The following is a 138847-nucleotide window of genomic DNA, read 5'->3' as shown; positions in this document are numbered from 1 at the left end:
TGCTTTTCTCACTCCAAAGCACACACCACAGACTTCCGCTATTAATCCACGTTCCGAATGAGGTCAGTATTTCAAGCCAGCACATCCAGACAGTTTTTCAGACATCTGAGCCCAAAGCTTAGTTAGGACCATTTTTTAATAAGCACAGACAAATTAGAATTTAACCACAATGTATGACAAGAATAAGCTTTAAAAAATACAACCAACTTTTTTTGTAATTTCAAAAATATCTGAACCCAAATAAATAATTCTTTTAAAAAGTACATTTGTCCTACGATTCATTTGGTGTTAACATCTGTTAAGCTCTTGTGCAGCAACACCTACATCACTACACATTAGAACATGCGGCTTGGATTTCTTCCAGGTGACACTCCGTCTAACTACTGATGCAGGTGCTCAGTACCCAGGTACAGACAAGGAACTCGACATGCAGTAATAAGATATGGTGCTTTAAAATGAGACGAGAATTCATCACAGCCTACTCATGGCCCTCAAAGGCAGTTCTTAGCCCAGCCCCACGGGTGAGCTAGGTACCCTGTGCTTCTGCCTTCCAGTTAAAATGCATCTCTCAGCAACCAGCATGTAGTAGGGTTATGATTTCTCAAGCTATGGTAGCAGGTTCTAGGCTCTCACTTTAAAATATCTTGGCGGTCCAGTCTCTCGTCTGTCACTGGCTGGCTACGGATACGTCTACACTTAACACACTACAGTTCCAAAGCTGTAGTGCTTCAGTGTAGACACTACTCCAGTGGGAGGGGTTCTCCCATTGCTGGAGCTAATCCACCTCCCTGAGAGGCAGGAGCTAGGTCGACGGAGTGAAGAATTCTTCCAGCGACCAAGTAATTTTTCACACCCCTGAGACGAAGTTCTGCCGATGTAAGCCCTTACGTAGCACTATTCACTTGGGGTTCCGTGGACAACGGGCGCTCTGTATTTCAGGACCAGCCTCCTTTGCAGCTCACTGAATTTCCAGTTGTAACGCTTGTTCTAGCTTTTCACCGGGACAGTTGATTTTGTAACTGCTGTAACCCAACAGCAGCCCCATGTGTGTAGCAGCTCCCTCCCATCCACTGGGGTGGGGTGGGGGTGGGGGCCCAAACCTCCCAGCACTGAGTCTGAAAGTTAGTTGGGCACTCCGTATCTTGCACCATCAGGCTTTCTGACTGCACTGATTCTGCTGCCTCATGAAAACCAAGAACAGCATGCGATGCAGAGCCCTCAGTCAGTCCTACAGGCTTTCACACCCCAGCCACATATCCGACCCCTTAAAAAGTGATCGATTTCTATTGCTATAGCACAGGCAGTACTTCCCTATTATAGCTGAAAGGCAAAACAGCTTCTGAGCTGCTTAGAAATGATCACTGCTGGCTTACGGTAAATCTGAGCACTATTCTCTGAGAAACAGAGCTGGCAGAGGTGATGTTAATCACCTCTCTCCGTACGGCTGACCATCCTAACTGTTGTTAAGCCCACCTTGCAGAACATTAGACACCACTGCAGTTTTGCACGTAGAGAAAAATGATAATCTTCATTTACCACCTTAGGAATCTGATTACAAAGTACAGATAAAGGCTGCTGCAATTAGAAAGTCCCATAATACTGTATCCTGCAACCATGACCAGTCCTGCTCCACTGTTCTGAGCTGTAAGCTAGGGACAGACGTCTTCATGGACTTGGATGCATCTCACCCTCCTCAATCCCAATTAGCATCAGGTTATTTTTCAGTACAAAGATGAGGTCTTGAGATTAATATATTTCCACTCTGTCAGTTAATAGGTAGAGAGGTTATGACTGAATCATATTACCTGTACTATTCATTTACGATCCCAGCTGTTCTTTTTCTACTTGGAATCTTGTCTAGGCTTAAGGTTATTAAGACATACCCTTGATTTAACAAGCAGTGGCTTCAGTCACCTAGTACATTACAGTGTTTTTATATAAGCATAAAAATAGCTTTCACGTAGCAGACCCAGTTCACATAATAGCTGCATGCAGGCGGTCAAATTTAGAATCTGATAAAAGAAAAGTTTTTTAAACATGCTTTCTAAATGTGAAAACAATTCTGCAGCGTGGTGCGCAGACACATGTAAAGCTGACAGGACACATGCACACACTGCTCAGCCCTTCAGCAAAAAGCTACTTTACGCTGGCTCCCAACTGCATGCTAAAAAAATCACAAGCAACCTCCAACTTTAGTGAGCCTGCAGTAACTCACTATGTCCTGTTTCACCTGGTCGCACTGTAGTAGTGATCCTAACACTTAAGAGAGTCTTCCCTCCCCATTGCTGTGCCTGGGCCTGCTTCAGTCCTGTCTCAAAGACATTTCTCTGTGTGTGAAGGAATCAGTGTTACAGCACTATAAACGCTAGGAACATACAGTGCAATATGTCTCTAAGGAGCCTTTCTTTGGCCACGTGGATAGTAATCAATCTATCGGGGATCCATTTATTGTGTCTCACCTAGACGTGATAAATGGATCCCTGAATCGACGCCTGTACTCCACCTCGGCAGGAGGAGTAAGGGGAGTCGACGGGGGAGCAGCGGCTGTCAACTTGCTGCCATAAGGACAGCCAGGTAAGTCGAACTAAGATACTTCGACTTCAGCTGCGCGAATAGCATAGCTGAAGTTGCTATCTTAGATCAATCCCTCCCCCCCACAGTGTAGACCAACCCTTAGTTTGGGATGCACGTTACATAAGAGCACAGCTATCGCATCAAGTTTCAGCAGAATCTAAAACTAACAAACCCAACACTCTGCATTGCAGCTTCCTCTGGTACATTAGAAATTTACATTCAATTTCAGCACTGTCTCACATAATCACATTAGACAGACGTTTAAAAATATATATATACGGTTCAGCTATTCTAGTAAAACCCATGTTCCCCCCGAATCAGACAAGAACAGTGCTAAAAAGAAATAAAACCAAGGTGATCTTTTCCACCAAGACTTTTCTCTCACGTAAAAGAACTTTGGGGGCTGGCATCGGATGTACTGCAGTAATCTCTAGCCAAGGGGTGGCAATGGATGAGATGTAACCTCAGAGATTCTCCTGGAAGGAAGAGATGCATGACAAAAGCAGAGCATGAATCCTTCAGCACTCACCATAAAGGCATTATGAAGGTTCTGGCACAGTTTGCAATGTGAGGAGCTTTGAAAGTCCTCAATATCCAACGAAAAGGCTCAGTGAAATGCAGTACTGCATGCAGCATCCAGAACTACCCAAGGGATGCTATGGGAGAGGTAGTAGAGAAGTTGCAAAGGCATGGCGTTAAAAAATAAATAAATAACTTGGAGTGGTGAGCCAGAGCCAGAAGCAGCACTTGCTGCCGCCGAGCCTATGCTCGTTTTCTGATCCAATGCAAATCTAGCCCCGACACAAAACTACAAAGAATAAAACATTTAATCCAGTCCATTCATTCCAGATCTCTCCTGAGTGCCTGCCCTAAGAGGCTCCTTGTCCCCCACTCGCGTGCAGCTTCAGCTGATTTGCGCTATTCATTCTCTACACTCAGAGAGCAACCAACAGGGGCCCTTTTTGCTATTCAACTAGCATATTTCCTTCAAGGTTACACCACAGCAGTGCTGCAAAGTCCTAGCAAGCTTTAAAGACAAGTAGGTCTCCTTCCCCATCCCCAGGTCATCAAGAAAAGAGTCTGCTGCAAATTAACAAGGCACAGTGCTCTACATTCACGCTGAAAGGGGAGCCTCCATGCAGTCTAAGATACAGAAGGAATCCTTACACCTTTTCATCTTCCAGCAAAGCTGAGAAGTCAACAGAAAAATACATGCTTTGATCTCTAGCTCATAAGCTCAGTAACAATCATTTCCATGAACCATTAATGAACCCAGACAATGCAAAGGGGCACTGTGAACTATTTAATGTATTTAAGGTAATTTTTAGCCTCCATCATAGTTGGAAGCTTTAATATATATCTCAGTATCACCCCCACACTTGGGCAAATGTATTTTGCTGTATATATAAAACAGTCAAAACCCACAGGGGTCACACTTTACTCCTGCCTATGCACTAGCCAGGAAAATGCGAAGTTTTAACTTGAATATACAAGTTGTCATGCACTGAGGGGACTAGACGCTACTCAACAGATATCACCCTATAATGATAGCCGACTTCTCCCGCCCTCCCTGTGCCGTGAACATGATAGGAATGGGGTTCTTGGTCAGCTTTTTAAAAGTTGACAGTGTCCCTTTAACATTTAAAGATGGAGAGTGGCCAATATTTTTAGATCTCATTTCTTTGCTGGGGTACAACACATCCAGTTCTCAGCTGCTGGGAGTCGCACAGAAATCAAGTTCCTTCAGACACTGTTTTCTACATAGCAGACTCTTGCTTGCAAATATGTTGACTACTTTGCATTCTTCCAGACACATCAGATATTTGTAAATAGCCAAGTCAAGCACAGATGATCTTCATCAAAATCAGAGTCCACAGAAGGACAGCCCAGGTGATGCTAAATTTTGTACAAAAAGCTGGGAACATAGTCAAATCTGAGCATAGGGTTAATACCGCTGACAGATTCCTGAATGTACTGCAATTTCAGCAGCTCTGCTAGGTACTGTACGACTTTGACATCTTCATTCACAAGTCCCAGGTGAAGTTTCAGAAAGTTCATCCTGCGAGACGCAATGGATTCCTCTGTTTCTGTCTCGTTGATGGGAAGGTGCAAGTGATGGCAGAAGGCGTACAGGAAGGCCTTAGAACACAGCTGAGTTAGAATATTTTGGACGTGCATATAATAGGTGCTTCCTCGTTTGATCTGAGTGCGGTGATCGGCAAGCCTGGGGACCAGGGTTCCTTTATACAGGGGGCAGCGCAGAGTCTTACTGTCTGCATCCAGAATGCTGATGTACCGGCTGTATCGACCCAAGGAGTGCAGCATATTAACACCAGCAGGGGACACCACTCTGCGAAAGAGAAGAGAGAAACAGCATGCTAAGGAACACACGGGAAGCTGTGAAACCCTGACAGACGATACAAAGACACGACGTTTGTAGAAACCAGATTGAAAGGTTTCATAAATTACAGTGTGATCATCTTTAAGAGGAAACTTGTCACTTGGATTTGGTAGCAGAGATCGAATGTAGAGGAGCCTCTAAAGGTGTCCATAGTGAACCTTGGCTTACATTGAAATACCCCTGAGGGAATTCTGCACCAAAAAATTAAAACTGATACGCACAATATTTTAAAATTCTGCAAATTTTGTCAATAAATAAGTGTGGCCCCAGCATGGTATGGGGAGCAGAGGCCACTGGCTGCAGTGAGGTGAGAGATCACCCTGAAGCCCCCATCTCTCCCAGTACAGGGGCTTGGCAGTGAGCCTGCACCTCTGAGCCTGACACAGTGCAGGGGCTAGGCCTACCCCAGAAACATCTCGGGGCCCTGCCCCTCTGTGCCAAGGACACCTGTTGTGCATGGGCAGGCTCAGCCCAGCAGGATCCAAGTGTGAGCGGGCCTATTGTGGGGTGAGAGGTTTCTGTGTGGGGCAGTGTGGATGCAGGCGGCTCAGTGAGAGATCTAGATGTACAGGGGCTCATTGGGGGGTTCCAGGTGCAGGGGCAATTGGACTCTGCAGGGGATGCAGGTGAAAGTGGTTGGGGCTCAGCAGAGCGGGGTGCTGTCTGGGTGTGGGGAGAGGGGGCTCGGTGAAGGCACTGATGTGAGGAGTCCAGATGCTGGGGAGGGCTCATTGAAGGGGTCCAGATGTAAGGTGGTAGGGCTTGTCAGGGTGAGGGAGGGTTCGATGGACCTGCTTAACGTGGGAGCCGAGGGGATACCGCTTCCCACCCACAATTCCTCTATTCCCTTTTCTTCTCCATTCCCCTCCCACATTCCTCTGCCCCGTCCTATTCCACCCCTTCAACTCCCCCACCTTGGGCACCGACTGCTGCACAAAAAACAGGAAGGCTCCCAGCACAGAAAAGGGTAGCAAAATTGGCACTAGGACCCAGGAGGCAACATTCAGCTGCAGAGTCAGCAGAGCAGAGATGCAGCCTCCTTCCTTCAGCTGGGCAGCTCTGCACTTGCAGAAATGAAGGGCGGAGGCAGCGGCATATAACCTGTGTGCCCCCCCCATGCCTTGCCTCTGTTTGGGGGAGCAACCCCCCTCCCCCAAAAAACCTCTGCACCTGTGGTCATCCCCCAGCCCTGGGCGGCTTCCCTTCAGTTTTCGGCAGGCATACACAGGAATTCTACAGGGGTGTGGGGTGTTCTCCGGGTGCACTGTCCCGCAGAATCCCCCCAGGAATAACTTAAGCAAAATGCCTGAAGTGCTTCAATGGGCTGTCAGTTCTCAGCAAAGCACCAGTTCAACTAGTGCAGTGAGCCAGTGTGCTAACTGGCAATGCACAATCACCACCTGGAAGTTAAATACTACACCACAGGGGATTACTGCTTCCTGCTGAGTGGGGGATAAGAAGTCAAGTCACTACTATCCAGGGGCGTGCGAGAACTAAGAAGAAATCGCTGGTGAATAGATACAAATATTGCTACTGTTCTCTGCTAGAAGTGAAGGAATAGCCTTTAGGGGTCCCCTTTCCAACAGCTGACTATGTCCCCCAGAATTATTTTTGCTAGATATTTGCTTTTATATTGGTGAAACTCTACCTGTAGAGAAACTTTTTCTAAACAATCCTTAGACAACAGAGTTCCACTACAGAGTCTGGGCATTTCTCCCTGAGATGGGAAGTCAAAGGATATTCACAACATGCAGTCCCCTAACAAGCGTGTGTGATTTAACCAAGATAATCATAACCCTAAGACAACTCTGTCCAATGTTCCCAATTCTGCGTGGTTATGGTCGCCTTGTCAGGAGAGGTGCACCCCACCCTCAAACCAGAGGAAAGAGTTGCTGATCTGTAGCGGGCGGTACTAGCCATCCCTCCAAACTCTGCTTTCCACCCAGATACCAATGCCGGAGCACAGTAGTAACTGGTAGCACAGTTAAAGAAGTGGATGTTTGAATAAACGTACTATTCAAGAACACAGCTTAATTCTATAAAGGTAGGAAAAGCAACATGCAAAGGCACTGTTGTATGGCTGTTTTTATATAGCAGCAAACAAAGTAATACCGTACGTTTTAAGAACTGAATAATTAGATTATAGAAATATCTTACAGCCCCAGGGAAACCCTCTTCCAGTGCTGCTTTTTCACCAAAATATCTTCACCTAAAGCAGAAGTTTCCCAATAAGCCAAACTGAAGTTTGAACCTTGCAGCACATGGAGCAATTTGGGCCTTTCGTGCCATTTAACAGTGCAGTTTCACTCTAAACAGGTTCCACTGTATTTAGACATCACCGCAGGGCTCAGAACAGGACTTTTGCATCTCTTCCCATCACCTGAATGGCAGGGTTGCTAATACATGGACACAAGCAGGCCACTTTCCCTCTAACTCAAACAACTGCTGTTGGTCAGATGTTCCAGCTTTTCATTTAATCGAAAGCACATTTCTTAATAGAAACCTAATGGAAAACTAAAGGCCTATGTGACAAGAAGGATGGTTTAAAACAAATTTTAGCTAGAAGAAAAGCAGCCTTCTACCCAAGAGGTTCCAACCCCTCTGGTGGGAGCACAAGAAGGAATTAAAAGAGACACCTTAAAGTATTACGGCCCTGCTCCAGCAAAGCACTGGACCAATACACTTGCTTGAGTGCTTTGCTGGATGAGGGTCTTTGGTATTTCAGCTGTATGATTTCCCATTGACTTTAACAGGAATCTGATGGCTGACACCCAACAGAATGCATTGGAAGTTTAACACTTAAAAAGGATTTCTGGGAAACTGGAGGAAATACCACTCTTTGCACCAGTGGTCCCCAGACTGCGGAGCATGCCACCATAGGGGGGCACAGAGGAACATTCTGGGGTGGGGGGGTGCAGCAGGTTCAGGCCAGCTCCTATAGAGGGCAGGGAGGTAGCGCCCACCAGCTCCAGCCCCACTCCCTGCAGAGGCCCTAGCTTCAGCTCTTGGCCCCCAACCGCGGCACTGCTCCCAGCCCCTGGGTGGGGTGTGACATAAGTTAGGGGACCACTGCCTTATACAGATACATGTGTACACCTAACAAGCAGAAATGTGTGGCAACAAGCCTCACTCAATGAAAGTGACTAGGGTGGTGGCGGGGGGGGGTGCTTCCACTATCAATTCCCCTTCAATACTTCCTTTTTTAACATAAGAAGTCTCAAAAAAGGAACTATTCACTTGGACCTCTTAACATTAATAAGCCCATGAATCTACTATTTGAAGGAGATCTGTGTTAGTTTACCTCTGCAGTCCAATCAGCTTCCACTTCTGAAAATCCATGATATTCAAAGGGGAAGTGACCCAGTGTTTCACAGGCTTGGCATACACCCCACAATTAGGAACAAAGATGGAGAGAGCAGTCACAAGTTTCTTTACCATTGCTTCATCTTCCCCCAGCACTATTAGCGTCCTTCCACTGAGCAGAGAATATATTGCAGGATGAGCAAAGGGATATTGCCTAATGAACTTCAAGGCATTCTGGCCAGCCTTTTTTTTGTGCCTTTCATTAATGTGACTGAGAGGATGAGCAGGAGAGGGAGTCTCAGAACATGTGGATGCTGCACTGCTCACATAGCTTGTGGAGTCCGAGTGTTCATCCAGACTAATTCTACTGGCCTCTCTACTGCTTAAGTAATGCGGATCAAGTTCATATGAAAGCACTCCTCCTGAGACGACATCATGTGAAGAACAGTCTGTGAAGTTCACATGAAATCCCTGATCCACCTGTCTATATGGCTGTGGTGGAATACTGACCACACCATCATCATCACAATGTTTGTGTGTTAGGTCAGCTAGAGGTTCTAAAAAGTTTGGAGACTCTTTCCCAATACAACAGGCAGAATCAACTGGCAATAATTTCTCCTGTTCAGAATTGCCTTCCATCTCTTCAATATTAGATGGATTTAAACTTGGGCTGATGTGAATAACTCGACCTTCATCATCTGCATAAGATTCTTCATTAATGGCACTTGGGTAGCTTGCTTTAAAATCTTCAGGGATCAAAGATTCTGAAGGACACAAGCTGAGGACTTCAATGCTGTCCTCACTGATGGTCCTTCGGCTGACTGCCTTGCTCCTGACCACCTGTGGACTTGGGTGGATAGGCAAACTTGCCTGGCTCTCAGATTTTGTCAGAACAATAGTAGACTTTTCGGTTCCCAAAACCTCAATGCTTTCACCACTACTAATACTCCCTTTAATATCTGCATCAAGATATTCCAAATTCTCCCGGTCAAAAGCAATAGGTTCAGTCACTTCTGGTTCTCGGGAATCTTCAGTCTCCCGCTCCATCTTGATAGGTACAGACTCCACACTAGATTTGTAAGATTCCAAGCTGATTAACACTTTAGGAATTGGAGATTCTTCCAAACACTTGATGTTGACAGTGTCTTGATTAGATCCCTGGCAACCACTGTATTGTTTTTCAGCTGCTTTTTCATCTAAAACAGACTTATCTTCAAAAAGGAAGTTAGTTATACTTTGCTGCTTTAAAAGTGCTTCACAGATCTGATTTGTCAAAAGGTAGCACACATCACCTCTAAATGTTTTCTCTATTTGATTTAACTGATCAAGAGTTTGGGTGAAAAAATAAACATCACAGAGTTCCTCCAAGGTTTTCAGCTTCTTGTCAAAACATTTGGCAGATTTTGCTTTGATGAGTTTAGGGGTGTAAGATGGCATCCGTGCATAAAGATGCGTTTCACCAGGATCATCAAGGTTAGAGGTAGTAGAGTCTTGATCAACGCTTGCGTTAGCTTGATCCAGTGCACACTCCGGCTCATATGGATGGAAATCAGAATCCTTCAGTTTTCTATAAGGATATGACCTGATTTGCTTTAACAGGTCTTGATGCTCAATAATGGACTTTTCAACACTAGCCAGTTCATTAGCTTTCTCAATGGCCTGGGTTGTGTAAAATCCTTTGTCATTTGCTTTCTTCTGTATCTCCGTCTCATTGTGCAGCACTGTCCTGGTGTAATCAAGGTCTTTCAGTTTCTTTTCAAGTTCATTGGCAAAAGCTTTCCTGTTACCAGTCTTTAAGCACTCTGATGCTTTGGAGAACTCTATAGAGAGCTCCTGAAACTGTTGCATGATTTTGTGCTCGTCAGTGGAAATGTACGCCATGCAGAAAGGCCTCACAAAGCCTCTAGCTTCAAGGTCATAAAGAGTTAAATGGTGCACATAAGCAAAAGCCCCTTCCTTGGAATCTCCCAACACCACTTTGGAATCCTCCACAAAATTTAGCTTTGGGTAGGAGCATCCAGGAGGGTGCCCCACAAAGGAGGCTTGATAATCCACAGACATGATCCGGAGGGAAAAATAGTTCAGATCAAAAGTGCCAGAAACTTTGGCATCATTCGGGATGGTCAACAAAGGCTGTGGGCCCACTTGCTCTGAGAACTCGGAGATGAGAATGAAGTCCTTAGTGAACTTGGAGCCTGAACACTTGGACCAGGGGTTGGCACCATGGTTAGCAAAGGGGAACAGAGGCACAGAGTACTCCTCAGGCAGGGATGGTTCATTGTATGCCTCCTCTTCAAACTCTTCCTCTCTGGTAAAAGCCACCACATCAGGGGCACTGATCATATTTATAGGTGAGGTGAAAGGACATGGAAAAAGAAACCCTACCCCCAATCCCAAAAATGGAAATATTAACCAGAACCCATCCGGGGAAAAAATGCTTCTCACACTAAAGGAACTGCCTCCTTTCCCAACCCCTGTCCAGGGCTAAGGTCCTCCCACCTCAGGGTTTCTGCGGGGTGGGAGTCGGCCCTCCTCATCCAAGGTGCCTGGCAAGTTAGTTCCCCGTATCCCGTGGTTCTCAGCCGCAGCCACGCACTCAGCACCCCTAGGGATCAGCTTTACACGTTTCCAGGTACCCCTAAGTCCCGCAGTCCTTGGGGCTCAGTCTCAGCCTCTCCCCCCAGCGCAGGTTCACAGTCACGAGCCCAAAGGCCCGGGCCCCCCGGCAGCTCCTCGCTCACGCTGGCCGCCTCCCGCACAGGGCCGGTTCTCCCCCGCCTCCGGACACGGGCAGGGGCCGGCTCTTCCCCGCCAGCCCGGCCTGTCCTGGCGAGCACGGAGGGCGGGCTGCTCCCCCGGCCCGGGGCCTCCTCCACGCCGGGCGCTAACGCCAGCCCAGCCGCCCCGGCTGGCGCTCGAGCCAGGAACCGTCACTTCCCTCACGGGGCCCGCGGCCCGGCAGCCATCTGCCGATCACATGACCCGTTCGGGCTGTGACCTCTGACCCGGAAATGGTTTCCGCGCCCGCAGGGGCTGTTCTGTTTACCGTTGTCAGGGTAACCCTCCAGACGTTATTGAAAGCCTGGGCGGCGCCTCGCGGGCAGGAGCAGAAGCGAATCACCGTTTTAAAAATAGAAATGAAGCTGCGAGGCCTCTTGGGAGTTGTAGTTCTCGCCCGCAGCAGGTGGCGGCGTCACTTTACGGCAAGGCGTAAAATAGGTAAACGGCGCCCTTTCCCTATTTCGTCACGACAGTGTGCGCCGCGGCGGCGTGGAATTCGGCTGGCAGGCGGGAAGGGGAAGTATTGGAGGGAGTCGTGGAGCCCTCAGCACAGCGGGGACCGGAGCCCCTGGCATTAGGCTGAGGGGAGAGGGGGATCCCTGCCACTGGGCTGAGAGGGGGCGGGGGGATCCCTGCCATTGGGCTGAGAGGGGGCGGGGGGAGGAGGATCCCTGCCATTGGGCTAGGGGAGGGGGGGCTTGTAACTGGGCTGAGGGGAGGACAGAGGGGGAGCCCTTGCCATTGGGCTGGGGGGAGGGAGGAGGAGGGGGAGCCCTTGCCATTGGGCTGGGGAGGGCTTGTAATTGGGCTGAGGAGGGGGATCCCTGCTATTGGGCTCAGAGGGGGCGAGGGGAGGGGGATCCCTGCCATTGGGCTGGGGGAGGGGGGAGCTTGTAACTGGGCTGAGGGGGGGACAGAGGGGGAACCCTTGCCATTGGGCTGGGGGTACGAGGGGGGCTTTTCATTGGGCTGAGGGGGGGGAAGGGAGGAGGGGGGGAGCCCTTGCCATTGGGCTGGGGGGAGGGAGGAGGAGGGGGAGCCCTTGCCATTGGGCTGGGGAGGGCTTGTAATTGGGCTGAGGAGGGGGATCCCTGCTATTGGGCTCAGAGGGGGCGAGGGGAGGGGGATCCCTGCCATTGGGCTGGGGAGGGGGGAGCTTGTAACTGGGCTGAGGGGGGGACAGAGGGGGAGCCCTTGCCATTGGGCTGGGGGGACGAGGGGGGCTTTTCATTGGGCTGGGGGGGGAGGGAGGAGGGGGGGAGCCCTTGCCATTGGGCTATGGGGGGGGGGTTCAGGAGGTTGGGTCTAGTTGGGAAAGGACGTGGATGATGGGCTAAATAGTGCATTGTTATTGGGGAGGGGACTGGAAGTCTCTTATAGCTCATATATACGTCCTCAGCTAGCATCTGCTTTAACTTTTAAAAACACGTGGGGTGGAATTTAGAGTGAGCTGCCAGCAGACATCATTGGGGAAGCTTGAGGGTCTCTAACTACTGCCCCATCAAAATCATGCCAGGGGTTCTTTAGAGTGGTTGCTCACCGTGTGAGATTGCCTCCTGGAGGTGGAATCCTTAAGCCAAGACTTTTACTGATACCTGTTTGGTGTCTGAAAGTGGCAGCAGCCTGAGGAAACGGCAACATGTCTTGGCAAGTTGGGAGCTGCCCTCAGCTCTCAGAATGAACTTTCAGGCCAGGCTTTTTGCCCGCTGTGGGGTCAGGTTGTTGTCTCAGTCCTGGAGTCTCTTCTCCCAGGCTGCAGAGGATATGACATTCCGAAAGATTCAGAAGGTCCTCTGTGTGGCAGAGAAAAATGATGCTGCCAGAGGAATTGCAGATATTCTCTCCAATAGCAGAATGAGGCGGGTAAGAGAGTAAAAACAATGGTTTCTTTTTGGGTCTAGTTGTGCTTTGTTTTCCCAGCTACATAAACAACTTATTAGGGGTACTTGCCAATCATTCAGTTATTTCTTGGTTAATTCATTTTGTCTTAAAATAGATATAATGTAGTGGGGCTGCCCTAGCGAGTCTAAATACCACTGCTGAGACTGTTTAAAGCTGGTGTTATTTGGATGTGATCACATTAAAATGCAAGGCTTGCGTTGTCTGCTTGAGCGCCCATTAGAGCCAGGAAATGTGCAAGCTGCATCCTTATTCTAGTGCCAATTTAAACCAGTCCCAACCTGCAGCTCCCTGTTTTGTTAGAACCGTGGGCCACTCTGCAGCGCACTACCAGTGCACTTCAATCCTTACATGCAACAGCTTGTGCTATTCCAGTTCTGGCCTTTCCCAAACAGATTCCTACTGAAGGTGAACTGTGCCAGGTTAGATGAGATGGAAAAATGCATATTGGACAAGATGAGGCTGACAGCACCAGGCTCATTTCCCCTTATGACTGAAGCAATATAAGAATCCTGTTCTTTAGTCCCAATTATTGTTTCCAGATGCACAGAAATATGGACTGTGTCTTGTCTGTTTGCAGTGAGGTGTTGCCTTGGTGAATTTTCCACTGTCATTCGTAACTTGCAATCTGTTGTATATGTGAGAAATATTAGAACCTGAAACAGCCACGGGCATCCCCTGCCATGTATTATAATTGGTTTAGCAGGTCAAAAAATGCTGCTTCTTGCAGTGCTGTTATTGCTTATCGAATTCCAGTGGCTTGAATTTTTAACACAGTGCATATGATTTAATGGTTAGAGCAGAGAACTCAAATGTTCTGTTCCTGTTCTGCCATTGATATAAAGCAACGTTTCCCTTTTTCCCCTTCCTGAGCAAGCTATACCCTTCTGTACCAATATTCCAGTCATGCATATTATCCCACCTCTGTGATGCCAACTATGCCATCGTTGTGTTCATTAACTAGCATTTCAAGTTCTTCCTGCTTTTTCCCCATACTTCAAAGGGCATGGCTACACTGGAAATTTCAAAGTGCTGTCGGAGGACCCGTCGCAGTGCTTTGAAGTGTGAGTGTGGTCACGCGTTCTCCCAGCGCTCCTGGTAATCCACCTCCATGTGCTCCCAGCGCTCGGAGACTGTTTACAGTAGCGCTTTAAAGTGCTCAGACTTGCTGCACTCAGAGTGATTTTTCACACCCTCGAGCCAGCAAGTTAGAGCTCTATAAAATGGAAGTGTAGACAAATACTGATTTGATTTCCCCTGTATGTTCTCTCTCATCTCTCCCTTATCCCTGCTACAACACCCATGCTCCCACCAGATCCGACCCTTTTCCCAGGTCTCCATATTTTTGACTTACCTGTGGGCTTTTGTCATCTGCCCCTGTCGAACTTAGTTTAAAGCCCGCCTCGCTAGGTTAGCTAGTCTGTATCCAAATATGCTCTTCCCCTTCCTAGATAGATGGACCCCCCATCTCTGCTTAGCAGTCCTTCTTCCTGGAACAGCATCCTGTCATCAAGGAAACCATTGTTATGTGACAATGGTCAATTCATGTAACCTATCAGTACCTCAATCAACCCTTATGTAAAATAGGTCTAATATCCTTATGGCAGGGTGCTGGGAGGCTTAATGTTTATAAAAGTGCAGGTAGATCCTAGGTTGAAAGATATGGTAGAAGTAAAAAAATTATTGATTACTTGAGAATTGATGGTCTGAATCAATCTAGATAACGACACACTTCCAAAGAAGATAATGTGAAATGTTTGGGCCCACTCTAGAAACCTCTACAAACCTTGATAAGTGGAGGATACCTTCGGAACAGTGTGTGCTGAATTAGGTATCGTTTTTGTGAGCTGACAGTTGTTCACTGGAAACTTGGAATATTTTTCAGTCTTCATCCAAAGAGTTAAATCTCAGCTGTGCCACTGGTTAACTGAGTGACTTCTTCAATCTCTCATTGCACCTGTTTCCCCATCTGAAAGAGGGTGATAACTCTTACATGTCTCTCAGGGGTGCTGTACAGTGCTCTGACGCTGTAAAGCACCATTAACTGTCAACTGTTTCTATAAATGGCCGGTATTATTTCCATTCAGCCTGCCTTTCCTCTAGATCTTATTTAATTCACTGTGAAATGATTGGACACCTGAACACCAGCAGCCTGTTTTTCATTTGTCACATGTTTACATAGTTTCTGCTATAGCTGTCATTTGTGTACATTGATTTGGGGTGGGTTTTTTTGTGGGGGAGCAATTTTTTAAACATCTTTTCCATTTTTTGTCTAGAGAGAAGGGTTTTCCAAATTCAACAAGATCTATGAATATGACTATCATATGTTTGGCCAGGTAGGGTTCCATCTCTTTTTCATAACACTGTATAACCATTCTGGTTCAGGGAAACACAACATGCTGATTGATCATCTAACAAAAACATTAAGTACAATGGTACAGAATTATGTATTTGGTAATGGAGATATCTGTGCAAGGAATATTTGTACGAAGAATAACCAAATTACTGTGAAATTGAGATCTCAAGTTTTCATTTGAACACATAGGGGAAATGTCTTTTCCACTATTAGTGTTGTGCTGTCTTTATCTCCTACAGATACAGCATGGTTCAGTGGTTAAGGGATGGGTCTAAGAGTCGGGAGATCTGACTTCTACATCTGGCTCTGCCACTGACCTCCAGTGTGGCCTGAAGTCACTTTACATCTCTTTGCCCTGGTTTTCCCATCTGTAAAATAGCATTGTGAGATCCGCCGACGAAAAGCTCTCCATACATGCTAAGCATTATAAAGTCAAGGAGGCATTTTCCATCTGACCACTCATATATTCAGAATTCCCAGATTACATACGATAACGTATGTACAATGCTAAGCTGTGGCTGGAAGGGAGAACTATTACTATGTCAATAGAAGCAAGGCAGATATCATTGACTAGAAACTGATGTGTCCGATCCATCAAATGAAAGCCATGTGGCTAGAGCTCGTGGACACCAACATAACCAGGCTTTAAGAAAATAGAAGCAACTGTGAGAAACTAATTCTTAATCCATTTCCTGCAGAATGTTACTGTGGCGATGACCTCTGTTTCAGGACACTTGCTGGCTCATGACTTTAAGATGCCATTTCGCAAATGGTTAGTACCACTGATCTGAGAGAGATGGTGACATGCTGCTTTCATCTTTTTTATGCTGAGATGTGCAGTGCAATGAGCCTTTAAGGTCAGCCTGTGAAACGTTACTTATGACAATTAATGAACTGGCTAATGTGTATGTGTACCAGTGTCTTCATCTAAGACAAGGACAGTAATACTGCCACTATAACCACCATTCTGGCACTTCATCAATACACCGATAAAAGATAGAAAGCACCAGGTAATCACTTGTGAATGTTTTGATTTCTTTTGTACATTGAGTCCTGCTGTTTATCATCTCTTCCCCAGGCATAGCTGCAACCCACTTGTACTCTTTGAAGCTGAAATTGAGAAATACTGCCCTGAAAACTTTGTGGATATTAAGGTCTGTGCTTTTAAAAGGCTACATGATACTCAAATATTAGTGACAGGTTCCACAAATATTGGTGCAGACAGAGAGAGGACTGGACCTCTGTCCATAACCTTTAGCTGTCTGGGACTGTAGCCAACATAAATATTTCCTCTCTCATTCTTCAGACTATACATGCTGTCTGCCTTTGAACTTAGTTTCCTAGCCTATGCAGTCAGGCTGAAAGGACTGATTTATTTAAAGTAGAATCCCCTCTATTGGAATCAATATATTAATGGCCCCAGTTCCATCTAGATTACATCGGAAAGTCCTGTGTTTAATAAAAAATAATAAGGGACATTTTTTGTATAAAATAGATGCAGATAAGTGAGTATTCAGTATAGTCATCAAAACCTGTTAGCTCACTGACTAGCCTTGTGAGATACAAATCTTGTTCTCATAAATGGTCATGTGGAGCTGCTCTCATACAGTGTTACTCCAGCAGCCCGTTACAACCAGGAAATTAGTACAATGCCTGAACACTCCCCTAATTAGCTTAAGGAAAATTAATGAGGTCCTACTCTCTCTGTATTCATACAAAACACACCAATTATATTTTAGCTGAAAATTTGCAGAGCAGCCAATGCAGTTAATTTCAGATATATGCACAAGAGAGAGGAAAACATACGGAAAGCACACACATGGAGGTCTCATGTGCACATACATCTCTGCAGTCAGTAAAGCTAAAATATGTTGCATGCAATAGAATGGAAAATGAGAACAATTCATTAAAATAAATTTGTCGCTATGGATACGTGTTCCATTTCAAGATCAAGTTAGACTTTTGACGTTGCTGTTGGTGATTCACTCCTGGACTAAATTAGGTGGCATGATAAGTAACTTGCTGTGTCTCATGCTGTGCCATTCTCTCATCTCAGAAAACCCTAGAACGAGAAGCCCGGCAGTGCCAGGCTCTGGTGATCTGGACCGACTGTGATCGAGAAGGAGAGAACATTGGTTTTGAGATAATCCATGTTTGCAAAGCTGGTGGGTGGAAGTCTTACTGTTTCATTCTTTGAAATGCTGACTAAAAAGATACCTTGTTCAGCATGTAATCCCAAAGGCTGCTGCTGAATGTTTGCAGGAGATTCAAGAAGAATTCACTGGCTATGGTGTTGACTGTACCAGGGATGTGTTAATGTAACACGTCACCAGCAACAGGGCTACGTTTCCACGTTTCCAGTCCATTGATTTCGATGGAGTCTTGGTGGGTGGAGGCAGCACAGCTGGTATGAACAGGGTTAACATTTAGTGAGGGGGTTTTGTCCACAAATTTGTTGCTGTGATAGCCAAAATATACAGTTTAAGTTGGACAGAACTTGCAGTCAAGGTATAAAAGCTCGTCTTGGCTCTTTGGTACTGGTGGGTATCAGAAGTGAACATAGAATTTTCTCAGCTGTATTGTAAACACATCTTTCTACCCGTACAGTGAAATTCCATCTAGGCTTGCTTAATTGTCACTGGGCCAGTTCACTTCCCAGATAATGTAAAGAGATGAGATGGGGAGTGTGAACGTAGTCACATTAAGATGACCCAGCAGGAGTAACTTAGGTTCTACTCTCTCGAAAGTAACTGAGCTTTTCCCTCTGTCCCTCTCTCCCACTGCTAGAGGCCTTGTCAGCACTTTTCCATTTATGTTACGATAACTCTAGGCCAGTTTTGGGAGCTGCAGCCTGCAGTTGGGAGTGCAGAAGGGTGTAATTGGAAACCAACACCTGGATCCTTTTGACTGCAAAGATATAAAAATGGCCCCCATTTACTAGATGGGGGTGGGTGTGTGTGTGTGTTTGTTTTTTAACTAGATTTACAAGAGTGAAATCAGTGAAACTAACTAGGACATTATAAAGCTTCAGTGGGCTAAAAAGGACTTTATTTTTGGACTCCAGATCAGCCTATATATGTCGTCTACCTTGAATGGGGTTACTTTGAAAGCTTAAACTGGTTCTGGTTCTACTACCAATAGTTTTAAAGGAAATGACTGAGTATTCAGTCTCTGCCATTGGGTTGAAAATCATGTTTGATCCCTCTTTCTGGTTGACAGTGAAGCCAAGCCTTCAGGTATTCCGAGCCCGCTTTTCTGAGATCACTCCTCGTGCCGTAAGAGCAGCCTGCGAAAACCTCGTCCAACCCGATCAGAATGTTAGTGATGCTGTGGATGTCAGGCAAGAGCTGGACCTTAGGATAGGTATGAAGCTAGGGTGGGCAGTAGCTAAGTTTTTGATGCTCTATAAATCTCTCCTTAAAGGGATTCTGTAAAATTGCCCTGGCAGGTAATTGATGTTTGGGAGCGTTCATTGCTTTACTATCAATATATAGCTCAACTAATTTGAAGGGTTAAAGTATCTAAACTCCTTTAGACTATTGTGTTAGTTCCAGGATAAAGAGCTGGCATCAACCTCTCATCCTTTATTCTTCCAAAGCACAGCAGGTGATAGTGGTTCAAAATCATCTGTTTGCACATCCCTGTGACATGAGACAAATGCAAAAATTGATTCCTGGGGCAGGAGATTTCATTCTGAGACAAATAGATCATGCCTTCACTCAGTTGTTTCCAATAAAATAGTTGCTCTTTGAAGGAGCTGTTAGGTTCTTAACTATTCCTGTGACACTTGCTTGGCCTCTGCATTTCATGTTAGTTGAGTGACAGAAACCAAGCTTACAGGTAGTGTGATTACTGTTTAAAATGATTATCCCAACTTTAAAATCCCTTTTTGTTTTCTTCCAGGTGCTGCCTTCACCAGATTCCAGACCCTTAGGCTCCAGAAACTCTTCCCCGACGTTCTAGCCGAGCAGTTGATCAGCTATGGTAGCTGTCAGTTTCCAACTCTGGGATTTGTGGTAGAAAGGTTTAAAGCCATCCAGGCCTTTGTTCCCGAGGCCTTCTATAAAATTAAAGGTATGTTCTGGGACATAAGTACAGTGCTCTCAGTGTCTGACAGGGTTCAGCGCCTTTGAAAAGAAAACAAAACATGGCTTTACTGAAAAATACGAATGAGGGAGATGCTTCTGAGTAATGCACAAATATTGGTACAGACATGCGATTTTCCCCTTCCTTTGCCATGGTCATTCAGCACAGTTGGGAAGGTCTTCCCAAAAGTATGCAAGCTTTCTATGGCCCCCTTTCCTTCCCTGTCTAGCCAGTGCAGTCTTGCTCTGCACCATCTCTCTGATGTAGTGACCTCCTTTTCAATGCAGTGACCCATGAACATGAGGACGGCATGGTGGACTTCAACTGGAAGAGGAACCGACTCTTTAACCACACAGCATGCCTTGTCCTGTACCACATGTGTATGGAGGTAGGAAACCCTGTCAGCCATACAGGGTCCAGCATCAAACAAGCATTTCTGTCTTTTACCTTCTAGTTGGCAGAAGCATTAGACAGCAACTGATGCCTCGTGGGGACCCTTAAACAGCACTCCATTTAGACACTTCAGTTTGATTTTCCTTTCTGCGTGCTCTGTTCTTAGGATCCGATGGCAACTGTTGTTGAGATTGGGAGCAAACCGAAGAGCAAATGGAGACCCCTGGCACTAGACACTGTGGTACGTTTGATATGATGCTAAAAAGATTTTTTTTTTTTTTTTTTAAAGGAGCATTGAATATGAGTTTTAGTGACTGTCCAGGTTTGGGTGGTGAATATTCCCATTCTTCTTTGTCTCTTTCTGACACAGGAACTTGAGAAGCTGGCTTCCCGGAAGCTGAAAATAAATGCCAAAGAAACCATGAAAATCGCAGAAAAGCTCTACACTCAAGGGTAAGAATCCCAGACCTGGATGTGCTGGAATTAAATACCTTGTACGAAACAGCAGACCTTTAATCAGAAATGGGAAGAGCCCACAAGAGGAACGGTGACTGGTTAGCATCCAGTGTGGCTTATTTGTTTTTCTTTTTGTCTCTAAGGTACATAAGCTATCCCCGAACTGAGACCAACATTTTCCCCAAAGACCTAAACCTCTCCTTTTTGGTACAACAGCAGACCCAAGACCCCAGCTGGGGAGCCTTTGCACAGGGGATTCTAGACCAGGGTGGGCCAACCCCTCGGAATGGGACCAAATCCGATCAGGCTCACCCTCCCATTCACCCTACTAAATATACATGCAACCTGCAGGTGAGTCTAACACAGAGCAGAGTTAAGTCACTAACATGATTTCTGCTACTGACAATGCACCTTACCAGTGACTGGGTAACATGGTGATTATAGCAGACGGGCTTGCTGTGCATTTATTAGCAAACTGAATTAGACTTTCCATATCTTCAAAAGTGGGTTTCTCTCCTGAAAGATCCTTTCTAAAATATGCTACCCTAATAATAAATGTTTCTGCACAGAAAACTGGCTGAAAAATACTAGGTGCTATAGAAAACCTAAGCTGGAAATATGCACCTCTTACCCACTTCCAAGTTTTGACCTTTGAAGTCCACATCAGATTTTCAGTGGAGGTTCTCTTTGCTTATCCTAAAGCTGGTCACTGCCCTTAGTTACATTTCCTCATGAGTCCCAATACAAAGATGATGCTGCTTTCAGTGCATGCTGGACCTCCTACTTATAGACACTTTTTAAAAAAAAACATAGGGACCTAAACCACTTGACAGCCTGAAGCAAGTGATGTTTTAAAGTCCTGCTTCGTGTCTGTTGGGGGAGTAATTATTATTATAAGTTCCTTTCATGCAAAGATCTTAGTGCTTAATAGAGGTGTATAAGTACCTGTTAGATGTATTTTAAAGCACAGAAGCTAAATGACTTGCCTAACAAGGTCAGTGGTATAGCTGGGAATAGAACCTACATCTCTTGACTCTTAATCTCTTGCTCTGATCTGCACTTGTACTGGATTCCTTTTGATGTCTTCACTTCTGGTCCCAAGGGACTTGCATTCTGAAGAGGACTCTTAAATTTATACTTGAAGAGTGTGGTGTCCATTATTTGGAGGAGACTCCTGACCCTCTTCTCTTCATGTGTGGTCTTAGGGGAATGAACAGCGACTATATGAATTCATTGTGCGTCACTTTTTGGCTTGCTGCTCCCAGGATGCCAAGGGACAAGAAACAACTGTAGAGATTGACATTGCTAATGAGCGATTTGTTGCTCATGGGCTAATGATCCTGGCCAGAAACTATCTGGACGTCTATCCTTATGAGAAGTGGAGTGACAAGGTAACCGTCTTGATCAAAGTGTATGTGAGATGGTAAATTGGGGAGAGATCCTTACAAGATGCAGCTTGGTTTAATGTCACTCACTAGTTCAGTTTGCTTTGGCTCTATGTGGATGTGTAAACACTTAAGGGCCAAATTCTGCTGTCAGATATACCTGCAGGACTTCCACTGAGAACTTCCTTGTTTCAATTGTTGTTCTACCTAGAGGTTCCTCTCTCACCTGAAGACCTCTGCAGCTCATTTTGGCAGTTTTGATTGCTCAACTCCCTTTCCCCTCCCGAGGAAGGGGCCATGTCACTGGTCTGCATGAGGGCCTGATCGATTATTTTCTTTTGTTGCAAACTTGTTGGTGCTGTCCCTTAACTTGCCAAAAGGGGTCGTTGTTGAACAATGCTGGGCCCACTTTTTCTTCCCAAGTATTGAGCATGCTATGCTCAAACCCTGTTAAACCCCCGGAAATCAGACACGAGTCTCCTGCAGAACAGTACCCCATGACCCACGCCTGCGTTGGGTTTTTAAATTCTATCTTAAACAAAGGTTGCAGAAGGTTGTTTCATTGGAGTCTGCACTTTTCTCCCTCCTTCAGGTTCTCCCAGTGTATGAAAGGGGGTCTCGCTTTCAGCCCACCACAGTGGAGATGGTGGATGGGGAGACCAGCCCACCCCAGCTCCTCACGGAAGCCGATCTCATTTCACTCATGGAGAAACATGGCATTGGTCAGTATCCGCAGCATGCGGAACCATGTGACCTCATGCTGTCTAGCAGAATGGAGTTTGTATACCTCTCCCCCTTTCGTGGTCATCTGTTAATTTGTAGCTGTAATGGTCTCTCGCTTCCACCAGGTGGAGAATTCTCTAAATACAGCTGATCCAAGATAAAATAAATTGTGTGGACGCTTGCATTCCCAAAGTAACTTATGGAGTAATGGAAGGGGGAGGATCTCCAGGCCAGGTCTGGAGTCTATTGTATAAGACTCTGCAGATTGCAGTTTAGCTCACTGGAGATACAGCTTTACTTCCCATCTCAGTCTATTTAGGGCCCAGTTGTGGCCTCCGAGGCTCCCTTACAATTGGCATTGGAGTCAGTGGGGGACAAGGGCAGTATAGGCCTGCACGTGCCAATTGTGATAAATTTGTGCCTGTATTTAGCATCCCACATCTCTGCATTAGTAAATACCAGCTTGCAAGCCCTGATGGTTTCTTCATGCCAGCTATTAAATGACTGTACAACCGCTTTCAGGGACTGATGCCACTCACGCTGAGCACATCGAGACCATCAAGTCACGGATGTACGTGGGGCTTACTCCAGATCAGAGGTTCCTTCCGGGGCACCTGGGCATGGGGCTGGTAGAAGGTAAGGACGATGATCACAATTAGGCGTGCAGATCCCTTCGCTATCCCTTCCTTTTGCTTAAAGCAAGGTATTGTTCCTCAGGCTACGATTCCATGGGCTATGAGATGTCAAAACCTGACCTTCGTGCTGAGCTGGAGGCTGATCTGAAGCTGATTTGCGAGGGGAAGAAGGACAAATTTGTGGTGCTGAGGCAGCAGATCGAGAAGTATCAAAAAGTCTTCACAGAAGCTGTGGCCAAAGCCAACAAGTGAGTATCAGTAAAACCCCCGCTTTGCCTCTGCAGTCTCCCAGAAAATGGAGGACTTAGCTTCGTCTGGGGGTCTGATCATGTCCGTGACATGTGCATACGCATTTCCAAGAGGAGGCGTGGAGTCTGAGTGCTGATGCTGTGTAACAACCCTTCATTTACATCTTGTGGACAGCTTCAGAGCTGGTGTCCAAAGGTGCCAGTCTGTGCTGACCTCTGGAGTTGCACCCACACCACAACTGAAATGGACGCTTTTTTTTCCTCATGACATTCCTAAACGGACTTACTGTGAACTTTGTAGGAGCCCAGCTGGGGGAGCAGCTACTCACCCACCATCTCCGTGGTATGGAAAGTGAGAGCAAATGTAAATGCTTATGGCAGAGGAAACCAATGTGACTGTATGTTTTTTCCAGGTTGGATCAGGCTTTGTCTCAGTATTTTGGAGAAGTAGCGGCACTTGCGCAGCAAGAGGAGATCTACCCAGCCATGCCCGTTTCCATTCGGAAATGTCCACAGTGCAACAGTGACATGGTCCTGAAGAGCAAGAAGAATGGCGGGTCAGTGATCTCTGTTAAACAGATGACAGCTCAGCCTGTTCATGTTGTATGGCTCCCTTGTAGCTCAGCATAGAGCACTCTCCCAGCGACAATGACAAGGTGTGTGGTTATGCCACCAGGCCCCTGGGCATAAGGCCAAAGTTCACATGCTGTCTGCTGTAAGAACTGTGCAACCCAGTTGAGCTGTAATTCTGGAAGCACATGATCGCTTTTATAAAACAGCCTCATTACGCTTGTCTTTAACAGTGGCTGCTGAACCCTGTCCCATACACTTTGTAGCTGCAGGTGGAACGGCTGCTGAGTTCTCTTGACTATTCCTCTTCCTCATACCAGCCCTTTACTCCTCCACAGGTTTTATCTTGGCTGCGTGAGCTATCCTACCTGTAAAGCGGCTGTGTGGTTTCCTGACTCTGTGCTGGAAGTCAGCAAGGATGACAGTGTCTGTGCTGTGTGTAAACCCCATCCCGTTCATAGGTGAGTCTCATGAGTTACATACAGACACACACAACTGCCCTGTAGAACATACTGGTTGGCTGCAGTGGCCTGCACTGCTCTGTAGGAAGCCATGTCCAGTTTTTGAGCTGGGCTTGGATTGCTACAGAGACTGCACATCCAGTCCCAGGACAGTCTGAGGAGGATGCTTCAGCTGGCTATGGCCACTTTAAAAGCAACATTGACTGGCTTCCAAAGAAGTGCAGTCCTGGACTGGCCCTAGACTGGATGAATGATAGGTGCAGCACAAGCCCAGGAGGGCAGGTAAAATAGAATAAGCCTGTTGAGCCTCGAGGTTCCAGCGAAGAGATGGAGGTCCCAAGAGGAGGAGAACTCTGATCTGAGATACGGATTTTAATTTTTCATTTAGGCTGAAATTTAAGTTCAAGCGAGGTAGTGTCCCACCCCTGCTACCCCTGGAATTTGTTGGATGTATTGGAGGTTGCGATGAGATGTTGAGAGAGATCTTAGACCTGAAATATTTACAAGGACCATCCAGACCGGTACAGTCAGTCAACCCGCCAGCTAACCACCTACAAGTCAACCAGTCCCTTAACCGCATGGCCAGCTATGAGAATGGCCACGTGAGACCTACCACAAACCCTGGTGCAGCAAGGACATCCAGAGCTGCTAGTCACCCAGCTCCCACCGCTGCTGCTGCTGAGAACAATGCAGTGGTGTGCAACTGTCGGGAGGAGGCAGCATTGCTCACGGTGCGTAAAGAAGGGCCCAACCAGGGCAGGCAGTTCTATAAATGCAGTGCTGGCAGCTGCAACTTCTTCCTCTGGGCCGATCAGCAATCCGATGATGGAAACAGTGTGACCCACAGGAGCTTTTCTGCACCCCCTGATTCCTTGGGTGAAAGGCCTCCAGGAAGGTTCAGGAGTGTTGGAGGAGGAAGAGGTCTGGGCCGCTATGGAAGCAGCGGTTTCGACTCGGGCGGAGGCGCGATGTGTAAGTGCGATCAGCCGGCCATCACACGCACCGTCCAGAAGGAGGGACCCAACAAAGGACGTCAGTTCCACACCTGCCCGAAGCCGAGAGAGCAGCAGTGCGGCTTCTTCCAGTGGGTGGATGAAAACGTGGCCCCAGGTGAGGCTGGGCTTGTGCTCGGAGTTGGGGTTTGGGTGGGATGCAATGGCGGGGGGCTGTGTTTTCAAGCTGAACTGAAGGGAGATATTGGGCACTCCTCAGTCACCATCTTAAAACACTTAAGATAAAAATAGGAAAAGGATTGTAGAGGTACAGAGCTTGGCAGAGAGACTCGGGCTGCTGTAAGGTAACTCGTTTGAAATGCATCAGATGCCTCCTTTAAAGAACAATCAGTTTATTCTAAAAACTTTACCTGGCTCTTTATAACAATAAGGAAACTCCGAAGTCCCTTTGACTGAGCTGGAGCGGGGTATGTAACAGGTACACAGGTGCCCTGATACAATGTAGTTCTGGGCCGATTTATTCAGGTAAGAGGACATCTTGCGGCTGGCTGTGGTAAGCTGAGTGGGTGTTCATTTCAAAGGCGCAGTTCAGTGCACAGAACGCTTGACCTTTCCTAACCTAATCTTCATCGGTTGGGGAACGTCCTGCCAACTGGAAATACCCGTTTTCAGAAAAGCTGGTGCTGAGTGGATGAGAAGTTGAAAAGGGGAGTGGGCACCAATTTGGTGCTTATACGTCCTCTGCTGGCACTGGAGCTGCATTTCATCCCACCAGCTGAGCTGCTACCTCTGTTTAAGCTCCAGTAAAAGTGGATCCTCCTCCCTCTTGTATTTCTTAATGGGAAGAGCTAAAACTGCCAGGTAGGGCAGCATCAAACCTTCCTCAGAGGGACAACTGGTGCAATCAAATATTAAAGGGACACAAATTGCCTGTTTTTAAAAACTTTAAATCCTCTCTGGAATCCTTTCATTCCTGCTCCCTTTGATTCCTAATGGTCTCTTCAGCAACCAAGAAACTGACCATATGGGGGGAATCCTGAAAGTGACTATTCCCAGAGTGCTGGCAAATTACAAAGGAGGAGGAGCTGAAAAAAGATGTTTGTACAGCTTCTTTCACTTATAGTAGGTACAGAAAGTTTTGGTTTTTTTAAAAGAGATTTAAAAATCCATGCCAGCATGGATTTGTAAAGAACAAATCGTGTCAAACTAATCTGATAGCTTTCTTTGATAGGATAACGAGCCTTGTGGATAAGGGAGAAGCGGTGGATGTGATATACCTAGACTTTAGTAAGGCATTTGATACAGTTTCGCATGATATTCTTATAGATAAGCTAGGAAAGTACAATTTAGATGGGGCTACTATAAGGTGGGTGCATAACTGGCTGGATAACCGTACTCAGAGAGTAGTTGTTAATGGCTCCCAATCCTGCTGGAAAGGTATAACAAGTGGGGTTCCGCAGGGGTCTGTTTTGGGACCGGTTCTGTTCAATATCTTCATCAACGATTTAGATGTTGGCATAGAAAGTACGCTTATTAAGTTTGCGGACGATACCAAACTGGGAGGGATTGCAACTGCTCTGGAGGACAGGGTCAAAATTCAAAATGATCTGGACAAATTGGAGAAATGGTCTGAGGTAAACAGGATGAAGTTCAATAAAGATAAATGCAAAGTGCTCCACTTAGGAAGGAACAATCAGTTTCACACATACAGAATGGGAGGAGACTGTCTAGGAAGGAGTATGGCAGAAAGAGATCTAGGGGTCATAGTGGACCACAAGCTAAATATGAGTCAACAGTGTGATACTGTTGCAAAAAAAGCAAACGTGATTCTGGGATGCATTAACAGGTGTGTTGTAAACAAGACACGAGAAGTCATTCTTCCGCTTTACTCTGCGCTGGTTAGGCCTCAACTGGAGTATTGTGTCCAGTTCTGGGCACCGCATTTCAAGAAAGATGTGGAGAAATTGGAGAGGGTCCAGAGAAGAGCAACAAGAATGATTAAAGGTCTTGAGAACATGACCTATGAAGGAAGGCTGAAGGAATTGGGTTTGTTTAGTTTGGAAAAGAGAAGACTGAGAGGGGACCTGATAGCAGTTTTCAGGTATCTAAAAGGGTGTCATCAGGAGGAGGGAGAAAACTTGTTCACCTTAGCCTCCAAGGATAGAACAAGAAGCAATGGGCTTAAACTGCAGCAAGGGAGATTTAGGTTGGACATTAGGAAAAAGTTCCTAACTGTCAGGATAGTTAAACACTGGAATAGATTGCCTAGGGAAGTTGTGGAATCTCCACCTCTGGAGATATTTAAGAGTAGATTAGATAAATGTCTATCAGGGATGGTCTAGACAGTATTTGGTCCTGCCATGAGGGCAGGGGACTGGACTCGATGACCTCTCGAGGTCCCTTCCAGTCCTAGAGTCTATGAGTTTCAAGTTTTTAATGTGACCTTTAAAAAAATTGAAACAATCAGGATATTTTTAGAAAATTTAGGGGCGGGGGGAGGAGGAAGTGAACTTAGCTAAAGTCAAGTAGACACTACTTTTGCTGTTTGCAGTTTGGACTTTGTATAGTTTAATAGCTGGGGCAGCTTCTCATTTTTATCTTGTGGACTAGCCCAGAGCTGCAAGATACTGCACAAGAACATATATAGCCAAACAAGACAGGAGCATCTTTAGTTTCCTGAAACTTTGAATAGTGGGATTAATAAATGGACCCAAGCTCCTTGGCCATGTCCCCTCATCACTCTTCCCCTATTCCTGTGGCTCACATGGTGTTAAACTGCTTAGAACCAACTCCCCCCCTATCCTCTCTCTGCAGGAGCCTTCTCTTCAAACCAGTTCAGGAGCGAAGGGCACTCAAGAGGGTCTGGAAGCAGAGCTAAAAGACCAAGTAATTTCTCTTCTGAGAAAGGACCTACTGCCAAGAGACAACGGACCTGTGGTATTTGCCACCAGCTTGGTCACACTAGGAAGACATGTCCTCAGGACCACTGAGGAAGGACAGTAGATGGGATGCTCTTGTAAGAATCCTGAAGGGCTCCAGGCGTGGCTGGCTGTAGAGATGCAGTGGATTTTAGAAGCAGAATATCTCTAGGGCTTGTGTTCAAACTACTTCCTGGAAATGCTGGCAAAAGCCAGTGTTCTCTTGGTGGTGACCAGTTCATTCAACTATGCCTTGGAAAGTTTCATTCTGACTTGTTCAGACACTGGGCTGTCTTCTAAAGGAGGCTCAACTACTGCTGCCTTTCCTTGGCTTATTATTCTGGGGGATATTTTTATAAACAGAGGCAGTGTGTTTTGAAACCCAAAAGACGGGGTCCCTTCTCAGCTAAAGCTTTGGACAAAAATACAGATGGTTATTGGGAAGTGGGAGAAGATTTTCACAGAGCTGCAAATCCCAAATCTCACCCAGCCTCCATTCCCCCAGGCCCTTCAGTCTACGAAATAGTACGGGGCCAAAAAGAGTAGCATTAAAGGAATTGGAGGAAACCTTTTACACACGCTGCTGGAGCAGCTGGTGTAGTTTGTTTGCAGACCAGGGAGCAGTTGGGGATGCTGCTGTCCAGGAAACCATCTGCTGATGGTTGTGAATCAGTTTTTCTGACTCTTCACAGGGTGGGGTTTGATATTTTAAGTTACCCTTCCAGCTTTGGGTTAGTCAGTCAATGCTCTCTACTCCCCCTGGCCCTCACCTCGAAGGAGAATTCATGGCGGAGAACATAAAGCCACAATCCCTTGCCCTGAAGGGGGTGCTCAGTGCAAGGGCTCCAACAAGAGAACCTGCACTTCAGCTGATACTGAATGTAGAACCTAGCTACTCATTGGACACTGGGAGCAAGGGAACTTCATGAAGCTGCTAGTTAATGCAAATTGTTTTGGGCAGATTGGTGCCTTTTAATAAAGAGGAGAACTCAGTGACACCATTCCTGGGCATAATTTAAAACACACTCTCCCTCTCATTACTGCCTCTTGCTTAAAGAAGTTGAGTGTAGGCTCAGCTGAAGCCTCTTTTCCTAGAAGCAGCTGTTTCCACTATTCTCTCCTCCCTCCCCAGCTATTCACAGGAACAACGTGGCCACTTGGTGGGCAGTAAGTCCAGGGAGCTTTATTTAGACGTGATCTTCAAAAGAAAAAAAGCCTGAACTTGTTCCCTGCTGGCTGCTTTTATGGCATCTTCCCCAGTCTAACGAACTAATGAAACAGTTACAAGCTGGTGAAAGTCAAATGGAAGGGGATTCTGAGTCAAATTATTTTCTTCCTTTCTCCAAACTGTTAAAAGGTGTTAAGTTTATTAGTCTGTACATAATCACCTGCAAACCAAGAGTTGACTTGATATTGCTCAGGAAAGAGGAAGAATTAAGGCTGCCTTTATACATCACAGCATAAAAGGGGATACAAGCCTAGTTTAAAGTCCTTCGGCATTCAACATGCAGCCTGCCTGTACCTCTGAAAGAACCCCCCCCCGGTGGCTAGTGGAGCTGTTCAGAAGAGCCTTGACTTCCCTTTCCTCAGCAGGCACTGCAGATGTAGCTCTAGAAATACATGAACAGGACTCCCTTTGTTAGTACAGAGAAGAGGCCAAAGGTTCGGCAGACAGGAGGGAAAGAAGCAAAAATACTTACTTGAGGTGACTTGAGTCAGAGAAGCTGATTTGATCAGTTATAGGTAGCCCTGCTCATTTCCTGAGGTGAGCACATCAACTGAACCCCATGGAGTTCTTCCCCAGAGAGCCAGTCCCATTGTAAAATGCTTGAGGATGAGGGCAGGAGAAGTATCCTTCCTCAAACTGAATTACAGCAGCTCCCCCACCTTCAGCCAGCTTTGCAGGAATCCTCCTGGGATCAGGTTAACAGAAATACCACGGAACATGTTCCATTTTACTTCTCTGTCCCTCACTTCTACTGGTAGGAGCAGCTGTGGCCTAAAAATACATCCCACACCTGCTGGCTAAAATCGAAGGCTTAAGAGAGGCTTTGTAGCCCAAGCACTGAGCTGGCTGAATACTGTAGCAGAACTTTAGCCAGCACTATTATTACAGAGGCAGTAAGCTGGCTGCAGTCTATTCAACCCACAGAAACACGCCTCTGCTGCTTACTGCCACACAGCTAAAACATTCACAGCGTGATCTCATAGCAGTTTCACCGCACCACACAGTGTGGTTTAAAGGTAGTGTCCCCAGTTGGCCAGCTGAGTATTTCAGGTGCCAGAGCAATATACATGCATTCAGCTAAATGGAACGTAAGAGTGAGCTCAAGACGGTTTTGAAACTAGTAGCACATACAGGAATCTTGTTCTCCCAGAAAACGAAGGCAGCAAGAAATGCCTTTTACACTACAGGTGATCATGAAATAAAATTAAAGGCCTGAGCCCCTCAACTGGTAAACTGCTATTTCCTGAGTGAAATCTCCCCTCAGTGTGAAATTTGTGTAGGGGCTGGGGGAAAGTGAGAGCTGTACTATCTTTAAAGCAGGGGGAGTCGTCATCTGGTAGCAAAGGCAATAAGTACCCGGATAGGCAGAGCAAATGCTGTTATCCAACACGAGACCCGTTCCGCAGTGAGATTTTATTCTCGTCACTAACATCTGGAACATGGTTTAGTGCCTACAGATCAGGTAGTCTTCCGATTAGAGGGAATCACGGTACTCAGAGAAATAGATTATTCTTCCCTCACAAACAAAATCCCATCTCTGTGGAGAAAACTAAACACCAGTCGATACTCACAGTAAAAGGCTGCAGGTTTATTTTCTACCCATAGTGTGCAAAACAGGCATGGTTCTTAATTCATGAGAACAGTCAGAAAACGTATTCTAGTATCTGAAATAAAGCTAGTACCAAAGTAAATCAGCAGCACTATAAGACCATCTCATTCTTAACAGGAAGACAAACATAAAATCACTTCAGCTCTTGCTAACAGGAAGCCTTCTGATTAAAGCATTGTCCCCTCCTGCCCCTTTCTGGGGGTAAGCAGAGTCTTACTGGTGACTGAGAAGGGGCAGGATCTAGACAGCAGCAACACATGCATAAAAACACTAATCTGAAAAGCTGGAGTGGGGACTGTCAACATGATTCATTTTAAAGCAGAGGGGGACTTGGGAACAGCACTGTCCTATCTTGCAGCCATGTGACAGTCTTGTGTGTCTCCTCCACAGCTGTAGCAAGATTCAGGATCACTTAGGTCCATCTACACGGAAAGGCTTTGTGGAAACAACCCTGTAGGACTCATCTCTGTCCCTCAATCACCACCACCCTTAATCCTGCTGTGGAGCCCCTGCTGAAGTGCATAAGGAGGGAGAGTTAAAACATAAAAAGACTCACGATCAGGATACTGAACCCCTAGTATTAGAGCTCACACGAACAGAACGAGTAACACCGGTTAGATTTAGCTTGCCCTGTTGGGAGCTACACTAGTAACACTGAAAATGGGTCAGGAAAAAGCAGATGGGATTGGATTGGCTATGGCAATTTCTTGTGGTGCTTAATCAGTTTCAACTGATCCTCCCCTCAGCCCTGTCCTTTCATGCTGCCAGCATCCTGGGTCTGCAAATACATAGAGGGTGGTGCTGGAACCTGCTGATAAGTTTAGAATCTGGCACTTTCAGAATGAATTTTGTGCTCATGAAAGGGGCTGGATTGAGAGCCCTGAAGACAAGTCCAGTTTAGACACAGCCAAGGTGCAGCGGCAGTGTAAGGTTTCCCACTCACCAACGAGGGTCTTGGTCTGGAAGGGACTACCTCCAAGAACAAGGGGAAGTTCAGGTTCCAGGCCCATACAATCCTGGGCTGCCTCATGCTACCGTGACAACCATGATGGCAGTTTGGTAGGGACAGGACAGAGACCAAACACTTCACCCAGGCCTCACCACTCAATAGATGGTACCTGACTTCTCATGACTACAGCCATGGGCTGGACTGGAAGTGACAAGACCTGGTGGTGATGGGCTCCAGATCCCATTTCCCATCCCTTTACTCAGGCACCTTGGGTCAAAAAAAGTGACGACTTTGATCACTAAGTGCAAGAATTTCACCTGGTAGCAACTAGGACGTGAGAAGCTTTGCAATCCACTCAGCTTGGAGAAGTGGATGCAGAGAAGCGCAAAAAACCAGGAACGCCCAGGCTAGCAATTCATTTATCCGCATGTTCCTGCAACAAGAGGTCTGGCTGAGATACTGCACTGTAGAGTGCATACCCCAGCTCATCTATCTCCTCTTCCAGCAGCTCGCAGAAGAGATTAATTTGACTGTTGAAATAGCAGGGGAGGAAGCCAGTCTCCAGGTAGCCAACCAACGTTTCAAGCACGTGCTGGAACCTCGCAGCCAGGGCTTCCTCTGCCCAGTCGGACTGAGTTTCACTCATGTGGAGGAGGACATGAGTCAGGTGGCTGCCAGTCAGTCTGCTCAAGAAGGGATGATTTTTACAGATGCCTTTTAGGATTTTGAGGCAGCACTGCCTGGCTCCAGAGTCTGCAGCATCCAGATCTTTAAGCTTGGAGACCTCTGATCTATAAAAGCTTTGTCGCCAGAGGTTTTCCACTAGTCCTTTTGAAGGCTTAGCAAGAAGAACCTTATCCCCAGCTTCTGTCACTGGGCAGAGGGTTATGTTCAGCTGGGTCTTGTAATGCATAACCTCCAACTTCAGCTCCTCAGAAGCCATCACGGGTCTGATGAGGCAGTCCAACATGCTGCCTATGGCAGGCCAGTTGATGGAGGTCACCAGCATTTTATGGAGCGCCTCATTGATCACGTTGGAGGAGAGGTACCCGCCCACTAGGAACCTGTCCCAAGGGCTGCTCCCACGCGGGAAGTACTCCAGGTCAGTCCGCCTGATCATCCAGAACTGGGGGTCTTTTACGATGGTGTCCTCTCCTGGGATGAGGCTCCAGAGCGTGGTTTCAAGTACCAAGGGCAGCATGAAGCAGACATGGTCGGCAGCAACAACCTGGAGGTCATCGCAGAGGGAACCACTGAGGAACATGCTGCCGAAGGGCAGTTCTGGGCACTTGTTTTGCAGGAAGCTCTGCAGTTCAATGCAGATGTCCTTTGCCAGCTGCTTACCAAGGGCCACGTCCGTCTCCGGGATGGTGACATGGTTTCTGTAGTAAGAGAGGAGTTTCTCCTGGAATGTGAGACAAAGCAGAGTCCTGGATTCTACTTGGGGAGTCTCTGGGGAGGTGGGATGGCCAAAAGGCTCAGCGGCTGGGAAGGAAATACAGAGATGTATTAGAGTCAGTGCTTCCCGAGGGGGCACAGCAAATACAAAAAATAATGATCATGATCATCATCAGAGCTGGAGACCAAATCTGTACTCAGAGCAGCAGCAGCATGAACATTGGCAGTGCCAGGTTCCCCCATGCAAGCTGCATCTGACCTTGACCTGGAAGGATCATCAAGACTTCAGCTTGATATCCAGGGTCATCCAATCCTTGGCCTCTTAGCTGAGATTGCCAGCAAAGTACCAGTGAATGCTTTCACTGAAAGATCACAACTAAGCCCTACAACCATGCTGGGACAGGGATTACCCGCATATGTCAGACTGAGAAGCCACAGTAGGAAAGAATTTGTGACTTGCCCTGGGTCATCAATTCAGTGCCAAAGCTGGAAATGAGACCCAGGTCTCCTGACCCAGTCTGGTCCTCTAGAGACTCAGGGTACGTCTGCCTGCCATAAGAGATATGCAGCTGGCTTGGGCCAGGCTGACTGGACTCAGGCTACATGCAGCGTAGATGCCTGGGCTCAGCCTGGAGCCTGGCCTCTGGGACCCTAGGAGAGGGGACAGTCTCTGAGCCTGAACCTCTACTCTGCAATTTTATAGCCCCGTGAGCCTGAGTCACTTGGCCCGTAGGTCTTTTATCACTGCACAGACATCCCCTCAAGTGCCACAGTGAGGGCACCCTACCCTGGTGGCTTTGATTCAGGAACACCCCCCACACCCCATTATACACTGGACTAAAGCCACCACACAAGCTCTTGGGGGCAGTTACTGTCTGTTCTGTGTTTGTACAATCGTCTGTGATGAGGCTCCTCCAGGCTACAATACTACAAGGAATTGATGGAAGCCAGTGCCGACATGGAAGCAGTGACTTGCAATCACTGCCAGATGGGCTGGCTTTGAACGGGCACCTAAATGAGAAGAGCTCCACAGTTCAGGACCACGGTCTGCTTGATGCAGCAGAGTATCTGAATTTCTACCCCGACTACCTGGCTGATGTTCCAAGCAGTCTAGATAACCCTCCCACGATCCAGCCAGCTTTCCCATTTCTGGATTAAAATATGCCCTACCTGGTCTAGATGGCAAGGACACTCAGGAGTGAGTGTAACCATTTCTGCCCACTAAAGTGATGTGGAACCAGCTGTGAACTGTGCCATCAGCTACCCACTAGCCAGCCAGCTGGAACATAGTGGGTCAAATTAACATTGGTGTCACACCCCGATGCCAAGCAAGGAGCCCATGGAGACCAGTCGGGGTGGCTAGCTGGAAAGGGTAGGCAAGGACTGGTCCCATGACAGGAGACAGGATGAGTTCCCCAGGAGCCAGAGGATGGAGTTCTCATACGGTCGTGTAGCATAGTGTTACATAGGGAACACCAATCAGTACGAAAACAAGAGGTTGCCTGATGGCAGCAACACACAGTGAACACCTGGGATGGGTGTTTTAACCCTGTCTAGAACTTGGACACTAGGAGTACGGAGACGCAGCATAGAGCCTGACCTTGGGCAGGAAGGGTCGCAGATGGGGACAGCAGAGACTCGCTGAGGTCTGCCCGGCTTTGCTTCTTTGGAGGCTTCGGCTCTGCCTTGATCAAGCTCAGATCTTGCCAGCTCTCCTTGATGGACTTCTGCTCTGCCTTAGCATCGTCCTCGTCAGGCAAGCTGGTGGCTCGGTCTATCAGCTGTGAGAGCAAATGGAAGAACAAAGGTTCACAGCTGCATCGGTGCTCTTATCAGCTATGATCTCCGAGTGACTCACCCCAGCTCTGCTGCCAAAGCATCTATCCACCCAGAAGCAGATTACTCTATAACAGTTTTATTTTGTTTTCATGTAAGTTTTTACTGTTCACGAAAGGCGCTCAGCTGCCAGCACTACAGAACAAAGAATACAGACGGCAAGCAGCAGTGCAGCACCCGCACACTGCCCCACACTGGATGTGGAGGGAGCATGTCTAGACATGCAGAGGGTACCATAGATTAACTGGTTCTGCAGACTGACGGGTTTGTTCAGAGCTGCAGCCACAGATCAGCTTTTCTTCCCCCTTGTGACTGTTACAAGGAATTTGCTGGGTCTTAGTCCAACTATAAGAAATTAGAATTTCCATGCCAGACAAGCAGACTCTAGGCAAATCACAGAGCGCTTCTGTCAGGGGTGAACACGTAGATACAGCACAGTCTTTCCTCGCCCTTTGAGGATAAGGAGCAAGGATTCAATCAGGAGGGATTAAAAAAAGGGATTAAAATTTTTTTCCTTATTTTAAATGAAAACAAGGATGATTTTTTAAAAATAAATCGATTTAAAATTAGCAACTTATGTTAAGGCCTAAACTTCTTATAGGCATTTAAACTAAACCCCCTAGATAAAATTAAGCAGTGAACACTTGCTGCCAAGTTGTAAACAAGTCAATTCACTGCATTGATGGAAGTCTCTGGCCCAGAGCCTAGAGCCAGAGTTTGATGATGTGCTTAACTGCTTGTGACAGCAGTGGCCTCTTCTACAGACTCAGAGGAAAATATTTTCTTTATTTCAGTTTATTCAACTAGTTCAGTTCAATGATTAGTTCATTCAAAGATAAAAACACCAATTGGAGCTGAAAAACCAGGAGAGCTTCAATCTATGGGTGAAAACTAGCTGTGAGAGGACCTAAAATCTTGACGGATGCAGTGGCCAGAAATAATGAGTTCAAGTCACTAACTATAGTTAATACTTCTTTTGTTTAATACATCAGTTAATTTGCTATGAGGGGAGAGACAAGCTCAGTGGTTTGAGCATTGGCCTGCTAAACCCAGCGTTGTGAGCTCAATCCCTGATGGGGCAATTTAGGGATCTGGGGCAAAATCAGTACTTGGTCTTGCTAGTGAAGGCCGGGGGCTGGACTCGATGACCTTTCAGGGTCCCTGCCAGTTCTAGGAGATAAGCATATCTCCATATATTATTTAAGGTTGTTTTAGTTAATAAAAAATTTAAATGCTGGTTTTGTGCATTTTAATTGAATTTGAATGTCAAATTCAAATCCCATTTGGATTGACTCAAACAACAAGTAAAAAATTCATCTACTAAAGATGGAATGCATCATTCACCACTTTCTAACATAAAAAATGTAAGTTATGCTATATAATTGCATAAATAAATGTTTAGACACTATGTATCCTCCTGGTTAGCAAAAAAGAACCACCAAATATACCTAAATATAGCTGTTACAGTTTAATTTCAAATCAACGTAAGAACGTACAGTAACCAGTCAAGGAAAATCAACCTTTCTTTAGGGAAAATAACTAAATAGTACAAATGCAAAACATAATTAAAATCATTTAAATCTCTTGGATTGAAAACAATTCACCTTGTTCTAAATGAGAAAATCTTGCACTCCTGTTGTTGTTGGGTTTTTTTGTTGAGGAAACTAAAAGGTTATTTTCCTTTTAACAGAAAGCCAAATCGCCTTCATAGGCAGAGTTCAGGGATATTTCAGTGTCCCAGGCTGGGAAGAATGATGGAGACAAGTCACTCTCTCTCCCTTCCCCCCTGTAGTAATGCTCTTCCCTCAAAAAATACACTCAACGGGTTTTGTGATCTTTGATCACAGGGGTATCACATGCAGGGCATCTACAGGCTCAGATCAGACTCTGTTTAGAGAAGGCCAAGGACCGAGAGACGTGTATGGAACATCTGCTGCACTGGTGTGGCTAGGGTGGTTTTGGGAAGGATGCATTGCAAAGTCTTGTTCCTTTGCAATCTGAGAGCATCGCTCTTTTTTCAGTTCCTGAAGTCCCAATGCATAAGTCACGGCTTGACAGTGAAGAGGACATTAGTCACTTGTCATGGTCCAGAGGGAACCCTGGCTTACCCGTTTCACCACCAGAGTTGCGATGGCCAGCACAGCAGCACCCCCCACCCCAAGCACCAGCCTGGCATTGGCCAACAGGAAGTCAACAGCACCGCCCAGTCCATTGTCGTCCCGCCTCTTCCCCCTTTTATGAACCAGGTCAGCCATGTTCAACCTGCAGAAGAGAAAGAAAAACGCAAGGTTAGGAGCCCAGGCTGGGGTCCAAAGTGGCTTTGTGGAACCATTTGAGGATACTGAAAAAATCAGGGAAATTTCTCTCACAAGAGGATCTACTAGTTTGTAGAACAGCCTCCCCAGGGAAGGGACGGATTAGGGTTGGAAGAGACCTCGGGATGTCATCTAGTCCAACCCCCTGCTCAAAGCAGGCCCAACCCCGACTAAATCATCCCAGCCAGGGCTTTGTCAAGCTGGGCCTTAAAAACCTCTAAGGAAGGAGATTCCACCACCTCCCTAGGGAACCCATTCCAGTGCTTCACCACCCTCCTAGTGAAATAGTGTTTCCTAATATCCAGCCTAAACCTCCCCCACTGCAACTTGAGACCATTGCTCCTTGTTCTGCCATCTGCCACCACTGAGACCAGCCAAGCTCCATCCTCTTTGGAACCCCCCCTACACCCTTTTTCAGGTACTTGAAGGCTGCTATTAAATCCCCCCTCACTCTTCTCTTCTGCAGACTAAATAAGCCCAGTTTTCTCAGCCTCTCATAAGTCATGTGCCCCTAGCCCACTAATCATTTTTGTTGCCCTCTGCTGGACTCTCCAATTTGTCCACATCCCATCTGTGGTGGGGGAGAGGGGGCAAAACTGGACACAATACTCCAGATGTGGCCTCACCAGTGCCGAATAGAGGGGAATAATCACTTCCTTGATCTGCTCGCAACGCTCCTACTAATGCAGCCCAATATGCCGTTGGCCTTCTCGGCAATGAGGGCACACTGCTGACTCCTATCTAGCTTCTTGTTCACCAAAATCCCCATGCAGCCAAATCTAGACTAGACAAAGCAGGAAACAGACCCAGTAGATCTCTTTGGTCTTTGATAGCTTCCTCATACTCACCTTCCTGGGTCTACATAATCACACCTCCATCTCCCCTCTTAGATCCTCTTGCTCCCTGTCCTCGTCAACACCTTCTTACCATTGTCAGCTCTGTGCCCTCCTCCCACCAAACCTGGAATTGCATCCAAGTTGCTAGAACAGCCCCAATAACCAGCACTTGGTGATCAAAGGAGAAGTTCTCCATTTAAAATGTTTCTGCGACAGTGCGAACACGGAGTCCTCTATAGGTTACTGAACCCAGCCCTGGAAACATGACAGGGATGGGAGAGAGATAATTAAACAATGATGGATGCTAACAGATGTCCTCCCCTGTTTTTCTTACACTGAGAAAGGGAGTTATTTGGTGCAGCAGGATTTTCAGACTCTTGTAATGGAAAATTAACTGAGACCGAGATGGGGCTCAAATTCAGTTTCTAGACAAGATCTTTGCTTTAAGATGGTAGTTAGAGCAGGGGGCTGGGACAGGAGTCCAGACCACTAGTGACTCACTGCAGTACCACAGTCACATGACCTCTGTGACTCTGTTTACCCAGAGGTATGTTGTAAAGTGCTTTTAGAGCTTCAGCCCAAAGGAAGTAGGCAGTTACAGAGCATCATTATAAAGCATTGGCCAAAGCCTAGACAGGACTCCCTTAAAGATACAGTGCAGGGGGACTGTCTAAGATTGCTCTAGCAGCTCAAAGTCCATTCAAGATAAAGGCACCTCACCCTGCCCTTTACATGGAGATTCTGCTTCCGTCAGCCAGTGAACAAGGGCACGAGCGCCTCAGGCAGCACTAGCAACCAAGCAGCTGCCTTGTCCTATTTCCACCAGGCCCTATATCCACGCTCTTGGTTTAATGTTGCAATCCTCCCTTGCCAAGCTGCATAGGGTGACCAGATGTCCCAATTTTATAGGGACAGTCCTGATTTTTGGGTCTATTTTTATATAGGCTCCTGTTACTCCCCACCCCCTGTCCCGATTTTTCACTCTTGCTGTCTGGTCACCCTAAAGCTGCAGGACCACAGGGGCATTATTCTAACTCCACAGCCCGCAGAGGAGACCGCCGCACACATACCTTCACAGGCCAAGCACTACATCTTCCCTACTGCAGCTTTGCAGCAGAAATGGGCCGCGACCAAATGATTAGATCCTGCAACACTGGGAGTGTACAAATCTGTATGGGAACACCACAGCCTAGATCTCCCCTTCCCTAGAGTTTGAAACCCACACAGCATCTGTGTGGAATCCTCACAGGGCAGGCACAGCTCATGAATAATGATCCCAATATGGCTCAGTTTCACTGTGTCACTAAGGGAACAGAAGAGATGCAAATCAACAGTTTATCAGGGGCTAGGATCTCAGGCTACTATGAGCTCGAAATCTAGTTCCGAGCAACAGTTCCTGTTTCAGAACACAGGCACCACAGGGCAGCCTGCCTATCGCTTGGCGTTCTGGTGCCAAGCCACTCACTTTAGTATGCACCACCCTCATGAGTGGGCAGTCACCGAATGCTGAGTGGGCCTGTGCTGGGAGCTGCTCTGTAAATTCAAGCTCTCAGGATTTTCCAATGAGTAATGGAATGGTTTTAAAGGGTCCCAACAGGGCAAACTCTAGATCAAGGAATCAGCAAGGCTGTGACCATGCAGTAGGCTCACCGAGTTAACTGGGTTAGAGAGAGGAAAAGAGTCCGCTAGTCCCTCGAGCATATGGCATTTATGGGAGTGGGCAGCATGTCCCTGAATACGCTGGAGCTTGTCGTCTACAGACAAGAAACAAGAACGTTGTCCTGGGCACAGAATGTCTCCCTCTCTGTTTGGAGATGATCCATCACAAGCCACACATGGCTGCACTGACGCATTAACATGCAATTAACAAGCACTCTCCATGAAAAACAAATTTAATATTAAGCCTCAGCACCACACCAGCAGGCAAGTACCCCACCCTCGCCCAATCTGTCTGCCTGCAGATAAAATAGGCCCAACAAGCCTAATGGCTCAAATGTACACAGCCATTTAAGTTGCAGAGCTAGCTACACCAGATACCCTTCCTGCTCTAACCACTAGACTACACTTCCACTGGGAACAACACAACCCACAGCCAACCCTGGTGGGTGGCTGCCCACAGCAGGACTGACAGGTGCAGAAAATTTAGGACACCAGATCAGGAGTCTCCAGGTGGGGCAGGGAGGGGGGATGCCACCTCTGCTAGCTCGCAACCCCAGAGCAACTTGAGCATTGCCACTTTTGTCACTCTGCTTAGCTGCCATTTTCAGCCATCCCCCCAGCCAGAGCAGCTCCCCATTCACATCCTGGGGTGCAGAGAACTACACAGGGGAGGGATGAAAGGGTCACATCGCATTCCCCAGCCCCACTACACAGCAGGAGGCAGAGTCACCCCCACAACACCCACCCTGTAGGGCCCGATTCGGTTTGGCCCCTCAGCTGTGGGCTCCTGTCCCCGCAGGGTGGGGGGGAGCGGGCAGCGTGGCAAGAAGCCAAAGGTGCCTGAGTCGGAGAACATAGGCTGGAAGCGCTCACCCAGGGGGATCGGCCCGGCCTGAGAGCCAACGGGGATCAACGCCCCGTCCCAGGCGGGACCGGACGTAGGCTGCCAGAAACACCCGGCGGGAAGCGCCCCCTCTCCCCTACGGTAACCGGACGCACCCGGTCCCCTACCCCGGCCAGACCTACGCAGCTGCAGAGCAGGGACTCTGCTCCCGCCCCCACGTGCCCCCTTACTGTGTAAACCAACGGGGAGCGCGCACACAGCGGTCTAGCTCACCCCCCCCGTGCCCCCTTCTAGATCACCCCCCTCACGAGAGTCTCCTCCCCAGGTCCAGATCACGGGACCCGCGCTCTGGATCCACACACCCCCCAGGCCTCCTTGAGCCCGGCCCCTGGGGGAGGCGCGGCCGCGCTCACCTTGCGCAGCGAGCCCCGCTAGGTCAGGGCATGTTGAGGCGGATCCCGGCAGAGCCCGGGCCCCGGGAGCTGGAACACGCCTCAGCCGGCCCCGCAGTTAGGGCAGCGGCCGGTTCTCCTGCAGCCGCCCCGCAGCGAACGTTGGCGGCCGTGAGATTCCGACGGGCCGCGGCAGCCAATGGGAGCGCCCGCCCGCTGTCTCAACGTTCCGAAATGGAACGACCGGTTGGGTTGCCAATCTCACCCCGCCCCGGCTGCGGGCTCGTCGCACGTGGGCGGAACCCGGCAGCTCTTCGCCTTAAAGACACAGCGGGGCCAGGGCAGGGCTTGGGGACATGGGGCCGGGGGGGGCTCAGCTCTAGCACAAGCAGATGGTCCTACATACTGAGCTGACAGAGACTCTGGGGGGAAGTGCTGAAAACCCGACCCTCCCCCGCCATACACAGGCATCCTAAATTAGGGTTGCCACCTATGCATGTTTTCCCACCAGAATCGTCCCTTTCTGGAGGTCGCTGTCCAGGGAGTGGGAGATCTGTAACTCTAAGGGGGTTCAGTACACACTGCTACCTGTGCAGCTTTATGGGCTCAGGATCCTCCCCGATGTCCTGGCTTTTGGGTAGCTCAGAGGTGGCAACCATAGCTTGCCCCAGTCGCGGCCCAGGAGGAGGCCGCTGTGCTGGCATGGTACAAACAGAACCAAAAGAGGGTCCCTGCCCCCACAGGATCTGAGTATGAGACAAGAGGCAGCAAGTGAATACAGACAGAAGGTGGGGGGAGCACAATGATACAATTAGCATTATTTTATTACTTAATATTTGTTAGTTATGATTAATAACCTGTCTCCTTTTGCCCACAAAGACAACCAGTGTGTGGTGCAGACAATGAAATACATTGAAATCCATTAAAACAATGAGGAGTCCGGTGGCACCTTAAAAGATTTATTTGGTCATAATTTTTGTCAGTAAAAACCCCCACTTCATGTGCAGAGCCTAAGGGAGACCTTAAAGGCTGAGGCCCTGCATGCTCCATGTTGAAGAGAGGACTGGAACTCTAGACCTAGGTTCTAGTCAGGTGACTTTGGGAAAGCACCTTGACTCAGTTCCCCCTTCTGTGAAATGGGGCTAATCAATAATCATGGGTTATTAGGGACCTCAGGAGATCATCTAGTCCAACCCTCTGCTCAAAGCAGGACCAATCCCCAAATGGACCTCCTCAGGGATTGAACTCACACCCTGGGTTTAGCAGGCTAATGCTCAAACCACTGAGCTATCCCTCTGATGCTGACCTTGTTTGTAAAGCATTTTGAGATCCACTCAGCATTATCTTCCTAGCAGTAGATGTTCGTCCCAGTATCCTCCACAAATACATCCTCCTCTCTTTCACGGATTGCTGCCCTTCACCCCCAAAATGGCTGCGTTTCAGTAGTTTGGGGAGCACTTTGGATCTTTCACGAGGACAGGAGCTATAATAAAAATGAACAAAGCACCTCTAATGACTGCAAACAACACGTATGAACAATAAGGCTGCGGTGCGAGTAGTGTGCCATTAAAATGTTCCACGTCACACATGAAAATAGTGAGGTTGCATCACTAGTGTTCTCTTCTCGCCATCGCTGTTATGGGGGGCTCTGCTGGGATACATGAGGGTATGAGAAGCTATCTAAACACCGTGCTCGGAGCAGCACAGCTCGAAGAGTTCTCAGCTGTAGGCAAATGAACTGCAAAAGAGAATGGGGAGAGATTTCCCCCCCGGGACCAAATAAAGGGGGATTTGCACCAAATGGTGTGTCTGCACAAGACAGGCAGCTGCAATCACTTCTCCCCCGGGGGGAGGGGAGGGTAAAAGCAGGCATCCTCCAATGTGTTAGCACCCCTGTCAATGAAGGGGTTAAAAGAGGGAGAGCCCTGCCTCCATCAAGCTTGTCTGTAGTGTGCGAAGGGCCGGGCCCTGCTTCCTTTAGGGCTGTGTCAATGTAACACACCCTGCCAGGAGGAACAGGCAGGCCCGCTGGTTGCAGCTGAGCGGAGTAATGGCTGCCACTGGAGTGCTCCCCTTTATCAGGGGGGTGGATCTGAGTGGGAATGACTTCAAGGTAACTCAGGGCTCCCCTTAAACCGGGCTGGGTGGGGGGAGGGAGAGTGTAGTTCTGGGGCTGGGCGGTGGGCAAAGCCCAGGGCTGGGAGACAGACAGGGCATGCACAGGGCTGGGCAGCTCCAGAGCCTGGGCCCTGCCTGCTTCCTGCCTGGCTAATTTTAGACAGTTGCTCACGTCTGTGGCTGCACTGTGGGGCCTGAGATCACGCCCTGAGCCACTGTAGTGGATTTTTACCCCCCACAGGCCCCCAGGCGTTTGAGCTGTGCCAGCCTCTGTTGAGCTGATTTTTGGGAGAGGAGGAGAGATGGTGTTTAGTTGCCAGAGATGCCTGGCAATTTCAGAGCCCCTTTGTGGGGCTGTGGAGGGAGAGATGAATGGGTCTCATGGTAGGCCTGTGGCTGAAAAGCGCCATGTATTGGCACCTTGATTCTGGCCCGTGCTGTGATTAATGGCTGCATCGATGAGATCTGGTGTATGTCTAGCAGTTTTAATTCAGGGCTCCATGCACCGAAACTAACCGTGATCCCTGTAAAGGAGACAGGTATGTAAAACAGCAGTTCTCAGCTGGGGGCCCGAGCAGGGTCTGGGGGGTTTGCCAAGCAGGGCCGGCATTAGACTTGCTGTGACTCAAGCCAAAACCCCACCATCTGCGGATGAAGCCCAGGTCCCTGAGCCCCGACTTAGCTTCATGAGGGCCCCCGGGCAACTGCCCTGCTTACCACCCCTTAATGCTGACCCTGGCTTTTATATGCAGAAAACCAGTTGTTGTGACACAGGTGGGCCGTGGAGTTTTTACAGCTGGTTGTGGGAGTCTGGGGCTCAGAAGGAAAACGGTTGAGAACCTCTGATGCATCCTGAAGAGATGAAGTGACTCGGCCAAGGCCACGCTGGCAGAATTGGGAATGGAACCCAGGCGCTGTTCCCAGACCCCTGCTCTAATCCCACAGTCGTGTTTCCTCCTTGGTAATGCTGCTCTTCTGAGCTCTGTTTCCCCAGCCTAAGTGCCGACCAGGGGTTAAAATGCTGCTGGGGGCTAGTAGTGCTTTGGCCGTGCTTGCAGGTCACCCCGGTTTCCCTGGGCCCCTTACTTGCCCTTGGCCACAAGTGGTTTTGCTTGTGTACGTGAGCCATAAGTGACTCACCCAGCTTTGCCCCGTGGTGTGACAAGCCTGATATTTTGTGCATGCATAGTCTGACTGCGTTACTCAGGAGCTTGACCCCTGGGCTGACCCAGTGTGCTACATTTATACGGATTCCTACCGTGTGTGACTCTAACCAGGCCTGGCAGATGAGGTCATGCTAGCCCATGAGGAACAAGATTGCAGCTCTGCCGGCCCTTGATGGGGCCCACAGAGATTTTACCTCCTCTGCGGTTAAAATTCAGGTTCTTCCTTTGCAATTGCCCCCCCTCCCCAACAGCTGAGCCCCCCTCCCATTCCAGGGTTGGCATACCTGACCTGGAAGGTAGGTAAACAAAATAATAGCCACTTAGGCCCTGGTCATGCCAGCGGTTCTGTGCAGGTGGGCCCCCGTTGGTATGACTGGGGATGGGCGCAGGGGTCTGTCTTGTGAAGTGGCTGGCAGGGTTGAGGCCTCCGCCTGTCGCTGGGAACCTACTGCTAAGCAGGCCCTTAAAATGCCGTTACACAATCTGGGTTAAGCAGTTTGCACCTTAGAAAGGCCTTTTGTTGTGGGTGCGTGGATCTGCCTCTCCTCTCCCAGGATGGGGCTCTGGAGGCTGGGTTGTTTTTTTAGAAAAGAAATCGTCTTCCTAACAGAGGTGGCAACATGCCTGCTAAGGCCGTGATCCTGCAGTGACCGAAACTCGTGCATGACGTCACTCCTGGGAGCAGCTCCCTTGAAGTCAGTGAGCAGATGCTTGTGAATGAAGTCACATGTGTGCTTGGGCCTCTGCAGAATCAGGGCCAGCTGGTGTCAGTTCCTGTGACTTATGCTACCTCCAAGCCCCCTAATATTGCATAACCTGCCTGACCATTGCTCTATTCATACTCTGCTGTGGAGATGTTCCCCTCCTCATGTCCATTCCCAGGGCCGATCCTAGCTGGACATGTGTGCACTGGGATAGTTTCTCTAAAACCTGTAGACAAGGCACCTGTAGCCACCCGTATTCTAAGCTAAGAGGGCAACCATGATCCTCAGCTGCATAAGCGGGGAAGTAAATCATAAGCAGGGTGGGGGAGGGGAAGGGTCGAGAGCCACACCAGAGGGACAGCAGGGGGCTGCTGTTGGGGTGGAAGGGCCCAGGGTAAGAATCCCATGTGGGAGCTGCAGGATGTTTGGGGGAGGGAGTCAGAGGCTGAGAGCCCGTGGGGTGGGGGCGGCAGGGTGCTGCTCAGAGTCCTGTCCAGCTGTCTCTGTGCCGATCCGATGCGTCAGGCTCTTGGTAACTGCGACATCCGATTGCATTTCATTGGGGGTTTGTTACAATAAGTCCTACGCTGTCAGAACAGCCTGTCACCTTGGTATGTTTGGCAGGGATCTTGGGAAAGTGGCCTCGGTTGGTTTCACACCTGGGGTGTGGTGGAGGGTGTTAAGAGCACAGGATCTGTTTCATCTCAGGTGGATGAGAAACCCGGCAATACACATTTCTCTGCCCATCGGATGCCGTAAAATGCCTCTTTCTCTCCCCTCTCCTCTCAGGGTGGCTATTTTCCTGACCACGTGAAGGCCATGACCAGCTTGCGATGGCTGAAGCTGAACAGGACGGGCCTGTGCTACCTGCCGGAGGAGCTCTCTTCCCTCCAGAAACTGGTAAGGGCTATGCAGAGACCTGCCAGCCCTTGCTGCTGCATGGATGCTGCTCTTGGGAAGCTGCGCTTTTGGGGGGTGGGGGGGTGAGTTGTAATGCAGGTGATCGCATGGAACGGTTGAGCACCAATGAACAGAGCTGGCAGGCTTCAAACGGAAAGCATTGTGGGCAGGCAGACCCACCCGAAAGCTTCCCCTACAATCATCACCCTCATAATACCTAGTTTTTAACTAGTGCTTTTCATCCATACAGTCTCCAAGAGCTTTGCAAAGGAGGTCAGTGTGATTATCTGCATTTCACAGCTGGGGAAACTGAAGCTTGGGGAGGTGCTATGACTTGCCCAAGCTCACCCAGCAGGCCAGTGGCCAGGCCAGGAATAAAACCCTTGTGACTTGGTCCAGTGCTCTATCTGCTAGGCCATACTGTCTCTCCTGCTGTGCATTCTAATGTGCGTGCATACACGCCCTCTTTAAGGGTGACCTGCAAAGGATCTTTAAAAACTGGGCATGGGGCTTTTCTTTAGCCAAAGTGCTCATTAGATGTTGGAATGAAACCAAGAATGGAGTCCCCCTGTGTGCGGCACTGCACGGTCTCTCCCGCCGCTGCTTGGCTTTCACTGTCTTATGATAAGAGGAATATGGTGGATTCACCATCACTTGAAGTCTTTTAAGTCCAGACTGGGTGTCTTTCTAAAAGATCTCTTGTAGCTCAATCAGAAGCGATGGGCTTGATGGGGGAACTGCTCTGTGGTTTTGTGTGGCCTGTGTTCTAACTAGGTAATTCCAAGGCCTTGGAATCTGTGCATCTGTGTCATAACTTCACTAGTTCTCCATAGAGCCTTTCTTCGTAGACACGATATGACCATCTAGTGGTGTGGGCAAACGCACCTCCTTTCCAGCCTGCTTTCTACATTATAAAGAAGCAAAAAGAACTTTACAAAGGAGGCTCTTCTCTGTTCAAGGCATTTATCTTAGCCCCCACACAGTCTTTTCACGTATTTATCTTCACAACACCACTGGTGGTAGGGAATCTGGTAAACTGAGGCACAGAGACTGTGATGTGCCCAAGACTACTCAGGAAGTCTGTGGAATAGCAGGGAATTGAAAGAACCTGGGTCTCCTGAGTCCGATTGAGGCCACCCTGCCGCTCAAGAAAATCCTGCAATGTTTGGGATGCAGCAAGGTGAATATTTAAAAAATAAATAAATCCCAATTTCCATTGGAATGAGAAAAGCAAACGCTGGGAAAATCTTCTCTAGCATCCATCTGCCTAGGGGTGTCTAGGGCCTATAAAAACAATGTTTTGGAAAATAAGCCGGAGTGCTGACTGAAGGAGCCTGCCTGTGTTCGGAGCATGGTTTGATGCTCTAGCTCCTGACGGGATGACGAAAGCAGGATGATCCTTTATTTCCCTTTGAAAGCACCAAGACGCTGGTTAGGCAGTAGCTTCAGGCCAACCACAAATGGGGTCCCGCTGTGCTAGGTCAGTAGTAGACAGTCCCTGCCCCAAAGGGCTGGACAGTCTAAAGAGACAAGGCACCCACAAGCCGGGGAAGGGGCAGAAGGCTCAAGCAGAGTCCAAATGTCCTGGCAGTGCCGCCGTTTCTTTTCATTCTGTTTATAACCAGGCATTTGTTCTTCGCTTTCCAAACAGGAGCACCTGTCTGTGAGTCACAACAACCTCACCACGCTCCATGGAGAGCTCTCCGGCCTGCCGTGCCTCCGGGTGAGTAACCCGCGCCGTGTGCCTCTGTGGCCCAGCACCCTGCTGCGCCAGGAGACAGCATTTCTCTGCAGACGCTCGGCAGCCAGCCCTTAGCGGTTGGCCTCTCCTCTCCCGCTCATCAACACGAACCCGCCCCGGACGTGTCTGTTGGCCTTGCCAAGCCTGGGCCCCGTTGGGCCAATGGAAGAGCTCGGAGAGCTCCCCAGGGCTGCCGAGTGGCACCCATCCGAACAAGGCCACCAAGCTCTTCAATGTGGCCTTAGAAACTCACCTCGCTCTAGAGGTGGAATCTAGCTGTGTGGAAATGCTCTGGGGCTGCCTCGGTGTAGAGGTTGCTCTTGTCTGCAGTTACCGCACGCAGGCATCCTGCGCGGCTTCTCCTTTTGCAATTCCAAGAGTGAGTGCCAGTGCCTCCCCTGTGGCCCCTGTAGCCGGTCCGTCTTGCGCAGGGGAAGAGGGATCAGCTGCTCTGGAGCCGGATTCTCCCCATGCCCTGGTCCGGGAATGTTTTGGGTCTGCTGCAAATCCTGAAGGAGGGCTTAGTCCACAAAGATCCAACCCCCCTTTCCACCCCGCTGCCCTGTGCTTTGGTAACTTCCTGAACTGCTTGCTGTTCTGTAACCCGGCCGGCTTCCTGGCTGCCGCTCCTTCAAGGGGCTGGCACCCTGGGTCGCTCTCGGGCAGAGGGCCAGGCTGCCGGGGCTGGGTGTCTTTTAAAGCGTCTTGTTGCCAGGGTCAGCAGAGCGATGGTGGAGCTGAATGGTTATCTCCTGACTAGGGGAGAGGAGCTCTGCCTTTTGGGGCTCGCTGCCTGCGGAGGTCCCTCTCGGTGCACCTGTGCCCATGACGATGGAGTCAACATATTTAAGGCTTTAACCTCCAGACGGGGGTGTCACATTACACTTGGGAACCCCTGTTAGCTAGTGGTGACAGGGGATGGATCACTTGGTGATTCCCTGCTCTGTTCATTCCCTCTGGGGTACCTGGCACTGGCCACTGTTGGAAAACAGGAGACGGCTAGATGGACCTTTGGTTTGACCCAATATGGTCGTTCTTATGACACCTAGCATGGAGCAACTGTAGCGATGCAGCCTGGGGCTCTTTCCTGGTTGGGGTGGGTGCTGGTGCCCTTCTCTGGGGAGCAGGGGAGCCTGGATGCCCTTAACAGCCATTGGCACTGCTGGGAGATGACAGGATCGGGCCCTTAGTCTGGCTAAAGCTTTGTTTGGTGGTGGGTCGGAAGAGATCCCTGGATGTAGCACTGTGGCTGAGAGGCTGAATGGGTCGGTATCCGCCCCCTCCCCTAACCCACGGCTTCCCTTGCATGTGGCAGGAGCTTTTCTGTTCTCAACCCTGATCCCACCCAGCTTCTCCTCTGTCTCTGTTTGCCCTCCCTTCCACATGCTCCCTCCCCTGCTGATCCCCCCACTTTGGGCCCAGTGGGACCTGCTCACGTCTGGTCGGTCTCTGTCCCCGTCTGATGTGGGTGCTGAGTCAGGGGCTTGCGACGGCCCGGCCCGGGCCTGGCTCCAGAGCTATGACTATAAATCTCTCTTCCCCTTTTAAGGCAATTGTGGCTCGAGCGAACAGCCTGAAGAATTCAGGAGTTCCTGATGACATTTTCCAGCTCGATGACCTCTCGGTGCTGGTATGTGCTGCCTGTTCGCTCCAGGTCCCTACTTGCTCTGCTAACCCAATCAGTGCAGTGAAACTAAAGAAGCAGAGAGATTCCAACAGCATCAGTGGGGAAGGGAAGGGAATCCTAAACCAGCATGTTCAATCAACCCAAAAGAGAGGCAGCATTGTCTAGTGATTAGAGCAAAGGGTGCGAGCCCAGACTCCAGGGTTCAATTCCTGCCTCTGCCACTGACTTGCTGTGTGACCTCTGCCAAGTCTCTTTGCCTGTCTGTGCCCCTTTTTTAAATGGGGATTGTACCCATCTTTCTGAATTGCATTGAGTCACACTTTGTATTAAGGGCACATTCATGAATGGTTTCATGCTATAGAGGCTCAGTAAATCCGTGTTTTAATAAATGGCTCCTCGGTTGTTAAAGTCCAATAGCACCAAAGGTTGCTTATAAACTAGAGCTTAGAACTATCTCTAACCCCACCTACTGATGTGCTTATCCCCACCTATAGCGAGGCGAAGCAGCGTGGGATTTATTTATTTTTAAATTTATTTTACAATGTCAGTGAAAAATAATCATTGTTTATTTTTAAGCATTTCTTAGATTTTTATCAATTTAAATGATCTCAATTGTGTGAAATTATGGGGAGGTCTGACAGAAATTAGTCAATGACAGTAGATGTTGAGATTCAAGAAATTAAAGCTTTATAACCATGAAAACACAAATTGTTAACATCCCAGGTCAATATATATATAATTTTAATTTCATTCGATCAAACTCCCAAGTTCTCAAGCAGCATTTTTCTGACATTGCCTATCTGTAAATTTTGCCTGTTGGAAATATTTTTCCGGTGATTGGTGTGTGCGTGCGGTGAAATCCACGTTTCCAGTAAAATCGAATCCTTCCAAACCTACCTAATACCACATTCTACCTGATTGTTTGCAACATGCGTATCACATCTATTAATCCTTGATTAACCCTTTACAAATGTACGTGTGCCGCAAGGTGTGACTGTTTGAGATTTCTGGCTGTAAAGGCACCGTCCTGTTTCTGAGAGTGAGCCTGTTAAAAAGTGCCTAACTCCCATTGGCTCCCCTTGGGAATTGGGAGTGTAACTTTTGTCGGCAGGTTTGACAGTTGCGGCTCTTATTAATAAACCTGGCCAAAGAACCCAGCTACGGACAGTATAATGGCTTCATTCTTGGATCCCCTTTTTAAAGGGACAGGCTGTTAACTCTGGGGCAGGGTTTTTCTTATGTGTCTGTACAACAGTGGAGCCCAGAGCCTGATTGGGACCTTAGGTGATCATTGTATTATGGTAATGCCCAGTTTGACCTCTGATCAGGATCTTAGGGCATCACTGTAATACCCTTTGCCATAATTCGCATCATAACCTACTTGACCTCTAAATTAGTCTCCATTTTAAAGCTGATCTCGTCTGCTCAGGAATATCCTTGGGGATTTCTAATCTTTCTTTCATAAACACTATGATCCAGCTGAGAAATAAGTAAAGGGCAAATAAGCAGCCTCCATTCTGGTGTGAGACACCAAACCCCCAAGGTGCGTGAGCTCCCCCCAGGTAGCTGGCTGTTGCCAACTCCATTAGCGGGTCTGATGCCCCTCTGAAGGGAACCGACGAAGGGCTGCTGCTGTCTTGGAAATGACACAGTACACGGCGTCCTTGTGATCTGCTGGGCAGGTGGCACAAACCACAGCTAAGTTAGAGAGACTGGCGGCCGCATCCTGGCTTTGGATGTATGCACAGAAAGGGGGCAGGCGCTGAAATCAATGGGAGCTGGGTGCATGTCCCCAGAGCTAGAATCTGAGCCTAGGATTGATGCTGGCCGTGGGGTCTTGGAAGCTGGACTTCCTTGGACTCTTCAGGTTGAATTTTCCAGCAGGGAGGTCCCAGAGCTGGGTGCTCTGATGAGGTGCAGTCATGGTGACTGCACTTTGTGCACAATCCAGGGCATGTGTTTGCCCTCGGGCCTCGCTGTTCAGTAGTGTGGCCCTGAAGAGCCTTGCGGTGATGGGAAGGGGCTGATTTTGGCCATGGGGGGGAGGGGACTGTTGCTGAGCGGGCCACTCCGTGCCAGCTGAGATGGAGAGGTTCTCCTGACAGCTCTCTTGCTTCCTCTCCCCCAGGACCTGAGCTACAACCAGCTCACGGAGTGTCCCCGGGACCTGGAGAATGCCAAGAACATGCTGGTGCTCAACCTCAGCCACAACAGGTGGGTCTGGCTGCTCCGGGGTTCCGCCAAGGCTGCGTGCAGGGGGTTCCTGGGCTGGCTGCACCAGCTGGGCATGCAGGCGGGGACCCCCGGCTCACCAGGCGTGGATTTCCCTGTCAGACAACCCCGCTCTCCAGAGCTAGGGGAGGCCTGTGCCTCTGGGGGCTGGTGGCGTGTGAGAGAAGGGAGGCGGAACTGATGCACAGGGCACTTGAGAGCAGCTGGTGAAGATCACTGTGCACTTGTCCCATGCCGCCCGGCTCCTCCATGTAAATGCCTTCCCTCCCCGGGCCGGGGAAGCCCCTGTGTCCCTGTCGAAACCCGGGAGAGCCCCAGTCTTTGCCTTGCTGCCAGGATCATGCCCCTGGCTGTGCTGGGTAGCTGGGCTAGGTCACCTCCCTGCTGCCCTGTTGAGCGGAGGAGAGAGCTGAGAGCCTGGGCTCTGTCTGCACCCAGTTGGGGGGCAGGGTGACTGCTACGCGTGGACACCTGAGCTAGCGCCAGTAACCGCAGCAGTGAAGCTGCAGCAGCCCAGGCTGTATGACCCTGACCTGTGCTGCTTTACCGTCCAAAGATCAAAGCCAGCCCGGGGACGTCTCTCGTGCTGCGGTCCCGTCTGATTGCAGTGTAGACTCTCGGTACCCTTCCCAGCATGGTGCAGCACGGCTCTGGGGAGCTCCCTCTGTCCCTCCCCCTCTCCTGGCTGGTAAGCAGAGCGTGGCTTGTCTGTCTTCTCCAGCATCGATAACATCCCCAACCAGCTGTTCATCAACCTGACGGACCTGCTGTACCTGGACCTGAGCGAGAACAAGCTGGAGAGCCTGCCGCCGCAGATGAGGCGTCTGGTGCACCTGCAGACTCTGATCCTGAACAACAACCCACTGCTGCACGCCCAGCTCAGGTAGACCGGTGTCCTGCTGCGCTGCCGGGGCGCAGGCTGCCGGCGCTGGTAGGGGGCGGGATGTGCTCCAGAGAGGTCCCCTTTGGCTGGACTCTCTTCTAGCCGCTCTCCTGGGAAGAGCCGTGTCCGGCCAGGGGTCTGGTTCCTTGACGGGTTTCTGGTTGCATAGGGCCGCTGACAGACAACCAGAAAGGTCTTCTCCCTGCTAAATGTCCGAGAACCCAGCCTGGGGGGCTCCTTCGCTCCTCTCCAATGAGCCCTTTTTGGAAGGGACATGGCCAGCCTCTTGGGGCCTGATCCAGAGCCCCCGGTGCCATCAATGGAAACTCCACCCTTCCCCCCACTGACCTTCTGAAGCTTGGGATCCGGCCTTTAAGTAAGTCTTTAAATAAGACCAGTTTCTGGGACCTCGTGGTGCTGGCCACAGCCCTAAAGACTGGTCGACTCTCTCTGCCTAGCTCTGGCAGACACAGGTCCTGTCCCCCGTCCCCTAGCAGCACGGCCTCTAGGAAGGAAGGGCTGAGCCAGTTCCCACGGCCCAGTCCACCGTGGGCCTCCAGGGGTGGCTCTTGTGGAATGGGCTCATGTCCCTGGGGAGCTGGGCTGAAACCCAGCAAAGCTGAGACCAGGTTTAAACCAGTCCTGGTGTGGACGTGCTGCATCTCTTGAACCAGAGCTTGGGATCCTGCTCTGCTCCGGTCCAGGATCTCCCCTCCAGTCCCAGGCTCTTCCCAGCGGTGGATCTTCCCTCACTGTTTCTCTCTCTCTTTCCATGTAAAGGCAGCTCCCTGCAATGACCGCTTTGCAGACCCTGCACCTGAGGAACACGCAGCGCACTCAGAGCAATCTGCCCACCAGCCTGGAGGGCCTCACCAACCTCGCAGGTGAGCCGCCCATGGGGTTTCGCTGCAGAGTCCGGGGCTGAGGGGGCACGTGTGGGGACAAGGTGGGGAAACAGCACCTCTTCAGGCCTCCTTCCGACTGCTGCTGGGCAACAGGGCCAGTCCAGCGAGGAGGCCCTGCACTAGGAGAAAGGTGTCCCGCTCCTGACAAGCCATTGGCTGAGCTCACGCCACGCACGTGGCAGCTCGTGTCTGCAAGCAGTGGGTGAGCTGGCTGGGTGCATCTCCCAGGACCAGGCCTGGCTGACCCTGTCATCCACAGCAGCATCTTCCCTGATGGCAACCCACAACTGTTGCATCTTCCCTGGTCCAGCTGTTCCTCCTCTCTCCATCCCACAATGCGGTGCCTTGTGTCTGGGGAAATTACCCAGAAGCCCCTGCTCCCAGTACCCGTGTGGGCAGCCCATGGCATAGCTTCTCCTGCAGTCCCAGAGTGCACTGGGACAGCCACCTGGTTGAGCCGCATGGCTGGGTGGGGCAAGCTGTTGCAAGGATGATGCCCCTGTAATGATCCTGTCGCATCTGGCCCCGTCCTGAGCCTGCTGGCCAAGCTCCTATTGGTGGAGATGGTCCAGGCTCTGACGCTGGGAAGAGCGCAGCTGTTAGATGGGCTGCCTGCCCCGTCCCTGTGCCAGTGGATGCATTCGGGCCAGGACCTGCTGGATTATCCTGGCATCACATCCGTGCACTCGCAAATTACTGTGTAACCCAGCCAGAGCCCTGGGTTCTCCGTGCCTCTCAGCTGACCTGGGCCCAGTCCGGTTGGTGGCATCACATCCCTTGTGCTCTTCTTCCCCAGACGTGGACCTGGCCTGCAACGAGCTGAGCCGGGTCCCCGAGTGCCTCTACACCCTCTCCAGCCTCCGCCGTCTCAACCTTAGCAGCAACCAGATCTCCGAGCTCTCACTCTGCATCGACCAGTGGACCCAGCTGGAGACCCTCAATCTGTCACGGAACCAGCTCACGTCGCTGCCCGTACGTAGAGATTTCCCCCAAGACGATGTCTGGAGCTGGCTGGCTTCCCACGGCCAAGCTTAGGGCAAGGTCTCAGTGAGACAGGCCTGGTGGCTTTCTCTGGAGCTTGGTCCTTGGTTTGTGAAGCTGTGAATGCCACAGCGGCACCACAGACCCAAGGGGATGGTCCCACCTTCCCACTGGCTCCCCATCCTCTGACTCAACAGGCCTGTGCTTTCCTTGCTGATTCAGGCTGCGCTAAGAGCTCCTAGGCCCCCACTTACCATAGCATCAGCACCCCTTGTGGTTTGTAATGGGTTTATCCTCACAGAACCTCAGGGAGGCAGACGGTGCTGTTATTCCCATGGTACCGTTGGGGAAACTGAGGCACAAAGCGGCTATGTGACTTGTCCAAGGAGCTGGCAGGATGCCCTGGACGGTAGCCTCTGCAGAGCCCAGTGGCCCAGGCTATCAACTCCCCCTGATCTGTGGCATGTGTCTCTCTCCGTCCCTAGTCTGCCATCTGCAAGCTGACCAAGCTGAAGAAGCTCTACCTAAACTCCAACAAGCTGGACTTCGACGGCATTCCCTCTGGCATTGGCAAACTGACCAGCCTGGAGGAGTTCATGGCAGCCAACAACAACCTGGAGCTGATCCCCGAGAGCCTGTGCAGGTGAGTGACCCGCCGGCTGCCCTGGCCTGGCGGAGTTGGGTTGGGTCTGGGAGGACAGAAGCGGGATCTTCCTCGCACTCTGGGGCAGAGTCTCCCCCAGGTGGCTGCTGTGTGAGGATAGGGAAGAAGCCGTTTGCTCGCTGTGGATCTCTCTCTCTCTCACGCACGCACGCGCGCGCGGCTGGTCTGACCTCGGTGAGGACTCAGCACCTCCGACATCAGCCCTGCTATGTGCTGAGTTCACCTGCCGCTGACAGCATCCGCAGCCTGGCTGCAAAAGACCCCGCCCCACCCCCTGCGAGCTCACAGCCCACCCCCCGAAGCCCAGCGGGGGTGGATCCCTAGCGCGGAGTGCTCACGACTCAGTCTGACTTCTCCAGGGCAGACCAGCTTGGTGCAGAGCTCTGAGCTGCCGCCCCCCTCCCTGGCATGTCTGGGGCGGAGGGGAGGGAGGAGCAGGCGGGTGCGTTCTGCAGAGGGGAAGGAAGGGCTTTGCATTTCTTGCAGGCGAAGCTGGGCCTGAGTGTAGAGCAGCGTCCGGGTGGGATGGGACAGATGGACAACATATGGAGCAGGGAAAATCTAAGGACTCGGCTCAGGCCGAGCCGGCTTCCCAGCCTCCTTCCATGAAGAGCTGAGCTGGCTTGTGACAGCTCCCCCAGCTCCTTCCTCTGGCTGGCACTGTCCCCTCTGCCCCCTGTGTCCCTCTTTCCTCCCCTTCTGGGATCCCCCTGCCCGGCAGCTCAGCATCAGCCCAGCGCGTCTCGGGAGCGAGGGCCAGGCTTCTCCTAGTGTCTCTTCTGCCCCTCCAGGTGCACGAAGCTGAAGAAGCTGGTGCTGAACAAGAACCGCCTGGTCACCCTGCCAGAGGCTGTTCATTTCCTGACGGACGTCGAGGTGAGGCCGCAGAGGGACGGGCCTCCATGCTTCTCTGGCGCCTGCTGGGCAGACATCCCAGGCCCCATGCTTCTGTGGGAGCCGGTCCCTGGGGGGGATCCATGCATCCCAGGGGAGTGCTGGCTGGTGTGTGAGCGGAGGGCAAGGCTCCACTCTTGACTCCTCTGAGGAGGGTAACCCCACCAGCAGGGCCAGCCTGTGCTCCCCACCCCTGACACATGGCAGGGGGGAGGCTCTCTGCGCCCTTTGCCAACCGTGGGGTGGCCCGAGTTAATGTACTGGGTCGGGATAATCCCATTGCCCAGAGGTAGGAAACTGGGAGCCTAAACCCATCGAGGATGTGGGCCTGACGTTCTAGGGGTTAAGACCTGGGGCCATGCAGCAAGGCACTGGGACTACAGCTAAGGGACTGTGGGGCTCTAGCCCCATGGCCAGTCCTACTGATCATGCTGCCCCTCGCCCTGGCCCAGCACATCCCTGGGCAGGAGCTGCTCCGATGGAGCCATCTGGGAGCCCTTTGTTCCCTCTGCTGCACAGCGATTCGGTCTGGGGCGCCCAGCCAGGCCTGGCGAGCTGGTGCCATGCTGAAGGGGGTTATGCCGTGCAGCACGAGTGAGTGGGAAGACCCTGAATCACCCCTGCTGGGCCTTGCCTGGCGTAGACTCCCTGCCCGCTGGGCCTGCCTGCCAACAACCGGTGTGTTCGGCGAGGGGCCTGTTTCTGGGGTCATCGGGTCTGTTCTGAATGGCACTTGGCTGGCCATGGGCCCTTCTGCCTTGATTAATCCTGGGCCCCTGTGTGCCCAGTGCTGGACATGGGTCTCGTGTCGGCAGGGGAGGGCGTGGCATCCCAGCGCCTGGGAAACGAGTCCCGTTCGCCCTGCCCAACTGCAGCCTTGCGCCCTCAGACGCTGACCCTAAACCCTAATGGGGTACAGGAGGATCCCCTCCCTCGGCCAATGCCCCCTGAGCTCTCCAGGGTAGAGCGAGAACCAGCTGGTGCCCAGGTCTCTCTCTTGTGGCTGGTGTTTGGATCACCTCTCTGTCCCGTGCCTCTGCAGATCCTGGACGTCCGGGAGAACCCCAACCTGGTGATGCCCCCCAAGCCAGTGGACAAAACCTCTGAGTGGTACAACATCGACTTCTCCCTGCAGAACCAGCTGCGCCTGGCTGGCGCCTCACCCGCCACCGTCGCAGCAGCTGCAGCAGGTGAACTAAGGGGCAATGGAGTAGGGGGCAGGAAACGTCACCTCCAGCTGAAGCCTGGCTCCTGGGGAGCCAGGAGGACTGGGAATCTCAGACGCTGGGAGCAGGGTACAGAGCCAGAGAGCTCCTGGCCATGCTGTGGCATGTCTCTCCTGTCGTGGCACCGGCAGTGCCAAGCAATTCTCGCCTTGGGCTGAGAGCGCCCTACGGCGCAGGGTCCCCAATCCAGCCTGGGGTCTTGAGTAGGTGTCAGTGATTTTCTGGGCTGTGATCTGCCGCTGCTCACCCCTATTGCCCGTGTTCCCAGGGAGCGGCACGAAGGACCCCACGGCCCGCAAGATGCGACTTCGCCGGCGCAAGGACTCGGCAGCGCAGGACGATCAGGCCAAGCAGGTGTTGAAGGGGATGTCAGACGTGGCTCAGGAGAAGAACAAGAAACTGGAGGTAGGAAGGGATGGGGTGGGGCGGTGGGTGCTGTCTGTCCATCCGTTACACATACAAACCTTTCTCCACCTCGGCTACCTCCCTTCCACAGCCCACGTGCGTGCACCCTCGTCCCAAGGCCAATGCAAGCAGCAGGGGCTGGGTGCCTCTGCCTGCCAGACCCTCGCTCTCTCCCATTGGGCACCCAGAAACGGGGGCACCCGACGGTAGAGGCCGCTCCTGAGAACGCAGGTCTCGCTGCCTTGTCCCAGGCTGCAGCGGGGAGTCTGCGTTGAAGCTGGGATCGGAACTCGCAGCATCGTGTATGTTGTGAGCATGGGGTTCAGGACAAGGGCGTCCATCTGCGGAGGGTGCTCCCGACACAGCTGGTCCCTGGGTGTCTGAGTCACAGCTGCTGGCATCACTCCCATGAGCCCTGGTGGAACCAACGCAGCGGGCTGGATCCCGCTTCTGCCTTGCGCGTGGCCGGCCAAGCTCCAGGGAGGAGCCTTGATTGCTGAAGCCTGGCGTGAAAGTCGGGTCCCAGCCCCAGTTTGCCCCTAGGAAGATGCTCAGCATCTAGGGACGCTGTGGGCTCGAACATGGCCCAAGGTCTAGGCCTAGGGCTGTGAGTCGAGAGAAGCCAGGCCGCGTCTCACCACCCTTTCTCCCCGCCCCTGCCAGGAGAATGGGGACATGAAATACACGGATCCGAAGACGCGCCGCTGGGACCAGAGCCTGGAGAAGCCCCAGCTCAACTACTCGGAGTTCTTCACGGAGGACGTGGGGCAGATCCCCGGCGTCTCCGTCTGGCAGATCGAGAACTTTGTGCCCACTCTGGTGGACGAGGCCTTCAACGGGAAGTTCTACGAAGCCGACTGCTACATTGTGCTGAAGGTACCAGCGCACCCGTACCCTGCCCCATGCCTTCCTGCGGGGTGCCTGGAGCATGGCCCAGGGTCCTGAGTCCCCAATCTGCTGGGGAAAGTGAGCATGGAGCAGCGCAGTGACTCATCTGAGGCCAGGCAGGGCCGAATTGGGAATAGGATCCAGGCGTCCTGGCTCAGAGACCCCCCTGCTCTAGCCAGTAGGCAACACTCCCTCCCAGCTACAGCTAGAACCCAGGGGTCCTGGCTCCCTGCTCTATGTTCAAAGGGTTTCCTGTGAAGAGGTTTAATACTCTGGGTGGGAGATAAAATAAGACAAAATCCGAGGTCCCACCATCCCCAGGCTCCCTCGAGGCGAGTGACAGTCTGCAGGGAATGGTTCCCTCATCCCAGTCGCCCCTACCTCGGCTCCAGTTCCTCCCATGCTGGGGGCCGCGAGCTGTGCCAGGCTGCAGGGAGCGTTGCAGGGCCGTGTGGGTAGGCAGGGCTTCTGTGGGTGGCCCAGAGAGCAGGGAAACTTCCCCCCAGCAACCCATGCAGCTTCCTCCAGCCCCACCGACTGCTTTGCCCATTGGCCTCTTCCTGCAGACGTTCCTGGACGACAGCAGCTCCTTGACCTGGGAGATCTACTACTGGATCGGGCAGGAGGCCACGCTGGACAAGAAGGCCAGCGCCGCCATCCACGCCGTCAACCTGCGCAACTACCTGGGGGCCCAGTGCCGCACCATCCGGGAGGAGATGGGGGACGAGAGCGACGAATTCAGCCAGGTACCTCCCCCACTTGACCACCCTCCTCCCAGCCCCTCCACACAACCCCATACAGACCAATCCACCCCTGTATGGACCCTGCCCCCCCCTTCCTTCCCCAGTTGTCCCAGGGCTGGAGAACTGGGCACCAACCCCCTGCAGTCAATCCTCGCCCTGCCACGAGGGAGGCAAAGAAGCCTTTTGCTGCAGGCTGACCCCTTGTCCCCACCCCTAGGTGTTCAACCACGAGATCTCCTACATCGAGGGGGGCTCGGCCAGCGGCTTCTACACCGTCGAGGACGCGCAGTACATCACCAGGTAGGGCGCTGTGGGGGAGCCGGGGGGTACACTACCAGCCACAGTCACCCTCTGCGGTGCCGTGATTACACGGCGTACAGGCACAGAGAAGCCGCCTAACCGGAGCAGAGCCACAGCCCGTCAGGTCTCTGGGCCCAGTCTGTCTCAGCACCCATCCGCGGGAGCCCGTCCATTGTCCTTAATGGGAGCTGGTTCGGGCACTCCAGTCCTAGACACATGCCCACAAGATGAGCTTCTCCAGGCCCTCTCTGTTCCCCTAGAGCAGGAGGCCTCATGAATAAAGCAGCTGTCACCAGAGGTGTCCGTGACCCACGGAAAGGTCTAAGCCCGGCTGGAATCCGACAGAGCACTTGAGGTGTTCTATTATCTGTGGCAGTGAGTTCCAGAGGCCAGGCCACCCCTTGATCCATTCGGAGCGCATTGCTGCCCAGTCCTGTGGGGCGCGTTGTCCCCCTGCTGCCCCTGTGAAGGCAGGTTCTCCTCAGGCGGTGGGCTCTCTTGTGACCCCCCTCACGTACCATGTGTCCTTGCAGGCTGTATCGCGTCTATGGGAAAAAGAATATTAAGCTGGAGCCCGTGACGCTTAAGGCTGCTTCGCTGGACCCCCGGTGAGTGTGGAGGGGGATTGGGACGCTCTGCAGACATGCGGTACCCATGTCCATGCCTCTCGTGCGGTGGGGCGGGGGGACTGGCCTGCCGGGATAGGTGTGGGGACCTGCACACTCCCATCCGGGAGCGGAAGCTGCAGAGATCGCAGTGATTCAGCTTGTCTGGACTGGCGCCTGCAGTGTTAACACCGGGGCAGCCGGCAGGAATGGCGCGTCGGGCCCCACATGCATCAGCAGAGGCTTTCGTCACTGCCCTGGGTTGGGACTCGGGATATTCGGCTCCATTTCCTGCTCTGAACAGGCTCCCTGGGCAACCGCGGGTAAGGAATGGGGCCTCTCTGGGCTTGTCCCGTCTGGGCAGTGAGCCTGCGAGCCCTGCCCTGCCTCCCTCGGGCTCGGGGGTAAATGCATTCGTTGCTGGGAGGGGCTCGGGTGCTGCCCTCCAGAGCTCGAATTGCCCTCCCCTGCCGGCAAACCAAGCCATTGCTATTCGTGTCGGCAGCCACCGGACCAGCAGCTCTCTCCTGTCCCCGCTCCCCCAAGCAGCCACCAGCTGGAGAGCAGGGGCATGTCTCTGCCACTGAGTTCCCATCACAGCTCTTGGATTCAACCACGCTGACCCCTCCACCCCTCACCTCTCCTGGTTTCAGGTTCGTCTTCCTCCTGGACAACGGCCTTGAGATCTCCGTGTGGAGGGGGACCCAGGCCACGCTGAGCAGCACCACCAAAGCCAGGTAGCGTCCGCAGAGGGGCAACTGGGAGGGGGCATGGCAGGGACGGAGCCAGTGGGCGCTGACACTAGGGGGTGCTGAGTGCACTCTGCCCCTTTCCACTGCTCCCGCTCCACCAGAACCCATCGGGGAGCAGGATGATTGCCACACACGGCAGCTGGGAGCTTGCCAGGCTGGACAAGGATGTGTGAAAGGCACCTGCTGCTGCTCTGCCATCACCGGGCATGGCGACCCCTGGCCACCTGACCTCCCTTTTGCCATCATGGGCTGGGCGACCCCCACGCCGCCTCCTGCAGTCGCAGGACATGGCATCCCCCACCCCCTGGCCTCCCACCTGCCATCACAGGGCATAGTGGCCCCCTGCCGTCTTCCCTTCCTCCTGCCATCGTGGGCTGGGTGGCCCTACCCTCCCACACTCACCTGCCGTTGCCGGCCTGGTGCCTCCTGCTCTGCCAGCCCCACTTGGCCCCAGCAGTGCGGCTGGACTGGGACCTAACTGGAGTCTCTCCGGCCCCTCCTCTCCCCCAATCGTCCCGCGTAGGCTCTTCGCTGAGAAGATCAACAAGAATGAGCGGAAGGGGAAGGCGGAGATCACGCTCCTGAGCCAGAGCCAGGAGCCACCCGAGTTCTGGGAGGTGCTGGGGGGCCGGCCTGAGGAGATCAAGGCCAACGTCCCGGACGACTTCCAGCCAGCCAAGCCCAAGCTGTATAAGGTAGAGACCCCTTCCCGCTCCGCGTGCCCCCGGAGCAGCCTCTCTGTGGCAGAGGGATGCCCGTGCCCTGCGACTGGGCTCTGCGTCGTCTTGCCACTCGCCCTCATCCCTCTCCTCTCTCCTCGGCTCAGGTCGGCCTGGGGCTGGGCTACCTGGAGCTGCCCCAGATCAACTACAAGCTCTCGGTGGAGCACCAGAAGCGGCCCAAGGTGGACCTGCTGCCGGAGATGCGACTGGTATGGCAGGGTGGGGCGGGCCGGAGACGGAGGGGTCCGTTCCATCAGGCTGTGCGCCATAGGCCGTGCCCGGCCAGGGTGGGGCTGTGCCCGCTAAGGCAATGGGGGCTGGGTATGTGGATGGAGGATCTGAGATTTGCCGGCCCTCTACTGCCTCCTCCCCCTGCCCCTGTTCCCGCCAGGCTCTGGAGCGGGAAATGGCCTGGAGTTCAGGCCCCGCTCGCAAACTTCTCCGGATTGCTTCAGCAGTGGATGGTGCCCCCGAATGGGAGAGCCATTCCCTGGGGCGGGGCCTGGGCACCCACCCCTCCCCGAGTGGAAGAGCCGTTCCCTGGGGCAGGGCCTAGGTGGAGCCCCCAGGCGGGAGAGCTGTTCCCTGGGGTGGGGCCTGCGTGGAGCCCCGGAGCAGGAGAGCCTTTCCCTGGGGCAAGTCCTGGGTGGAGCCCCCAGGCGGGAGAGCCATTCCCTGGGGCGAGGCCCCGGTCTCCATTTCCAGCCCAGTGGGAGGTGGAAACTGTCGGGAAACCCCCTCCTTTTTGGAGCAGGGTGGTGGGAATCAGGGTCGGGAGCTGAGCTCGGGCCCTGCTCCCAGCTGGAGGATGCTGCCAGGGCCTGGCCCTGAGGCAGGGCAAGGGGCTGGGCGGCTCTTGCTGGGAGGGGGAGTTATCTGAAGGTGCTGGGCTGGCAGCCTGTACGGCTCCCTCCCCCTCCTGCTTAGCCCCCAGGTCCTGCTATGGGAGTGGGGGGAGATCCCAGCAGGGGGCAGCCCATCCTTTCTCCTGCCCGCTCAATTCCTCCTCTGCCCGGTTGCCCTGCAGCTGCAGAGCCTGCTCGACACCAAGGCCGTGTACATCCTCGACTGCTGGTCTGACGTCTTCATCTGGGTGGGCAGGAAGTCCCCACGTCTGGTGCGGGCGGCGGCCCTCAAGCTGGGGCAGGAGCTGTGCAGCATGCTGCACCGGCCCAGGCACGCCATGGTTATCCGCAACCTGGAGGGCACCGAGTGCCAGGTAGGGGGGCGCTGGGATCCGGGCTCGCCTTGCCCCTCGGGAGTGGCCAGTGGCGCTGTGCTGGGTCTGGTCGGGGAATCCGGGTCTGGCCAGCTGCCGCCCTGGGGTGGCCCGACCGGTCTGCGGGGTGGGAGAGGGTGTCCATCACGCTTCCCTTCTAGCCATGCCGGGAGCTGTTCTGCGGGGTGGGAGAGGGTGTCCATCACGCTTCCCTTCTAGCCATGCCAGGAGCTGTTCTGCGGGGGGGGGCTGTGCCCCCTGGGAGAAGCTGAAAGGCCCCGTGCCAGCGTGTCTCCCCCCCGCTGCAGGTGTTCAAGTCCAAATTCAAGAACTGGGACGACGTGCTGAAGGTGGACTACACCCGCAACGCAGAGAGCGTGCTGCAGGCCAAGGGGCTGGCCGGCAAGGTGAAGAAAGATGCTGAGAAGAAGGATCAGATGAAGGCTGACCTGACGGCGCTGTTCCTGCCCCGCCAGCCCCCCATGGCCCTGACGGAGGTACGATGCTGGGGTCGAGGGGTAAATGAAAGACCCACGGGGGAGTCATCTGGGGCCTTCCTTCCTGCCGTCTGGGCTGGAACCTTCTCTGCCAACACAGCTGCCCTAGGCTCCCCCTCCTGAGGCCTTGGGCACCAGCATTGTGTCCCTTCCAGCTGGCCATGGGGCAGCCAAGGCTGGGGTGGGAGAGAGAGGGGGTGGGCTGAGGCTCTGGCTATGCTCTGGATATCCCCTTATTTATGGGGGGAATGCTATTGCAAGCCCCTCCTCCCCAGCCCCATTCTCAGGACTAGGACTGGCCCCAGGGTCCCCTAGGCTGCCATGCAGAGCGCTAACTGCTAGGCCGGCTTGCCGCCCATTGCAACGTCCTCCTAAGTGTGCGTCTCTTGGCGTGCGGCACAGGCGGAGCAGCTGATGGAGGAGTGGAACGAGGACCTGGACGGCATGGAGGGCTTTGTCCTGGAGGGCAAGAAATTTGCTCGCCTGCCCGAAGAGGAGTTCGGACACTTCCACACGCAGGATTGCTATGTCTTCCTGTGCAGGTAACACCCGCCCCTGCCTTCTCTGGGCAGCTCTCACCCCCTCCCGCTGCCCCCTTTCTTAGGTGTCAGAGCCCCCATCCCTCAGGCTGATCCTCTGCCAGCAGCCCCCCCCCCCCCAGTCCCAGCCCCCGAGTGAGCTGCTGGGTTGGGGAGGCCAGGAGAGCTCTGGGATATGGGGGGACTGGGACTGCCCTCCAACCACATCACTGGGATCCCTCCCCTGCTGGCAGGTACTGGGTGCCAGTGGAGTACGAGGACGAGGCGGAGAAGAAGAAGACGAGCGGTGGCAAAGGGGACGGAGAGGGAGGGGAGGAGGACGAGGAGGAAGAGGAGGAGGAGAAGCAGCCGGAGGAAGACTTCCAGTGCATCGTGTACTTCTGGCAGGGGCGCGAGGCCTCCAACATGGGCTGGCTCACCTTTACCTTCAGCCTGCAGAAGAAGTTCGAGAGCCTCTTCCCTGGCAAGCTGGAGGTGAGCTGGGAGCTTGATTTCCCGCCCCCCCGATCCCCAAGGGCTGGGAGCCTGAGCACCAGCACCCCCCTCTGCTCTCAGGACCCAGACTAGGAGCCTCAAGACCCCTGCCCTATATGTGCCCTCCCATGGGCTGGGAGGGGGGCTGTATGGAAGGGGGGCCCATACAGCCCCATGGGCCCCCCTTCCATACAGCCCCATGGGCCATACCACGAGCTGGGCCGTAGCAGGCAAAATCCAATTCCCCAAGGCCATTTAATCTCTGCTCCATGGGGCAGGACAGGACATTACCCGTCCTTCTCCCAGCTGCAGAGCTCAGCCTTGATGCCTGGACCCTCTGGGGGCTGCTGTCCACCCGGGGGGGGGGGGCGGCCCTAGAGCTGCCCTGAGGTCAGTGTGACACATGCAGGTGCTCCCGTTGCCTGGGGCAGGTGATGCTGACCTGTCCTGGCTAACAGCAGAGGATCCAGTCTGGCTCCTGCAGGAGCCGGTGAGGGTGACGCAGGCCCAGCCCCATCCAGGTGGCTGGAGCATACAGCTAAGCATTCCTGGGGTCAGGCAAGCTCCTGCGCTTGCCTGCAGGGGGCAGCCTGCTCCTCGTGTGGCTGCATCCCAGAAGGCAGCTGGGGCAGGGTCTCATTTGCATGTAGGTCCAGGAACTCCTCGCTTAACACTGTAGTTCTGTTCCTGAAAAATGCGACTTTGAGCGAAGCGACTTTAAGCGAATCCAATTTCTACATAAGAATTAATGTAAAGGGGGGGGTTAGGTTCCAGGGAAATTTTTTTTCACCAAACAAAACAACTATATAGACACACCGTATAAGTTTTAAACAAACAACTGAATACTGTACACAGCCATGAACGATTGTGAAGCTTGGTTGAGGTGGAGGAATCATAGGGAGGGATATTTCCCAGGGAATGTCTTACTGCTCAGAGCTGAACTAGCACTGGCTGAGCCCTCCAGGGTTAACACATGGTTGTTAATATAGCCTCACCCTCTACAGGGCAGCAGGAATGGAGGGAGGGGAGACACCATGGCAGAGAGAGACAGAGACACACACACACTGTGTGTGAGAGAGAGAGATGCCATTGCCCCTTTAAGTACGCTGACACCACACTCTTAAGTACGTTGCCTTTAAAAAGTTCATGAAGTTGAGACAGCGGCTGCGGCCAGCTCTCTCCGTCCTGAGCCCTGTTGTCTCCCCCCTGCTCTATATGGAGAAGGAGTAAGCGAGGGGCAGGAGCAGGAGGGAGGGGGACACCCTAACATTAGCCCCCCGGCACAGCAAGCAGGAGGCTCCCAGGAGAAGCTCCAAGGCAGAGGGCAGGAGCAGCACATGGCAGTGGTGAGAGGGCAGCTGAACTGCCAGCAATTGGTAGCCTGCTGGGCGGCTACTGCACAGGGAACTTAGGGGAGCGGGGAGCTAACAGGGGGGCTGCTGGTCCACCCTGGTTCCAAGCCCCCACCAGCTAGCTCCAATGGGCTGTTCTTCCTGCAAGCAGTGGACAAAGCAGGCGGCAGACAAACAAGGTTATAACGGAGCACTGCGCAACTTTAAACGAGCACATTCTCCAATTGATCAGCAACGAAACAACCCTTAACCGGGATGACTTTAAGTGAGGAGTTACTGTACCCAGCATGCTTTGCTAGCCAATGGCTCTCTGTCACTTGATGGGTCTGCACATGTCCTGGGGTCCCCTCCAAGTGTGAGCGAACTCCCCGGCCCTGGACGTCTCTAACACAATCCCCTGGCACCCAGGTTGTGCGCATGACCCAGCAGCAGGAGAACCCCAAGTTCCTGTCTCACTTCAAGAGGAAGTTCATTATCCACAAGGGCAAGAGGAAATCCAAGGACAACAACTTGCAGCCCAGCCTGTACCACGTCCGCACCAACGGCAGCGCCCTCTGCACCCGGTGAGAGCCAGAGGAGCTGCTCTGCTAACCGGAGCCGCCTCCTCGGAGGGGTTGAATAGGCTGGCCCTGCTGGGGTGGGTGGGGATCCAGGCCGGGGCTGAGAATGCCTCCTCTTCTCGTCCCTTGCAGGTGCATCCAGATCAACACCGACTCCTGTCTGCTGAACTCAGAGTTCTGCTTCATCCTGAAGGTGAGCATCCTTGGGGCTAGTGTCTGCTGTGGGCTCTCAGGGCTAGCACCGTCTCCAGCTGGGCCTGCTGCAGCGAGGGCTCACGCCGCAGCCCTGGGTCCACACGGAGCGAGGACAAGAACCTTTGTAGAAGTGGGGTGGCCAAGACCAAAGTTCTCCCCCGTCTCTGCAGCTGGCTGCTCCAGGGGTGACACCACAGCAGCCCCTGGTGGGCAAAAAGTGTAATTGCAGCACCACCCCAGCAGAATGGATTGTTCTGTGAGGGGTGGGGGTGAAATCTGTAGGGGACATGAATTCTGTGCTTTGTTTCTTTTGTTTAAAAAGTGGGAGCAGGCATGACCCTCTCCCCCCGAGTTCCAGCGCCGATGAGCAAGGAGGACAAGGTGGAGTCCTTTGAAGCTTTCTGCTGCCACCCTCCTCGTCTTGACTTTGCTCCAGCACATACCGCTCGTGGGCATCCTTCTTGTGGCTGGTCCAAGGAGGTGCCTTGCATCCATGGCTGCCCTTGAAGGTGCTGGTTGCCCCACAGATTGTGGGCAAGGAGCATCTAAGAGAGAAGAGGAATGGAAGCCTCCAGCTTGGGGGAGGAGGGTGTGGGGCAGGATCAGGACCCTGCATAGACTGGCTGGCAGAAGAACCTGGTCCATGTCCGTGAAGCCACTTTTGGGGGTGACCTTGGGAGCATCAAGCTCTCTAAACTCTGGTTTAAGCCAAAGCAGCACCTCCCTCCACGTGCAGCCTCCCTCCGCCCTTCTCTCAGTGTGATTCCCATCGATGGAGACTCCATCTGCTCCCACGTCTCCTCTCTTTATGCCCGGGCTTCCCATCCAGCCCAAGGGCTCTGCTCCTGCTGCCCTGACCCACTCTCCACTCCCCTAGGTGCCGTTCGAGAGCACCGATAACCAAGGCATCGTCTATACCTGGGTGGGCCGGGCCGCCGACCCCGAGGAGGCCAAGCTAGCCGAGGAAATCATGAACCACATGTTCGACGACTCGTACAGCAAGCAGGTGAGGCAGGCCAGAGCCTCTGTCGGCATGGTCCGGTGGCTGGTTCTCAGTGGTGCTCTATGCCAGATGGGCAAGGCTGTTCTAGCTATGCTGCCAGCCACTTCTCTGGGGTGCAGCCATGGAGAGCAGTGCTGGGGAGAGCTTGGGCCTCTCCCTGCTTCTGCTCCCAGAACCCTAGAGCAGGAAGTGACTCAGGAGCCATCTGAAACCCTCCAGCCCTCGCGGGCGCACCCTGACACCTCCGCTCTGTGTGCCAGGTGATAAACGAAGGAGAGGAGCCGGAGAACTTTTTCTGGGTTGGCATCGGGGGCCAGAAGGCCTACGATGAAGACGCTGACTACATGAAGTACTCGCGGCTGTTCAGGTGCGTGCCCGGAGCCCACGCTGGGTAGGCAGGTCCCCGGCTGGTCAGCGCTCCTGCCATCCGTTTGCTAGGTGCCTGTTCAAAACACGGGCTCGCACATCCCCTGCTCAGCCTGTTCCTTAAGCCACCAGGGCACCAGGGTAGTCCTTTGGGCTGGCCAAGGCGGGAGGAGACCCTAGGCACTGTGACATGCTGCCCACTGGACCAGCAGAGCTCGGGAAAATGTTCCCCAGGGTTCTGCTGTGATCTGACGAACTCATGGCCACTGGGGGCCTTCCCGCAGTCTGACACTCAGGATCTGCCCTGGACAGCCGGGCTGGCCCGAGGCAGGGCATGCCCCCTCGCTAACGGTGGCTTGGCTCTCCACTGCAGGTGCTCCAACGAGAAGGGCTATTTCTCCGTGTCAGAGAAGTGCTCCGATTTCTGCCAGGATGACCTGGCGGACGACGACATCATGCTGCTGGACAACGGCCGGGAGGTGAGTTCCCAGGGCCTGGTGCCCCCCAGTGCGGAGTGGGGAGATGGGCGTAGCCACGTGATTATCCTTGGTAACCGTTCTGCATCCTGCAGCCACGTCTAGGCTCCCTTGCAGGGAACCTCTCGCTGCAGCCCCAAAGAACCCAGTCTCTCTCCCAGGACCTTCCAGCAGGGCTCCCTGGCCCAGATCCTCCCTCCCACTTCCAGTGGGTGCTAGATGCCACGTGAGGCCCTGCCCGTGTGCGGCAGGGGAGGAGCCAGGTCTGGGTGGGCTGCAGTGGATCTGCTCTTCCCGTCTCGCGCTCCGGCCAGCGCATCCCTAACCCTGCTGTCTCTGCTGTACCCTGCAGGTTTACATGTGGGTGGGAACCCAGACAAGCCAGGTGGAAATCAAGCTGAGCTTGAAGGCTTGCCAGGTAAGGGCCGGGCCCAGGCCTTGGGATTGCCCCCTCCTGGGGCTGGGCTGGAGCATCTCGAAAGGCTTCCCTGGCTATGAATGAAAGCTGCTGTGGAGGGAGACGCTCCTGCAGCCTCTGACAGCTCCTGGGAGGCGGGGGAGGGATTCTACTGCCCTGGCACATGGTTCCTGGAGGGTGGGTCCAGCAGCTTGGCCCCTTCCCCTTGAGATGCTGCAGCATCTGCCCTGACACCCGCTAGGGCCTGGGCTACGGGGGCAGCGGAAGGCCTGTTTTGCGGCTCCAAAGCCCCTGGCTGGGAGCACAGCAGCCCTGGATCCCCAGGGCCTCCTCCCAGTTTGTGCAATAGGAAAGAAGCAGGATCTGGCCTTGGGGGGGCCAGTGCCTGAGGCTGCCCCTCCCGCTTCTTTCAGGTGTATATCCAGCACATGCGCTCGAAGGCAGCCGAGCACCCCCGGAAGCTGCGGCTGGTGCGGAAAGGCAACGAGCCCCATCCCTTCACCCGCTGCTTCCACGCCTGGGGTGTCTTCCGAAAGCCGCCCGCCTAAGGGGCCGCGGGGGAGCACCTGCCCTGCTGGAGCCGGCACCCAGCCCGTGGAGAGCACGGGGTCCTTCGCAGCGTGACACTTCCCCAAGAGGAGGAATAGAACCTGCCTCTGCCCTTCAGGGCTGTCTGCCCCCCCCTTCCTCCCCGCTGCTTTGCTGCTGCGTGCTGCCGCCTCTCGCTTGTGCAGGGGCTGGTTCCTTGCCAGGCCTGGCCCGGAGCTGCCCTTCTCCCGCAGAGACACCCCAAAGGGAGTGGGGAGCAGCCCATGGGGCAGCCTGCACTGCTGAAGCTACATGACTAAAACTTCCTGACCTGACCTGTGTGGCTGGAGGGGCTGCATCTCACTTGCCCCTAAAGTGACAAGGCTCAGCCCCGCTCCGCTCTGGTACCAGCTCCTGGCAGTGAAGAGGGGCTCAGGCAGCATCAGGCTGTAGCACAGTGTAACGGACTGGGGCCCATGGCTATATTGGGCTGATAAGGTTATTTCTTCCCCTGCCACTGGGCGAGGGGCTTTGGGTACTTGTGGCCAGGCCACGGCTTGTGGTCTGACCCTAGCAGGCAGGGGCACACTGTGGGGAGAGCAGAGTGCAGGGCCTGCAGGGAACAGAGCCAAGCCGGGGCAGAGGGGGGGACTCAGCTCTAGGCAGGAGAGTCTGGGTGCTGTTAGCTGGCTCTGGAGAGGTGCCTGTAGCTTCCTGTTGAGTGAATGCAGGTCAGGGCTGGGCCCAGAGCATAGGCCTAGTGCCAGCTCAACAGCAGGGAGGGGAGCACTACAGCAAGGCCAGGGGAGCAGTGGGTGTGAAACTGGGGCAAGGAGGGTTATCAGCCACAAGGCTACATAAGCGCCAGGAACCTCCCACTCTCCATGGTAAGACTGTGGCTGTGTTTATAATCCCGGAAGCGGCTGCCCCCAGGAGAGCAGCGGCCTGGTGCCAGCCTGCACCTCATGCTGTGTAAGTCCCCACCTTGCTGTGTGCTGCCTGCAGCAGCCTGGCTCTTTACCCTCCTGCAAGCAGGCTGGGGCCTCTGTCTGGTAAAGGCACAGGCCAGTACCAGCCCCTATTGATTTTCCATGGGCAATAGGTGCCTTTCACCTCCCTTCCAGCCCCTGTGACACTGCGGATGGGGGGGCTATTCTTCCTGAGGGCGAGAGCCCCTTCTCTTGCCTGCCTGGGGGACAGTTAAAGGCAGGTGGGTGCTTTGGTGCTGTCTGTTAAACAGCATGAAGTCAGGCAGTCAGAGCTGGGAGTGTAACCAGGATCCACACAGGCCAGCACCAGCTGGCACCAGTGACTGGCCCCAGCCCCAGCTGTGCCAGGCACCTGTGCAGCTGCCCCCTGCTGAACCCTGCTGCACCCTGCTGCTGTGGTGAACCATGTTGTGGTCAGTGCCGGCCACGAGGGGGCACAGTAAGACCACCCGGGGCACTTGAGTTTTAGCACAGACTTCCCCACATGCTGCAGGGATTGGAACCAGCTGGCTGGGCCCCCTGCCCTGCGCTAGGGCAGTGCTGCTTGCCGAGCCGCAGGAGCAGGGTTAAATACCATTCCCTCCCCCCTCCCTTGGCACTCACGGTTGAGAAGCACAGTTTGCACTCAGTGCCCCCCTCACAGTGACTGTAAGTGCCACTCTGTGCCTGGCTGCTGCCTTCTGGATCATATCAATAAAACTGCACTTCACCGAGCCCGGCCTCACCCGCTCCCATTTCACTTGTGGCAATGTAACTTGAGGTCTTGAAACCATGTGCTGAGGCCACCAGTAACGCAGCTGGAGGTCAGGGGACTGTTACAGGAGTGGGACCACACTGCAGCAGGTCACACTGGAGCAGGGGTGGGAGTTGGTCTGTGGGGCTCCCAGAAGCAGTGGCAGATTCCCCTCTCCGGCTCCTAGGTGGAGGCACAGCCAGGGGGCTCTGTTCTGCTCATGGCCCCCCACCCCAAGCACCACCGCCATTGGTCAGGAACCCATGAGAGCTGCAGAGGCAGCACCTGCAGAGTCAGATGGGTGAGCATGGAGCAGAGCTGCCTGGCTGTGCCTCCACCTAGGAGCCAGAGAGGGGAACCTGCCACTGCTTCTCGGAGCTGCTTGACATAAGTGCTGCCTGCAGCCCTGATTGCCCTCTGCACCATTCGGGCCCAGCCCAGAGCAACTGCTGCATCCCCCAACTGGAGCCCTCATCCTTCTCCCACCCCACCAGTCCCAGCTTAACACACCCTCCTACACCCCAAACCCCTCAGTCCCAGAGCCCCCTCCCACTCCCTCAACTCCTAATTTCTGGCCCCACACTGAAGCCTGCACACCAACCCCACATTCATGCACATTCATGGCCCACCATACAATTTCTATACCCAGATGTGGCTCTCAGGCCAAAAAGTTTCCCCACCCCTGGACTAGCTGGGCCCATCTGCTCTCCGAGTCTGAGCGCAAGGGTAGCTGCAGCACAGTGAGCTGGGCTGGCACATGAAGCTTTTACAGAAGTGTGACAGTAAAAAAAAGCAGCCAGAACCTGTGCCCTGCTTTAAGTGGAAACAGGCTGTTCTAAAGTGGCCCCTTGCCTGTGTGTGTGGGGGGGTCACATGGCACTAGGCCACTTCAAGAGACAGGAGGAGAGAGGGGCTCGGCATGGGAACAAACCAAACAGAAACCTGCCCCCCCTGGTCTTTACCCTGGAACCCAATGCCCGAGGAAGAGGGTTTTCTACCCCAGCTCCTCCATGGCAGGGTTCGGGGCCTCGCTCTGCTTACACACAGCCCACGAGGTGAGCACAGGGGTCCCACCCAGCCTTGGACTCTGGGTCCATCGGCATTGCAATAAAACCCCTGCAGCAGCCAGTCTCAGGCCAGGTCAGTGGCCTCTGGCTCCCAGGGCTCTGGCCACACGGCTACTTATAGCAGCACAGGCCCGCGGCTTTGGGCTGGAGCCCTCACAGAGTGGGAGCGGAGAGGGGCTGAGCCCGGGCTCCAGCCCAAAGGGTGGCACTGCAGTTAGCTGGTGAAGGCTGGATTTAGCCATGCCCAGCTGGGCTTCCTCACCAGGGAGGAGCTGAACTAGGGGTGAGGACGGCCTGCTTTTCCACTGCTTCCCTTTCTCCACAGCACAGGGCTGCGAGAGGGTTTGGCCACAACCCAAGGCTGCTGCTTACCTGGGAATGTGGTTTTCCTTTTTAAGCTGGGGGGTGTGCAGCATTGGGGGCTGCACAGGGCCCTCCCTCTTCTTCCTCTGTGTGCAAACAGCAGTCTCCTTGGGCAGGGCACATGCTCAGCCCCATGCTGGATGTTGGAAAGGCCCATGAATGCAGGCTCTGACTGGAAGCCCCCCCCCCAGCTGCTAAGGCTTTAGCCAAGCCAGACTAACCCCTCCCCACAAGCTGGTTTCCCTACCAGCCCCCACTCCGTCTAGCACTTTGCCCTAGCACTGCCACAATGGCCATCCCTGCACCAGGCCTTTGGCACACAGGTTAGCGACTGTTCGGACCAGGAAGGTGCAGCACAAGGGAAAGAGGCACCCGGTGCACAGCCAGGACCAGCCTGGTGTGGGCAGGGACCAACCCCCAGGTCCTAGGGCTGGTGGTATAGAGGGGAAGGGGAGGAAGCAGCTCCCTGCCCCAATGGCGCAGGCACAGGCTGTGCTCTGTGCAGGACAGAGCCAGCTCCCTGCCCCAATGGCGCAGGCACAGGCTGTGCTCTGTGCAGGACAGAGCCAGCTCCCTCCCCACGTGAATTTTGCCTTGGAGAAGAGGCAGAGTTTAACTCTCTGCTCCCCTCGCTCCAGCAGCAGGTATCTTGTGCTGCCAGGCTCCAGCCCAGGCACAGCTGCTGTGCGGCGAGTACACTGGCGCCCTGCTCCCTAGGCAGATCCCAGCCTCCTGGCCGGAGTGCAGCTGCCCTTGAACACAGGGCTTCTGATGCCCAGTCCCCCCACCCCCAGGCCCCGCTTGCAGACGGAGAGAGATGCTCCGCTGGGTGTGAGCAGGGACAGGCACTGCCACAGCTAAGAGATATTAAATGCTTTATTTTCAATATTAAAAACCAGTATTTCATAACTAGACAATGCTAAATTCATCTTACCAACGACACGGGGGGAGAGGAGGGAACGTTCTACCAGGGCCACTAGAACCCCACAGGGCTGGGTTAGACTGCAGGGGACCCCATGACAACTACATTTCTCCCCTCCCTCCTGCCCCTGCCCCCTACAGATCTAGTACCAAAACAGCCACACAAAGTATCGGTTCTGCAGCAAAGGTTGGGTGTAGAAAAATACTATTAGCAAACAGAACCGGGAGGGGTCCAGAGGGTTTGTGCAGTTCAGATTCTTCCTCTGCCCCAGCCCCAGCTCAGCCAGTTCCTTCAAAGACTCAAAGTATCGGCCTCTCGCTGAGCCCCCCACCCCACCCCACCCCCAACACGCTTCCGAGTAACAGCCTTCGATCTCCAGTACCAGGCTCAGACACGGGGCCATGCTCTGCCAGGCACCTCCCGATTAAAGAGCCACAGAGAGAACCGGGGTCGGCCCAGAGCTGTTTTGGCACAAGGGGCCATGTGACAAGGCAGCCAGGGGCCATTCCCAGGCCGGCCGTTTGCGCGCACTGGTAAGAGGTGGGGCTGATGACCCATAAAGGCCTGGTGAGGGGACTGCAGGCGGATGCCCCCATCCCAGCCCTTGTAACTCCGGCTTTCAGGCCTCCAGGAGTCAGGGCCCAACAGGCCCATTGGCACTTTGGAAAGAGGAAAGCAGCCTGGATCAGGCACCGACGGGGTATGGCACTTGCTCTATCCTGGGCCTGCCCTGGCCTCCAGCTCCAGGCCCCCAGTCCTTGCAATGGGGGGCAGAGGGAGAAGAGGAAACAATGCCTGCCCAGCGGCCTTGGGAGTGGGTGCGCACCCTGCGAAGGGGCCTCCTGAGACGAGGGAGAACACTCAGAGGGCTAAAGCTTGGGCTGAAGGAATGAGAGCTGACCTGGCTGCGAGATTCCCCCCCTCCCCGTGGGAAGAACAGAGCGGAGCAAGTGACGTTCCCCAGGCACAACGCCGGTCAGGCAAGAATGGAAAGCTCAAAGCAGAGAGATGGCAGCCAGAGACTGCTAGGGAAGCCGGGCCAGGCTTGATCACTTCAGCTTCCTCCCCAGCCCCGGGGGGAGAGGCTTTGCCATAATGTTCCGAAGGCTGGAACATTTGGGCCCAGGAGAGCCCAAGCCAGCTGGCTCCTTCGGTCCCAGAAGTCACCTTCCAATCCAGTTTAGAGTCAGGAATCCCCAGCGGCCACTGGGCTTTGCTCTACACGCCAGCTCAGAGCAACCAAGGAAACTGATACTGCTGGAAACAGGACCTACCGCTCGACAGCGGCTCAGGCTACATTCTTTAGTGCTGTCTTCGCCCCACTCCCCCACCCGAATTTTACGTTTGACCAAGTCAAAACAAACCATCTTCAATATTCCCCGCCCTCCATCCAAAAGCCTCGTCCCACCTGTGCAAAGAGCTCACGCAGCGCTGAAGGAAAAACAGGATCCTAAGGAAATGGATTAAAATATCCCCACTGAAACTGACCGGTCTGCCAAAGGAAATGGATTAAAATATCCCCACTGAAACTGACCGGTCTGCCAGCAACGAGCCTTTTGATCAACAGGCACCTGCATTTCCGCTGCCTGGGAATGAACTTCCCGGACCCGCAGCCACCTTTCAGCCCAGTGGACGGGGAAGTTTCAAATGCCACATGGGGTTAAAAGTCTAACTCGGGCCAGGCTCCCCTCTCCCCCCGACAGGGGCTGTCGGGTGGCCCACATTAAAAGCCAGTTCAGAGGCTGCTTTGCCCTGAAGCAGCAGGAGCTGGCTGGGCCCCAGTCTGCTTGCAAAGCCTGGCTGAAAGGAGAGGCAGGGGACCTCCTCCAGCAGAACTCAGGCCCTGTCTCACACCTGGCTGAGGCTGCGAGCGGCCTGTAAATTCACACCTGCACGTAAACGGTCTTGGCACAGGCAGGCAAACAAACATCTGGGGCCATTTTCATACAGAGGTGCTGGAAACCAAGTGTGTAATCGCCAGGGACTGGGTTCCAGAGCACTTGCAACAACCGGTGACACCAAGAGGCAGCTGCTCAGCACCTTGGAGGGGGAGGGGGGAAAAAAGAGATGTTTTGGCATCTAACTCTTAGGCACGCCTGTCTGAAGGCGCAAGCCTTGGGTCACCCATGCCTGGATCAGCATGGCAAGGTCCCATCTTGGGCGAGCTGTGCCTGGTGCTGACTGGCTGTGCCCTGGTCTCCTTCATCCCAAGGTGTTCCAAGAGCTTGGGGGGTGGGGGGTGAGAAAACCCAGCCGGAGCCAGATGTGAAAATGGAAGATGAAGGCCCTTAGAGGCAACCAGCCCCCAAAATAAAGGCTGCTAAACCAGAGCAGGAACTTGGCTCTCCTGCCCCCCAGGAGGAGGGAAAGGTGCTAAGAAAGGAGCTGGACCCTAGTGTGGCTGTTTCACCTCCAGTGCCAGTGAGACGCTCTGGAATTGTGCTATTGTCACAGCCATCACCCCCCCACTACACAACGGAGGAGCTGGCACCAGCCCTCCGCCCGCGCCAGCTTCCCCTGTCCTCCTGTCACTTTACAGTGAGAGCCAGTGGGTCACCAGAGGGTGATCCCTGCCCCTTGAGACAAATGGAGATCACTCCCCACGAGCCTTGCGGGGGGAAAGCTGCCAATCCAGTATTGAGTGAGAGGGCCCCCAAAGGGCAGATGTGCGTTAAGGCGAGTCCAGCCAGCCCTCCCGGACTTACCATCTGCAGCAGGCCAGCTGGTTCCGTGGAAAGTAGAAGTATTCAAAGAGCGGCTGGAGTGAGGAGTAAACATGTAAACACTCCCCCCCAGGCCAAGCAATGTCCCTATCCCCCCCAGCCACCCCCTGCCCCATCCCAGATCAGAGTCCTTCTGGGAGCTCAGCAGAGGGGGGGCAGGGAGGGGAAAAAACAACCCAAACCGGAGACGATAACTGTGTAAAACCCTCCCCCCAGGTGTCCGTGCGATGCTGTGCCCCAGCAATGGGTCCCGGGAGCTCGATGCAGTCCCTCCCGGTCTAGGCCAGGCGGAAGCAGTGATTCCACCCCGCTGCCCCAGGTCCGGATTCTGCTTTAGGGGGACAAGGTCAGAGCTGTAGTGTTGCAGTGCACTGGGCCCGCTGGCGGAAGGCGGCTCGGCTCGGCAGAGAGAGAGAGAACCTTCGAACCGGGGCAGAGCAGGGGGGCGGCGGCGTCACGCTCCAGCTTCCCGGCTGGATGTTAGAGAGAAGAGGCGAGTCTAAGTTACGCGGAGGGTCTCTGGGGAGAAGCGGAGCTGACAGCCTGGCTCAGTCAAGTCTTGTGTCCATGGAATCCAGGCGCAGAGACGGGCCGGCACGGTCCCTGCGGAGAGCACAGGCAAATCCATCAGTACAGCATCCTGGGCATGTCCTGTCAATTACATTACTAGCCACGGTGCAGCTGGGGGCGTGGGTGGGGACAGGAGATGCCCCCCCCCAGGGTCATAGACAGCTTTCAAGCAGTCACACCCACCCTCCGTTTATGACTGGGGGCGAGGGGATCCGAGAGTTTGTTGTACTATGGGCTGGCAGCGTGGAACGGGAGAAACCTCTGAGCCTTGAGCAGAGTTTAAAGCAGGCAGCGTCAAGAGGCTTTTCAAACAGCAAAACAACTGCATGAAAACCAGGCTCCTCTCAAGGGTTTTTGTTTAGCTGTGGTCTGCCAGCTCTTGGGCTTTGTTCTTCATTTAGAAGGGGAAGGGGGAAAGCTTTTATTTCTTTATTTTTTAAACTGGCAAACAATAAGGGAAGTTATCAAAAAAGGGCCACTTCGAACCTTGTGCAGGGAAAAGTGGCTTAACACACAAACAAAAACAAACCAGAAGTTTCCCCAGCTCTACTCATGAAGTGGCTAATGCAGATGCTGCCCTCTGCTGGACACAATCAGCACTGGGTCATGAGCCCTGTACTGCTGGCAGCCAATGGAGAGTCTTTCGCCCCATGGCAGCAGCTCTGCTTTCAGTTTGGTTAGGTAGCAAGCAGCAGAGAGTTGTGTAACCCACCCAGCCTAGCATTTTGCCCCCTCTCTAATAGTGGCTGGGCCATGGAGGTGATAAGCCTCCTCTAGGCATGACTGACAGAGCTGGGTTTTTTTAAACTCAGGCTTTAAGATTCAAGGTTCAATCCCCACTGCAGACAACCCACCCCAGGGCACAGGCACAGAAACAAAGGACCGTGCAGACCCCAGGCCTGCACTAATGCAGTCTAAGACTCTCCAGTTGAGCCCCACCTTGCACAGCTTCACAGGACCAGCCCGGAGGTTGCCCCAGAGCGCACCCCCGCCCTCCCTGCAGGACCATGTGCTGCCACTTATTAAACCTAGAAGATCCCCCAGGGGCCAACTATTAAATTAACACACTGCCCAGCGGCCTTTATTAAATGAGGAAATGATGCAGGACAACTGCAGCAGCTCCCGGAATGACATTAAGGCCCTAAGTGAAGCATTTCAAACCAAATCATTTCACAGCTGGGGAAACAGGGCCCAAGCTCGGCCAGGAACAGCACCCAGGAATCCTGATTCCAAGCCCCATGCCCAATCCACTAGCCTGCAGCAGCCCTGAGGTCTGCTCCCAAGTCAGTCATCTGGGCAGGAAATTCTCTCGCTGCAGCGCAGACGCTGGGACCGTGCTTCCTATGAGGGTTCCCACGCTGGGCAGAGCCATGTGCCCAGCTAACAGGGCCCCGCACCCCAAGCCGGTGCAGAGCAGGCAGATCCAGCATGGCTGCCTCCCAAGGGCATCCACACAGCCTCACCCAAAGCCCAGCAGAGCCCGGGCCAGGTGCAGGAGGAAAAAAGGCAGCCACAGCGAGTAGAACAAGCCAGGCACTGGGCTCCAGCGGCCAGGTGAACAGGCACTACCGGCAGAGTGGCTCTCTGAGCAAGCTCTCAGCAGCAGCACCAGGGCCTAGGGAGGCAGGGTGCGGGAGAGCATGGCACCAAGTCCTGCCTGACCCGCAGGGCAAGAACCCCCTGCCTCCCCGCGCACCTCATTTAATCAGGATCCCCGGAGAGCGGGCCTCCTCCTCGCTCACGTTCCTCAGGTTCCTCTCCGCTTCCTCCGAGGAGCTGGAAGACAGACACGCTGACACTGCGACCGCAGCCGGGAACTGGGCCAGAGACGCCCTCCCACAGTCGCTGGGCCAGCACAGCCGAGCTAGGAGCTCCTGGGCTCCGGACACCCCCCAGCCTCCCGGACCTTAAGGACAAGCCAAGACAATCCATTACTCCCGCTTGGCAGGGGATGCTGGTCAAATCGCCCACCTACATGTGCCCCATCAGAGCAGGGCAACGCATGCCCGCATCTGAGGCCGGACGCGCCAAGCGGCTTCCCCACTAATGGAGACAGCTGGGCCTGGGGACGAAGTCCAGCTCCTAGGGAAAGTGCCCGCCCCACAGAACCATCCCCAGCCCCAGTCGCTCCTGTTGATGCCTGCTGGAGAGGTCGACTGGGCAGGATCGCTGATCCACCGGCAGAGACAAGCTCTCCAGGTCTTGGCTGCGCACTGAGGCCTCTCGTCGTAAGGAGCTAGGCTCCCGCAGCACTGCCTGAAGACAGAACTAGCTCACGAGAGGGCCCAAGGCCGGCCGTGTCGCTGGGCAGGGCTGACTCCAGGCCGTGCCACGCACAGAGCGACACTGGCTGGGGCAGGCCAGCCAGCACTGCACAAACCCAGCTGCACGGCAGAACGTGCACAGAGGCGCAGGGAGCCCCTCGACTGGCCTAATGTCCCAGGCTCTCCATGCGCCCAGCCAAGGGGCTCCCACCAGAGAGGCTGCCCTGTCTGTACAGCTGAGGTCTGACCCAGGTGCAGGACCCTTACAGGTAGGGACGGGCCCTAGGGGAAGAGACCAGGGTGAAACTCCTCTGCCACCCTCCAGGTGCACCTCTCCCCTCTAACACTGCAGAGCGCTCTGGCCTCGGGGCAGGCAGCTCTGTGCAGGTACAGCGCCCCCAGAGGAGCGCAGGCGCCATCTCACCGGATTCCAGTTTGCAGTAATCAAGTGCACGCTTCGATCCCTAGGCATGGCCGGACGGGGCTGCATGCAGGGAGGGAGAACAAAATGACTGCAGCCTAGGAGACAGGGACTCACTCCTCTGTCTTGCACACATCCCCCAGGCCAGATGCTGACTACGGGCAGGGAGCACCAATGGCACAGCTGATGCTGCCAGGCCCCAGAGCGGAGCCCCCCAGCCGAGAACACTCAGGCTTGTTGCACCAGTGACTCCCCAGAGCCTGAACTTACGCCAGGAAATCTTTCACTTCCTCCACGGTGATGTCCCCGGTGGTGTCCAGGGAGCTCTCCGGGCTGCTCGGCGAATCGGTGGGCGCCGGGGAGAAGACAGCCTGGGGTTCCTCAGGCGTCCCTGGAGAACATAGGCAGCACTGGGATTGGTTCCAGGACACACCTCATGGAGCCAGCCCTGCTAGAAGGCAGGCCGAGCATCTGCACCCCAGCCCAGCAGAGCAAGGGGCTGACGACTCCCCCAGACAACACCCCCTGCCCTCAAAGACTGCACATCTGGAGCTGTGCCAATTACACTTGTGCCTCTTCCTATGCCAGGAGCGTCCCGACTGCCGCACCCATGGGATGAGCCTTCCCACGGGACCCAAACTGTCCCAGCAGCTGTTCAGACCAGGGGCAGGGAAGTCCCCGGTCCACAAGATGGGGCATGCTTTGGGAACCGCCTGGGGCACTGGGTGGGCCACATGGGACAGTCACTCTGCCAGGCTGCACTCCAGCCTCCTGGCTCTCAGCAGGGTTCCCAGCTGCCAGCCTGTCGGAGGGGCCTGCTTTGGCATAAGGCCTTTTGGCTGGAGATGCTGCGTGCACCGGAGAGGGAGAAAGATTCACCACCCAGCAGCACTTCATCTCACCACAGGCCAGGGAGAGATCCCGTCCCCTTGGGCAGCACATGTCAAGGATTGCCAGTGCAGCTAGAGTGCACTGTCTTCCCACAGGCTTTGCCTAGGGAGGAGACGGTCAGCCTTACAGCGAAAAGCACAAGGACCCTCCTTCTGCCATGATCCCCACAGATCTTAGCCGAGTCCCAGCCCCTCATGCCTCCGTTTTCCCATCTGTATCACAGGGCAGTGGAGGTTCGGCAGGCTGTGAAGCCCAGCTCTATCGGTGCCCACAGCACACCGAGCCCCTCGGCGGATGGGCAGGGCAGTTCAGAGAGTCAGAGCGGTTTCCTTACGGGTGCCATCACCAGGGGAGCCGTTCGCCTCCGAGCCCTGCAGCATGTGAGTCCCGTTGGCCTGGGTCAGTTTCGGTGTCCTGGTGAAATTGGGGCTGACAAGCAAGAAGAGAGTTATTTCCATCACCGCCAGCTTCCAGCCTGTGCAGAGGGGAGGGCAGCAAAGGGGTGATGGGGACACTTTGCTGCAGGGGACCGAACTGTAGATGGGCCCACGGTCACCCCCAGCTTCTGCGTCACCGCACCGGACAGAGGGCAAGGCCTTTGGGATCTAGGGGCAGTTAGCCAGCCCCATCAGGGCAGAGAGACTCAGGGGTCATGACACAGACAGCAGCCAGTTTGCTTCGGCCAAACAGTGCTGGGAGACTGCTCCCGCCCTACAACCCCAGCATTCCCCCCAGGGACACCCTACTCAAGGCGGCAGCAGCTTGCAGTTCCTGCAGCCCAGGCGGCCGGCCTACCTGCGACAGGTGGTGCCCCGAAACCGGACGAGCTCCAGCGAGCACAGCGGCTCTGTGATGTTCCGGGCGCTCAGGGAGAATCGCTCGAACTCGGAAGGCGAGATCAGGTAGAAGCCTGGGGAGAGGGAGCCAGAGGGACTCAACAGCGGGCACCCACTTGGACAGATTAACGAGGGTGGCTTACGCTCTCCTGGTGTCTCAATGCACCATCATTCCCCAAGAACCGGTCCCCAAAGCTGCCCCCTCGGTGGCCCAGCTCAGCAGGCAGCACAGACGGAGAGTCCCTGCCAGCCAAGAGATGAGAGGGCAGGTCCCAGGTCCCAGCCCAGCGCTCTACCCACTGTGCAGCACTGTCCCCCACACCACGGTCGCCTGGAGCCAAGCAAGTGGCGCCGAAGGAGCCCAGGCTGGGAATCCATGTCCCGGCCGCCGCCAGCCCAGCCAGCCCAGCCAGCGCAGCCAGCGCAGCGCCCTCACCTTGCCCGTGCTTGGTGAAGACGCAGGAGGCGACGCCGCTGATGTCCTCCTTACGGATGCAGTTGTAGTGCACCTGCGGCCGCAGGCCGGGCACCGTGAAGATGTGGATGTCGCCCAGGTTGGTGAGGCAGGCCAGGCAGTTCTCCGTGTAGTCCTCGCACGCCAGGCTGGTGAAGCTCACCAGCGCCACCTTCCGCACCCGGCAGCCCTCGTGGGCCGTCAGCTTGAATTTGGTCTTGGCACTGACTTTTGGCAGCGTGAACACCTGGGTCAAGGCGGAGAGCAAGCCGGCTGGAGAGCGGAGACCTGGTCCTGCTCCCCACCCCACTGCTGTGGGGCAAGGGACCCATGTCGTCTATGGCTACAAACTCCATAGAGGCTCCAACCGCAGGCCGGCTGAGTCTTACCAGCAAGGATCAAGGCCTTCTGGTGTAGCAGGGCTCTAGCCATCAGCAGCAGCAATGGCCACTCACGCAGCCATGTCCATGCCCTTCACTAGCCCCTGGCCACCAGCCTAGAAAGCCCATGGCTGGCTTAAAGGGATCACTCTCTCAGGGTGGAAGCCACTGCCCTGCTGGGTTAGGGAGCGTGTTCCCGAGAACTAGGCCCAGCTCCAAGGGAGGTGTGGTCTGCGGAAAGGCATGTGCCCAGGACACCCACTTTTTAGAGCTGAAATGCCCTGCACCCAAGCCAGGGTTTGCCGTGTCCGCCCTCTTGCCCCCTGCCAGACACCCCTTTCCCTCAGGAACGGGAACATCCCCACGGGAGAAGCCAGCATGAGGCAGCGTCTCCTGCTACCTAGCCACTCGGGTCAGGGTAACGGCGGCAAAAGGCAGCAACTCAGCAGCGCGAGACGCAGCCATCGGCCCCTCCCCTCTCTTACCTTGAACTGCTCCTCCGAGGCGATGAGCACAGAATGGCTGCCCTGCATGTCAGGGGCTTTGGCCAGGTCCCGGGACACCTCGTAGGGCTCCGGGAGAGGGTTCCCCCGCCCGTCCAGGACCGCGATCGACACCACCGGTGCCCTGTGCATCAGCTGGATCTCCTTGCCCAGCACCGCTTCTACCAAGCGCTCCGAGAACTTCTCCTGGGACGGGACCTCCAGGGCGTAGGCGAACACAGAGCCCGAGTTGGTTCCAGCCCACATGGTGGGCCCGTGGTGTGCAGCTGAGGAGCCGGGGGAAAGCAGCAGCATTAGCAGGGCTGTGCAGAGGTCCTGGGGGGGCCTTGCCCCCTCAAAAGAGACCACTGAGGGGTGGCCCCAGGGTGAGGAAGTATTGAAGTCACCTCACCCCACAGCAGTGTTTCCTATCCCACGGGGCTGGGTCCAGATCCCCATTCTGGACATTGCAATCAGGCGTACGGGGTCACAGTGCCACTCAGGTTTGGGCCAGGGCACTCTGTTTGGGGGCCCTCGCAAATGGGGGCCTCTGGGGCAAACTGCCTCCCCCCAGGCAGCCTGAGTGTTAGCACAACATCAACCCACACCAGAGCCCTAGAGGCAACCCAAGTCAATCGGCACTTTCTGAGCTTGGGGTCTTTAGCACTGGCTAGTCTACAGACCAAAGGAAGAACTGCACAAGGCAGTGGTGGCCTAGGGAACTCTCTGCCACATGGTTTTACTGAAGTAAGCAGGGTTTAAAGATTAGCCCTTTCTATGGAGTAGAAACTCTCTCTGCAGCACTACTAGACAGCATAGCTAGAAACGATTAATCCTCATGTCTCAGGGCGTCAGGTGAGCACCAGATGAGGTTAGGAAGAAACTGCCCCTGCTTCAGTACAGTGCTGTACCAGCTGGGGATCAGGGGTGTTGAACACCTGCCTCTTGGGCATCTTGTATTGGGTCCGGCCAGGAGAGCTGTCACTCCAGCCCAGCACGGTAATGCTTGTGCCAACAGGCCTCACAGGATCCCCTCCCTGGCTGCACAATTGCACCCCCTCTCAGAGCTGCGGCCAGGCCTTACCGTCGCGGAGAAAGGTATCGGCAAAGTACAGGCAGCGCACGACCCCTGAGAGCGAGTCATCAGCTGACCGGGGTTCAATCCGCCTCTGCACGGGGGTCATCTCCACGTCGGTGGGGCCGGCCTGCTCGGCCAGCTGGGCATTAGCTTCCTGCACCTGGGGGAGGAGATACCAGTCCTGTGAACAGCCTGGATTCCAGGGGTCAACTTCTTTCCTCCATCAGCTAGGGAGCAGCCCCACAGGACAGCCCCTCCTGGGGTCCCTGAGAGAAAGCAGGGACTCTCCAGGTGCTGGGAGTTAGAGCTGAGCTATTTTGGGTGGGGGGGGAGAAGAGGATGGTCAGGGCACTAGTAAGAGACATGGGAGGGTCAATTCTCTCCTCTGCCACAGACTTCCTGTGGGAACTTGGGCAGGTCACTTAGCCACTCCGGGCCTCAGTTTCCCTTTGCCCAGAAGACCTGTGTCAAAGAAACGCAGGATCACGGATTCTGCTTGGTTTATACATTTGAAACTCAGGCCCCACTGGCCCTGGGGGACTCTACTGAGTGGAGGTGACTCGGAAGCAGCTGCAAGGGATGGGGAAGGGGCAGTTTTATTTTTAAACGGCCTGACAAACCCCCTGCTCCGTTCACATCCCACTCCAGTGCGTCTAACGCACTAGGGACAAAGGATGTCCATGTTAAAGAGCCACCACGATGCCCCGGCAGTTCAGGTGCGAGAGGTCACAACCCGCCAGCCCAGGAGGCAGGCGCAGGATGGGACCGTCCCCTACCCCGCGGTTACCTTGCTGGACGAGCTGTTGGCACCGACTCTCTTCTTGCCAGAGACTCGGCTTTTGCGGATCCTGCGGAATGACTGGCGCAGGGACTTCTTCAGCGACTTCACTCGGGAGAGGGGCCCCTCCATGGCCAGGGAGTCGTTGGGGTGGAGCGTGCACCTGGGGCGGCACAAACAGCTGCTCAGCGCCAGCCTGGGGTGCAGAGCAGGGACCCTCAAGGATTCACTGTGTTCAGAGGGAAGACTAGTCCCAGACCTTCTCCCCAACCATGCCTATGCCTAGCTCTGCCCTGGCGGCTCAGCAGGGCCTGCCATGTAGACTTCCCCCTGCCCGTGTCACTTGGAACAGGCGGTTATTAGGTAACCCAAAAAACACGGGGGACTGGGACTAGACCCCTCCCCCATCAGCAAGGCCCCTCTGCAGGCTGCGGCCACCAGAGGGCGTCTCTCAGCTACCCCACGACAGTAGGATCAGGTGTCCCCAGGGGAGCCTCTTTCATCCCAAAGCATTCCACGACGCTGAGCGCCGAGCAGCCTGGGTCCAGCTAGGACACTGCCCCGCAAGCATTCGAGTGGCCAAGCCAGTCAGGACACCCAGGTCGGCACCTGCTGCCCCCCAATCAAGGAACTGCTCCATCGAGGGACTCTCTTCCTAGCCACACTCCCACAATGCATCCCACTGCCCCATGCAGCGCTCTGCCCCCGGGCTGCAGCAGGAGAAGGAATGGCCCTCCCAGTGCCATCTGGAGAGATTCCCGACGCAAGGATGGAGCAGCTGTTGCCAGGCGGGGGAGATGGACAGCTCTTCCCTGGGCAGGGACAACGGGGGGCATGGCCCCTTCTGCAGAGTCACCCATTCCCCCCTAAGCAAGCCCAGATGGCCACATCTGCTCTGTGGGAGGCCAGAGAGTGGCAGCAGAGGAGGGTGAAACCCGCAGGGCTTCTGCTGATCTGCTCCGTGGCTGAAGCCAGTCCCCTGGGGAGGAGGGAGTGCAGCTCCCAGGTGCTCCTACCGGGCCAGCACTGGGTTGCGTCGGTAATAGTCGAAGAGCCCAAAGCCATGGCTGGTGCCGAAGGCCACTAGGTTCCACTCGGAGTGCAGCGTCACGGCAGTGACGGCGGCCGGTGGCATGCACTGCACCAGCACGCTGGGCTGGAAGCCTGGTCTGAAGGTGATGGAGCCATTCTTGGTGGTGAGCCGGTCGTGCCCCTTCCAGGTGAAGCCCTCCCGGTCCTGCAGCAGGTCCACCATGGCCACACTGATCATGTGATTAGACTTCTCGTCACTCAGCTCCATGACGAGCACCTGGAGAAAGGCAGACGGGGCACTGAGAGCCAGTTCCACCGAGGCATCTCCACACTACTGGCAGAGGCTCCTGGACTCCAGCTGGGAACCTGGTGCCCATGAAAGCAAGGCACAGGCAGCACTGGGTCTGGTAGACAAGTGCAGGCTCCAAACACCACTCTGCCCTGAGCCGCAGCATCCGCCGTTCTCCAGGGCAGACACCCGCCCTGGCGCCAATGCTCAGTGCCCCCGCCCTCCCGACCCAGTCCTGCCAAAGCCAGATGAGGGCTGCAATGAGAGCAGACACTCAAGCCATGGAGTCTCATGTAACAGCTGGGCCGGGGGAACCTCTCCTCTAGGAAGCCACAGGTACATTCCTGCCGCCATCAGTGCAACGGCCCAGGGGTAGCTGGTCACTAACGAGGAGGTTTATCCCTGCTCGGACTGACGCTTTGCAGCTGGATGGCTCCCCAGAAGCAGAACACAAAGCAGACGCTCCACAGCTGATTGGAAAAGTACAAAGCTTCCCCAGCCAAGTCAAACCCACTCCCAGCAAGGCTGCCAAGCCCTGGGGCAGATCCCACCAGCCAAAGGGGTGCTGCCCTTCATCCTACAGACCAGGTCACTGGGACGGCTGGGAAACACACCCTGGCATCAGCTCTCTAGCCCCAGGAGAATCCCTTTTAAGAGGCAGAGCGAGAGCATGGTCTGAGAATCCCACCCTCCCCCACCAAATACTAGGGCTCTGCCCCTGGCCCCCACACTCCCTTCCCCCTCCCCAGCTTTGCCCGTAAGCAAAACCTGGCAACACAACAGGGCTGGCTCGCTGTTCCCATGGAGCGTCACCCCCCACCCCCTCAAGCTGCCCTACCTGCCCGGCAGTCCCAGCCACCACCATCCGGGCTGTGTATTTACACAGCGCAATCTTCTGGATGCCCAGCCGGGGGTCGTCGCTGTACGGATCAAAGCAGCCAACCTGGACGACGGAGACAGGGCAGTGGGGGTCAGAGGCGCGAGAGGGCAGGACATAGCTTGCGTTCAGGGTGCCGGTGAGCCATTGCACACACCGACTCCTCCCAAGTGCAGGCACCCCTTCTGCCCCCTCCCTTCAATAGTCTCAGGATCCTACCTTAACGCCCTGCCAAGACCGGCCCTCGCCAGGGGCCCCTGATCGGTGACATTGGGCTGCATTATTAGACAGCTCCTTTCTATCTGCATTTGAGACGGGCCTGGACAGACACCCCAGGACTGATGCTCCCCACACAGCCTGCCCTGGCCCTGCTCAGAAGGAGAGAGCCCATGGCCTGGCCTCTCTCCAGACGCAGCAGAAGGGTCCCCTGGGCTGGGTGATGTGCAGAGCGAGTCTGGCTCTCTGGGTGCCCCATCAGATGGCAGCACCCTGCCTCCCACCACGGCCCTGGGCTGGCAGCAAGCCACCCTGCACGGGGGGAGCTTATCCAATCCAGGGGCATCCTGGGAAATCCTCAGTCAGCCGGGCCCGGGCTGTGACATGGCAGCACAGGAACACTCCTGGAGAGGCCCAATGTGAAGGGGCCCCACACGGAGCTGCCAGCATGAGGATGGGGCGAGGGCAGTACCTTGCGGAAGGGAGGCCACTCCTCCTCGCTGGCCTGGTTGAGGCAGTCGCTGTGCTCGCAGTCCGTCTGGAAGATGTTGGCCGTGCCCAGCTTGTACAGAGGCCGCAGCGACACCCCCGAGGCATCCCAGAAGCGGACCGTGCCGTCCTCGTGCCTGGGAAGGGAGAGGGAGAGACGTGTCGCTCGCTGAGAAGCTGGGAGAGCTGTGTCTGTCCCCTGCTCGGGGCCCTGACTCCCCACATGCGACCTGCTAAGCTGCTCCATCCACGCCAGCCCCATGCCTTACAGTTGGACCTGCCACAATGCCCTGGCCTGCCCACTTCTGCAAGGGAGAGGCAGAAGAGGGGAACAGACTCTCCATTGCCTCTGTTAGCGTGGAACTGGTTTTGACTCCTGTCCAGTGCCATTGCATGCCGCCGCCCCACCCCACAGCCATCAGGGCCGATCTCCGCGCGCTCGGATTTCAGTCCCTCCTCCTTCCCCCAGCCCGGAAGCTTAGGAACGAGCTCAGGGGACCAGCAGTCACACCCAGTTGGCTCAGGAGGGTGGCGAGGTGAGGCAGAGATCTCCCTGGTCCACAGCATGTCTGGATTCTGGACTAGTCACTGGACCACGGACCAGGCGATCTGCCGCTATGGGGATGCCCTCAGGACGGAGCCGTCACAGAGCTCGATGGGTCCATCAGGCAGGGGTCAGGAGGAAGGGATGTGGCTGCACAGCCGGCCCCTGCTCAGCTTGGCTTAAGCCAGCAGTGCCTCGGTAGCACTAGACCGTCCCACGATGGTGAAGGGAAGCACTTCCTCAGCAACCACGGGCCAAGCTGACATTTCCCTACCGACGTCAGGACTAGAAGCCACCCAACAACTCCGTGCTTCACAACGGCTCGAGGTGAGCAACCGACACGCCATAAATACAGGTTGCTAAGCAATGGGAAGAGTGAGGGGCGTTCTGTGGTCGGCTGCCCATGGCTCTCCATTCCGGGCACAGCACAGCGATGGGAGCCAGCTCCCCGACGCAGCCCCTGAGCACACCAGTCACCACTACCCAGGCATGGCTCCTCTGTAACACATCAGCCCCCCCCTCACCCCATCCTCAGCCTGCCCCATCTAGCAGCAGGCAGAGCAGCTTGAGTGCTGTCATCCCCACTGGATCAGGTCTCTGGCTAGGGCGGCCCCAGGAAACGGACCAGAAGTAACCATGCAAATGGGACACAGAGGCTGCCTGCCTCCCGGTCAGCAGGGCAGCGAGCCACCCAGGAGCCCCCAGGCAGGCGTGCGTCTCAGGACAGCAGGCTCCACCCAGCATGACAAAGTTCGTCTCGAATTTTCCTTTGCCCCCACCTCCCCCGTTCCAGCCTGAACATCTGCGGCCACTAACAAGCCCTGTCTGCATGTTCAGAGGAGCCAGGGCAGCGCTCAGCCAGCGATGCCTCTGGCAACAAGTCGCCAACTCGGAGCCAGGATAAAACAACCACCAAGAGCGAGGAGAAGGAAAAATAAACAGAGTGACGCATCCTTGCCAGGCTCAACAGGGAGGACTGTTAGCTAGCCCAGCCAAACAACTGAGCAGGGGCTTCCCCCACCTCTCCCCTGGCATCTGTCTACCCCCACATCTCTCGCCCGGCCTCCTGGCTTTACATGCCTCTTCCCTTCCCCACTCTGGAGCAGCAACATCCCCCACCCTGCAATTCAGCAGCAGCAAATCCAGCTCTCCCAGCCCCCTGCTCTAGCCAGGACACACTGCTACCCTCCTGCAGTGGCAGAGAAGGCCCTTCAGGACAATCAGCCAGGAAGAGGCCCCCTTGCCCCCCAGGCCCCCGAGATGTGGCTTTCTCCGCTGGACGAGGGCTGGCAGAATCCCTCGCTGGCAGCCTCTAGGGCATGACACAAGCCCCAGCCGTTCCAGCATGTTTTAGCCTCGCCCATTGTATGTCTCTGCCCCAGTCCCTTTGCTGCCCTTACTGGGCCATCTGTTGGAGGGGTGGCTGCTAGACGGCCATGGGGCCAGCACCTGCCAGAGAGCTGCATTCAGGTTGGGTGGTTCTGGGTTTTCCCGCTTTGTGCCTGTGCTTTTATACCTCACGCTCCCTTCACGTACATCCACACTGCAATTAAAAACCCACGGCTGGCCCATGCCAGCTGACTCGGGCTAAGGGGCAGATTCATTGCCGTGTAGAGGTTCGGGCTCGGGCTGGAGCCAAGGCTCTAAGACCTGTGAGGGGGGAGGTTGTTAAACCGCCCCTTGGCCCGAGCCTGCAGGCATGGGCCAGCCGTGAGATTTTAACCAGAGTGTAGACGTACCCTTCGATATCCCACACGCTGCTTCCTGGGACACCTGCCAGGGACCAAGACTGAAAACCCCAGCACCCGCCCGCTAAGGAAAAGATTAGCCATTCGAAGGGGTGGTGGCCGAGCAGCACTTACCCCGTGAGAAGGAGGCCTCTCTGGGTGGGTTCCTGGGCTAAGTTTTTCCCTCCACTGATCGGCCAGTTCTAGAAGACAGATCCCACCCACACGGGGGGGGTGGAAACATTAAGCAACAGCCCATTCCACAGGCCTACTGGGGCTCTCACCCACATGCACCCCTCCCGCCCTGCTGCTGGCATCCAAGCAAATCGAGATGGGTTTGTGCAGCCCAACTGGATGCTGCTTGCCGAGCCAGGAGGTCGGCGTGACAACTCCCCATGGAGGCTGCAAGTGTCGTCAGGCTCATTGTGCCAGTCGCTGCATGGACCCCACCCACCTTCTGGCAAGACCCAGTTGCAGCTCAGTGGCTTTTTCTCCAGCAGGGGTCGCTCCCTTACCACAGAAGAATGCGGGGGACTCTGCTGCTCTCCAGCGCTGATGATCCGTTCCCACAGCTTCAGGGGGACGTTGGAGATGTGATAGGAGCAGGTGATGGCGGAGGAATGGAGGGGTGCCAGGTAGGGGGCAGGAACTGTAGGCCAGCCGGGTGTCTGTAGGTCAAGAACCACCAGCTCTTCCTCCACCAGGACCACCAGGGCACTTGGGTTATCGAACTCTAGAAGGCAGAGCAGCAAGACGTCAGTCGCCAGGTGTCAGGCTGGGGGGGCGGGAGGGGGAGACCGAGACACGCTCAGTTCTGAAGAGCTGGCCGCCTACCCTCCTCCGGCTCCGTGTGGTGCACGGTGAAGAAGTCGATCACGCGCGACGTGAAGTCCAGGGTGACCAGGCTCTGGCCCTGCAGGATGCTGACGCAGTGCCGGTCCCCGTAGCTGGCGCGGGGCATGCCCCCGCTGAAGATGATGAAGTGATTTCTGCAGGTAGAGGAGAAGTAGCTGGCTATAGCCATGTTTGCTGATAGAATTTCCCCCTACCCCACGGGCTGGGGCTTGAGACCTCACAGGCCCCTATGGGAATTCAGTGCCCCACTAAAACGTGATGGGGGTGGGGTGCCCAATCCCCTCAGGAAATCCCCAGCCAGACCCACCTCCAAGGACAATAACCCAAGGCTTTATGGGCCTGGCAGGACACCACTGGCAGGGGAGCAGGGTGCCTCAGCCAGCCCTGGGACACCAACACATTCCCTTCTCCCGACGGCTTGTGTGACGCCCAAACATTAGCTGCCTGCGTGGTACAAAGGGCATCGCCCCCAGGGAGAGTTTTGCTTGAAGGTGTTTGCTGGCGGCATTTTGAATGGGGAGCTGCACCCAGGAGGGCATGGGTCAGGCACCCTGTGTCCCTGGAAGGGGCCATTCAGAGGAAGGAGGGTACTGGGGTTGGGGCATTAACCTAGGCACAGGGAGAGCCGGGTTTAATTCCCTGCTCTACCCCAGGCTTCCTGTGCCATCTTGGGCAAGTCACTTGGTTTCTGGGTCTCAGTTGACTAGCTGTACAATGGGAACATCAGCCCTGCCCTGCCTCCCAGGAACGAGGGGGACCTCACATGAAAGAGTGTGAGGCCCTCAGACGTTCTGGTGATGGGGCCACAAACAGAGAGGTTGCATAAAGCTACCATGCCCCATTTACCCCAAGCCCAGAGCCATTCCCCACACAAGCTTCCTCTGGTGAAGGCACCATTCATGCTATTCCCCACCCACTCTGTAGAGCGGCTTGGCCAGTTCTGCCGAGACTTCCTACATACCCCCCGCCACTCCACACAGGCTGGGAGGAGCTAGATGAACGCAGCAGATGCAAGACACGGCCATGCTGCCCCGATGAAGAGGCAGAGCACAGAGAGGCTGGTCGAATGGACATTTCTCCAGAGAGAGAGAACGCCTGGATTAACGGAGACATTACGAACGGAACAACGATGCTCACTCTAGGTCTGCAGTCCCTACCCATATCCCTCGCCTGCCCACTCAGGAAGGCCAAGATGCTGGCATTGTACATGCCATGGCTACCCGGGCTGGATGTTCAGCTTATGTGGATTTGGGTTCAAGACAGCCCAGGAGCTGGACTTCCCTGCGTTGGAGTCCAGGGTTTTTTATCCCCTTGGCAAAACTTCAGACCCAGGTTTGGATCCCATGAGCTCCTAGAGCTCCGGCTTGCTTAGATCCAGGCTTTGGTTGAGGGCTCCCACAGCTCCCTTTCAAGCCTTTCCCCTACTTTGGTCCTACCCCTCGAGGCCTCACCACAGCCAAGCAGCCTGTCCCTGACCGGAGTGCCTGCAGCTGAACTACACCAGTAGCTTCCGCAGGGCCATGTGCTCCTGGGCAGTGCTCCTGTTACAGGGGACTTGGGTGGACCGAGCTCTCCTTCCTACTTTTTGGGGCTACCCCACCTCTGTCTTATTCAAGGGCGCCAGGGGACCACATTTTAGCTAGTTCACAAGTTTACCTGCCAGCGGTGAAAATGTGATTTGTCAGGTACTGTCAGTTGTATTAAAGAGCATTTAAAACAGGAACTTGGGTGCCTGTCCTGAAAATAAAGTCTCCCACTTCCATTAAAGGTGCCCTCTAGTCGTCCCCCACCATTAATTCGCACACTGCTCAGCACCCAGTGGGACGGTCCCCCACGGACACAGCCCTTTGCTGCAGGAGCTGCGCCAGAGATGAGCACCGAGATCAGAACCAAGTGCCACCTCCCCAGTGGTCCGACAACATTCGCCTGCAGGGGACGTACCCAGAGTCACAGGTTCTCCACAGGATTTTGTTGATGGCTTTACAGGGAAACGGACCTGTAATGAAGACAGTCGTCACACTAAAGCCAGCCTCCCTGCTCAATACCAGCTCCAAGGAGCCCCCGTAAATCCACTCTGTCTTAGCCCCCGTAAATCAACCCACTCCCATTTCTTTAACCCACAGCAGCTCCCCCAGCAGGCTTAAGAGTACATTTTCTCTCCTAGCCACCTCAGCTGGAGCCCAGTTTAAGCTCCCAGATATTCCCTTCTGTATCAAGATAGATGCTCAGCACAGCACAGCACTCTGTGCTGACATACACAGCATCTGTCCCCCCCGCCCCCATTAGAGCAGCCTTCAGGGCCCGACTGGGACAAAGGACACAACCATCACGAGCTGCTCTGGGCTTGTCTTTGATGTAGCATATGCATTAAATCAAAAGTTCCCAGTGATTCCTGAACTGCACTTCGAGCAGCCTTTACATCACCCTTCCCTAGCCTGCTAGGGTCTGCAAGGGATCCAAGCTCAGGCCTCCCTCCCCACCTGCACACCACGCAGAGGCCGTAGGGTTCTGCCCACGGAAGGAGCTTCTGGGGGAAACACCCCACTAGCAGCAAGTTGCTGGTCCGGGCTTGGTGATGCGGGCTTGCTCCATCCGTCCAGGTAACGGGACAACGGCAAACTCCAGAAGGAAGCTGGAGCCGAGTCATCCTAAATTATGGGGATCACTATCCAGCCACAGTATGTGACTCCATCTTGCACCACGTATGCACCACAGGTTTAGCCTCCTGTTCCTACCTCCAAGGGCCCAGAGGGGAGCCTCCATTGCTCTCTGTAGGTGGGCTCTTTTCGGGAATTCAACGTTTCTGGGATCCTCAAGGTGTAGGAGATGTAGCTATAGGATCCACTGACATGCCAGAGCCCAAGTTAAAGCAGGGAGCCCTAGCAGCTAAGAAAAAGTTTGCTGGCAAGCCAGGTCTGCAGCAGTTGTACGACACTTCGTGTCCCTCTCCCAAGCCCTAGGACACCAGTGGTCAGTTTCATAGAGCATCCTGTCGAGAACAGGCACGACTGACCATGTGAGTTAATGGCTCAATCAAGAGGCTCCTTGTGGCCCCATATCTACCTCCCCCTCCAAGCTTGCCCCCAACACCTTATTGAAGTCAGAAGTGGTGTAATGACAAATCCTGTTAGAGGGTAAAACTGCCCTTGGGGCTGTAGCTTTCTCGCAACGGAACAAGGCGGGTGGGTCACGAGGCAAAGCAAACTCACCATAGGGAATAGTTGACATGAGTGGCTGCAGAGTCTTATGGCAGCTACTGTTGATGGACCACACCATGTAACCTCCATCACTGTGCGAACTCACCACCGTCCTGCCACTTCGCTCCCACCCAAGGCTCTCCAGCTGCTGCAAGGAACAGATGTTGCCAATAAACCGAAGGTGGCGGGAGACAGGGGGCTACAGGAGGCAGCTGTGCCATCTGGTCCCCTGTGCATATGCAGCCCAGGCAGAATCTGGTTTTGCCAAAGGGACATGGGGAGCAAGGCATAGCACTTCAGAGCACAGATGGAACAAGAGGTCAGCAATGGATGTTTGGGAACCACTGCAATATCACAGGTGCGGCTGTAAGTTAGAAGAGTTAAGTCAAATGCATCAAATTCAGTTTGGCAACAGGTCATTGCCTGCAAACCCTCCTGTCTCCCTGACCCCGAAAGGAGGGAGCCTGGTTGAAAGCATGATGGACTCTGTAAGCGTAGCCTCTGTGACGAGGCCAGCAGCATTCTTCGAACTCCGGGCTATCCGCTTCCAGCAGGCGAGCCATCAGGTCTGGCAGAGCCCAGGAAGCTGGCTTACAGGGAAGCCACAGAACTCATCTAACAGATGGCTTGGCCAAAGCTCCTGTGTTCTGTGTTAAGTGGGACACCCACAGGCCACAGCGCGCGGTGTTCTCGGCTCTTCATGAAACCCCATTCAAGGTACCTGATTGCCCAGGAAGAGGTGATGGACGTTTCTGGTGCTTTGGTCCCACACGATCACCAGCCCCCTGCTATAGCCAATCAGGATCTTGGAGGAGTCTTGAGGGTGTTCCTGTAGCGACTCCACTGGCCCAAGGGCCTTCCCGCAGCGGTAGTCGTCTGGCACGCTAGCATGGAAATGGAGGGGTTGGGGAACACCAGGTTGGTTAATAGCCATGAAGCTTAGTACCTTGCTTTCTCCTCTCTAATCCCTCCCCAGCACTGTGGGCAAGACAGCGCAGCCCAGCTGTTCCGTAACGGGGTGGAGGATGGTGGTGTCCTCTCAGCCCAGGATCAGGATATTTACATCCCCGACAGCCAGTGAGGACACAGACGGACCAGCCAGGGCAGCCTGTTCGCACAGGGCACAGAATCAGTAGCTCATCCCTCCAATGGGCCAGGAGGAATGCAAACACAGACAAGCGTGTTAGGGAGCCCCTTAAATCAAGGGACAGATTTGAAACTGAACTTGAACTTCATTGATCATCCCCACTGCACAAGGATACACCCAGCACTGCCAGTCCCCAGAGTCCTGTCTCAGCGGAACTAGGATCCATGTAAGACCTGGGATGGATTCTCTGGCGGCGGTACCCACTTTGGTCTTTCCCAAGTCCTGCTTGGGAATCTGGGAGAGGACAGGGTGTTGTAAAGGTGGAGAGGTACTAGCTCACCACTATGTGACCTACGTAGATGCTACCCATCAGTCATGGGGCTGCGGCATCTCCAGAAACATCTCAGAGGGAGCAGCCTCCAAGCATCCCAGATCCACCTTAGGAAGATGCTCAACACAGCCCTCTGAAGAGCTGCAGACTCTCTACACTTGCCAGGCAGCATCCTAGCTTTACAGCTAACATTTAACAGGTGCAAACGCAGCCAGTGCAACCCTGGGTCGGATGGCTCTTTCCACAGACCCCTGCCGGCAACCCGCCCCATCTGCCATGTACCTTGGTGCCTACAACCATGAGCTGATCTCTACTGGTACCAGTTCACGGAGATCCCCAGGCCAGCTCACCTCTGCATAATCTCCTCTTGATACAGGGTTTTATCTTCCAGCAGCGTTAAGCCAGAGAGCTCCAGGAAGTACACGCCACCCCCTTCTGTGCCCAGGCAGGCCACATCACAGGCCGATTTCAGCAAGATCACCGTCACCCGGGTAATGCTGGGAGGAGAGCTACCAGGAAGACAAGATTCAGACAATGAGAGCCACACCGGTTTACAGGCTGGATGTTTACATGCAAAGTTGCAATTGCTCATTCTGAGAGGACTTCCCGTTCCCTCCAGGAGAGGCACAGGCTGCACCATGGGCCAAAGAGGAGCATGGGCTGGTTTCCTCCGGCCAATACTGGGTTGACAAAAGTCACTTCCTTTTATGGACCCCAGAGGGGCCTGAAGGAGGAGCAGACTGGCCCCCGGCAGCCTCTGGAGTAAGTCAGCAGGGCACGGTTCTCCCCAGCCCACCCTCCATCATAGACACTTAGCCAAGCAGCCTCTTGCTCTCTATTAACACAACCCCGCCATGGGCATGAGGGTGTTTTAAAAGCAGGTTTGGTCTTTGGCTTCTAGCACTGGGCCTGAATTCAATGCACAGCAGCTGCGGCAGAGGCATGCAGAGAGAGATTCCAGCAATAAAATGACACGCTCCAACGGAGGGCGTGGGTCTGCATGTCAATTAGCCCTGAAGACCCCTCCTCTGCTGTCAGAAGGGTTGCTCCGGGCCCTCCTGAATGAGGGCTGCTGGATGCAGCACCAACGCAGAGGCAGCAGGGGGAAGCGTTGCCTATCATGGAAGGAAGCCAACAGGCCCGTTGAGCCAAGCCCCATCAGTACCTGGGCTCACACAGTTGTTTATTGGGGATTTGATATGCCATGTGCTGTGGAGTCCCCGCCTCCCTCGGAGGTGCCAGCTCTTGGAGTGATCCTCCACAGCAGCACATGGCCGACAGGGATATACCCTACCCCTGGCCTAGCGCTTGAGCAAGGCTTGGGACTGACTTAAGCTCATTCAGTCTCAGATGTTGCCTTTTACTGTCACCTTCCATAGCGGGCGAGCAGCATCTCTGACCTGGGATTTGTAACCCTACAGATCCCACCTCATGGTCCTCTTCAACTGGCCACCGCAGCAGCTGGTTCTCTGACTGCAACGCTTCACTCCCTCCTCACCCCCAAACCGCCTTCCCTGTGGGCTTTGGAACCAGGAGTTAAGTTACGTCCATGGAGCCTGCTCAGCTCACTGGAAACCGGAATAAGACAGGTCTACTGCCAAGATCAGTCATTCCAAGCTGTGGATTAGCTTCCTGAATTGCTATAGCTGGGCCAGTTTCTATTCCCGCTCTCTTTAGGAGATCTCATTGTCTAGGGAAGCGATCAGTTAACTTTTGCTCCGAGTCTGTATTGTTCTCGAAAGTAAGAGATCCAAATAAAGACGGCCCCAGGCAATGATCCAGGCAGTCTCTCTTTGTAAACCCAGATGCTGCACTGGCAGGTTGTGGACGTACTGAGAAGTAAATAGGAACAATCAGGTATTTGTATGTACACTAGAATCCTGGAAAAGCCACGACTGCAAAGCGACTCTCACTCCTTTCGCGTGCTGCAAGTTTTCACAGCCCCTTCACAGGGCTTTCCACCCAGAGAATGAATAATGCCACTGCCTGCACTCCATGGTGCAAACGGAACAAGAACAAAGCCTTCATTTAAGGAGACTGCTACACAGGAAGAAGATCTTGCATCTTCCAGAACTCGCCAGCATTAAAGGGACACAGAATTTACCCCTTGGTTTTTAATACTGTGATCCCCTCAGATGAGTAGCTGTAGATGCAAAACGCATCATTTGAGCATGCAGTTGTGGCAACCGAATGCTCAAATGAGTAACTCTTGGCCCTGAGCATCTGCTCAAGTCGCACACAAAGGGATTACTTCCAGAGATGCTAAGCATCCACCTCATCTGCCATTAGTTTCAACTGGAATTCTGGGTATCCAGCACTACTGAAAATCAGGCCAAAGGGCGTGGGGAGTCCTGGCACCAGATGGTTTTAAGAACCATCTTGCTTTGCTGCCATTCTAATTTTAGAAATTAAAAAATGTCAACATTTTTTGAAATGTTACTCTTCAATTTTTGCTCTTCTTTATTTAATGCCCAGAAACAAATGGGCTAATGAATTCTACTCTGGTTATCACAGGCTGTGCAGCAACTCGAGGTTTGCTGAACTTTGGGAAAATGTCTTCCATTATCTTTCCAGAAAGATCGCAGAAGCATCTCCATCAGCAGCAGGCGCTGCAAAATTTAACTCCCAACAGCATCCATTTAAAAAAAGGAACAAGTGCTACCCCCTAAAAGAGTCAGTATCAAGTTTAACAGAGTTTATTTGGGCTACATTCAGAACCAAAGAGCAAGATCTGCAGTTGAAGGAGTCCTTAAAATGAACTCCAACCATGTTTGGTTTATACTGACGATTGGCCAAAGAGATCCATCCCATCCCAGGAGAATTAGGCTTGTTTCGTCATTCCCCACCCTTGTCAGTAAAAAGCGGCCAAGCAGATTTAAATCATTTTTTAAAAGAATAAACGTTTGCATCTGGCAACACTGGAGCCAAATTTCACCCCAGCACAGAGACTTGAGAATAAACTCTGGCAGACCTTTCGCAAGAGCTCTGCTGCTATCCTTGCTGCTCGTTCGGGAGGGGTTTTGTTTAAATTTAAAGACAAGAACGTGCAGAGTCCAGCAAGAGCTGAAACTCAGACATCAATTCATTGTCCTGTCAGTTACTCATCCATGCTTCCTTTCCCCATTTATAAGCCGAGGTGTTTGCAGAGCCAACACTAATCTCAGTCTAGCAGGCTCTGTCTATTTTCTCCACCAGTGCAACTATTCCCATGGTAACCGATTGATAGGCAAACTATACAGCTGGGTACAAAAGGGACAGCTTTGGAAACCACAGAGCCAGATTCCCAGAGGGAAGAAGGAATGAAACTGCATCTTGGGCAAAGTGATTGAACCAGATGGATAAAATTAAACTGGGGGGTTCAGCCTTCTAAATACCCTTTGGCTGTTTCCATAGAGTGGCACGTACAGGGCACAGACTGGAATTTCGATTCAGTTCAAACAGCCCAAGACCTTTTATGCTGAAATCTGGGCTGTTTGGACAGCCTCACGAGGCAGAGCCATTAAAGATTTCACGGCTGGCATGCCAAGCCCGTAACGAGCGCTTTAAAGCAGGGCTCCATGGTGAACAGTGGCTCCAACACCTGCCTCACGTCCCAAAACGAGCAAGGCACAGTCAGGGGCTGCAGCCTCAAGTTACTGCTGGGTAAGTTGGCTCAGTTCGCCCTGCAGCTGGTGAGAGACTGGCTCTGCAAATGCAACCTAGGATCTGATAGGCCCATGCCGAGTTCTTTCTGAGTCGCACATCACCACCAGCAAGACTGGCAGGCCCGTGGTTCCCCAATGCATGTGAGGTTAAAACTGGGCCCTGGAACTCCCTAGGAGGTGGTTTTGGGGGGCTGGGGGAGAGGGCATTTGGATGATGCACAAAGCAGAACAGAGCCCAGGTCCCTTGGAACTGAGCTGATTCTGCAGCACTGCCAGCAGCAAGGGGCAGTAATGGTCACTGAGTCAACAAGACACAGGTCTGGCAATGCTGGGGCAGAGCTGCACAAGGCAGCCTGGGTCCTGTGCCGGCTCTAAGCACCATCTACGGACAGGCCCTACCTGAGCCATGGCCGGGCCCGGATGGATTGCCGGGTCAGCCAATCAGGGCCATGCACAATTAAATCCTAGGAGCACTTGGTACCCAGCAGAGCCCAGGAGCAGCCCCTGCTACAGTTAGGCCTGAACTCCTCAGACCAGCGTGAAAGAGGAAGGCAGCAGTGAGTACTTAGTGCTGTCGAACCCTGGTCGGCCTGGGAGGATGAAGCTGTGGGTCTCCTCCAAGTGCGAGTAGCCATCCTTCTGGTCGATGTCCCACAGGTGCAGGGTGTTGTCATCCAGCAAGGACAGCAGCCGACCCTGGGAGAGAGACCGACAGGGAAAGAAACAAAGGATGTCACAAGATGACGAGTTCAGTCTCCCCCACTCCACAACAAGGCCCCTGCTGTGGCAGTGAGCATGCTGGACTTGACCACACCAGCCCATGCATCTGGATCAGGACATTGAGGTGCAGGTATCTTTACGCATCATCCCAATGGCACAGCCTGGCATCCACTTACTGGCCTGTTGGCCGTACCCTCCCACCCACCCCAAAGTACTTGCTAAAAACTCTTCCCAGGCCCTGCCCAGCAGAGCTATCAGAAAGGGGCAGAGGATTTTATAAAAGGCAGGAGGCCCCAGTAGGGGGATCAGCAGGCCAGGAGGAATCCACGGGGGTTGGAGACATTGGCCTGTCGCCTTCCTTGCCAGAGAATGATCATGAGTCTGGCTAGTTCAGTGGATGGGCTGCTGCACCCTAGTGACAGCATGACATGGGTTATTCTCCTCCACAAGCAACGAGAACCGAAAGCAGCAACGTACCTGTCCAGGCAAAAAGTGTATCTGTGTGACGGCGGCAGTCTCCTTGTGTAAGCCAGTGAACTCCACTCCTGGAGCACCGTATCTGGCACGGGCAGAGAGTCAAGGAGGCAACGAGCGGACAGAGACAGCCCTGAACCAACCCGCCCCTGCCCTTCACCCCAAAACCAACTCTGCCAGCACCTGGGGAACTCTGCCTTTAGCGCACCAGCAAGTAACACCAAGGTTAAGAACTGAGGACTAAACACTTAAGACCCAGCTATGCCCATTTTAGTGGCATCTTGCTTGCCACCCAGCTATCCCTGCACCGAAGCTGGTACCTCTACAGGAGGCTTTAAAAGCCTGGCATTGCCATTCTGCAGCCAGGCATTCCACCGGACTGCTCAGCAAGAAGCCACCCTCCCCCAAAGCACCTGAATGAGGCTCAAGGTTTACGTGGTCCTCAGACACCTCCAGAGAGTTTCACACCATCGTCTGCCTGCCCGGTCTAGGCACACCTACTGGACTGCACAACACACACCAGGGTGGTGCCTGCCAGAAGACGGGTCCCAGCAACCCGTGTGTTTGGGAGCTCAACGGGCAGCAGGAGAGGGGCTGGCCCATGCCGGCTGACTCAGGCTCGCAGGGCTTAGAGGCTGTTTCACTGTGGTGTTGACGTTTGGGGTCAGGCTGGAGCCCAGGCTTTGGGACCCCACAAGATGGGAGGGTCCCAGAGCTCAGACTGCAGCCCAAGCCCAAACATCTACATAGCTGTTAAACAGCCCCTTAGCCTGAGCCCCTTAGCCCGATTCGGCAGGCACGGGTCAGCTGCGAGTGTCTAACTGCATGGGGGGAGGGGACGACACAGAGTGGCTGCAGTAAGAGCATGTGGGTGGGATGCGAGGGCCCCCACAACCTGCCTGTTTAGCCGCAGCACAGCAATGAAGCCAAAGATGCTAATTCTTTCAGCAGGATTAGAGTGCAGCAATTCCTGATCCCTTCACACAAAGCCCCCTGGTAAGACCGGCTCAAGCAAAGTCCCATATTGGAGCCGACAGCCTGTGGCGTCCATCTTGGCTGTGTGGGCACACAACAGACCCGGCCTTCTGCAGCGAGTCAGGCTGGCAGGAGGGGTTCTTGGGGCAACCACAGATCAAGGTCCATGTGACGAACTGGGAAAGTTCTTAATGTTTTCTCTGAATACTGTATTGGTGCCTCAGTGTCCCCATGGCAGTTCTTAAGTATCTGGCAGAGCAAAGGGCCAGTGCACCTAAATGCCTGGCACTCTGTCTCCTAGCAACTGATGGCCTGGGCCCCTCCCCTGCAAAGGTGCCAGCTGAAGGTGTTGGAGACAAAGGGATCAGGTGACCTCCTGGCCCGGGAAAGGAGCTGAGCAGAGAGGAGGGGCTGGGAGCGGTTGTTAGTCTGGAGCTGGCTGGGGTCGAGGAGTGAAGTACAGACGGGGTCTGGTTCACTGCCCCCCAGAATGGACCCGGCTGAGGGGTCCGGTTCACTGTATCTACAAGCTCTGTTTTAGACCCTGTTCCTGTCATCGAATAAACCTCTGTTTTACTGGCTGGCTAAGAGTCATGTCTGACTGCGAAGTGGGGGTGCAGGACCCGGTGGCTTCCCCAGGACCCCACTGAGGCGGGCTCGCTGTGGGAAGTGCACGGAGGGGCAGAGGATGCTGAATGCTCCAGGAGGTGAAGACGTGTGAGCTTCTTGCCCTGAACAAGTCTGCTCCAAGGGAGAGGAGGCTCCCCAAAGTCCTGCCTGGCTTGGTGGGGAGCAGTTCCAGAGCATCGCCCGGTGACTCCGTGACAGTCCGCACAACAGCCAATACAGTCTGACAAGGTGGCAGTTCCACCCCACTGTCCTGGTCGTGGCTAGGCAGGGCAGGGGCTGCCCACCCACCTCATTAGGGAGCATGTTTATCTGCAGCAGATAGGCAGAACAGGGCTGCACAAGGACAGGAGTTCATGCTCCGAGTTGGTCTTGGCAGGGTGAGTCTAGACAACACTGTCATGCCCCAGACATCCCGCACTTTGGCACAGCCAGCAGGTGTTCCGGCAGCTTGCCAGGCACCCCAGGGCTGTTCTTGATTTGCATAAGGCAGAGCTGGTTTCCCTAGCCCTGATCTTCAGAGAGGCTGCTCATGTCGAGGCCTGCAGCCTTCACATGGTCCCCCCTCAGAAGCAGGACCACCTCCAAGGTCTGCATTGGAGAGCTCTGCTTTCCACGGACAGCCACCTGCAGAAGTTGGAGTTCACACACACATCTGACTGTAGAGGTGCATGACTGTCGGCATCCTGCACCTTCAGCCCCACAGCAGCCAACACAAGCGCTCTACCTTTCTCCTCCGGGATTTGTATCTGCTAGAACAGTACCTTAATTTGTCTCGCTGCAGCCAAGGGAGGAAGCTCCTTTAACATCCCTGGGGACGACAGGCAGCTGGAACTCAACAAGCACTCCTTAGAGGGCTCACTAATTCAAAAGCCTGTGTGCTCGAGGGGAGAGGTTGGGGCAGATCCTTATTTAGAATAGGCTTTATTCTGTAGGCTCCCAAACATTGCTGGTGGATTCTCTGCAGTTTGAGGTCTTCAAACCAGTTTTGAGGATTTCAATAACTCAGTCCTGGATTAGGGGTTGTATAAAAGTGGATGGGTAGGGTTCTGTGGCCTGCCTTGTGCAGGAGGTCAGACTAGATGATCATATTGGTCCCTTCTGACCTATGAGTCTATGAGTCTATGAGATCCGTCCACAGGCACAGGTTTGTCATCAGTCTGCCTGGGAGGCCCTGCCTGGCTCTGTCTCTGCACCTTCTGAGAGGTTAACAGGGTGGATATCAGCTCCTGAGCCCACAGGGCTGCATTCTCCACCCTCAAGTGTTTATTCTTGCCTCATCCAACGTGCTAGTAAAATCTACCCAGCTAGGAACTCGGGAGACCAGAGTCAGCTAGCCCCAGAGCAGGCACCAGGACCTGGAAGCAATGCCAGACAGGCCATGCTGGCCTGGTATGCCTCCAGACAGACCAGTTCTCCGGACAAGCGAGTATTTCAGCCTTTGGGCCCATTCAGTCCTTACCCGCACTGCCAAGGTGCCAGCTGACAGACAGTCACAGATCTGCCTGCTCTCTCGGTGAGTTTGGATAAGTCAACCCCTACCTCAGGTAGGCTAAGGCGGGTCTCTCGGGAAGACTGTCCCATTGCTCAGGATGGATCTCCCAGAAGCACTGCAAGTGGCTTAGGGATAGAGAAAGTTGCACTGAGAATGTGCTCTCCCCTCCCCCTTCTAACAAAGGCTAAATGCTCTGGCAGAGCCCCAGGACACCTGGGTTCTGCTGGTCTCCATCACATTCTTCTGGAGCCCCACCTCACAGCTGGCTGAGTACCACAGTCCCACCACGACGTTTCCTGGGTCCCGCCAGTACCTCAGCTCCTGGAAAGGAACAGGCTGCCCCCGTTAAGCTAACCAGGCTGAACTCCTTGAGTCTATCACCGTAAGACATGCTTTCTAACCTGGTAATTATGTCCACAGCTCTTCTCTGAACAATGCATCGACATCATTCTTGAACTGCAGGCACCAGAACTAGACACAGGATTCCAGTCGCAGTCGCGCTAGTGCCAAATACAGAGGTAAAATAACTACTACTCAAGATTCCCGTTTACACATCCAAGGATTGCACTGGCCCCTTTATGTCCCAGCATCACACTGGGAACTCATGTTCAGCTGATTATCCACCAAGACCCCCAAATCTTTCAGTCACTGCTTCCCAGAACAGAGCCCCACTCCCCATGCTGTAAGCACGACCTGCTTTCTTTGTTCCTAGATGCACACATTTAGTCCTATTAAAATGCATATTGTTTGTTTGCGCCCATCTTAACAAGCAATCCATTTGACTCTGTATCAGCAATCTGGCCTCTTCCTGATTTACCATTCCACCAATTTTGGTGTCATCTGAAAATCATCTGATAAAGTTTGATGTTTTCTTTCAGATCACTGATAAGTGTTAAATAGCGAAGGGTCAAGCACCAATGCCCGCAGGACTGCACTAGAAACAGAACCTCTCAATGATGAGTCCCCATTTAGAGGTAGATTTTGAGACCTATCAGCCAGCTTTTAACCCATTTAAAACGTGCCAGGTTAATTTTACATCATTTTAGTTTTTAATCAAAACCTCATGCACTACCAAGTCAAATGCCTTACAGAGGTAGATTACATCGTCACCTTTATCAACCAAACTTGTAACCTCAAAAATATACATCAAGCTAATGTAACAATTTATTTTCCATGAACTCATGTTAATTGGAATTAGTTATATTTTCCCCTAATTCTTTATTAAAATTCCATATCACACACTCCAATATCTTGCCCAGGTTTGATGTCAGACTGTTACACCAATAATTACCTGGACCATACCATTTACCCTTTTTAAATGCCGACAACTTTAGCTTTCTTCCAGTCTTCTCCAAGTTCCAACATTTACTGAAAGCCATTAATGGTCTTGTCAGCTCCTCAGCCAGCTCTTTTAAAACTTATGGATGCAAGTTATCTAGACCTGGTGATTTAAAAATGTCTAATTTCCATAGCTGCTGTTTAACATCCTCAAGAGATACCAGTGGAAAGGAAAGTGTTATATTATATGACTACATCATCTGTGTTTGGGGCAAAACAGAACACAAATATTTATTAAACACTTCTGCCTTTTCTACATAATTTCTAATTCTACCATTTTCATCTAGTAATTGACAAATACCATAGTTAGGATTCTTTTTTGTTCCCAATATACTTTAAAAACTCTTCCTTATTGTCCTTAACGATGCTGGCCATAGATTTCTCCTTGTGTCCCTTTGCTTTCCTTATCAATTTTCTACAATTCCTTGCTTCTGATTTATATTCATTGCTATTAACTTTCCCTTTCTTCCCCTCTAAACCAGGTCAGGTGTTTTTTTTTAAAAAAAGGAAAAAAATACCACTACAGCCTTCTTCCTCAATTGAGATGAAGGAAGCTATTGACTAAGTAGCCAGAAGCAAGACTGCTATTCCATTCTCTGCAATGAGCCTGTAGAAGTTGGTCTTGGGTATTAAGACTGTGAGCTCTTTGAGGCAGGCACTCACTATGTATGTGCAGCACCCAACACAACGAGGTCCTGTTTTCGGTTGGGCCAGAGATACAAACAGAACAGTACCTACTGGAGCCATTACAAGGAGTACTATGCTAATAGAGTGAGCCTACAGTTTGCAGCAGGGACACTCCAGGGTTATTACCCAATGCTGCAGTCTCTCTAAAGTGCTAACGGGAACAGCAGCCCACAACATGGTTCCCAAAGAATCACCAAGATACGAGCAATTGCTCTGTCCGGGGAGAGAGCTATCGAGTAGCCAAACGGCCTTTTGTTGCCAGCTGAGGCTTAAAGTTTAAATCGCACAGAATCTGCTGCCCTCCCAATCTGAATTACAGTGTCCCTTTCAGAGACCCCATGTCTGCCTGTCACTTGTTTCCAGGGACATTTCTCACCGGCTTTCGCTGAGAGCAGCTTGAATGTCTCTCCCTGCAATTCCCCAAGGAGCAGAGTGCCCTGTGAGGAGTCCCTTGCTTCTCCTGGTGCCTCTCTTCCTTTCTTTTTGGTTTACTGTGGCCTCCCAGAGCTGTATTCTCTGGAATCCCTCACTAGAGGGTCACCAGGCAACCAGCTGCCTGCTTGCCCGTTGCTCGGAGCAACCACCTCTTCTAACTCCAGACTCCACGCTATGCTTATTCAGCAACTCTCCAGCGCTCGTTTCCTGTCCCAGAAAAACAAAAAGAACTTCTGAAAACACAAGGAAACGGAACGCGAGCAGAAAAATCCAGTGCATCCGAAATGGGGATGCAGCAGCTGGAGGATCTGGGCTCCTTCCTCGCTCAAGGGCCAGGGGTGCCTCCTTTGCCATGAGGTTCCCCTAGAAGTTTGGGGATGGGTACAGATTAACCCTTGACTGAACACCAGGCCACAGAACCTGGGGTACAGCTGATATGGGAAAGCCACTCCCCTTGAAGAGGATTATGCTATGCCTAAGGTATTGCAGAGGTGTAGTACAAACACAGAATTTCAAGTGTAAACATCTCCAATGCTTGGAAGAAGATTTGGTCAGATCTTCACCAGAGACACTTTCCCCAGACAAGATTCAAACTAGGTCGATTCAGTTAGTCTGATGTGGGTTTATACAAGCATGGAGGAGACTTGACCCTCCCACTTTGAAGTTGACCAAAGGGAAGGGGCAGGCTGGAGTTACAGGCTGCACCTGGATTCGTTCCCTGGACCATCCGCACTCATGCTATTGTCCTGACTCCGTAAAGCAGCAGCTGCCGCCGCGTCCGCAATGCAGCAGGAGCATGGGGAGGAAAGAGGGTGACATGATGAATTTAAGTCACTTTCATAAACTCGTTTCATTGCCCAATTAAAATCCCAAACTGCTGGCGCTCCCAAGATGGGTAATGCGATAGGCTGGGTATGTCTGCAATTAGCTTTGCTCCTTTGGGCACACACAATGGCATTAGCGCTCATGCTCTCTAGGACCCTGAACTTTCCCATGGGTTCATTCTTCTGGCTTTCCTACTGCAGAGGCCAAGCCGCAGTCTACCTGCACAGTCAGCTGCCAGAGCCATGCTACTGCAGTTGCAGGAAGGCAGTTTAAGAGGGATTATTGGCACAGGACCAGCCTGGGCTGGCAGGTCTGAGTTCAATTTCTACCACTAGGGAGCCAGGTCAGCTATGGTCCTGGGAGACATTAACCCACATGATAGCAGGGCCACGCAACTCAGCCCCATCAGTGCTACCTCCGCCCACTGCAGGACAGGACTGACATATGCTGACAGTCCTGCCTTCCACAAGGCCAGGCTGCAGCAAGACACCTGAGATCAGGGGTGGGCAAACTCCGGCCCGTCAGACATTTTAATCCGGCCCGCGAGCTCCTGCCAGGGAGCAGGTTTGGGACTTACCCCACTCCGCACGGCTCCCACAACCAGCGGCACGTCCCCCTCCAGCTCCCACAAGGCTCAAAAACAGACACTATGTACTGGTTAGGTGCTTGTATGCAGAACCCCAGGTCACTCTTATAGTAACCTGCTGAGTTCAAGGATCAAGAGACTCCAGCCACGTCTACACTACAGGTGAAACAGCAGCATGGCTACTGTGCACTAGTGCCATGGTGCAGACGCACACCGCAGCGAGGGAAGGGGCTGGCCCCTTGCTGTAGTAACTCTACCTCCCCCATGGCAGAGAAGACGAGGTTTTAATGAGGCTGGCAGCAGCTGGAAAGCCAGGGTAACTGGTTTTCAATAAACTGGCAATAGCTAGTAATTAACCACTCAGTGAGAGGAAACAGCCCTGAAACTCCCACTGCTTCACTGAAGGGGAGGAAAGTAGCCCCAAGACATGGGATAGAGGGAAAGAGGGTGGAGGGGTTCAGATTCCCCCACTCAACTCAGTTTTGCATGTGGGTTTCAAAGCTGATTAGCAGCCCAGAGAGCAAGGAGGAGCAACTTGGATTCTTAAAAGTAAATGTTTAGTGATATAGAGCTTGAACGCTTCCCATTCCCTTAACCCGCCACACCGAGCCCTTCCGACTCATCCAAGCAGCTGTTGCAGATGGAATACAGATGCCCGGAGACAGGAAGTCCCCTGGCTGGACGCCTAAGCCTGCTGCAAGGCAAAGCGTGCTAGGTAAGCTAGTGGGCTGAGCCCAGATTCCTCCTTCCTGACAGCCTCCTTCCCGCTCATGAACTGCTGGAGAGCCAGACACCCCTGGATGCTAAGCAAGTGCCTGGTCCCCCAACAAGGATCTCTGCTTCCTGCCCACAGGAAAGTCCTGCACAAGAAGCTAGTCCGAGCACCGCAGGCTTGGGTTGATTTGGAATGGTATAAATATGCTCCATCTGGGATCAGCTCTACAAAGCTTCCAGCAGCAAGTAGCCAGAGAAAGACTGGAATCCCTTATCCAGCCAGGCCACTACAGCTGAAGTACGGTAAACATTCCATTCTTGGGGGGATTACAGCCCTGGCCCGTTGTCACAGCGTCCTACACTCAAGCACGGACAAGATCAAGGAAGTCTGGTAGGTTTCCTCTCCTGACTCCATGGGAGTTTGATACAAGGTGCGTTGGCTTGGTGACACAATAGAACCATGGGCAGGCCGGCTGTAAGCACGTGGATTTTGGGAACAGTGACTGTAGCCCAGCCATTTCATTCCCCTAAATACCCAGAACAGTGTAGAAAGATCCCACGCTCATTCCACCCAGGCCTGGAGATCACAGCCTTGCACTGGAATTGGAACAAGTCCCCTCCCCTGGCAGAGATGCTGGTCACGAGAGGGCACAACACTTGCCACTGCATCGCTGCTCCCGACCTCTTAGTGCTGCCTCATTCACACCTTGTGCCCACGGGGGAGGCCAGGGTCACCTTGCACTGGAAGAGCCCGAGTGTATAATGCCTACCTGACAGCCAGGCTCTAACCCACACCAGCCAGCACTCCAAAGAGTCAGTCGTGCACTGGTGGGTGCCCCACATGGCAGACTGGGAAATGCAGACGGGCTCCTAGAACAGCTACCGGCTCGGTCAGAAGCTTGGTACAATTCAGGGGGTTGCACGCAGCAGCGGATTCCCAGATTGAAAAGCCAGAAAGGATCAGCATGGTTATCTAGTCCCACTTCCAGTATGACACAGGTCACAGAACTTCCCCAAAATAATACCTAGAGCAGATCTTACAAAAGACATCCTATCTCAATTTTAAAATGGTCAATGATGGAGAATCCACCATCACCCTTGGTGAGTTGCTCCAAAGATCAAATTACTCACTGTTAACACCTTATCTCCAGTCTGAATTCGTCTGGCTTCAACTTCCAGCCATTGGAGCAGGTTAGATCTTTCTCTGCTAGATGGAATAGCCCACTATTAAATATTTGTTATAGACACAGACTAACCAAATCACCCTTAAATCTTCTCTTTGTTAAGGTAAATAGATTGAGCTCCTTCAGTCTGTCACTATAAGGCAGGTTTTTCTAGTTCTTGAATCATTTTTCATGGCTCTTCTCTGAATCCGCTCCAATTTATCATCATTATTAATTGTGGACCCCAGATCTGGACACAGTATTCCCGCGGTGGTCGCAACAGTGCCAAAAATAGAGAGAAAATAACCACTCTAGCCCTACTCGCAATTCCTCAGTTTATGGATTCAAGGATTGCATTAGCCCTTTCCGCCAGCGTCAGAGAGTTCACATTCATTTGATTATCCACCATGACCCCAAGTCCTTTGCAGAGTCACTGCTTCCCAGAAGAGTCTCCCTCCACCATCCCGTAACCCTGGCCTGCATTCTTTGCCCTTTGATGCATAACTTTGGCCATATTAAAATGCGTATTGTTTGCTTGTGCTCAGCTTACCAAGCGATCCAGATTGCTCTATTTCAGTTTCTTGTCCTCTTCATTTATCACTCCCCCAATTTTGGGGTCATTTGGGAACTTTAATGATGATTTTATGTTGCTTTCTTCTAGGTCATTGATAAAGGTGTTAAACAAGAGTAGGACCAAGCAAGCACCAACGCCTGCAGCACCCGACTAGAAACACAACCACTTGATCACTCTCCATTTACAGTTACATTGACACCTAGCCGTGAGCTAATTTTTAAATCCATTTAATGTGTGCCATGTTAATTTTATATCATTCTTTAATCAAAATGTCATGGGACACCAAGGCAAATGCCTTACAGAAGTCTAAGTATATTACAACAACACTAGTGCCTTTATCAACCAAACACGATTCCCTTTTTCACAAGCTTGGCTGACGGGCGCTATTCCTCATCAATCCACATTGATTGGAATTAGTTACCTGCCTTAAATTAATAGAGTGTCATATCAGCCACTCCATTATCTTGCCCAGGATCTATGTCAAACTGCCAGGCCTAGAATTATCCGGATCATCCTGATCACTCATTTTAAATATTGGCACAAAATTAGCTTTCTTCCAGTCTCCTGGAACATCCCATTTTCCAAAAACTTATTAAAACAAAACCCAAAATTAACAGTCTAATGAGCTCCTCAGCCAGCTCTTTTAAAATACTCTTGGATGAAAGTTATCTGACCTGGTGATTTAAATACGTCTAACTTTAGTAGCTGCTGTTTAACATACTCCAGAGGTACTAGTGACACCAAAAGCAAAGTGGGTCACATGGTATGACTATATTTGTCCCCCAAGCCCACCCTAGTACAGAACATAAATATTAATTGAACACTTCTGCATTTTCCTGCACTATTGATGAGTCTACCATTTTCATCTAGTAATTGACCAATACCTTTGTTAAGATTCTTTTTGATGTTAGTATACTTCAAAAACTCCTCCTTATTGTCATCCTCTCTGCTGGACGCAGATTTCTTCATGTGTCCCTTTGCTTTCCTTATCAATTTTCTACAATTTCTAGCTTCTGATTTCTATTCATTACTATCAACTTCCCTTTTCTTCTATGATCTGTGATCAATTCCACTTATCTGTCAAGACAAGATCTAATATACAACTCACCTGTGCTGGATGTAACACTGTAATTTAGGAAATTGTCATTTCTAATATTTCGAAATATTAAATAACCCTCACCTTCACACTAAGCTTTATGGTCAGGAAGGTGTGGAAAAGCCAGACCTGAAAAGCAAGCTGCAGAGTTGCAAAAAGAAACAGCCCTTCTCAAAGGGAACCAACCAACCACTAGTCTGAATAGATGCAGCTCTCTGCAACATTTTGCAAGCATCTCTGCAAGGAGGAGAGACCAGGCCCCATGAAAAGCCAGGCTGTGGGCTCCAAAGCACCACAATTAAATGTCTTTCCCCTCCTCTCAGGCTCTCCCCTCCGGCAGGAAAGCAGCAATAAATTAGCGCAACCCCTGCAATGCCATCTACATAAATCATCAGCAGTCACCCATTGGTGCCACAACACAGGGCCAGACTTAGCCCCAGTGGATGAGTTTCTGGACAGGATGCAGTTGCCACAGGCCCCACGCAGAAGGGTGTTTGAGGAGCTGTTCAGCTAGCGGAGGAAGCTGTTAGGAAAAGGCTTACATTGCTCGTTTTACAGTGTTTGAGCCAGGCAAATTCACAACAGAACTGCCAAGGCTTTGAAAGTCTTGTTCTTTGAGGACTATTTTAAATGCAAGGCTGCCTGGCAATGGATTTGCCACGCGGATGCATGCTCTCCAGGATGGTGAGTAGGGTGAGGTTTTAACCAGCTAGTGCAGAAACCCAAAGATAAAAGCCAAAACACCCAGGCTTCATTAGGGATTTTGCAGCCCAAGTGTAGGCTTGTCAGAGGGAGCTGCAAATAAATCCAAGTCCTGGACCGTTTCTATTTAAATTCCAGGGAGAGTTCTAGACGCAAGTATTCCCTCCACCCAACCTACTTCTGCACATAGGGTGACCAGACAGCAAACGTGAAACATCTGGACGGGGTGTGGGGGAGAATAGGAGCCTATATTAGAAAGATTAAAAAAATCAGGACTGTCCCTATAAAAATCGAGACATCTGGTCACCCTAACTGCACAAGGCAGGTGCAAGAGAACTCGAAAGTGAAACCCACCAGTCTGTTGGCATTCAAGCCAAGCAAGGTGTCAAAAGACATTCTGCTTAAGTCGCTCTCTTTCGGTGCCGCTTTAAAAGGTGTTTTAGTAACAGATAAGGCAGCATGGGAAAGACCAGCTCAGTGTGATAGTGTTCCTTCTCTAAAGGCATTTCCTCATTTGTTTATCTGACCTCATTTCCGGGGCTCACTTCACAGCATCCAAATGTTTAACCACACAGGAAAATACAGCTGGCAGCAAACAATTTACAGAGGAGCCTAATGCAAGCAGTGGATTTTATTTTTTTAAACCCAACAGTTTGCATATATGTTATCACCTATCACAAAATCCTCTACTGTGATAAACTCAGAGTGCCAGTGAAAGGAGAATTTGCTATACTGCAAGTGCATCAAAGGCTTCAGCTTTATGCATTTGATGTCATCAGTATCTTTTACAGAGAGAAGCCTGTAAATCTGGTCATTTATAAAGGTTTAGGCAATGTACTTGTGTTACATGCTAATTCGATATACACCATCTCACTAAGTGTCTCCAACAGGACAGCACCAGAGGCAAGGTGACTGTCCCTCTGCTCAAACTCGTTATCGTAAGCCTCATTCTAAAACTCTGCCTATGCACTCATTAAGATCCTGCTGACTCCTACATGCATCTTGGCTGGAGCAGCAAGCAGTGCACCAGCGTTAACCAAAAGCTACGTTTCAGTTGGAAGCTTACAACAAATTCCCCCCAATAAAGACACTGCACGTTAGCAGGAGACAGGATCTCTTCAAGGGAGACTGCACACTCCACAAAGGCAGCCTTAGAGCAAGGGGATGCTAGCAGTGGATGCTTCCAGACTACCACAGCTGGAAGTCCTACAGACGCCACAACAGCAATTAGAGGCTGCCGATGGGAGGAGTTTAAAATGATCCCACGCTGGCAGTTAGCCTATCTGCATTCATGATCACCAAAGAGCCTTCTGTAGCAGGAACTGGTGAGCTCCCTGCAGAGGGGAAACTGCTAATGCCCCAGCTGAGACAGGACATTACAGGGAAAAAGGCTGCTAGAGCTCCAGGACCAGAACTGAAGCCATGCGAGACAGGCAGGAATACAAATCCAGAAGGAATTTGATCCTCAAAGGCAGCAATCCCATGGCAGCATCTAAAGGAGCATTTGCTCTCTGCTCCCACTTGACAGCATTCTGTCCAGCCACTAGGATGATGTTGGAGAACCTTTGGCACCTACTTTGCAACGCAACCAGGGACAGTAGCTAGTGCTACAAGGAATTGGAGAGCAGTGCCCTCCAGCCACAGAGCTGGTACCGAAGCAGTGCACGTCTCCCACAGGAGCGTACTGGAGTAACTTCACACCAGCTTTAACAGGAACCCCAATGGCAAGAGAGATGCACACTTGTGCCAGAGTGCGGGCGAAGCGCTCATTAAGAGCGACACTACCAGGGAGATTTCCTTATGCTCTCGTTACAAACAAGGTGGACTGCTTTGCGTTTCAGACACCACGCTGGTTACTATCTGCACTTCCCTCAGGTTGGGCATGGGCAGCAAGCTACTGACTGTTGCTTCCAGATTCTCATGCACAACCCTGCTTTGTTTAGAACTCTGGTCCCATCGTTCTAGTGTTTTAAGTCTTAGGTTTGTTTAGTAAAATGTGGTCAAAATTACCTTTTTAGGTAATCAAGGTCCCTCAGATACATAGGAGAATGGAGCAGGGACTACAATGAGCAAGAGCTATTCGAAGCCAGTTAAGCCAAATCTGGTATATAATAGCATCTGCAGACAACGGTTAGGTGTGACTTGACCATCTGTACAGCTCTATTCCACAGGACCACGGACGCTCGCAACAACTGTACAGGAGGAGGGCTGCAGACTCCCTCCAAAGCCAGGCCGAGCAGATCAGAGGGAGGACTGTTGCATAATGAAAGCTTTCCATTGACTACTGCAGCACGACAACACACATACCCCTCGCTTTTAACACCTCAAAACCAAAAACACATTGAAACTCTCATTTACTTTTGCACTTCGCTCAGCTTAAGTAGGTAAAACAGATGGGTCACTTTCACTTCTACTGCTACGCAGTTCCAGCAGCTCACCTGACAGCCCAGGCCCAGGCCATAAAGAAACACAAAACACTTTTCATGGTAATTCTGACGGGGAAAGTTTCCATGTTCAGTATTCTCTTTTGTCAAGCGCAGGCACACACGCATCCTGCCAGTACTTTAATGTCTGGGGGAGAGTGAAGAGTTAACAATAGCAATGCCTGAAAAAAAGACCCACTAAGCACTCTAGCTAAGCAGTAATATAGGGAATTGAAAGCTTTTAATATTCCTGGGGTAGATCCCTTGAATTCACCACACACACGTGCCCCACAGATCCATGTACACGAAGAGAAGGGTTATTAGCTCTCCTCCCTTCCCCCCACTGTCAACATTATCCACAGCGGTGCTCGTTTGCATCAGGCTGTGGTTTGCACAGCTACTGTTCTACATTTCACAGCAACGCTGGAGCCAGTTGTAGGAGTTTAAAGACTGAGCTCAAAACAGTGTCAGAGCAGCCTTCCACGCTGCTGCTAGTTCTCCAGAGCTGCGTGAAGTGCTGAAACCACACCCCCAGAGTGGCTTTTTTTTTTTTACTGTGAGTGTTTGCACTAGCTTTTCCCCCCGGCATTCCCCCACCATTTCATTATTTCTTGCACAGCTTCACCGGAAGCAGCTCAAGAGCGAGCCTGCCTATAGCCTGGGTAAGCTGAGTCCTAGTGGGTAAGACCACCAGCGCCCTTTCCACACTGGCACTGCCAGAGAAGTTAAGTTACATGCTATCGGAGAGAAAACCTGCCCTCAAATATAGGGGATCCGACGGATAACCAGGCTGACTAGGGACCACCTCAGGTCAGGACTATTCTGAAAGTGCCAAGTATTCTTGCAGGACCAAGCCATTGACATCTGCTTTCAACAATAAGCCTTATCCACTGAAGGTGAATTAGCAGTAAGAGGACGTCCAGTGAGCTGAGCCTCCCAGACACAAGCCCAGATGTGAGCTCTTGTAACAGGGTGCAATAGGTGTACGACACCCAGAAGGGCTGGGGAAAAAGGATGTCATTCCTCCTCCCTCCACCACCAGTCAGGGTTATAAGGGGTTAACACCAGATCTGTGACGGGCCTAGCGTGCACCATTCCACTAGTTACTGCTAGTGAATCATTTGGCACACCTTTAGCCCTCATCTACAGGACAGCCGTGGTGTGTCACCAGATCGAGAGGCAGCAAGACAGGAGGGCATCCAACGAAGGTCTGTTTCTGTCCTCCCAAGCAGGCTTGGACGGGTCACTAACAGGTACCGCTAACCTAGGTAACCTGAGGCAACTGAAGCCTAGCCTCCCTGTGCCAATGGACACAGCTGCATTGTTCTCCTGGCTACACAAGACTTCCAGCACCTCTCTCTACCCCACTGCAGTCCCAGAATGAGACTCGTCCTCTGGAAACAGCCCCTGGAGAAGGGAAAGGCCGTTGTGCACTGGAATGACAGGCTTCCTTAATGGCACACAGCAGCTCTATACAAGGCCCAGGTATGTATCCAGATCCACTGGAATTCAGCAGCCTCTTGACAACACCTCAAGCCACTGGGGGTAGAAACCAGCCTTGCCCAGGCCCCAATCGGAAGTGGCTGATTTAAGCTATTTCTGTCTCCAAGTCAGGCTAGGATTGGGGGAACCCCCCACATTAAGGACTTTCCCTCCGAGCGCTGAAGTCACTGCTGCATGGCCTTGGGCAGAACACTTCACCCCAGTGTCTTCAATCGTTGGATGGCCAGCGATGAAGGGTTGATCCAGACACCCAATCCCCAACCTCAAAGAAGTCTCCCCCGGGTGCCTCTCTCTGCAAAAAGAGCTTAACAGTCATCCAGGGGCCACAGGCCAAAGGTTGCTGACCCCAATGTGGAACAAGCCCTTGGAGGAGTCTGCTGGGAGGGGCCTGCAGCTTTCTAAAGCGAAGTTGCTGTGGGAGGAGGGGAAGCTGGAACCCAGTTCTCCAATGGAGCCAGTCAGAGTGAAAACCAGGCCCCTGCATTTCCGCATACGCAGCTCATTTCTTTGGCCAACTCAGGAGGAATGGAGTGTTTTGGAACAAAATCGGACAATTAAACGGCAGTAAGTCACCAGGACCAGATGGGATTCACCGGAGAATTCTGAAGGAACTCAAATATGAAATCGAAGAACTGTGGAATGTAACCTATTGCTTAAATCAGCCAGATAACTGGCGGACGAATGTAATGTCGATTTTTATTTTTAATTTTTTAAAGGCAATTACAAGCCAGTAAACCTATCAGTACCAAGAAATTGGCTGAAACTATAATAAAGGACACAATTATCAGACATAAGATGACCACAATTTGTTGGACAAGAGTCAACAGAGTTTTTGTAAAAGGAAATCACGCTTCACTAATCTATTAGAATTCTTTGATGGGGTCTAACATGTGGACAAAGGTGATCCAGTGGATATGATGTACTTGGACTTTCAGAAAGTCTTTGACAAGTTCCTTCACTAAAGGCTATTAAACAAAAATTTAGCAGTCATGGGATGTGTGACGGTCCTCTTATGGATCAGTAATTGGTTAAAAGATAGGAAAAAGGTTAGGAATAAATGGGCAGTTTTCACAGTGGAGAGAGGTAAATAGCTGCATCCCTCAAGGATCTGTACTGGGGCTGGTCAATATTCATAAATGATCTGGAAAGGGGGGTAGACAGTGAGGTGATAAAGTTTGCAGATGATAACTAACTATTTTGAGTAATTTTGTAAGTCCAAAGTTTACTGTGAGGAGTTACAAAAGGGATCTCTCAAAACTGGGTGACTGGGCAACAAAATGGGAAATTAAATTGACTGTTGCTAATTACAAAGCAATGCACATGGGATTATTTGTTTTCCCAAAACTATACATACAAAATGATGGAGTCTAAATCAGCTGTTACCACATGAGAAAGACCTTTGAGCCATTGTGGACAGTTCTCTGAAAACATCCCATCAACGTACAGAGGCAGTCAAAAAAAGCTAACAATCTTAGGAACCATGCTACTATATAAATCCATGGGACACTGATGCTTTGAATATTGCGTGCAGACTTGGTCACACCTTTTCCAATTGTGATATCAAAAAAGATATCACAATTGGAAAAGGTACAGAGAAGGGCAACAAAAATGATCAGGGGAATGGAACAGCTTCCATAGCCTGGGACTGTTCAGCTTGGAACAGACAGTTGGGGTTGGGGGGAAGAATAGAGGTCTATAAAATCATGACTGGTGTGCAGAAAACAAACAGGGAAGCGTTATCTACCCTTTCACATAACCACAAGAACCCAATTCAATTGATAAGCAGCAGGTTTAAAACAAAGGGGAAAGAAACAGTCGGTGCAGCCAGCAGTTAGTTAGGATCTTGCTTCCACCAATTGCGCTGAGCTAGCAGGCGCTGACCCTCCTGGACCCAGCTCTTGCTCCCATGGAGAAGTGGGCTTGGAGATTGGGAGCAAGGGGAATGGGAAGCCGCTCACTTTGTCTAAGTTATCCACTGCCACTGGCAGATGTTCAGTCTTACCCAACTGAGGCTATTCCTTGCTGGGTACAATCCACCCAGCCGATGCTAAAGCGGCTCTAGCCAGCCCTGTCAAAAGCAATAGCTTCAGATACAGGCTACATGACCTGGCAACGGTGGCTTTCCTTTGGCGATGAAGGGAGGAGCTTTTATGCTGCTAACCCAAACCAGGATGGAGTGAGAGAAAAGGCACGGAGGCCGTCCCTGCCCAGTTATTCGTACTGTTACTGCGTGTCACCCAGTAGGGGTGCACAGCATAGAACAGAGATGGTCCCTGCCCCAAGGAGCTTACCGTCTAGATGGCTATTTGCACGCCAGTTAGGCAGTACCGCCAGCACACGTATGGTTAACATGGACCAGCTCAAGTACAACTCCTGAGGAAGGGTATGTTTTATTCCCCCATCAAGTAAGGGTATGTCTACATCTACAATTTTGCAGCGCTGGTTGTTACAGCTGTATTAGTACAGCTGTATAGGGCCAGCGCTGCAGAGTGGCCACACTTACAGCAACCAGCGCTGCAAGTGGTGTTAGATGTGGCCACACTGCAGCGCTGTTGGGCGGCTTCAAGGGGGTTCGGGGAACGCGAGAGCAAACTGGGGAAGGAGACCAGCTTCGCCGCGGTTTGCTCTCGCGTTTCCCGAACCCCCCTGCAAACCGCAGGGAAGAAGACCTACTTGCTCCGGGATTCAGGGAACGCGAGAGCAAACCGCAGGGAAGGAGACCTGCTTGCTCGGGAGTTCGGGGGTTGCGAGAGCAAACCGCAGGGAAGGAGACCTGCTTGATTACCAGAGGCTTCCTCAGGTATGCTGGGATACCTGCTTATTCCACGGAGGTCAAGAAAAGCGCTGGTAAGTGTCTACACTTGATTACCAGCGCTGGATCACCAGCGCTGGATCCTCTACACCCGAGACAAAACAGGAGTACGGCCAGCGCTGCAAACAGGGAGTTGCAGCGCTGGTGATGCCCTGCAGATGTGTACACCTCCTAAGTTGCAGCGCTGTAACCCTCACCAGCGCTGCAACTTTGTGATGTAGACAAGCCCTAAAGGAACAACTTGTGCCAGGCCAGAACAGGTTCTCTAGAGCTAAACTCGACCTGTACAAGCATCTGTGCTCCAAGGTCAGTTTTGTGTAACTGGGGCGTGGGAGGAGGGCGAGTTGCCAGGGCAACATACTGGTGCCAACACACACACACAGTCTGTTGTGCCTGTCAACTCAGCTCTCTGCTCTGGGGACAAACAGAGCCATCTTCTGGCTGCATGGCCAGCGACGTCGCAGCTGGGCCGGCATTCAGGCCTGGTACACAATGAAAAGAAATGCCAGCTTTGTGCTAGGACGCTGAATAAAGGGAGCCCCTCCCGGATGCGCACACAGTGACTGGGTCTTCCATTTCCTCCCCCCTCCCATGCAGAGAGGCTGCAGTGGTGCTGGGAGAAGATCCTACGGCTAGGACAGGGCCAGTTCTGCACCTTGTCCTGTCCAGCACGTCCGACCAATTTCTGACTAACACCCCCTCGCATTCCTGCGGGGCGGGGCCCGGAGAACAGAGCCTCAAAACCCCTGGGACAAATTGATTCCTGGCCTGCAGCCAGCAAGCCCTCTGAAGTCCCTCCACACAGCAAGCAACAAAGGATGCTCTCTGCCAGGCCTCACAGAACATGCCAGCTCCCCTCTCCTCCGAATGCCTTTGGCTATGTGCAGCAGACTGGTCAAGGATGCCCTGGATACAATGGGTCAGCTTCCCCCCGCCCACAACTGCTCGAGACAGACGCTCGATTCAGGGGCAGCCAGTTAACCTCAGAGCTGGGAAAGGCCCTTTCCCAAAGGATCCCTGTAAGGCTGCGCCCTGATTCCCTGAAAACGCCAGCCTGAATCATTAGGCTGCTGTCCAGGGCGTTCCGGTCCATTATTGGGGCTCCCAGACAATGGTAATAAAAACAAATGCATAGCGGCATCCCTGCAAAAGATGTGCTGGTAGCCGCATGCAGACACCCCATTTCTAAGGCTGTGGTTTGGGCCCATATCTTGCCTCTGGAGAGCAGTCTTTCCTCTGCACTGCAGAGAACAAAAACAAAACAAAACAGCGTATTTGCTAACAAGTGTGGTCCAAGCCCTGGGCTGTGATGCACAAGAATCGGGTGGGCCTCAGCATTTAACTGATTGCAGTTTAAGCTGGACGTACATGTATTATTTTTTCAGAAAAATCCAGCTCCTAATTGGACACAGACTTGTGAGCTCCATGTATGGACACATTTATTATTTGTAACAACATACACCTCTACCCCGATAGAACGCTGTCCTCAGGAGCCAAAACATCTTACCGCGTTATAGGTGAAACCGCGTTATAGTGAACTTGCTTTGATCTGGCGGAGCGTGCAGCCCCGCCGCACTGGAGCGCTGCTTTACCGCGTTATATCCAAATTTGTGTTATATCGGGGTAGAGGTGTAGCACTTATGAGCCCGCCGTGGGTCAGCACTCCACTATGCTAGGCCCTGTACTAACAGAACAAAAAACAAACAAACAAACAAACAAACAAAAAAACCCACCCCACAGTTCCTTCTCCCAAAGTCCTGCCAATCTATGTAGAACCCAGATTTCCAGCTCAGGTTATTAGGCCTTGCTAATAACTCTGCCCTACTCGTTTGGGGGAGAGAGGGACCCCTACAGCTTCTTGTAAGCCCACTTGGCAGGCTAGTGGTCCCCATTCCAGGTTCGCCTTTCCCAGATTGTTTGCAGAGGTAGAAGAACAAAAAGACAAACACCAGGCAAGGAGCTTTAAACACCAAGTACCTGGCACCCCAGACGGCAGCTGGCCCAGTGTGTCCCCACCAGTCCTGCTCTCCCCAACCACCTCTGCAATTTGTCATCCTCAACCTGCAATTTGTGCTCCTTAAATAAACCCCTGGGCTGAAGGTTTGTTGGATCAGGAGGAGGAAGAAACACACACATCTGCTCCTTCTCCCCAGCCTGCATCACTGCTCAATCCCGACTTGCCCTTGGCACGTATTCTTCATGGAGAGAGGAAATGAACAGCATCACAGCACCGCGAAGAGAGCTGGAGGGACGCAGCGGGGAACCCACCAGCAGAGGAAGAGTGCGAGCATGAACGTTCTCCCTATTGCAGGTCACCAGCGGGATCCGAGAATGTCAATTTTTAGTGCCTGATCTGCCGTTTCCCCTACGCACCGCTCCACGGTGAGCAATGACACTACGTCTACTTAGAGCGGAGGTGGACTCCATTCATAAGTCACACGCCGTATTTTTGGAAGATTGAGCAAGTTCAGCTGTTTCCTTTCCCACCCTTTGGGAATGAGGAGTTTGGATTTATCCTCTACTCAGCCATCCACACACACACAGCCAGACAGCCTAGCTGCTGCAGAGATCCATGTAGGCCCTGGTTTTGGCTCTCCATGGAGAGATCCCCGATGCCCAGGGCAAGCTATAACCCGGTTATGCCAACAGGGCAGGCTTGTGCTTAAAGCGAGGGACCGCAGAGAGGCGTTTGGTTTGCCACACTTGAAGGAAATCTAAGAGCTTCAATCAGGTGGCCCCTTTGGCTCACGTGGGCACTGTTTTACCCCGTCCATTAAGGGCAGAAAGTAGAGCCATGGCAGGAAAGCCACTGCCACCACGGCTGGAGGCAGGAGGAGAGCACAGGATGGCAAGGCTCGCTGGCATCAGACGCGAGGCTGCCATTTGGTCACTGCTTCCACGTCTGCCCCTACCCGCAAGCTGGTTTCTATGACCACTTTGCCAAGCCAAGGCCCATACGCGGCCATTCAGCTATTTACCAGAGGGCCGGTTGCTAGGCAAGGAGTAGGAAACATGCTAGAAGAGGAAAAAGCCATGCCCCTGCTGAGAGCTGGAGGATCAACTCTGAGTCACTGCTCTGCACAGACAGCTGAGTGCAGAGGCTGGAATCTTGGCAAGACCGATTTGCAGCAACACCCTTGCAGGGAGAGGGCGGGCGCTCCCCCCCTGCCCACCCTATCTGGAGCACAAGCAGCCTTCCCCTCCCCCACCCCAACCTGGCCCATGCAGCCATGACTTCACTTCCCATCCCCAAGGCGTGGTGACTAACCCTTACGCAACAACACTCCTGAGAAGCAGGTAAACACCATCATCCCTGTTTAACAGATGGGGAAAACTAGAGGCACAAGCGAGGACCCATGAACAGAAGGGATCAGTGTCAGAACTAAGAGGTCCTGAGCTCCAGTTCTGTGCTCCAAACACTACCTCCAATGTGGGCACTCGGAGGTTAAGATCTACACCCCCTCCACACAGACACCTTTCCCAGATGCTGGCTGTCCTCCCACCCACCTCGAGCCACTCTGCTCCACCCCATCCCCTCCACTCTCACCTGCCAAAGAAGGTTGGAACAGTACGGCACCCTTGTTTTCCAAATTTTAGATGCGTATAAACAAACCACACCCACAAGAAGCCAGGCACTAGCAAACTCGCGTGCACAGCAAGAACACACCCATTCGCAGTGGGCACAATGCTCATGACGCAGCCTAGCCTTGCTTCCAAGAGGGCTATGCACAGTCCTCCAAAGCTACAGGCTCTGCAGCCTTCGGCTCTGGGTGGGCACCAAAGTGAAGCAGTTAATCCAGGCCTTAAGCTTGGTTGCAATCACCGCTGTGAGATTTTGCAGAGACAAGAAAAGTAACTGAAAGTTCCATGCTGTAAGCCTGAATTTTCACTCTCATCTGGACAATGCAGTCAACCAGGGTCCGAGCCCCAGGACATCAGCTGGGAAGCTCACAATACTCAAGGCTATTTCATGGGACAAGAAACCCCACTTTCCCGACCAGCACTACAGGCTCTCAGCCAGAGGTTCCCATTTTCAAAGTTGCAGATGAGCTACTGAATCGAGATCAGCAGTCATATTAATCCTAGAACCACAGTGGGCTGAGCTGAAATACAGCCCTAGCGTAGAGTGGTCCCAACACCTTCTGGAGCCAGGAAGGAATGCTTCTGCCTAAGCCAAGGCTGAATCATTCCCCCAGGTCCCAGCCATTTGGCCTGCGAGGTATTTTGAGAAACCATACGAAATGCTTAGCTAGCACCTGCCAAGGTGAACAGAGCAGACCAAGCCAGTGTCTACAGTTAGCCAAAGAGTTCGAATGAGACCAACACAACACTGGAGCTGTGTGCAGTGGCCATGTCAGGCCCATTTGTAGCTACGGCGAGTCTGCACCCCAGCTGGCAGGAGGTGACCTTACCTTCCGCCCCTTTCCGGAGAGTCCCACGAGGGCGTGCCCTGGAAAGGATACATTTTCACAGCCCCTGATTTGGTGCCAACAGCCATAATTCGCAGCTTGGGGTCGTAGGCCAGAGAGCTCGGCTGGTTGGGGAACCCATGTTCCACAGTCTAGGAGGAAGACGAGAGAAACAAGACAGCGTCACATGTCACGGAGCTCAGCAGTGCAAGACTGACTCTCTTGTAGCCCCCAGAGGTGGTTACACGGGGCCCATCCCAAAGTCTTCGGCCGGCGCTGCCTCCATAGGCTTGGACAGCGCATACAAAAAAAGTTCAGTTGCATCCCTATTTACAGGGCCCAAGAAGATCTCACAATTTACATGTCCCCCTTCTCCCCAGCATTGCAGGGAAGGGTGAGGACTCTCGCTAACTTCCCGCTCAGAGACTGTCTCCCTCTTGAGCACCTGCCTGAAAGCCTTTTCAATGGGATGTGCGAGCAGTGTCAGGCAGTTCTGATGCCCCACTGCCCAGGCGAGCTAGGCAAGGACCACACACACACACAATAGCCTCATCTAACATTTCTAGCTCTTGGCCAAATCTGGGCCTTGGCATTGTCTGAAAATGGTCAGACCTCGCCTTCCCTGCTCCTCAGAGAGGGACTTGTGACTCAGAGCTCAGCCAAGGACCAGGGTCCATTGGGCTTGGCAAGGTCCAGAACGTGGGAAGCGGGGCCCTGCCCCAGACAGACCTGCAGGAGCATTACAGGGAGACAGTAGGTCCAGCCTCCACCCAGCTTGTAAACTGCAGCCCAATTTAAGCGCCACAGCCCAAGACACCTTGCAGCTACCAAGCCTCGGGACGTCCCTGGAATAACCAGCTAAGTAGGGGGTGGCCAATAACTGTGCGTCCCACTGACTTCATCGGAGCCTTTCAAACAGCCTGCGCGAGCCCTGACTGGGAGGCAGCACCAGAATTGCCACGGCTCCGGCCCACGCCTGTTCTTTGCCGTGAGGATTCCCAGCAGCAGCTATAAAAGCAGCACTGGACAGACAGCACCACTCCTTAGCCTGCTGGCGGTCGTCTATTACTGGCCACAGCTTCCTTTCAGGAAGGTTAATAAGAGTCAACGCAGCCCACACAGTGCAGGTGCAGCCTCCCTTAGCGCTGCTCCCACCCCAGTGGCCTCCTGGAAGGCCATATTTTAGGAGAAGTGGAAGGGAGGAAGAAGAAGAGAAGAGATTAATCAGGCTTGGCTGGAAGAGCCGCCTGGAGCAACCGCTCCCTCCCACCTCCCCTGAGCAATCCCAGCAAGGCTCCAGCCAAGGACTGGGGGGTTGTTGTGTTTTTTTTCAGGACCAACGTGCAAGTATCCGAATTCCAGCTACGTGTCTCGAGTGTCAGGGTCAATCTGAGCTCAGTACAGGAAGAGACTGAACCTTAGCTCTCGCTCAGCAAACCCTCCCCGCTTCCCCTTGGCGATCAGTGTGCAGCTCTGAATGCGGTCACGCAGGGAATATAGTCCTTACCCACAGAATGGATGGAGTCCCTTGCAGCCGAGCAGAGGTGGGCAGTGGGATAAGGGCATTCTACTAGGTACCTGCAACCAGAGCTGGGGGACAGCCCAGCATAAAGGCTGCCTAGAGGGAGGACTCCTCTTAGCAACTGGATAGAGATTACTGGATGAACTTCAAATCACTTGCCAACTCCGAGAAACGGAGGCTGTTTTTGTATCGAAAGTTTTCGTAACGGACAAGTTATCCAGGAAGCGATGGCAGCAAGAAGACCCTATTACAGGCTCAGAGTACAGACCAGTTAATTCCTCCTACCCCAAGTGAAGGAAGCGTGTTCCGTCTCCGGCACCCCTTTCCCTAAAGCTCACGGGCAGGACCCATCTCACCAAACAGAGGCATTTAATACTTGGCATTTCTCAGGCTCTCCCCAGCGCTTCACAGCTGGGTCTAGGAATAAGGCCATGTCGATATGCACAGTGCCGCTGCGGCAGCTGTGCCACTGTAATGCATCTGCTGAAGACACTCTGTGTCGATGGGCAAGAGCTCTCCCGTTGGCATAAAAACCCCACCTCTACAAGTAGCAGAAGCTCTCCCGCCGACATGGCACCGTGCACACGAATGCTTATGTCTGTGAAACTTACATCGCTGGGGGGGGCATAGTCACACCCTTGAGTGACATAAGTTTTGCTGACACAGGTTATGGTGTAAACATAGCCATAGTGTCACCATATGGTCTGTAGGATCTTCTCAACTTCACCCTCCACACGCAGACTCTCAACTCTTGCATCCACTTAGCGCAGGGTTCTCAAACTGGAGGCCGGGACTCCTCGCGGGGGGGGGTCATGAGGTTATTACATGGGGTGGGTTGCAACCTATCAGCCTCCACCCCAAACCCTGCTTTGCCTTCAGCATTTATAATAGTGTTAAATATATCTTAAAGCGTTTTTAATTTATTGGGGAGGGGGGTCGTCGCACTCAGTGGCTTGCTATGTGAAAGGGATCACCAGTACCAAAGTTTGAGAACCACTGGACTTAGCAGATCTTAACCACCTGCTTCCTCATGGCTGCTGTGGGTGACAGGTGTTTCAAGTGCCCCTTTTAACACAAAAGTGTTTTCTCCAACAGTACGTAACAGGGAGTTAGATGAGGACCAGACTAAGGATGCTCTTGTGCAAAAGAAAGGCCAGAAAAAAAATGGTTTTTTGGTAAACTTACAGTCCAAGGACAACTAAATTTTTAAATATACGATCAGATTGTAACAAGACAGCTCAAAAAGTAGTGGGAGAAGTTTGCCAGAAGCCAGTAAGAGGATGGCGTGGCAAAAATTGAGAAATCAGTGATCAGCTTCATCTGAAACATACGACTTGTTCTGAAGACCACGCACTGCACAGACACCAACTGCAGCACCACCAAATAAGGCCCTCCTGAAATCGTGGCCCCATGTGGTTACTCTGCAAAGCAGCAACACAGACCAGACTCGGGATCTGGTCATGGTAAGTACGAATCGTAAAAACGCTGATTTGCTAGTGGCTGCTGGGCCTACTCTGGCATTTCGACCAACAGCTCTCTTTACTTGTGGGATATTCTGAAACAGCATTACACAAAAAGTTAGTGGAAAGACTCTGAAATGCCATGGGAACACCACAAAGCTCTAGTCTGATGAAGACCAGGTTTGGGGACTGTCTCCCAGCAGAGGCTTCGCACGCTGGACAGGGGGACACCTTGCACTTGAGGATGCACTGGATACGATACCACCACAATGCTCTTGGGAACAGGGCTGGGACCAGAACTAAAGTTTGCCATATTTTCAAATGGAGAGTTCCAGTGAACAGCCGTCAGGCAAAGGTGATCCGGGGAGCAAGACATGGGTATCCTCTCTCCCACCCTGAAAGACAGCAATCAGATAGCTTCGAAAGACTTGGGTGCCAATGTTACCCTTCCTGCAGGACACACCGTTGCCAAGCCTGACAGCTCGGCTCCCTGCCGTCATGCCACCCTGGCCGGTCAGATTTCTTAAGCTAAGCAGGGCAGGGCCTGGTGACTGCATGGATGAGACCAAGGAAAACAGATTCAGCAGCAGGTAGCGTTGGCTGTTAACATGGTTGCTACTGCTCAGAGCCAGTACTGCACCCACTGTCCCTAGTGCCATCCCACAGACTGAAGACACAGCCCATGGGAGGAAGAAGGGGACAGGAGTTGTATCCTCCGCAAGCCAGAGTCGTCACTGAGTATGAAGCAAGGGTTTGGAATGCAGGCTCCTTAGAGCTAGACCAGAGCAAGCCGACCCACCCTTCCGCCCCAGGGCACTGTACTAACCACACTCCCTCTGCATCTTCCATCCAAGGGCCTCTAGTGCTTTGCAGCTACCAGTTTGCCTCCAGCCCCTCTGGGATGTAGGTCTCCATTCTGTAAGTGCGGATACACCAAAGAGAGGCTGAGTGACTTGCCAAAGGTCTCAAAGTAAGTGGCTGAGCCAGGAGAGTCTTTGCTTTAACTACTGGGCTGTTTTGCCAGCAGAGGCGCTCCAATATCTGGGCTGGAGACAGCCAGCGTATGACATCACCACCAAGCTTCTCACACGTAGCGAGTGACATTTACAGTCTTCAACACCCGCTCTCACAGGGGAATCGTCACCCACGGTCTAGGTTGGGAACAGCGCCAAGGTCATAGGTCAGCATGAGCGCCAGGAATTCAACCCAGCTCTCCCAAGTTCCTTTCACAGGGAAATTCTTTGTTACTGACAAGACACTGCACAGTTGCAAGAGGTGAATGGAGGGGAAACAGTCACATATCTCCTACATCAAGGGCTACGGGATCTCCTGAGTCCACAAAAGGATATCACCGCTGAAATAAAACAGGTATGGAGTTCTCTCTGTAACTGGAGGCTTCACCTCCCACTCCCCAAGAGGGGAACGGAACACAGTAGTTAGGCCCCAGGAGACCCAGGTTTAATTCCTTGCTCTGCTACAGACTTCCTGTACAACCTTGGGCAAGTCACTTAGTCTGTGCACCACCTATATAATGGTCATTAATATTTCCCTACATGCAAGGAGAGATGCATGAAAGACTGCAAGGCGCTCAGATATTATGGGACTGGGGATCATATAAGCCCCTAAGACACATCACTGCATAGAGCAGGGATGGGAAAACTTTTTGGTTCAATGGCCACATCTGGGTATAGAAGTTGTATGGCAGGCCATGAATGCACACAAAATTGGGATGGGGGGGTGCAGGCTGTGGGTGAGAGTGGGGCTGGGGATGAGGGGTTTGAGGTGCAGGAGGGTGCTCCGGGCTGGGATTGAGGGGTTTGGAGGGTGGGCGGGGGATCAGGGCTGGGGCAGGGGGGTTGGGAGGAGGCTCAGGGGTTTAGGCTCCAGGCGGTGCTTACCTCAAACAGCTCCCAGAAGTTGCAACATGTCCCATCCCCCACTACAGCTCCTATGTGGAGGCACGGCCAGGCAGCTCTGTGCACTATCCTGTCCACAGGCACTGTCCCTGCAGCTCCCATTGGCCACAGTTCCCAGCCAATGGGAGCTGCAGGGGTGGTGCTTGGGGTGGGGGCAGCATGCAGAGTGGAGCCCCCTGGCTGCCCCTACGTGTAAGAGCCGGAATGGGGCCACTCCTCCCATAGAGTATTCCCAGATGATCAACCTGCCAGGCCTGGCCAGGAGACAACCCTTCCCTTTCAGCTGAAAGCAGGACATACTGCAGATGCATATAGCACTTCCTCACGTTTCTCTTGTGCTACAATGAGCAGCAGATTAGCATGTTGTCCCCTACCACGCACTCACTGACATTAGCCATCTGCCATTTTATGTTTCCCCCAGCTCTCACCTCTCAAACCTCCTCCTCCGGTTTTCCCACTGGGAGCTGAAGATTTGGTTTCTTCCAAGCCATCAGCAGCAAACACATTTTATTTTTATCTCAGGCTCCAGCTGCTCAGAGCTCTTCCCTTGCACTGGTGTTCTCACTTAATTGGTGTGTGGAAACCTTTCCAAAAAGAGGTAGGTATTGCAGGTGCACAGTTGTTTAACAGCCATCCAGCTGCATGTCTCACCCTGGTTTAATTACTCAAATATCAGATCAATCACTGTCCCAGGACAACTAGGAACCCAGGAAGCAGTCCAGCTGCAGGATTCCTTACAAAGCTAATTAATTAGCTCTTTCCCCATTTTCCTACAGACACCAGATTCCTAGCCTGGCCTATTTGGAAGGGGAGTTCAGGTGCAGCTACCCAGATGGCTCCTCCCCCTCTCCAGCCAGAGGAACAATATGATAGGGAGGGAATATCAGCTGCATCTGGTATTGAATTCAGACATCAAGGCAGGACACAGGGCTGCTAGATTAAATTCTTGGCCCTGCCACAGATCTGTACACGACCTGAGGAGGGCGTGTGGATCTGTTTGGCCCTTTGAGCGGCGATGGGGTTTCCTCACCTGGGGGAGGCTAGAATACTTTGAAGCCTTCCAATGGGAGGAACTATGAACATTCAAATTAATAAAGAATTTGTCGAGGCCGAGCAAGTGGTTGGGATTGTCCCCGCCCGGCTGGCCATTCCCATCTGGCCAAGGATTTGTCATTTTCAGAGGGCCAGTGGTCAGATTTCCTGTGCTGTCAGCCAGCTTGCAAACAGTCCTCTCGTTCCGTTTTTCTCAACCTTTTTGATACCAGGGACCAGTTTGCTGCCCTCCTCAACTGTGTCAGGGAGAGCTCAGGGACCAGCACCGATCCATCGTTGAAAAACACTGCTTCAGTTGGCCATCGAGCCACTAACGGAAGCAACACTGAACCAAGGGAACAATACTTCGTGCATCTTTCTAGGGAGCTTACGGACAACCACCCAGAGAGCTGAATATTCAAGCACTTTACACATCTGGAGAATACCGAAGCACCAGGATAATCTATGACGACTCTGGGAGGCAGCTTACCAAAGCTCATGGGCCCATCCTGCTCAAGCAGATCCAGTTCGCACTGTACTTGTCACCACAACGTCCAAGGACTGCCTGATTATAAACTACTCCAAATATTACAGCAGGAATCAGTGGGGGCATCATGCCTGTAATTAGCCTGGCCTCCCCCACTCCCCTTGTCTGGTTTCATACAAAGCCTTTCAGGGCAGGAACTATGTCCTCTTGTTTGGTTGCATTCCAGTTTGCGTTCCTCTGCCTAGCTCTGCTCTCGAACCGTTCTTTGTGGTCACTTTTACAGCCAACGACTGACAAAGCAGAATCTTGGCACAGGGCTGCTGCCACCACCAGGCCCCACTTGGACAAGACGCAGTGCATTCTTCTGGTCAGGAGTTACCCATCTTGAAAACAAGGCACTTCATTTCTAGCTGCACTGGAGATGGGTTATTTTGAGAGAGGACCTTCAGACATTCATAAGTGGCCTGAACAATCATATCTCCCCTTGGAAAAGAGACGGTTAAGGGGAGATATGATTGAGGTCTATAAAATCATGACTGGTGTAGAGAAAGTAAATAAGGAAGTGTTGATTACTACTTCTCATAACACACGAACTAGGGGTCACCAAATGAAATTAATAGGCAGCAGGTTTAAAACTAGCAAAGAAAGTATTTCTTCACACAACACACAGTCAACCAGTGGAACTCCTTGCCAGAGGATGTTCTGAAGGCCAAGACCATAACAGGATTCAAAAAAGAACTAGATAAATTCATGGAGGTTAGATCCATCAATGGCTATTAGCCAGGATGGGCAGGGATGGTGTCCCCAGCCTCTGTTTGCCAGAAGCTGGGAATGTGCGACAGGGGATGGATCACTTGATGATTACCTGTTCTGTTCATTCCGTCTGGGACACCTGGCATTGGCCACTGTCAGCAGACAGGATACTGGGCTAGATGGACCCTTGGTCTGACCCAGTAGGGCCATTCTCATGTTTTTTTAAACACTCCTTCAGAACCAGAACGGAGAGGAAGAGACAAGGAGCCCTGAACCGCAACAGATCCCTTTAAAGCACCCATTTACAAGTGGCCATCACTCAGCCTTGAGACATTCCTTCCTCCATAACCCACGCACCATTCTCTAGACTAGCAAGTGCCCCAGGATGAGAGGCCACCTCAGAGTCATGCCAATCCTTTTCATTCTGTTGCCATTTAGTGGGAAAAAGGGCCCAGGAGCTAGTTCCCCATAGTCAGCCCTCCTTTAGAGTAAGCACCATTGCTGCTTGAGCCATCCAGAATATAGCTTCAAGAATACACCAAAAAATAGCTATAGGGCTCCAAGTCACTTGCTCCTCATCCCCATGTGATGGAACAACACTGGGGAGTCAGATTAAAGTCATTCATGACTTTGGGGGAGCATGGCCATGAACATGACCTGGGGCAACAAGAAGGACCAAAGCAGATCAATAGGTGTGATGGGAGGGAGATGAGTTCCCTTCTCATGAATGACAAGCTAGAGGATCTACAAGCTCCCCCCAGATACTACACACTGAGAGACACCCAGTGCCACCAACTCCCTCCCCAGATTTACTGAGCCAAAGCTCTGGTGAGTTACAGATTTCAGGGAGCTGTCAAGCACCCCGAGGGGAATGAGTAAGTCTTGTGTTTTGACAAGGCTAAAAGTTTAGCAACTGGGCCGTGCAGAAACACAGCTTATTTGGGAAGAGCACTGGTCCTACCGCTGGAATCAGGATCTGTCATTGCCCGCGAGTTGCTCTTCTCCCCAGTGATCAGGGGCCCACCCCCCAACCTCCATCTGGTGTTGGAAGAGGTCTGTAGTCAGACAACTCTCCACTCCTCAGAGACAGTGAATAAGAGGAAGTGGAGAGCCACAGACATGGTGCATGACAGTGCCATCAAGGAGCCATCGGTGCCAGTGGAATGGCTATCAGAGGTACCTGCCACTCCAGTGCTAGGTCTCGTGCACGGGCTGCCTGAGTTATGCAATGAGAGAGAGTCGGTGACCTCTAGGGATCAGATTTAGAGGCAACGCATTTTACTTGTTAACTGACAGGTCTCCAGGGTGAAAGGTTAGTGCATTAATCCTGCTACAAGCCTCCACTATTACCCCTCCTTAACATCTTCCTTCTGCCACTAAATCCACAGAGAGCTTTCAAATTCCTCATCGGAGCGACAGCTTAACGAGCTATTCTGTACGACCCAAGCCCATATTACAGCACATCCCCTCCCTCGCCAGACGACATTCCCAAGAGCTGTATCTGGCACGCAGAGGCCGCCTTCTCGAACGCAAGCTCTGGGCCTGGTTACAGCAGACACAAATCAGATTTCAAGCAAGCTGAGAAGGAGGGAAAAAAAGTCTTAATAGAAGTCAGGTGGACGATCCTACCCCGAAGTGCTTAGCGGAGCAGAATGCGGTTCAGAGCCGCTCCTTAACAAGTTCCTGCTGCAGTGCAGAGACCCCAACACATGCAAGTCCTGCATCCACAGAAAGCCCCTCAGAACAACCTTGCTTTCCCCGGCATGCCTCCCAGCACTAGACAGAACTGCCTAGGGACTCAAAGCAAGAACTGCACCACACTCCCCCACCCCTGCAGCTTGTAACGGCCTTGAATGTATCTGGTTTAACACAAAGATAAAAATCATATACTCAATTCCTGAAAATGCTCCTCCTGAGTGAGACTAGCCAGGCAATAAGTGCTATGACTGGAACCGTCCGCAGGATCAGGTCCCGTGTCAGCGATTACAGAGGCCTGCCTATAGCATGGGCAGGCCACATGGCCACACTACATAGGGCCGGTGCACTACAACGGTCTGTTCAGAGCTTGGGTTGAGACCGCACTTCAGTCTGCACGTGGAATGGGACCAAATCAGTGGCCCGCCTTAGCCCTGGCTAGGAAGGATTTAGCCATCTGCTTCCACCAGCCACCCAAGGCAGCGAGCAGACCTCTGGAAAAGGGAGGTGAGACTTACTTCCGTCAAGCGCTTCGAGATCTACTGATAAGCACTACGACATAGTGCAGTGCTATTCTATTCACCGTGGACGGGGCCGGCTGGGGTCCAACATGTGGTGGGGCCACAATAAGTTATCAGCCACACGTGCTCCCAACTAGACTATTCATTTATACTCATCTCTGACTTGACAGAGGAAGACAAGTTACTCAAATTGAAGGACCGTCTCTTTACCCTCCAGTTTCACAGAGCAGGCTGCATTCGGCCGCCCAGCACCAGTATGGACAGTGCTATGTCGATGGGAGAGCTTCTCCCACCAACACAGCTACTACCTCTCGCGGGGGTGGCATTAAGTGCTACAGCAGCGCAGCTACACGGCTGGATATTTGTAGTGTAGACCTGTCCTTACTCAAACTGAACAAATGTCTCTGTGCCCTGCACTTTCCACAGAGAAAGCCACATTCGGCCTCCCAGCTAGATGCGAGCAAACTGATTTTTCAGTTGGGTGGCAGAACCGAGCAAAGTTTTCCTTTGGGTCAAACCCAACCTGGAATGTTTGTTTTTTTCACCAAAATAAAAACTGTTTGGGGTTGAGCTAAATGTTTTGTTTGACCCCCAAAAACCCACCATGTTTACCCTTTAAAAAAATCAAACCAATCTAATCCCCTTTTTAAATACGTTTCAGCATGAAAAGTTAAACGCTTGGCTTGCAAAGTGTCAAAATCAGCTGTTGTGATTTTCTTTTTTTAAATTCAGCCAAAACTATTCACCAAAATCACAAATGGCTTTGGCTGCCCTGAGCATTTTGGGGCACATAAGCTATTTGACTGAAAAGTTTCACCCAGCTCCATTTCCAACCCTTTAAAAGTGCAAGAACAGCGGCAAGGGCTAGAAAAGCGAGAGCGCTCACGTCTAGTTTGCATTTTGCAAGAACCCTAATCTAGGCACTCGTGGCCAGCAACCCCAATGCTGACCCCAAAGCACAGCACCTGGGTTTGCTCCAACTGAGCAAACTGGCATTCACCTCAATTCCAAGTGAGAGTAAACCTCACGTAGCTCTTCCAGTGCAGCCCTGTTCACGCCCTTGCTTGCACTTTGGGGTCAGCACTGGCGCAGCTGCTCCAGGGCAGAGTTGGAATTACTCCCATCTGCAGCCTGACTGTGAATACAAAGGTTCTGTAAACATAAATTGATGTCAGGGCTGCGGGAGGGGATGATATAAGCTCACTGATTGTCCAAACGGTTTAGGATGGGTGCCCGAGCTTGGCCTCAGAGCCATCTGGATTCCTTTGCAGATGTCTGCAAGCATTGATCAGTCCAGGCCTTTCTCTGGAATGCTCTGACCCAGTCCTTAGAGGAACCATTGCCAACGCTGACAGTCCTTCTTCCCTTTTTAAGTCCAGAACTCGCAAGGAGCCTCAGGAAGGAGACAGCCTGAATGAGGGACAGATCTGGAGGTTGTAACTCTCAGTCAGGATTTCACAGCCCTTAATCCAGTGAGATCCAGTTCAAAACCCTCACCATGAAGTGACCCCCTAGGGTTTGTCGCTTAACCTGCTTGGGGAGGTGACTAACAGGGCTCCATGCACAGACGATGTAGACATCTATACCCTAAAAGACTGGTCAAAGTTCAGCACATCACAGACCATCACGTGAATAATTCAGATCCCAGTCCTGCGAGGTACAGAGCCCTTGCCTATGCTTCAGTTGGGATGGAGAGAAATCCTACCTCATGGGATCAAGCCCTGGATATGAAGGCAGTTACCACCAAGAGACCAACTGCACTGGCCACAGAGCTTCTTGTACACAGCTCTGCCCTGCATCTGACCCACAGCATTTCCTGGCTTCTTTAGCCGAGGCTACCCTTTAGGGAGATTGCTGTGCGATTGGGACAGGTATCCAGGCCAGACTGGCTTTCAGTTGCAGACAAAACTATCCCCAGGTCTACAGAGGCAGAGAGGCTGGGCTGACCCATTTCTGACATGGACAATGCAGCGTCTAAAGCAATCGGTTACTATTCCATCCCTGATCACGATGATCTGCCAGTGTCTCTGCCAGATCTAACCCACTCCCTTGCAAATCCAAGAGCTACCACAGCCAGTGCACGAGAGATGGCCATTGTGCATCTGTTTATGAAATCTGAATCTATACCAGCTTCGTTCGCTGCCTGCTGGCATCGGAATTCTATAGCTAGCTCCAGGCATACAGCCCATTAAGTCTTGTTATGCTAACAGGAATGGATAAAACCAGTATTTGCTCACAACTGTCAGCATGAAGCACCACAACAGGAGTCACTATCGGTTCAGACCACGCTCAGCTTCATGGTCACGCTCCCCGTATTGAACGCGGAACACAATGGGCCTGCCAGTTATAATGCTGGCTATGCCCACCCCAGATCAACTACGCTTGTCTCATTGATAGCCATGCTCCTGGCCATTAAGAGACATCCCCACATTCCAGAGCATCACGCAAAGTGGAGCTTTGCCTCCTTCCCGAGCTGCTGTTTACCACCGCTCCCTCCAGATCCTTCATTCAAGGCAGATGGAAAACCCAATTGCAAGTCAATGGGCATCCAGCATTTTGCTCCTCTGGGGGCAGGCTAGTCATCGGAAAGCACAGCTGCCTGCGGAGGTGAAGGTAGCAAAGGAAACTGCTTCTGGCAGGCTGCAGAAGAGATCGGGAGGTTCCGAGCCTGGCGCCCCACCAGTTACCAGAGATATCCAGACGATGTCCCAGAACCGGGAGCTGTGTGCCAATCCTATCAAACGTAGTTAGTTGCTGGGGGAGTGGTCCGTTCTTCCTGCTCAGGAGATTAATGGAAGACTGTCTAATTCCCTAGCGCAGCTAGAGGAGGAGATTATGCGATCACAGTCACTGTACATTTCATATGCAGACTTAAAAGACTCCACACACAGCTCATTTTTCCTATTTCACATCAATGGGAAATCCATTGCAGATCAAAGGTAGCACAAGACCAAGAATCCTTCAGGGCTTTGGCCCCAGCCCCACTGGGGAGACCTACATAATGAGGGAGCTTTAGCAAAGACAGGAACAGCCAGTAAATTGGCTACAGGACTCAAGTGCTAGTAACATTCCCAAGTCCAAAACACACAGCTGGCTGATTTGGAAGACGTCTGCATCACTACCCCCCTTTGAATCCTGGACTAGGAGCCCTAGCCACTGCTGGCTTTAGAAATTCCCCAAGCAGGCTGTTCTTGAGCTACCTCTCCAAAGCTGCCTAAATTCACATACAGCACTAGTGTGCTAAGCGAGCAGCACAGCCACACAGCCTGACACGGGAAGTGTGGGACCACCAAGCACAAAGGGGGGCAGGCCTGGCCTGGCCAGGCCATTTAGGCACCCAAGCCTCACCATTTGTGGGTCCCCAGAGCTTGTTTTCTCACATCCCCTATTTCATTAGGTAAGTTACAGCTTCGCTTTGGGAACAAATTAACACCACGAGAGATGGTGGGCAAAACCTCCACAATCTGACAGGATGAGCCCCAAGACAGGGGTGTTTTATCCCCATTTCAGATCCACTATGAGCTTTCCAAGGAAAAATCATCCCCACTAAAGTCCAGCTCTACCTCCATTATGGGGCAACTGGGAGTCCTGTGAAACATACAGACAACACACAAGAGCTCCGAGGCCCATGGGAGGTGGACAGAGCACTGGACTGGGACTCGGATCCTGGGTTCTATTCCCCAACTCAGCCACTGACCTGCTGCGTGCCAGTGGGCAAGTCATCACCTTTCCACTGGCTTCCCCTTTCCACTCGCCCTGCCAGCTCTCTGGGGCCGGGATTGCACAGTGGGGCCCTGCTCTCTGCTCCAGTATTACTGCAATCCAGGAGACACCGAAGGACAAGCACTAGGGAACAGAGCAAGGCTGGGAAGAGACGGCCAGACAAAGTCTTCAGGTATTGATTTTTCGGGGATCGCTATATCGCGTCTCATCTAGATGCAATATATCGATCCCCAAACACGTTCCCGTCAACTCCGGAACTCCACCGGAGCGAGCGGCGGTAGCAGAGTCGACACGGGGAGCCGCGGACGTCGATCCCGCGCCGGCAGGACCTGCGGTAAATCGATCTAAGATACTTTGACTTCAGCTACACTATTCACGGAGCTAAAGTTGCTTATCTTAGATCGATATCCCCCGCAGTGTAGACCAGCCCATCAGGTCAGAGCTCCCAGGTGTGACCTACAACTCCACAGCAGTATAGCAGCAGGCATTCTTCCTTCAAGTATCCCACAGCCTGTCAAGCCATGAGCAAGGATGTTTGCACAAAGCAAGTAAGGCTCCTGCAGCAGGATCATGCCGCATTCGCTTCCAAGCTAAACAAGCGATAAGGTGGAACTGATCTCCCTTCCTTTAGTGTGCAAGTGGCAGGACGGAAAAAGCATCAACCTTTGACGTGCTCATTCAGGATGGACTCCAAGCAAGTGGGGAGATTTTATTTAACTTCATTTAAAAAAAACAAACAAAAAACCCAGACCACACAGCTGTGCCGAGGGGGTGCTGATCGGAAGTGCAGGGGGGTGCAGCACAAGGGAGGGGCATCCCTCCACTTCCCAAATCAGAGAGCTTGGGGAGCCCCTAAAGAGACCCAGTGAGAGATGCGAAAACAAAAGTGCAGCCACATTTACAGCATTTCTACCAAGGCGGCTTCTGGCTGCCTCATAAAATGTGTTTGTGGCCAGGAGGCCAAGGACCGCAGAGTCCCGTTTGGCCGTAAAGGAAGGAACAGAATGTCAGTATTTTCAGGGAGAGCGCGCACGCATTTGTCCACAGAGCGTCACTACCCTTCTGGGATCCCTGGTCGCCTTCTGTATCACTCCCCCCACCAGTCACTTACCAGGTCCATGCAAAGATCCCAGGGGGCTTATTAAGCCTGCACAATAAGAGAGACAAAAGTCTGGGATGAAAAGGGCTATAAATCAAAGGGACACAGCTCTGCCCCTTCAAAGGGGAAGGGAGCACACAGCTCAGAAGGGAATTTGGCATTTTAAAGCCCCCTTTGCTGAGATGCGTCAGAACTCGCTGCAGTTTCACCGCCAAAAGCCACACCACTTATCAGCCTCTGCACCAGAATAAAAAACTCAGGTGCTAAGCTCCATCTCAGCTCCATTTCCTCCCCTACAAAACGCCTATTTCCAGACCATGTCCGAGGACAGGAGTAAGTGAAAACTAACTGTTTCTAGCCGAGCCCTGCCCGCACCAGCCTGGCCTGTGTTCCTGTAAGTCTGCTAGCTGCCTCCTACTGGAGACCGAGTATTCCTCGAGCGTCCAACATACACCTATTGTTTCGCTTGAGCGTGCAAGGCACATGCAGAGCCTGACTCTTGCAAGGGGGATGGATGGATGGGGGAAGAGATGCACAACTGGGGGAGGGGGAAAGGGGGCTCATCTTTTGGAACCGACGTGGTATTTCCCTGCATCCGAAATTCAGCGGTGCACACAGGAAAAATCAGGCAAGTCGCGTCCCCTGCCCAGTCTCAAGCCGCCACGCTCAGCCCCGCAACGCTGCAAGAAAAACGCTCTTGCAACGAACTCCAGCCCCCCCGGGGCCTGCAGGAAAAGCGGAGAGAGAGAGACGCGATGACAAACGCAGCCAACAGCACCACAACGGAGCCCGGCTCAGCCCCTCCAGCCCCAGCCGGGGAGAGGGCGCGGGAGCGCGGGGCGAGCCGCCGCCAGCCCCGGCCCTGGCTTTGCAATGGGCTCGGATCCCGGCCAGCCCCCCGAGCGCCCCCCAACCGCAGGGGATGGGGAGCTGCTGGCTGAGGCGCTGCACGGGCTCCCTGCACCCCCCCGCCCCGGACTGCAGCGCCGAGCACCCCAGGAACCGCTGGGACGGGCGGGGGGGGGGGGTCGGTCTGCCCCCCCCCCGCCTCCCGGGGCCGCCCACCTTGTTGAAGGCGAAGAGATCCAGCTTGAGCTTCTCCCGCTGGGGGTCGTGCCCCTGCCTCCGGAACCGAAACTTCATCATGGTGCCGGGCTGGGCGCTCGCCGCCGGGCTCCCTGCGACGCCAGCCAGGCAGCGGGCTCGCCTGCCCCATGCACCCGGCCGGCCCGCAGCCTGGATGCGGCGGGGGGAGGGGAAGGGGGCGGGGCGGGGGCTGAGCGACGCCCGGCCGAGCCAATCAGCGACCCCGGGGGAGAGCGAACCAGACAATGGGGGAGAGAAGCAGGCCGGAGTTCCGCGGACGGCTTCTGCTGGGAGCATGCGCCGGGGCGCGGGGGTGCCTGGGAGATGTAGTTTTCTCCCCTCCCACGGGGGGGCCCGATCCGGAGTGGGGATGCAGAGCACTCCTGCAGGATAAGCCATGAGTCCGCAGTGAAGCACTTGGGCCAGATCCTAGGTACAGCTGCCTTAGGAGGGGAGATGCAAAAGACAGGCACTGTTCAGCTTAGAGAGAGACGACGGGGGTGGGGAGGGTATGACACAGGGCTGGAAAATCACCAGTGGTGTGGTGGAAAAAACGAGCAGGGAAGTGTTATTTACCCCTTCACATAACACAACAACCAGCGGTCTCCCAATGAAATGAACAGGCAGCGGGTTTAAAACAAACATAAGGAAGCCCTTCTTCCCGCAACCTACCATCAACCTGTGGAACTCCTTGCCAGGGGATGTTGTGAAGGCCACAAGTGTAACTGGGTTCAGAAAAGAATTAGATGAGTTCATGGAAGACAGGTCCATCAGTGGCCATTAGCCAATATGGTCAGGGACCCATGCTCTGAGTGCTTTTAAACCTCTGATTGCCAAAAGCTGGGACTGGCCGACAGCAACGGGGGATGGCTCCTTTGATAATTGCCCAGTTCTGGTCATTCCCTCTGAAGCACCCAGCATTGGCCACTGTCAGAAGACAGGACACTGGGCTAGATGGACCTTTGTTCTGACCCAGTCGGTCCACTCTTACTTTGGCCTAATCCTGCCAATGCTTGCACGTGCAGCTTTCCTTATCTCACTGAGGTGACTCACATGCTGGACTGTTGGCACTTGGCAGAAACAGGCCTTGCTTTGAACACATCAGCCCCTTAGTCCCCCAACTTTCTGCTGGGCTCCCCTCCCCCAACCCCATCAGGCTCAGGAATGTTGTCCTCAACCCCTCCCTAGCTCTTGCACACAGGGCTCCCTCCTCTGTCACTTATGCTGAGCATGCTAAGCAGAAAACTACGATGGTCTAGGCCTGAGTTTCTCAACCTTTTTCTTTCTGAGACCCCTCAACACGCTATAAAAACGCTGTGGCCCACCTGTGCCACAGCAACTGTTTTTCTGCATATCCAGTAGATTAAAAGCCAGAGGCGGAGTTAGGGGGTTGCAAGCCGGTCAGTTTCTTTGGGCCCCACACCACAGTGGGCCCCACGAAGCTAAGGTGCTTGGGGTTCAGCTT

The 138847-nt window shown here is 52.9% G+C and overlaps 6 protein-coding genes across 13 annotated transcripts in view; 3 read left to right on the top strand and 3 right to left on the bottom strand.

The window, feature by feature from the left end:
* Window positions 1-17, top strand: part of SHMT1 (serine hydroxymethyltransferase 1) — a 15410-nt gene extending 15393 nt beyond the window's left edge. For both annotated transcript variants that reach the window (XM_030577627.1, XM_030577626.1), the window contains exon 12: window positions 1-17. This exon is cut by the window's left edge and continues 1070 nt beyond it. The gene's annotated coding sequence lies outside the window, so the exon portion shown is untranslated.
* Window positions 18-118: 101 nt separating this feature from the next.
* SMCR8 (SMCR8-C9orf72 complex subunit) lies at window positions 119-11241 on the bottom strand. The gene is made up of 2 exons (XM_030577625.1): window positions 8277-11241; window positions 119-4924 (listed from the first exon to the last, which is right to left on the bottom strand). The coding sequence occupies exons 1-2, from the start codon at window positions 10619-10621 to the stop codon at window positions 4471-4473; spliced, it is 2799 nt and encodes a 932-aa protein (XP_030433485.1). The 5' UTR covers window positions 10622-11241; the 3' UTR covers window positions 119-4470.
* A 1069-nt stretch (window positions 11242-12310) lies between these two features.
* Window positions 12311-29143, top strand: TOP3A (DNA topoisomerase III alpha). Its single transcript, XM_030576873.1, has 19 exons — window positions 12311-12922; window positions 15235-15294; window positions 16013-16086; window positions 16393-16468; window positions 17371-17479; window positions 18534-18677; window positions 19218-19388; window positions 19688-19788; window positions 19960-20034; window positions 20164-20246; window positions 20393-20600; window positions 21455-21640; window positions 22227-22356; window positions 22880-22993; window positions 23075-23240; window positions 23654-23797; window positions 24149-24271; window positions 24660-25381; window positions 28039-29143. Exons 1-19 carry the CDS (start codon window positions 12737-12739, stop codon window positions 28212-28214), a joined length of 3048 nt encoding a protein of 1015 aa, XP_030432733.1. The 5' UTR covers window positions 12311-12736; the 3' UTR covers window positions 28215-29143.
* A 1794-nt stretch (window positions 29144-30937) lies between these two features.
* On the bottom strand, window positions 30938-41442 carry MIEF2 (mitochondrial elongation factor 2). Of its 4 annotated transcripts, none has more exons than XM_030576874.1 (4): window positions 41230-41442; window positions 37271-37424; window positions 34927-35107; window positions 30938-33413 (listed from the first exon to the last, which is right to left on the bottom strand). In XM_030576874.1, the coding sequence occupies exons 2-4, from the start codon at window positions 37415-37417 to the stop codon at window positions 32344-32346; spliced, it is 1398 nt and encodes a 465-aa protein (XP_030432734.1). In that variant the 5' UTR covers window positions 37418-37424; window positions 41230-41442; the 3' UTR covers window positions 30938-32343. The 4 variants fall into 4 exon arrangements, with proteins under 4 accessions (XP_030432734.1, XP_030432738.1, XP_030432736.1 ...); XM_030576878.1 differs by lacking the exon at window positions 41230-41442 and adding an exon at window positions 40846-41018; XM_030576876.1 differs by lacking the exon at window positions 41230-41442 and adding an exon at window positions 39384-39616.
* Window positions 41443-43258: 1816 nt separating this feature from the next.
* Window positions 43259-70993, top strand: FLII (FLII actin remodeling protein). The gene is made up of 30 exons (XM_030578136.1): window positions 43259-43321; window positions 45986-46096; window positions 47748-47819; window positions 49387-49467; window positions 51593-51678; window positions 52418-52579; window positions 53360-53463; window positions 54281-54456; window positions 54951-55108; window positions 55921-56005; window positions 57066-57213; window positions 57518-57654; window positions 58318-58530; window positions 59109-59288; window positions 59503-59585; window positions 60119-60193; window positions 60844-60927; window positions 61466-61637; window positions 61769-61873; window positions 62692-62883; window positions 63192-63380; window positions 63783-63922; window positions 64153-64393; window positions 66154-66308; window positions 66438-66498; window positions 67378-67506; window positions 67764-67870; window positions 68243-68348; window positions 68698-68763; window positions 69177-70993. The coding sequence occupies exons 1-30, from the start codon at window positions 43259-43261 to the stop codon at window positions 69309-69311; spliced, it is 3816 nt and encodes a 1271-aa protein (XP_030433996.1). The 3' UTR covers window positions 69312-70993.
* Window positions 70994-73301: 2308 nt separating this feature from the next.
* Window positions 73302-137520, bottom strand: LLGL1 (LLGL scribble cell polarity complex component 1). Of its 4 annotated transcripts, none has more exons than XM_030576926.1 (23): window positions 137362-137520; window positions 122143-122240; window positions 99728-99809; window positions 99096-99226; window positions 95237-95395; window positions 94190-94352; window positions 93481-93616; window positions 92213-92267; window positions 90251-90405; window positions 89932-90149; window positions 89552-89619; window positions 87129-87282; window positions 86402-86506; window positions 85259-85551; window positions 84252-84405; window positions 83471-83624; window positions 82390-82673; window positions 81507-81771; window positions 81030-81144; window positions 80569-80663; window positions 79614-79734; window positions 78355-78434; window positions 73302-76691 (listed from the first exon to the last, which is right to left on the bottom strand). In XM_030576926.1, the coding sequence occupies exons 1-22, from the start codon at window positions 137440-137442 to the stop codon at window positions 78356-78358; spliced, it is 3165 nt and encodes a 1054-aa protein (XP_030432786.1). In that variant the 5' UTR covers window positions 137443-137520; the 3' UTR covers window positions 73302-76691; window position 78355. The 4 variants fall into 4 exon arrangements, with proteins under 4 accessions (XP_030432786.1, XP_030432788.1, XP_030432789.1 ...); XM_030576928.1 differs by having other exon boundaries at window positions 93481-93613; XM_030576929.1 differs by having other exon boundaries at window positions 99111-99226.
* Window positions 137521-138847: the final 1327 nt, after the last annotated feature.

This window comes from Gopherus evgoodei, chromosome 10, assembly GCF_007399415.2.
Source record: "Gopherus evgoodei ecotype Sinaloan lineage chromosome 10, rGopEvg1_v1.p, whole genome shotgun sequence".
NCBI lineage: Eukaryota > Metazoa > Chordata > Testudines > Testudinidae > Gopherus > Gopherus evgoodei.
This window is presented reverse-complemented; position numbering and strand designations above follow the sequence as displayed.

Excerpts from the sequence above, each read along its gene's own strand:
- TOP3A (XM_030576873.1), top strand. The coding sequence starts at position 12,737 with ATGAACTTTCAGGCCAGGCTTTTTGCCCGCTGTGGGGTCAGGTTGTTG. Across the intron at positions 22,994-23,074 it reads GGGCATGGGGCTGGTAGAAG|GCTACGATTCCATGGGCTAT; the intron begins GTAAGGACGATG and ends ATTGTTCCTCAG. Across the intron at positions 23,241-23,653 it reads GCTGTGGCCAAAGCCAACAA|GTTGGATCAGGCTTTGTCTC; the intron begins GTGAGTATCAGT and ends TGTTTTTTCCAG.
- SMCR8 (XM_030577625.1), bottom strand. The coding sequence starts at position 10,621 with ATGATCAGTGCCCCTGATGTGGTGGCTTTTACCAGAGAGGAAGAGTTT. Across the intron at positions 4,925-8,276 it reads AAGCTGATTGGACTGCAGAG|AGTGGTGTCCCCTGCTGGTG; the intron begins GTAAACTAACAC and ends TCTCTTTCGCAG.
- LLGL1 (XM_030576926.1), bottom strand. The coding sequence starts at position 137,442 with ATGATGAAGTTTCGGTTCCGGAGGCAGGGGCACGACCCCCAGCGGGAG. Across the intron at positions 87,283-89,551 it reads AGAGGCCTCCTTCTCACGGG|GCACGAGGACGGCACGGTCC; the intron begins GTAAGTGCTGCT and ends CTCCCTTCCCAG. Across the intron at positions 83,625-84,251 it reads CCAACAGCTCGTCCAGCAAG|GTGCAGGAAGCTAATGCCCA; the intron begins GTAACCGCGGGG and ends CTCCTCCCCCAG.
- FLII (XM_030578136.1), top strand. The coding sequence starts at position 43,259 with ATGGCTGCCACTGGAGTGCTCCCCTTTATCAGGGGGGTGGATCTGAGT. Across the intron at positions 54,457-54,950 it reads ACCAGCTCACGTCGCTGCCC|TCTGCCATCTGCAAGCTGAC; the intron begins GTACGTAGAGAT and ends CTCCGTCCCTAG. Across the intron at positions 64,394-66,153 it reads TCTTCCCTGGCAAGCTGGAG|GTTGTGCGCATGACCCAGCA; the intron begins GTGAGCTGGGAG and ends CCTGGCACCCAG.
- MIEF2 (XM_030576874.1), bottom strand. The coding sequence starts at position 37,417 with ATGGCTGACCTGGTTCATAAAAGGGGGAAGAGGCGGGACGACAATGGA. Across the intron at positions 35,108-37,270 it reads CAACTCTGGTGGTGAAACGG|CTGATAGACCGAGCCACCAG; the intron begins GTAAGCCAGGGT and ends TTGCTCTCACAG. Across the intron at positions 33,414-34,926 it reads TGCGACCCTTCCTGCCCAAG|CCGCTGAGCCTTTTGGCCAT; the intron begins GTCAGGCTCTAT and ends TTTCCTTCCCAG.